We start from the raw sequence: 144179 nt of genomic DNA on the forward strand, positions 1-144179 counted from the left end.
GGTCTACGAAAGGTAACATGTTTACAGTACTGCATATCGATCACTCATTTTTCATGAAAATTCTCATGGAAAGTTGATTTTTTTTAAACGAGAGAATTGTATTTTAGGTTTTTTTCTTATCTTTTTTCAGGAAAAATCTATGTCAATATAAAAAACACAGACTTTCGTGGAATAACATTCTACTTAATAATGAATGAGCACAACAACCAATAATTAAAAGGCAGGAAAAGGCCGTTGTTGCAGGGTTAATATAAACTCAACACAAATTTTTCGTCACTTTGTCGGATACCTCTTTAAAAAAGAACGACCAATTAAGGCACAACTAACAACCGTATGTAAACTGTTCAGAATATATGAACGTTACACCTTTCTACAGTCTAAACACTTGTCAACGATGTTTGGAATATATAATTGAAAGGACCACATGATCAGTGTTGCGATCATATCGGAGGGATCAATATCGACCTCAAAACATCAATGCATCGGAACTAAAATATCGATGTTACCGATGTTTTTCTGCCAGTGCGTAGATTATTTGGCCGTTATAAATGTCCACACGATAAGCCACTTCGTTGAGCTATCGTTTGTGGCCAGGTCGCTTCTGTAAATGAGCTGCATAGCTCAGTGGGCCTTGCCTGGTAAAATTAAAATAATAAATCTTGACTTAAAGCTTTCGTGACTGCAGGAATTCATATTCTAGTGGTTTTTGTTCATTTCATTATTTTTTTTAACCTAACTACGTGACTTTTTCCTGAAAGACCCAAAGAACATAAAAATCATAATAATCTTAGTGTCATATTCTTGGTTCTCTCGGTAAAGTCACGTAGAAGGGAAACAATAAAATAATAAAAATATAAAACAATTAAATTCTCACGACGTTTCGACTGTAACACAAGCAATCATCAGCATCCATTATTTTCGTCTCCCCTCTCTTCTTTTCCGAACATACATGGTCTCGTCCATCTGAATAATCGCTGTCCGTGGTGCTAACGTTAAAAAACGCCACTTTTTTCAAATGTTCTTGCTGTGGTTTTCACACCTGATGATGATTGCTTGTGTTGCAGTCGAAACGTCGTGAGAATTGTATTGTTTTATATTTTTATTATTTTATTGACTTTACCGAAAGAACCAAGAATATGAATCCCTGCAGTCACGAAAGCTTCAAAATCAAAATCTTATGTTTCGTTCGAATAAATCGCACGTGGCAAAACCGCGTGACGTCACTCCATAATACGCCACGCGCGGGGTACGTCACGACGCCTTTATATACGTCATCACGTTGCACGCAACCAACGCGGTGACGCGCACAACGCGATGTTTGTCCAATCGGAGTCGGGCGATGGCGTCTGGCGGACTGCTATGAACCGTCGCTGTGTGGGGCCGAGCTGAGTTCACCGCCACGCAGGGCGCCTCGTAAACCCGACAAGGTGCTCGCGTTCGCGGCCGCGATTGATGAGTTCCAAATTATCCCCTCGAGTGGCGCGTACGAACTTCAACCGCGGGCGCGAGGAACGGCGGCTCGCCGCAAGGCCTAGTTACGACCGCGAGCCTCGGTCTCGCCTGAGCCGCCTACCAAATTCCGGGGGGGCGGCGCGGCCCCGTGGGGCGGAGGGTAGCGAGCCCATTCCCCTGTTTCAAATTGGCCGCCTTTTCGCGGCTGCTGAATGAGTCCAATTGTTTTAGTTTCTTAATTGTAGTAACACACCAATGAATCACCCTAATTCGGGACCGAAACCTCATCTGGAGAGTTGAATGAAGTCGGTAATTCCTCAACGAGTCTCGACACGATTTCAATGAGGGTTTTGAATTGGGTTGTTTGGTTGCTTCGGATGAGATTTATTTCATGTACAAAACAACTGAAGTACGTGAAGACAACTTGGTGCGCATACGAGATAACGCGCAAACGTTTGCAGACACATCATTACAAACACACGCCTAGTCGCAAGACGTCATTCTAAAGCACTGCGTGACTAAAACGTGAATATTAATCCATGCTCAATTACTTTTGCTGTTGTCTTCACATTTCTTTGTCGCTTTGTTTAAGACTTATATTTGAGAAGTCTGCATCCGATAAAAAATGTTAGAGACCTGACTGATCAATCAGTCTCATCGTCACGCTTTCCTATATCGCATCTGGTTGGTAACGCCCCCCTCCCATCACTGATGTTGATTTTTGAAATCTGGCTCAGGTCCGTCAAAGCTGAGCACTGTGCAATGCTAGTTTTCATATTACAATAATGGTTTGGATGTTTGTTTTAATGTTTTGTCGTTTCTTTTTTGTTCTGCACTGGTTTTCAGATCTACCGATCTTAATTGGCCTATACCCAAGAAAATGTCAAAAATGTCCAATGTTCGAGTTAAGGTGGAAAAAGGTGAGTCTCATCGTCCAATTCATTGTATAAACGCGTAAGGGCGTATTACACATTTGCATATTAAATGAGCTTATGATGGCTTTTGATAGTGTATTTTTTTGACCTTTCAGACGGGGAGCCTTCAGCTGCACGAAACAAGCTGGATGCAGTGCTGCAGTTCCTTGTAGAGAAAAATGACCAGGAAAGGTAATTTGGACACTTCACTGGTGTGTATGTGTAAAATAACTGCATTGAGATTTGAAATCATGTTTCTTGAACAATTGTAATGTAGCATAATGTGCAAATTTAAAGAGTGGGGTGGAGTGGTGGCGCAGAATTTAGCACACTGCGCTATGAACTGAGTGATCTGATTTCAATTCTTCAGCCATTGGTTGGAAAAAGGCTGAACATCGTATGATGTCAGGAGTATGAACTGAGAGATAGAGGTTCCAATGGTTTTCATGTTGGGTGCAAAGTTTATCATTGTGGTTATATTTAAATATAATTACTTCACCCTAAGTGCTGGAACATTACTGAGATTAAACTGTTTGCAGAGAACAAGAAGAAGGTGAACATAGACTGGGTCAGAATGAATTCAACACCAAGTAAGATTTTATGTGAAAATAGTTTTACATTGTTACACGAGCACACATTCCAAGCATAGTTAATGGTATTCACGGATATGCTTTGGTGTTGTACATTTTCCCTGTGGGATTGCTTATAAACGAATAACTATGTAATTACACTAATATTGAATCTCTTCTGCTTTTACAGGGACACGTCACCTACTGGCATCAAACGGTGAGTAAGCAAAACATTATTTGAGAACGTTTTATCAGTTATCTTTGAGATGTTCTGACATTATTTACGATTTATTTTGACTATGGTACCTTTTATGCATTTAAAATAAACAGAAGCACAAGATTCCCCCATCAAAAACGGAAGAGGAGAAAGGATATGGATGATTTCATTTCAGAAAACAGCCATCCAAAACAGAGTATGTTTCTTTTTACTATATTATAATACAATTTCATAATACATCTTTAAAAAATGTGCAAAACAGTTATGTTACTCGGTTGACTGCAGTTTTCTTCACATACACTCATTTGTCTTGTGTCGTTTTTCTTCTGGACAACAGACACGTACGTGATGAAGTTGTTTGACCGGAGTGTGGACCTTGCTCGGTTCAACGAGACGACGCCCCTCTATCCCATCTGCCGTGCGTGGATGAGCAACAACCCCGGGCACAAGGATGATGGCACTGGCCTCACCACCATCACCGATTCCACCGAAAACGACAATACAGGCGTGCGTTACTTTTATTCCATATACATTGTGAATTGCTAATTGCAGGGTATATGATTCTGCAAGGAAGAATGGAAGGTAAGAGGGGAAGAGGAAGACATTTGACCATTTGGGAAAGTGTGGGAAGTTCAATAGGACTATCTGTTAGCCTGATATTGTAAAATAAGGAATACACCTTTCATGGACAATTCCTCAGTTATGAGAATGATGTTTAATTGTATTAAAAAATGGTCAAGTGTTATAAAATTAGGTAAAAATTATACTCAATTTACACAATCACTGTGTGATAGTTAAATGCATAACATGTTTCTTAATTCAAAGATTGCTGAATTGTATTTGTGTAGTGGTTTTGTGTTGTGTGTTTTTCTGTTTGAACTAATTAGTACGTTTGCTGCACCTGGAAGATCAGGTGACAGAATTCCTGAACGGGGAATGTGTGGAAGTGTTACGACTGCCTCCACCCACTCCAGCACCAACAAATGAAAATGGAATTCACATCAACTTACGCATCCCTTCCCCCATTCCTCAACCGGATGAACACCTTAACATCCGCATGGTGTGTGCGCACAGCTCTTTTAACGGGCCATGTCAGTATGGTCACATCAACATAGGAACATGTTTATGCTTCCTCCTACAGATTTACAAAATCTCTCACGTGAACACATTTACAGTGTCCAGAAGCCACATAATTATATAATCCCGACTAACTTCGTTTCTAACTCTTAAAATCATCGATTAGGTTATTCATTCTAAATATGCGAATTTTGCTTTTGAGTAGATATTTCCAGACGATGTGTTTGGCATGGTAAATGAACGGTTACAAAGTTAATCAAATTAATCCCCGTCCATGTTGGTAAAGCCAGATTATGGTGTCAGCACATTTCTAATAATGCAGTTGCCAAACATTGTGTCTTTGGAACCAGGGTGGGTTAAAAACACGTGAGCAGAAGCAGTGGATGCGGGATAGGGAAGTTGTGATTGTTATAAATATTCTCGTGTTGCTTCAAACCCTATTTTGTGCACTCAGCCGGAAGAAATGGCACCACCAAATCCCATTCTGCTGTACAACCACATGGAACGATGGAAGAAGATCCGGCAAAAGTGAGTGCAGCCCGTGGAATTTGTGTTTCAGAAATTGGTCAAATTATAAGTGGTTCAACTTTTTGTTTGGCCACTGTCATAGAAGTTTTTTTTTTTATATGTGTATAAACTTGGCTTACAGACTTTTATCCTGCTTTTATACCATGGGACCCACAATCGTTTTCAACTCTTCTTGATTTCGTTTCAGGTGGAGAGTGGCCTCCCACCACAACCAGATGCGTTATGCGGAAAGCATGAAGATACTAAAAGAGATGTTTGACCGACAATGATGATTCTTTTAATTGTAAATTGCATTATTGCATTTTATACATCTACAATCAACTGTATAAAAATGTCTTTATATACATGCTAATGTATACATCTGCTTCTGTAACATATTTTTCATGTAATATTATTTTTTTGAATGTTAAGTTGACCCAAATAAACCATTTACATTTTTCTTACTTGTACTAGTCTGTGTTTGTAAACTACAAAACATCTGATTAGCGTGGCTGGCTACGTACGGTGCGATAGAAGCTCAACATACATGTGGAGAAACATGAGTTAAAGAACGACTCAATGAAGGAGTTAACGAACATATAAATGAGTTAACGAACGACTCATGAACAACTGAATTAGAACCAACAATTGAAGGAGAACGACTTGAGTTGATAAACTATTCGAGTTAACGAGTGCGTGCGTTAAACCAACGGCTGAATAAACGAGTTAACGAACGACTCAACCCGCACCTCCGATGAGCACGGTTGGCTACGTACGGCGCGAAAGAAGTTGAACATACGCACGTGAACGACTGAGTGAATCAGCTGTTACACACCCACCCGGGGCCCACAATGCATCGCGCTTGGGCAACATGGCTGCGCCCAGCCGCCAGGGCGCTTCACGTGTCCCTCCCTGCGCACTCTTCCACTCGGCCGTGGGAACCGTCTTGAAGGCTTGGCCGGTCTTGCAGGTACTCGTGTCACATTGAGGGAGCCATCGCCCCCGTCAGTTTTCATTGTAGGTTGGCTTGTGGGCTTCGCGCGTGCGTTCGGGCCTAGCAGAGACCGGCCGACCCTCCGCCGTCGCATAGTTTTTCTGCTGAATTCAAGCCGCCCCTGGCGGTAGAGCCGCAATGGTCGCAACCTAGTTAGCCGGTCGACTCAACGCACCCTTATAATTACACTTAGCCACACATTTTACATAGTCTCAGGTACGTAAAGTAAAAGACGAGATTGGTTTAAGGAAACGTCTATTTTGTGTTTCAAATCCTGTCTTGCCACCGATACACTTCACCCGTTTTAAGTGAGTAAGTCAACGAGTGAAAATATCTTGTTCATAGGATTGGCCAGGAATCCACATTCAGAAACCGCCCCGAGACTGATTTAGATTTTGCAGAGTAAATGCATACATGGCATAACATGTGTAAGTCTGGGTTTAATACGTGTCACTGTGTGTGCACCTTAATACGAGCGTCTCCTTTCCCCTCTGCCCAGTAACCTAAGCCCGCCCCTCCTCACCCACCCTCCTGCAATAATACTAAGGAAAGTCCTGTTGATGCTAACGTCTTCCTCCTGTTCGTATATGGTCTTGGAGGTAATGCTGGACTTCTTTCCCACCGTAATTAGCCAACCGTGCTAATCGGAGGGATTGGAATTCAGCCTCGTTTAATTAATTTAATATATAGTGTTCAGTCGGAACCACGTGCAAAATAGGACGGTTTCGAGTACATCGTTGGGTTCGTCGTTAGCATAAACCATTGTCAATCTACTGCTAGATGAATATTTCCCATAGCCGTCGACATCAATCCCAACCTTGTCGGATTGTAGACAAGAGTGGAGGGAGATACATTGGCAAATCGTTTCACCAATGAGATGTGGGAAACGTTTCAATTATATTGGGATAATAATCAGTTATGGATGAGTGGGATTGAGACGGCATTTTCGGTTAAGGAGTTAGTCAAATTTCCGTGTGGTGTAAATAAAATAAGTACTGGCGGCTTTTTCTATTGATTCGCTGGTCCATGTCATAGGAATGTGAAATTCCTCACCACTGGCTTGAAGGCTGTAAAACAAATCAACACTGCTCCATGCTTATCAAACAGGGAGACACGTAACCTATTGCTTGTGCTTTTGGCCATCACCACTCTCCCTTGCAGATAGCGGTGGAGAATGGGTTCGGAGGCGTGTACAGTCAGCAGAAAGCTGAGTGGATGGTGGGTGTTGTGGAGTCGTTCTTCTACGAAAACGGTACGGAGTTGACTTCATTGTTTGTGTGGCACTGTTCTTTCTGGAGTTATGTATCAAGCAGCATGTTCATCCTGCGATGGAATGCACGAGGGTTTGGTACACATACATGTCATATCCCCTTAGTCAATATACTGCAGAAAGAGGGCCTCCCCGTGCCGTGTCGGACATGGGAGTTGTTTGACCAAGATTCACCACGCTGGTTAGAGTCGGTGAAGGGCCCAGGACTGGTTGAGGTATTGCTTGCCATTGATTTTAGCTGGGAATTGAACTCGGATTGAATTGGCGCAGTGCGTGAACTACTGAGCCACTGTTATCCTCAATCACGATAATAATGATGGTGCCCATTAATTACCCAGGAAAGTATAACTGAATCTCACTTTTTATGAGTGTGTCCTCTTTTGGCATATATTATCACCTCCATTTAAGGAGTGTTTTGTACGTATTACAGCTGAAACAATGCGAACTATCCTTAAATCCCCACGTCTCTTTTCACCCAGAGCTGGGGAGTCGGTAGATCATCAGTAAGGGTGGTGTGGGTACTGTCACTTTTTACAAGACGTCTAGTCATCTGGGTAGAGTAGGCCCAATACCCCCTAGAGGCATTCTGTAGAGATCCCCCTGTAGTGGGAAGACCTTTCCGCGAGCAACAACTTGAGCCCGACAAAGTCGGGGTTTTGTACTTCCCAAAAATTGTGGAACAGGTGGAGGCTTGAGAAACTCGCACCAACTGGGCTGTGAAATGGCCAGGATATGATAGTACGATATTAATCGATGAACTACTATATGCTGGAAGACATGAAGATTAATGTTTCATTCTGCAGGCAACTTGGAGTCCTTCGAGGTGGAAGACTTCCTGACGGATATCGTCAACAATGAGTTTGACACAGTCATCGAAGATGACAGCTTACCACAGGTACCATGGATGATGCCCGAGCAATCCCTTAGCCTATTTGAAAGCACTTTATGTTACAATTCATTATAGATGTAACCTGGAGTTCTGTGTAAAATTCAGTTTAAAGAGACAGGTGTTTGAACTCGTAGCAATTTCTATCATGCCGTATTGGTTAGAGTTGGAACGTAACCAGAAAATACATTTCAGGCCTTGCTTAGGATGATTGGAATTTCATTTCAGGATTGGATAAACAAGGCAATTCCTTTTAGATCATGTAAACAAAGTGTTTTGTATATGTAATGAGGAAAAGGAGATTGAGGTGGGTGGTTGTCCCTACTGGACATCTGTGAAAAGGAGCTTTATAGCTCATAGGATTCCTCCAGTATAAGTAAATATTCCGATTCTAACGTGTGTGGTATGGAGGAGTGCAGGCTATTAAAATAGTCATTGCGGTGGGCATGTAGTTGTAGATAATCAGTGTCAAAGACATATCCAGATGGTAGGGATGCTGTAAGAACGCACTTTTAATCATGGAGTCCAGTGGTAGGTAGCGATTGCAGGTTGCTATGGCATCAACCTCATCGGCCACGAAGACCCCTGGATATTTCCTTTGTACGTAGGACGTTAAACAATGAGCGCTTGCTGTTGTCTGGGCGTGCACGCGCAGGTGTCACGACAGCTCTGCACACTGTTTGGCCTCTGCACCGGCGGGCGTGCGAGTGAAGCGACGCAGTTTATGGAGACGCTGAGCCAGAAGAGCTTCAACCACAAGCTGAACGTGACTCGCGTCGGAGACAGTGACGACGACGACGACGACAATGACGATTCTGGTGGAACCAATGACGAGGTGATCATGCGGCATGTTTTTAATATCAGCTGCTGGTACTTATGGCCAATTATAATAATATTTTTAAAAAATGATATCGTGTCATTCATGCCAACGTCATCCCACAGTTGGTTATGTTTGATCCCCTCGCATTTTTTTTATCAAAACACGTTGAAATACGTGATTTTTATCTATAAATCTGAGGCTCCTTCAATTTGGTGAATCTTAGAGGTTATTGTTGATTGTTGTTTAAAAAAATTGCATTTATTTGTTAAAATTGTGCTATCGCCATCGCGTCCTGAAATGTCACACAGAGATTGGCTGTGGAAGAGATTTTGCCTAGCACTGCTCCGGCGGCTACCCTTTCATCCGATGAGATTGTCACATGACGGCAAATACAGTATTTATTAAATTCTCAGAAATTAAATTTAGCCAAATCAAATACACAGTCATATTGATGGATTTTTTTTCTATGCAGTAACTCATGACCAGGGGCTGTGACCCTCAACTCTTAAGGGTCCGTTGCTTTGCAAACTAACACCTTTGCATCTTGCCCTTACTCAACTCTTTCTTTTAACTCCCAACTCTGCTTTCTCAGGCCATGGACTGCGCAGAAGCGGCGCAGCCGCCGCCGTCGTCCGGAGAGGTAGCGCAGCCGAGCGTGCCGAGCTCCACCGAGAGCCAGCGCAGAGCAGAGCCGGGCGAGGACGGCTGGACAACGGTCCAGCGGAGACGGAGATAGCACGAGCGCTCATCCCCGCCTCCGTGTTTTACTTCATGTGTTCAGAATCACAATCGGAATATTTATTTGTACTGGAGGAATCCGATTAGCTATAATTATCTTTTTTCACGGGGACGGGTCAGAACGTGACCGCAAAACACAATACAAAAACACGATAGGAGTGCAAAGGAAAGGTAAACAAATCATTGAATAAATACAATTAAAAACGAATTAATTTTTTATCTTCAAAGGTAAAGCCCTTTAAGCTATTAGCTTTTTCAGAAGTGACCTGGCTGAACGAAGCGGTTTATCATGTTGACATTTATAGCAGTAAAAAACAAAAAAAAATCTTTTTTTCGTTTGACTGATTTAGATGCAAAACAACAATTGCAATTGCGCATCCATGTGGCCAAGCCAGATAACCGTGTAATAAGTTAAAATTATCTAGAGGCATGTTTCTTAATTTTGGAGGGAAAAATTGGAGGGCCCGGACAAGAAATCCACACAACCATGGGAAGAACATGCAAACTCCAAATATCCAGACGCCGTGGTTTGGTTTGAACCCCCGACCTGCACACCAGGCGAGGAATATAACATCACACCACCGTGGCACCCCTTACATAAATATATAAAGTATATAGTTCCAATTACATTAGTACATGAATTTCCAAGCTTGAGCGAGTGCAAATGTATGTACAGTACTTATGTTGAACTTGTTTTGCACCTTACATAGTCAACCGTGCAAATCGGAGTGTGCGGGCGAAGGACGACAAGCTGAACACAAGACGCATTTCTAAAGAAATTAGTTTTCAATTTAGATTTAAAAGTGCATGCCTCCAGTGGCTTCCAGATGTCAGAAGGAAGTGCGTTCCAGACGGCCGCTGAAGCGCTTTTCAAAGCACGCGATGCAGTGGGCTCCGAGCACAGTGTGCTGCGGTTCCATTTCATTGCACACACGAAGCTGCAGCTATAAATCCTACGGAGTGTTTCCCGCGTGCCCAAACGGTGGTAGGCGGAACTTTGTTTTGTTATTCATGGTTAATTTGCGGTACTCTTGCAATCCCTGCCGCATGTTAATTTGGATGTGGTGTGCGGCGTTTAAAAATCTGTTGCACACGTGTGCAATAGGGGGCGCTTCTGCCATTTGAGTGGACTGTTTTTCAAGCCCACCACGATGGTGGCGCACATCGTGCAAGTGTAATGCATTAGTCCTAAATCTTGCGCGTTCATTAAAAGTGCGTCGTGCTATTGGATGGGCTCACGGTTTGTATTCCCGCGCGGCCCATGGAGACGTAAGTTAGGGTTACGCGGCATTCGCGGCGCCGTACATTCGGCGCGATTGTCATTAGCCTTATTGGCAACGCGAGTCACAGGACAGGGCTCGCGCGTCGATGTTTGCTGCGGTTATTTACGACGTATTGTAGGAGTGTTACCAAAAACGTGACTCGCGCAAATTAACGTTGCGTTAAAAGTGCAGCCCAGCCATTGGGACGATATATAACGCGTGTTTTTGTGGTGCATTAACGTGCGCACTGAGTAAATTCCAGCAGAGTTGCAATTTACTTTGTGAACAAACAAACCGAACGCAACCGCGACAGCCAGCTTTATTTATTTACGTGCATTTTCACTTTGATTTTTTTTTTTAAGCCACGCGTGCACAAGTCGAGGAGTCGTAAGGCACGTGTGACCTTGGTGTGTTGAGCTGATGGATAGATCCACACCCAATCCTGTCCCACCCACCAAAGCCCCAGCGCCCTCCCGAGGGCACGGCTAAGTGATTGATGGACCGCTAGCATCGGCGGCGTGCCACTCGCGACCTCGTCTATCCATCACGAACCGGGCCGAACAGGAGGCCAGTTTTCGCCATCGCCGCTACACACTCGCTTGCCAACGTCTCTCTGCAGAGGCTTGTGACGCGGCGGCAAGTTTGGGCTCGAGGTCCCTGGCAAACCGGCGGCCTGGACCACGCAAAGTGGAGACCGCGTGCCAGCAGCTGTGCGCTTCCATAAAGAACATTTCATTAATATGATAATGGACGTGCCTGTGTTTGCGGGGATTGTGTACAATTGGTTTATGGCGAGCGTAAAACATTGCTCTTGCTAGTGTTTAGTATCGAAAGGTATTCATGCAATATCTGGTGTACTAAAGTTATTACTCATAAGCCTACGTGTTAAACAAAGTTATTACTCCCCACGTTCATATATTTTTTACTACCGTTTTTGTTTTGCCGAGTCTCCTTTGCAAACTGGATATTTTCATTACACTTCCTCCACTGGGTTTTATAAAATAAATAAATTTGATTTATTTGAAGTACGTTTTTGATTTGTTTATAATTTTGATATCTAACATAAAAAAAACAGCTGCTGCTGCTTAGTACAAATGGAGGCAGCAGGAGCCACTGCACACGTTAAATGTTTCTGAGAAATCGTTTCGACTGCCAGGCTGTGCTACAAATCCCAAGCGCTTGCCATCAGGCCTTCCTGCCCCAGTTCGTCCTGGCAACTTGTTAAACCAGTGGATAAATGCATTTCAAAAGGTGCGATTGACAAAGCAATACGATGCGTAGATATAGAGCATTCACATTTCATTAGAATATTGCCATGCCACCCTGTCAGGTGATACCCGGGGGGGGGGGGAGTTGCGAGATTGGTGGTGCGGTGGTGATTGCTGGGTTATGAACTCTGACCCGAGATTGATTCCTGGCAGTCGTTAACAGTAGTGACTGATACCTGGACCGGACTTGGGCTCCTCACCCCCTGCTTTTACGAATCCATACTGACATGTGCGGAGAAGCATGGTGGAAACAACCCCCACAACCAACACATGTGGATAGGCCTTCATCCCGTTCTGCGTTTGACAAAGGGTGAAACATTATGGAAGGAAACAGCGAGTCGTTAGTGTGGCATTTGTTTTGGAGTGAATCCAGCAGTATGGGGTTCAGTCTCGTTAGCAATTCACACGGACACCCACACGCAGGGGTGTGGGGACCCTGCCCTTTGGATGTGTGCGAGGAGACGGCGAGGGCCCAACTCCTGTGACCACCAAGGAATTAGTTTTTCCCCGGTTGAGAGTGAGCGGCGGTGACATCGGAAGACTTGCTGCACGCCGAGCTGAATTGTCCAGCCATTTGTGGATCAAATTCCCGGTCCTCCCGTTTCCTCCCACATGTGTAAACCCTCATTAATGTACTGGGGGGGAAAATCTTATTATATAGAGGACTGCAAAGCTTGGGCAATTGTTGGTACCGGCTGCCCGCCTGGCTTCCACCTTCCAGCTTGTTTGGTTCCTCAGCGATTGTAAGTTACATTCTGCATGAGTGGTGTGATGTGAAAGTAAACATAAAGGCATTGATACAATTTACACATTAAATAACCGGTACTTTATTTGAATCCCCCTATCTCTCTGTGCTTGTGCGTATACAAACCTCTCGCGAATCCACTGCGGGATGAGAGCCCTCCCCGCACTGTGCGGGTCTTGGGGGGATTGGGGGATGGCTATTGCACCTTCATGCTGATCAGTGCGTGTTGGTGAAGTGGTGGAGCGTGTACGTTGGACCGAGGTGCATTACAACAATTGATATATTTCCCTCTGCTGCCACGCAGTCGCCTCTAACAACTTTTTTTTATCGCATGGTGGTAATACTCATTTACCACCTGAGGCCGTCACTTGTATTTCCAGCGCGCTCGCATAACGTTGAACGATCGCGTTATGAACTCCAACATGGACGAGCGCGACAGCTGAGGAATGGAAAGGCAGCGAAACGCGTCCGAGCTCCGCGTGGCTATCGATGCGTGCCACTCGACAGACCCTCCGAGTCGTTGCTGTGAAATTGACTGTCACAAGGTCACCGCCACGACTGACACCACCAGCAGCAGCAGCGGCAGAGGCAGAAAACGCCGTGCGGGGAACTTTAGCGAGACCAGCAGCACGAGCAGAGGACGCGGGAACGCCATCAACGGCGTACGCAGCAGTAGATGCAGCAGCAGCAACAGCAGCAACAGGAGGCGTAAAATCATTCGCAGCAACAAGAACAGCAGGAGGAACGGTAGCAGCAGTAAGTGCGGCAGAAGCAGCAGCGAAGAACAGCAACGCCAGTAGTAGAAGCAGGAGCAATATCTGCAGCAGCAAGCACACACACACAGAGCGTGAAGCTGCGTGCGCTTGAGCCGTGTCGCCTTTGCTGGTGTCGCTGACAAATCACCGCTGGAATCGCGATGGAGCGCAACTAACTCGGCTCCATCCTCGCCGCTCGCTACGACCAATTGCCGGATTTTCCGAGGAGCAAAAGTAACTACACATGTAGCAGCTACGGGCCCCGCACTTTCAAGGGCCCCGCGCTAAACGCTTTCAAGCTATCAATTCCGGTTCAGTGATTCTGCACTTGCTCTATTACTATAGTACTATACCGCCTTCAACTTTTATGAACGACTGGGTGTTTAAGGTTAGAGATTTGTCTATTATCTGGCTGTATAGCAAATGAAAAAAAATACTATTACTTTACTATGCGAGTACAAATTTATTTTTTATATTTGTGTTTAAAAAAATAATAATTTTAGGACCCCTTTCTAACATATGCTACAGGTCCTGCACTAGCTTCATCCGGCACTGGCTACGACCCCCCTCACCCAGACCAACCCTCCTCGGCACGTGGCAGAGGCCACGTGAGTGGTTTGACAGCGCCTCCTCTTCTCGCCAGCGGGAATTAAATGACATCACTCGTGAAAATTGCCCCTTCGAATTCTCACCAAAATCATGGCAATTCGCCAAAGCCGCGCGTCGTGTCGATCTTGATGTAGCCGGTCGAGGTGGTTGTGCCGGTGGTGATAGGGGGTGCTGGAGTGTGTGTGTATATGTGGGGAGCGACAGTGTAGCGGTTAGCGCGCTGCGCTATGAACCCGGCGACACCGGTTCGATTCCCGCTCACGGCCAACACCAGTGGCGATTTTCTGAACCGGTCCCGGGCCTCCCCTAGGTCGACTCAGCCTCATTGGCACTGGGGAGACAATGGCGGTCGGGCGTGGTGCTGGCCACCCATCCCCTCGTGTACCGTTACCGGCCTTCAAAGGTGCTCGCTAACAGCATTTGCCCCTACAGTCTGTTAAGGCTATATGGGAGATCTTTTTTTGTATATGACTGTGCGTTGAACTTCTTTCGCACCGTACGTAGCCGACCGTGCCAATCGGAGGTACGATGGCAGTACAACAGGCTAAGCACAAACAAGCAGTTCTTAAGAAATTAGTTTTCAATCTGGATTGTATCGACGAAGTGGCTGCTTAAGGGCGGATTACGCCCGGAGGGAACGTGCAACCGCGGAGACGGAGCGATGGAATCGGCACGTGTGCGGCAGGTTCCAGGTGGATTGTCGCATCGAGGCACGGCGACGGCTTGGGGTGAGGCCTTCATCCAGCAGTGGAGATAGTCCATTGCCGATGGCGATGGTCTACACCAGCGTTCTGCATTGCAAGGCCCGCGGGCCACAAGATGTGAAGACACCACCACCTTGCAGGCGGGGTGGCGGCCAGGCGAGGTAGTTGACATCTGGGCACCACCGAAGCACACCGCCCCGTACCACTCACCGCCGCTCCCAACATACAGAGACAAAGAGACGCACTCACACTACAATTGAAAGAGACGGATTGCATCAGCACCGCGAGGTAAAGCTGCGGGACGTTTATAGTTAAAATCTGTTCTGGCGTGGATGTCTGAGACCACATCAAGAATTCAGGGCTTCGTGTGCCACGGCGCAGTGGATAGCAACGTCGATGTTTGCTTACGCTTGGTAAATCGAAGAGGGATTGCGCTCGTGGGGATATGACCGCTCTTTGATGCTCGGCTGTGAATGATCTCTATCGCTAAAGAAATCCCATGCCTGAGTATTCAGCATATGCATATGCACAGTGCGTTTGCCAATCCACTGCTGGATGAGGGCCTCCCCACGTCTCCCCACATCGTGCGGGTCGACTCGGCATCATCGCTGTAATCTTCAATCGAGCGTAATCGTCACGATCAACCTCATCAATCATTGTCATCTTCTAAACATCATCATCACAATAATCTTTATCCACACGTGTATGTATGTACTAGATGTTGAACTCATTTCGCACCGTACGTAGCCAACCGTGCTAATCGGAGGTGCGGGGGAAGGACAACAAACTAAACACAGTTCTAAAGAAATTCGTTTTCAATTTAGATTTAAAAGTGCACAGCTCCAGTGGCTTCCTAATATCGGAACAGCGTTCCAGACGGCCGCAGGAGCGCGTCTGAAAGCGCGCGACGCAGTGCCCATCTTTGTTCGATGGTTAGCCAAAAGCCGCTGCTGCGAGAATGACCGGAAATGTCTCATCAAAATTATATTTTTTCATCACCATTATCATTTTCGATCATCGCCATCAAACGTTATCGTGACCACCAAACCCCGTTTCTGAAGTGTGGCGAGTTGATGGCCTCATCCCGTGTGACTCCTATGCGATGAGCATTTCTACTGAAGCAGAAGGGCACTGGAGTATGCGTGTCCCGTGGTGTGTGTATGAAATGTCACTTGAGGTTTCAGAAGCACCAGCGTTCTTCATTGCGATGCCCGCGGGCCACTGGCGGCCCCTGGTGGCCTTTAGTGCGGCCCCTGACGCGCGGCCCTCGACAGTACACAAGATGTGAAGACACCACCCCTTGCAGGAGGTGTGGCGGCCCTCACACTGATGTCTTATCGGCGAAATTCCTCCCCCCCACCCCCCTTCCTCTGAAAATCAGTGAAGAACACTGGTCTACACCCACTCATTGCCCACACGTGTCATTTGCAAGTGCACTCATCACACAATGACTCATCACAATTAGCGCCTTAGACAGCACTATGCTGTCAAAACTGATATCCAACTTCCACAGGCCGTTCTCTAACACACACTGGATTGCACCGTTCCGCGAGCTTTCCGAGTGAACACGCATGGCACGACGCCAACAGCACAATTGGAATACAATTGACGGGGGGCGGACTAAAATAAAATAAAATGTCAAATCAAACGTCAAGACTTTTTTTAAAGAACAGAATTACCTTCAGAGACACATAAGACAACTGCGCCGGTGGGAACAGTGGCATATCCGCTGTTGGCATGGGATCTGCTGCAAAGAAGAATTAGCGGGAGGCCACCCCTCCACCTCCTCTCCCCCCTCTAAGTTACATCTCTCTCCGTCTTCGTAACGCGCTGCCTGGGCCGCTCCGGGCTCGCAGTTGCGCTGCCTGCATACTCTCTAGCTACGCCAATGATTCTAGATTTGAAGCTTTCGTGACTGCAAGGATCCATACTCTTTGGTTCTATTCGGTAAAGTCACGTAGGTAAAAAATAAAACAACAAAAATCACGACGTTTCGGCCACAACATGAAGGGCACTTGTGTTGTGGCCGAAACGTCGTGATTTTGTTGTATTTTTTTACCTACGTGACTTTACCGAATAGAACCAAAGATTACGCCAATAAGTTTAGGAGGAGGACAGAGCTGCGACCGCGGGATCGGAGACAGACGACCCCCGGGGGGGGGGGGGTGGGGTCAGATCCCGGTTGACAGTGGACCCGCACCATCGACGCTGATCTCTACCACAGCCTTGGCCTCCACTCAGCGTGGCGGTGAGCGCAGGGGTCAGGGACGCCAAGCGGCGTCTCGTGGGGTCCGCTACGCCCCGAGGGGTTTTGCGCCTCATGATGATGAAGGGGGAGGCAATGTTTGTGTCGCTGTGGCCTGCATGGGGTTTTGTCTAGCCCTCCCACCCACCCCACCTCCTTCACCGCTTCTCCTCCCCGTGTGGAAAACTCCACACGCTGTGCCTTTCTTTAAATTGTTTCCGTCTTCATTAATCTGCTTCCAAATTAATTGCGTCTCTCCTCGGCGGCGATGATGCGCGGTGAATGTAGATGACGCGTGGTTTATTCGGGCGCGCGAATTGTTAAGAACATCGCACCCTTTGCCTCTCTTGCGGAGTTTGTTCCGTTCCGTGCTTCTGGCCTCTCCGACCTCGTTAATGATGAGAAGACTCCGTTAAAAGGGGGCCTCTGTTGGCATTTGAGGCGCAGAGCGGGTCGCTGAACTCTACTTGAATGCCTGAGATCGCTGACCCCTCTCCACTCTGAGAATGGGAACATTGCCTTCAACGTCAATCTAATGCAAATTTGGTTTTGATATTAACCATAATAATGCGAGTCCCTAGCTCTTTGCTGGGTAAAGGCTTAACCGCGCCATTTCAGTCGTGATGCGGGGGGAGGGTGTGTTTTGCCATACTTCACCACGCTGGTCAGTGCAGGCTGGTGAAGGTGGTGCGCCGGACCCCAAACAATGGTTCAGATAATACTCGCCACTGACGCGTTATAGCTTTGGCCAGGAATCAAACCGAGGTCACCGGCAGCGCGCTAACCAATCCGCCGCCGTTTCACCCTGTACAGCAATTCTGAAAGCGCCCTTTAATTAATTGTCCTCGCACAAAAGGGAAAAATCTCACGAAATCCTTGACAATGTGTCCCTCTTACCCGGCTCCTGGCGAGGGATATTCATAAGTCCGCCGAAAATTGCCGACCTCCGCCACGCAGCCGAGGCAACTCGCTTAAGCCGGCTTGAATGACAAAGTAGGTCACATCAGCCAGAGAGAGGCGCGCAGCGCCTGCCTACGACAACAGAACCGGGTAATGTGGTGCGTAGGGCGCGGGGGGAGGGGGCATGTGGAAAGGGTTGTGGGGGTGTTGTGGGGGGCCCGATGTGACAGCGTAACGGGGATTATGAGACGCACCCCCGCCATAAGCTGCGCCTTATTATAGGATTTTGCCTCCAGGTTTCCATTGACAAGTTATCAGCTTTACGCTTGTGTTCGGATTAAAAGGGTTCGCTGTGCGTGTCAGGAAGTTGCTGCCACAGTGGTGGGGCGCTTTCAGAGGCGCCGCGGTGGCTAGGAGATGTTATCTCCCTCGCCTGGTATACAGGAGGTCGTGGGTTCTATCTCGACCCTGACTCCTGCTGCAGTATATTTGGAGTTTCCTTGTTCACTCTCCTCGCGTGGCTTTTTCTCCGGGTCGTCCGGTTGTTCCCTTCATATTTAGAATCAACAAAACGCGTTTAGAGCATTTGGCTGCTATGAATTTCCCCGCGAGAAGCCACTTCGCTGACGTATAATTTGTAATCAGGCCGCATCTGAAAAAAAAAAAACTTCATAGCTCAGTGGGCCTTAACTGGTAAAAAATATATATGAAAAAAAAATAGGTTAGTTTAGCATTTGGCGAGCACACCGGATTTGATTCAATCTCCGGGCGCCCGCAGTCGAAACAACGGAACGAGTTTCTCCAATGACCCCTGCCCACCTATGTCCACCTGGCCGTACGGATGGGCGCACCGTAAGACGGTTAGTCGATCGGCAGCTCGCATCTGTTGAGGAAGAGTGCAGGTACTCCCACTTCCTTCCAACATCGTCTGTCTGATTTCGATTTAAAGCTTTCGTGACTGCAAGGGTTCATCTTCTTTGGTTCTTTCGGTAAAGTCACGTAGAATGAGAATAAAATAATAAATTAATAAAATAAAATACCACAATAAAATTCTCAGAACGTTTCGGCCACAACACAAGTGGCCTTCTTCAAGGTGCCTCACTTCTCTAAACCAGCTTAAAAGACGCTACGAATCTTAACAACGTTCATAGAAGCTCTGTCGTCCTGACAGGCCTGTTCCTTTCACCTGAAGAAGGCCACTTGTGTTGTGGCCGAAACGTCGTGAGAATTTTATTGTGTTATTTTATTAATTTATTATTTTATTCTCATTCTACGTGACTTTACCGAAAGAACCAAAGAAGATCGTCTGTCTGGTGTGGAAGAAGTAGGCCACACACCCTCCGGAGGGGGCTTTTCACAGCTGCTCCCTCCGCCTGCACCTTTTGCCATTACTTTGCTCCAATTGAAAACTCAGCAGTCTTGTATTATTACGATTGTATTGTTACGATTGTATTATTACGATTGTATTATTACGTTTGCATTATTACGATTGTATTATTACGATTGTATTGTTACGATTGCATTATTACGATTGCATTATTACGATTGCATTATTACGATTGTATTATTACGATTGTATTATTACGATTGCATTATTACGATTGCATTATTACGATTGTATTATTACGATTGCATTATTACGATTGCATTATTACGATTGTATTATTACGATTGTATTATTACGATTGTATTATTACGATTGCATTATTACGATTGTATTATTACGACTGTATTATTAAGCTTGCATTCAGAACGAAGCGTTGGCTCTTCATCTATTGATTTTCTCCCTATTATTTTGCCCTTGCCTTTCGTTTAAGCTGCTCCGAGCCTGTTTTGTAATGGTGTTGTCATTAGAATGTCCTTTTTGTGTCGTGTGTGTGGGTGGAGTTTTTTTTTTCTTCTTTGTAAGAGGAAACGGTATCGCAGTGGTTGGCAGCACCGCGCTACGAACCCAGTGAAGCTATACCACAGTCACCGATATTTGTATGCATGTTGTGTGTGTTTGTATGTATGCGTGTGCGCGCCGGCTTTCATAGATCCCTCGCTAAAAACACTTGCCCCAACAGTGTATTAAAGGCTATATGGGGGAACTTTGTCTTTGCGTATTTACGAAGAGCGGTTGTGTCGTGATTAGTACACGGCGTTACGAACCGGGGGACGCGAGTTCAATTGCCGCTGTCGGCCCGCGTCAATGACGAACCGATGCTGGGCCTCCCCTAGGTAGACTTATCCTTAAATGAGCATTCGGTGTGGTGTGTATACATCGGCACCAGGGAGACAAAGGCGAATCGGACGTGGTGTTGGCCACCACCCCTTCATATGCCGTTCCGGCCTTCACGGGGTGTTCGCTAAGAGCACTCGCCCCAACAGTCTGGTGATGGCTATACGATGGACCTTTCTGCTGTCAGCTGTGTTGTCATTCATGTTGATGACAACGTTTCTGGAGCGCACTGTTCGTGCGTAGCCGGGGTGTTAACGGGTGGCTGGTGACAACTTTTTAACCTCCCCCAGCGGTCCGTACATTTACGCAGGGTGGCAGATCGTTCCCAATTCAAGCTATTCAAGATTCCACACCGCTGGGTAAATGTGTCACGTGCTGGCCGCAGCAATGACCACGCACACATCTCTCACCACGTTCAAGGTTATACGGTGAGAGCGTCATCTTTATCATGCGTCCACCCGAATGAAAGCAAAATTAAAACGGCTTTCATCGTACAGATACAATGAAAAATGTATATCACTCGACGCTTTAAATAAGAGAGTTATGCTTTAATAAGAGCAATGATCATGCACAGACCTTTATAATTATGCAGTCAATCCACTGCTAGATGGTGTTCCAATGCTGTGCGAGTCGAACGGGAGTATGGTGAACTTTTTTCGCACCGTACGTAGCCAACCGTGCTAATCGGTGGACAACAACCTAATTACAAATAGCAGTTCTTCAAGAAATACGTTTTCAATCTCGATGATGATTTAAAAGTTGTATAGAACTAGTGGCTTCGTAATATCGGAAGGAAGAGCGTTCCAGACGGCCGCAGAAGCGCATCTAAAAGCGCGCGATGCAGTGCTCGTCTTTGTGCTCGTTTGACCATACTTCACCATGGTGGTTAAGTGTGCGTTGCTGAAGTGGGGGGGGGGGGAGAAGGAGGGGTGGGGGGGGGGCGTTGGCTGGGGCGTTAAACCACTGCAGAATTTGTATTTACCCCACGGATTCCGGTAGTGGCTGAAACCAAACTCACATCGCCAGACCACCCCTCCCACCAACCCTTTATACCGCGACCACCTAATTGTCATTTGTTGTGGTGGTGGCGACGGACGGCGGTGTCGTTGCTGTGTTATTCCCGTTCAAATGAGTCGCCGGATCTGTAATCGTCAGGGTAAAAAAAAACCCCAGCGTTGAGGACGTGTGATGTGGGCACACGGGAACGGTTTTGAGGAACGCGCTCTGTAAGGTCACCTAACCCCCCTTTTCCGAATGTCTCTTTCTCTCCTCCCTCTCTCTCTCTCTAATTGGCACCGCGGTGTCAATCTCCCATCGCCACGATCGTGCCAGACACGCGCACGCGATACGGAATTATCACGTTACGCTGCAAAATAAAGGAGAAAAAAAAACCGCTTCAGGAGGTGTCGAGCGGAAATGTTAATGTATGCGTGCGTCTGGGAATATTTCTTTTTTAATGATCTCGCAGGATCGTCTTAACATTTCTGGGCGCGATTTCTAAGGCGTCTTACTTTCACAAAGACAGGCTGCTCTCTCAAGGTTTAATTGTATGCGTGTGTGTTATTTATTTGTAGATTTATATTGCTAATCAGTGGAGAAACTTTAGATGCTAAGCGTTTTTTTTGTTTTAAACAAAACAACATGGCAAACTTATAAATGAGTTAAACCGTCCATCAGATTGCATATTCTTAATTTACAGGCTTGCTAGAAATGAATAAACGCGGGCGATTTACGTGTGTCTTAATTGTTTTTGTTATTCACGTGTGTCTCATTATCGCTATCAGTCTTTTGTGCCGGATAAATAAAACTATCCTTTCGTTATCTCTGTCGACTATTGGCACAAGCGCTGCTGTTAAACAGCAGCTACTGAGGCCGGCACGGTAGACAAAGGAGTGTTGTTCAGAACCATTCTCGACCGCCTTTGTCTTCCCAATGCGGATGTTTTTACACACGGCACGGGGTGGAATACGCATTTAGGCTCAGCCGATTTATGGGGAGGTCCATAGCAGGTTCAGATTCCACTTGATACCCATGTTAACCATGGCCGGGAATTCAACTCATGTCATCCGATTCGTATTGCGGTGCCAACTGCCCCTCCGTCCCCACACATAAACTTATACATGAGTCAAACCGTCTATCAGATTGCATATCCTCAATTTGCAGGCTCGGGGAATTTACGTGTGTTTTAATTTGTTTAGAACTCATGTAATCTGATTCGTGTTGCAGTGCCAACTGCCCCCCCCCCCCACACCACCCCACTCGCACAAAGACAACGATCCGCTGCATCGCCTATAACAGACTGTCAGAGTACATACTGTCTGCGATCACTTTAAAGGCCGGCACGGCACACGAGGGTGCGGTTGGCCAACACCACGCCCGGCCGCCTTTGTTCTCCGCAGTGCTGATGTTTTACACACTCCACCCGATACTCATTTAAGGCTGAGCCGACCTAGGGGGAGCCCCATCACTAGATGTTGGTCGCCACTTGTCATTGGTCTTGGGCAGGGCATCGAACTCCAATCGCCGGCTTCGTAGCACAGTTGCGCTAACCACCCACTGCACCACGCACACCGACACATGCTGACACGCGCATACAGACACGGCGTGTGCATTAGGGTCATGTGTGTAGTGGGGAGCGGTGGTGTAGCGGTTAGCGCTACGCTGCGCTACGAACCTGGCGACCCGAGTTCGATTCCCGCGCACACGGCCAACACCAGGTAACGATTATCTGAACCAGTCCTGGGCCTCCCCTAGGTCGACTCTGCCTCAACTGAGTACTTAGTGCGGTGCGTAAACATCGCCACTGTGGAGACAAAGGCGGCCGGGCGTGGTTGCTGGCCACCTACCTCCTCGTGTGCCGTTCTGACCTTCATAGGTGCTCGCTAATAGCACTTGCCCCAACAGTCTGTTAAAGCTATAGGGGGATATTTGTCTTTGTGTGCCTTCGAAAGCGCCGTGTTATAATCTGCTGCCGCACACAGGTGAACGGAAAGATGTTTTTGCGCTCTGTAAATTGCCATCTCGTTACGTTATCAGCAGCAGCGTTGTCTCTGCGACACGCAGCTGGTACGGGAGATCTGCGTCTCGATTTGGTTGCGGCCAGCTTTGAACACACAGACAACAATAATAATCATAAACTAAATGTATAACGCGCTCGTTTTTCACTAATTGGACGCAGTGTGTCATCGAAAACTCGGAGGCGCACAGCCAACACTCAAAAGTCCCTCGTATGTCTGAACAGGTGACACCCTGAACAGGTGACAGCCTGAACAGGTGATACTGAAGAGGTGATAGCCTGAACAGGTGTGCACCTCAACGGATGTGAACCTGAACAAGTGATACTGAACAAGTGATAACCTGAATAGCTGAGAGCCTGCACAGATGCGAGCCTTGAGCTGCTGCTTGAAGGTGGATGGATGATGGTTCCTGGCTGCTGCTGGAGCGTTCCAGACGGCTGTCGGTGCAGCTTCGGATAAACGCCGCTCATATCAGCCACGAGGGTTCCTGGTTTTTGGGAACGATAAACAGCGCTCAACAAACAAATCATCGCAAAATAAAAATAAAATAAACCGCCTACCCTCCACCGCTAAAGAAAAACACAAACACGGCATTTGATCCGTGCCGAATGACGTTCAAAGGAACGGTTACAGCCGTGGGGACGTTTGGTTAAAAAAAAAAAAACCCTCTCCTCGTGACCCGACGGACCTAAGGCAGCGTTCTTCATTGCGAGGCCCGAGGGCCACTGGTGACCCCTGGTGACCTTTAGTGCGTCCCCCTAACGCGCGGCCCGTACATGCACGTGCATACAACCCTTCGTGTCAGAGAACGACCCCAACGAGGCAGATATCGCAGAGCTGTGTGCCATACCCCTTCAAGTAAACTATAAGATTATAAACAAAACTAAAACAAACCTTATACTTAGTTCTTTCGGTAAAGTCACGTTGAAGGGAAACAACAAAATAATAAAATATATATAAAACAATATACATTTTCACGACGTTTCGACCATAACACAAACGGTCGTCTTCAGGTGTGTCGGTCTGCATAAATTTATTTATTTTTAAACGTGTATTTATTTATTAAAAAAACGTTAGCGCCACGCGCAGCGATTTGGCAGTTTATTTATAAATAAATAAATACAACGTTTAAAAATAAATAAATTAATGCAAACCGACACACCTGAAGACGACCGTTTGTGTTATGCTCGAAACGTCGTGAGAATTTTTATTGTTTTATATATATTTTATTATTTTGTTGTTTCCCTTCAACGTGACTTTACCGAAAGAACTAAGAATTATGAATTACTGCAGTCACGAAAGCTTTAAATCAAAATTTAAAACAAACCTACAAACGATTTATTTGTATTTTACCAAGTAAGGCCCACTGAGCTATGTAGCTCCTTTTCAGAAGCCATCTGGGCCACGAATGACAGCTCCACGAAGTGGCTGGTCACGTGGAAATGCATCGCAGCAGCCAGGTAACTCGAAACGCGTCGTGTTCATTCTAAATGTGGAGGTGAACAAAAAAAAAAACGGAGAGACCCCGGAGGAAGAACCCGCGCGACCACGAGGAGAGCAGGAAGACACCGGCTTGACGGAGTCTCCGCGCTGACCACGCGCCAAACTCATTACCGGAGATCTCCCGCTCCGGATCGCTCACGTGGAGGCCGCTCGGGGGCCTGAATCCGTCATGCTCGCACTCTTTGATTTCGACTCGGAGCTCGTAGGCTGTCCCAATGCGGCTTGGGGTTGTACCGCGCGTTGTTCGCAATGATGTCCGACGTTTCGCTCCACGCGCTGCGAGCCGACTCAGGAATTGAACGAGGGTTCCTGATGTCCAGCCATTGGCTCCAGGTGGTAGATTGCTGCGTGGCAGGACCGTGATAAAATTGGCGGCCGCTTTGGGCAGGCATCCATCCGGCAGTGGATAGATCACGCCTACTGCTGCTGATGATGATAGTACTGTTGACGATGGGAGAGCGAGAATCTATAAATGTTCCTCACTCCTTACACAGCATTAGGGGGCTCTGACCAAGATGTATAACAACCGTACTGCTGAGTGCATGTCGTGTAAGGCGAGGAGAAGAATTGGAATCGCAACACATCGTGCATCCCGCCTTGCAAGATTTATTTTGTCATTATTATTATTGTTGTTATTAAAGGAACACAAACGCCCTGCAGTCAACATATGTCACGGCTGAAAGTCGATGTACGATACAAAGAGAGAGAGAGAGCCGTGGGAAGGCTCTCAATGATGCTCACAGCAACAGATGCAGTCCATAGAAGTGTAAATAAAACACGTGACCTGCGCACATTCTCATCAGCTACCGCATTGTGACAGCACCTTCAGGTTCAAACGCGTCTCCGGTGCCGTGGCAATGCCATTTAATTTGTTTCTTCAACTCCTTTGACTATTGTTCATTTGATTTTGTTGTTTTTATATACATACAAAGATAAAGATCCAATATATAGCCTTCAACAGACGGTTGGGACAAAGTGTTGTGAGCGAGTAGCACCTATGAAGGCCGGAACGGTGCACGATGGGGTGGTGTGGCCAGAAACACCACGCCCGGCCGCCTTTATCTCCCGAGTACTGATTTCTTTTTCACCGCACCAGGTGCTGTACTCATTTAAGGCAGAGTCGACCTAAAGGGGGGGGGAGGGTCGGGCTTTAGTCGTGAGTAGGAATTCGGGTGGCCGGGTTCGTAACGCAGTGCACTGACCACGACACCACCGCTCCCCGTATATACACAAAGACAAAGAGCCACCGAATAGGCTTTAAAAAATCGTTGGGGGCAAGTGTAGTTAGGGAGCACCTCTATGAAGGCCAGCACACACACACACGCATACATACGTACACGTACACACGCAACCTACTGAAAAACATAGTCAACGGTGGTAACCTCATTGTTCTGTACACGATAAGAGCACGACAATAATAACGTCAAAGTTGTGTTTGAACGCTCGTCACATGAGTCATTTGTGTAGAATTCCAATGTCGAAAATATTAGATTTTTGTATTTTAACAAACGACTTAAAAAATAAATGTACATATATAATACAGGATACACGCGTATGTACCCAGTTAGAACCATTGGAATAACCTTGGCCCGACGGGGTATGATGTGCGTACATACATATATACAGCACGTGTATCTCAAAGTTAATAATTTCTGCTTCATCAATTATATACGCTGTCTGTAATGCACAGGGCTGTCTACAAAGGTATCGTCCTCATCCACTATTAAATATTAATAATTCCGCGGCAGTTTGAGCGAAGACAATTAAATTATACACACATACAAGATTACCACCTGATAGCCTCACAAGCATGTTGGGGCAAGTGCTGTTAGCGAGTGCCCATGAGTGCGGGCACGGCACACACACGCAGCAACAACAACAACAACCGCCCTTCAGCACGAAGCGGTGGTGGTGCCCTGACCACGGTGCCTGTGCCAGGCCAGGTTCACTTTGAAGCCACGTGAAGTGTCGGAAGGCCCGCTGACAGGAGGTCACGGGACAGACCCAGGTGCCATGGGTTGACTGACTGAGATGACTGTCAAATTCGTGAACCGTGCTCTCCCACTGTGCTAACTCTCTGAGTTTCAGTCCCCCCCCCCCCCCCACCGGCGCTCCGCTCGTTGTTGTGAGCGTCGCTCCTCCGCCCTCCGTTGTTGCTGGAGGGCGACTGCCTCCAACTGCCCAGTAGCAGCGTCCTTCACGAGCCTCCTCCACAGAGGCCGATCTTGATACTGCTGGTGCCAGTCATCGGCAAGTCCACTCAGCTCCACTCATGCAACACGAGTTTCATTTGTCTAAACCAGGGGTTGGCAACCTTTCAAAGAAGAGGAGCCATCTTTTTGTTTTGTCTTTGACCAAAATAGCTCGAGAGCCGCATCACACTCAGAGCTACTTGTATTTGTACACAGACAGAACAGGTATGCAGCAGATGACAACACACATTCTGACTTAAATAAAAAAATAGGTTATGGAATCAACAGCGTCTATTCCAGCCCCCCCCCCCCCTCAGTTATTCTTTAACAATGCAGTTTGACTGTACATTTCGTTGTCACCAACACGGTAACATTGCGTCTATGAGAAAATATGGTCCGATTTACGACGGGGGTTTCAGCAAAGCGTTGCAATGTCGTAAAAACGGGGAGCGCCTGTACCATATTTTTTTTAATGTAAAGAGTCGAATGAGGTCACGTTGCCCGCAAGGGGGCAGCCGAAGAGCCGCATGCGGTTCCGGAGCTGCAGGTTGCCAACCCCTGGCCACTCTAAACCTTCACGCGCTCACCTTGGTGACGCACGTCGAATGGAGATTATTTGAGATCGTGCCACCGTGTGATCGCCGTCATCGTTTTATGTTCGGGCGGTGACGTAAAAACAATGCCATAGACGTCATTCGAAACAGGTGCGGTTTTTAATTTTGGTGTGTGCCCACGTCACGATATGACTTTGCCAAATTAGAGAAATTACACCGCAAATGTACTTCATTGGGATGACGCACGGCAGGCGCAGCACCCTCGCTGCGAAATTACTGCAGACTGAGTGCAGCAGAGCAGCGCCGTCCTTCGTGGTAGCCCTGCGCGTGGACACTGAAAGTACTGAATCGTTTTAATCTCGGGTCCCATTGTTTTGAGTAATGCTGTTACGTGCTGGTTGAAATACCAATCGAGCTTTTGAGAATAACTAAAAGAAAATCGAGTAATAATGGGGGGATGCGATGGCAACATTGCAGTGTAGTCCGTGCACTGGTTGCACTGCACTGGACGATAAGTGTCATGAACCCTGCAACATGAGTGCCACTAACATCCAGAACTGGTCCTGGCTCCGAACCAGCGTGGTGAAGTCGAGCTATAGAGGCCCCCCTCGCCCCCGCCCCTCCCCCCCTCAAGACTGACACAACATGGGGAGGCCTTCATTCAGCAGTGGATTGACAGAGCATGATAATTATTATACTCGATCTCCAGTTCGAACTGCCGATTATAATTATTTTTCGAATGGATGGCACCTCTTTAGACAACCCTGTATATTCTGAAGAAGGCCAGCTGTCATGAATATAAAGTTGCTTGTTGTTGTTGTTCCTTTTCCCCATCGCGGCCATAAAAAAAAATCATTCCTGATTTTTTATTTTATTTTGAATTATAATTTCCTATACAAAAGGCATTCACGCGAACAATAAAGAACCGCACGGGGGGCTGCAACGGGACGATCAATGACCTCCCTGCTCTTGGGGTGGGTCATTAATCCCAGGTGCGTGTGAGCGTCCCAGCGATCGGAATATTTTTCTTTTCTTTTCTTCAGACGATGGACACTGCAGCTCTGCGTCGTGTACGAGGAGTCGGTGGTGGGAACGCCGCGGTGCTCCTTGTAAGGGGAGCCCGATTTGGTAACGGTGGGGGGGGGGGGGCCCTCTCGTGAGAGAGAGAGTGAGTGCCTCGCCAGATGTCGTGTCGGTCTATCTCTCTCTCTTTACAGGGTGCATCAAAAAAATGTTAACACTTCGGAGAATTTGCAACGACACCACGAGAAATGTTGCCTCCGGGCTCTGGAGACCAACTGGAGAAGATTCCAGGCCACGTGTTGACAATGATGGCGAACAAGTGGAGACTCTTTGACTTTTCGGAGCTATTAACATACATTTGTTATCACGTTACAGTGTATTATCCTTTCTTTTCCATGAAAAACGATAGTCCCATATGAGTATTAACATTTTTTTAAGCACTCTGTATGTAGCGGAGCGCTTTGTGACGATGTGCAATATTCTGTTGTTGTTGTTGTTATTCATCTCATAGTGGGGTTTTGTTTTTGAATTCCTGGCGCAGTCAGCGCGCAGGCACGGCCTTTTTGACCACCGTGGATGGATTAATGTCGTTAATCCAGGCAGCAACAGCAACAACAAAACCATCGATGGTTCCATTCCACGACCACTTCAAAAGCACGCGGGGTGGCGTGGGGGTGGAGAAAAAACAAAAACCTCTCACTCTCAGCAGCCCTTGAAAGTCGTCCGCAAATCAGCGTCCTGTCATTCTCTCCACGACGGGCTACTTTACGCACACCTAAGCGAGCGCGACCTCCCGTCTGACTGTGCTTCGTGGCTCCCTTGCATCGCGCGGGTCGCCATTTCAGCTCCGCTGCAGCCAGCTGTGGCTCCTCGACGTGTCCACAGAGACGGCGGCGTCCTCGGGCGAACGCCGCCTCTCGCTCTCCCCGTCGCCGCACTCGGCGTCCATGAGCGGCAGCCGCGTGTCCCAGAGCGGGGTGGGCCTCGGCTCTCTCAGGCGGCGGTGAACGCTGGGCCACGCCTTCACGTCCATGCGCCTCTCGGCGTGCGTCTTCCTCGCCTTCAGAGCGCCGCACGTCAACAGGCCCAGCAGGCACATGGACGCCAGCGCACCGCCCACGGCGAGAGCGAGCGCCCGGTGCCGCTCGACCGGAGCGGGCGCTTTGGCCGCCGGATCCTCGGCCGGCGCCGTCGTCAGGTTCACGCAGCGACGCAGCGTTTGGCGGTGAGCGCCCAGCGCGGACAGGCACGCCTCGTACGCCGTGGCGGGCCACAGCTGCGTGAGGTTGTACTCGCGAACGCCGACGGGGACCCGCGCGGAGAACGACACGCGGGCTCCTGCCGGCCTCGCGGAGGAACTCGGCCGAGGCGGCGACGGCGGCGGCGCCGACCACCAGCGGAGGTCGCAGGACGACCCCGCGACGCCGTGGCCTGCTCTCCACGTCAGCCGGGCCGAGCGCGACCCCACCGCCGTCACGTCCAGCGTCAAATCCCCGCCGCCGCTCGCCTGGGCGGGGCGCGAGCCGTCCACCTTCACCACGACGGCCTTGGTGTCGAGGCCCTCCGAGTTGCGCGCCACGCACGTGTAGAGCCCGGCCTCCTCGAAGCGCGCGTCCAGGATCTCGAGGGTGCCCTCGTCGGAAAGCCGGTAGCGCCTCCACGCGCCGCCGCTGCCGCCACCGCCCCCGCCGTCCTCGTCGTCCTCCCTCGCCACTCGCTCGCCGCCCGGCGTCACCCAGTAGACCGACGCCTCGGGCTCCGCGAGCGCGCGGCAGTGGAGCGCCACGGCGGAGCCGGCGCCCACGAGCACGTCGGCGGGGAGGACGCCGCCGGGGATGGCCGGCAGGCAGCTGTCGGCGAACTCGGTGGGGCCCACGTCGCGCACGCGGCGCCCCGCGTGCTCGGCGGGCGAGGCGCAGCGCATCCCCCACGGCTCGACGAAGCGCGCCGGGGGTCGCTCGCCGCTCATCCAGCGCGTGATGCAGTCGCAGCGCAGCGGGTTGCCGTGCAGGCCCACCTCGCGCAGGCCGCGCAGCCGCTCGAGAGCGCGCCGGTGCAGCGCGCTCAGGCCGTTGTCGTTGAGCATGAGCGTCTCGAGGGCGGGCAGCGCGCCGAACGCCTCCGGGTGGACGAACGACAGCCGCGGGTTGTTGGTCACCTCCAGGCGCGCGAGCTCCGGCAGGTTCTCGAAAGCGCCGCCGTCGATGGACACGAGCTCCAGCATGCTGTTGATGCACAGCTCCTTTATGTGCGACATGTCCTTAAAGTCGCCCGCGCGGATCACCTGGATCGGGTTCTTGTTGAGGTCCAGGAATTTGAGGTTGGGCACCTTCTGCAGCGCCCGGCTGGGCACCCAGGCCAGGCTGTTGTTATAAAAGGACAAGCTCTCCAGGTTGTCGAGGCCCATCAGTGCGTTCTCGGGTATCGACTGCAGCCCCATGCCGGCCAGAACGAGGCTCAGCAGCCTCGACAGGGGCATGAAGTTCATGTCGCTGAGGCCGGCGACCGGGTTTTCCCCGATCATCAGTATCTCCAGGTTGGGCGTCGCCTCGAACCACCTGCTGTCGACGAAGCGCAGCTCGTTGGCGTTGAGGTGGAGGCGCATGAGGTTGGCGAGGCCGGCGAACGCTCCGGGCGCTATGCCGCCGATGCGGTTGTGGTTGACGTAGAGCTCCTGCAGGCCGGCGAGCTCGCGCAGGCAGCCGTCCGCCAGCTCCGTCAGGGCGTTCTCCTCGAGGTGGAGCGACACCAGGCGGCTGTGGTTGGCGAGGCCCGCGTCGCGCACGCTCCCCAGCTCGTTCTGCGAGAGGTCGAGCTCGCTGAGGTCGAGCAGCGGGCGCAGCTCGGCGCCCAGCGACGCGAGCCCGTTGCTCTGCAGCAGCAGGACCTGGGTCGCCGCGGGGAGGCCGCGGGGAGCGCGGAGGAGGCGCGCGTCGTTGCAGTCGACCGTCAGCGCCTCGCGGCACGCGGAGCGCGGCGTGAACCAGGGCCGCGGCTCACAGGCGCAGGCGCGCGGGCACTCCTCGGCACGCAGCGCCGCCGCCGCCGCCGCCAGCGCCAGCACGACGTGCGCGCGCGAGACCGCGTTGGGTGCCGAAGCCGTCATGGTTTCAATGGGGGGGGGGGGGGCCGGGAGAATGCGAGGTGGCTGGCCGCGTTGAGCGTTGCGTGTTTAGCGCTCGGCAACGGAACGCTTTTCAACGACTTCTCCGTCTAAATGGACCCGCCGTGTCGGACGACCGACACGAATTCGTTCTGCTCGGCAGCTCTTCGGCGGCATTCGAGGGGGGAGAACCGGCAGCGCGTCGAGAACGTCGTGGGGCTGGCCCCCGTGCCTGCGCCGTCCGGCAGCCCGACGTTTTCTGCCGGGAGGGCGGCAGCCCGAACAACGCCCACGGTGCAAGCAGCATGCCCCACGTGAGTGGGGGGGGGGGAGCACCTGCCAACAAACAACACACGCGCACACGGCGTCAGCGTCTCGTCGCTCGGGCCACGCTTCAGGCGTTCGACGCCTGCACGGTCAAACTCCACGCCCGACTGCTGTCCTAGGTCAGCCGCGGGCCAACTGACACAGCCGCAGCGCCTCCACTCGTCGCGATCCTGTGCAATAAGTGGGAGCTCTTCACGAGCAACCTCTCAACACACGTTATCGCAGTCAACATATAGAACATTGCGCCAACATTGGCCCAACGGCCCCAATAACATGGCAACGTTGGCCCAACGTTGCACGTTTGCTCATCTCGCCCGGCTATGGGGGAAAATGTAATTCGTTTCGCCGGAGAGTTTCTGCGGACTTCAAAATGCACATCTGTCCATCGACGCAGACCGCGCCCACGTTATGATTCGATCTGAGAGTCCGCGCTACAATCGCAGTGGTGGAAGGGTTGAAAATATGTTGCGCATTTTCTTTGGGTCTTTCGGTGAAGTAACGCTCAAAGAAAATAAAAAAATAAAAATAAAATTTCTTTGAACCTATCTACGTGACCCAAAGAATATGAATTCCTGCATTCAGGAAAGCTCTAAGTCAAGATTTAAGTTGTGCATAGTTTTACATTTGTCGGTTGATAATTCACCTGCCGTCCTTCACCATAATTATAATTGGCTTGGTCAATTTAATAAATAATAAATTAAACAATCAAAATGTGATTTCTAGGCAGCAGTAGGAGGGCAGCATTGTAACCATAGGGTAGAACTCCCATCATGCCTTGCATGTCACGTGACATCGCCGTACCACGTGTATAATGCACACAGCCTTGTTTTAGGCCACCAACTCAACATCGTAAGTGGCCACATTATTTTGGACAGCAGCAAGACAATGTGACAACAGTTTACCGATTTCGTGCCTGTTAGCAATCATCAGTTACATCTTAGCCATCGCTGCCTGCCGCTGCCTTGCGTCGCTTTATGCAAACAAGCCGTGGATGCCCAGTGGCGAGATGTTAACTGCCTCGCCTGGTATACAGGGGTCGTGGGTTCGATCCCGACCTGACGCCTGCTGTATATTTGGAGTTTGCGTGCCTCTCTCCCCGTGGTCACGTGGATTTGTTTTCGGGTCCTCCGGTTTTACCCTCCATATCTAGAATCATGCGATCAGAATATTTGGCTCCTTTAAATTTCCACGAGATTAGTCACTTTGTTGAGCTATTATTTATGGTCAGGTCGCTTGTGAAAAAGAGCTATGTAGCTCAGTGGTCCTCACCTGGCAAAATAAAAATAGGAAAAAAATATATATGGGGATGGTTTTTCGCCGCTAAGGCAGTGAGAAATGAAGAAATCCGAATACTTCCTGTAAATGGTGAGAAAGCAGTCGGACAGAGAGAAAAAACAACCAAGGTGCGAGCGGGCTGGAAACGAGCAAGGGTTTCTCATCATTTGCACAGAGAGAGAGAGATGAACTCATTCTGACTCGGAGATGGCATTGGCCGCCTTTGGGGGGTCTCCGGCAGCAGATATTTTTTGAGGCCACCCCTCTCGATTTACAAACTCCCATCGAGGTGACGGAGGAGACATACACGGGAGAAGCAGACGTGGGTGAGCGAAATGCGGACGAAAAATACAGATTCGGTGAGACTGGGAAGAAGAGGCCTGCAGACACGAACGAGAGATGCATCGGTTATGTTAATTAACTCATCATGCTTGCGATTTGAATTTGAGCTCTTTCATTCACAATTTTGCCTATCGCCTGATGACGCTGATTGTAATCACCAGCAAAACGTCGTACTTGACTTGTAAATGTTGTGGGTTTACTCTCTAATACAGTGAGGGAAAAAAGTATTTGATTCCCTGGTGATTTTGTACGTTTGCCCACTGACAAAGAAATGATCAGTTTATAATTTTAATGGTAGGTTTATTTGAACAGTGAGAGACATAATAACAACTAAATCCAGAAAAAACGCATGTTAAAAATGTTATAAATTGATTTGCATTTGAATGAGGGAAATAAGTATTTGACCCCCTCTCAATCAGAAATATTTCTGGCTCCCAGGTGTCTTTTACACAGGTAACGAGCTGAGATTAGGAGCACACTCTTAAAGGGAGTGCTCCTAATCTCAGCTTCTTACCTGTATAAAAGACACCTGTCCACAGAAGCAATCAATCAATCAAATTCCAAACTCTCCACAATGGCCAAGACCAAAGAGCTATGCAAGGATGTCAGGGACAAGATTGTAGACCTACACAAGGCTGAAATAGGCTACAAGACCATTGCCAAGCAGCTTGGTGAGAAGGTAACAACAGTTGGTGCGATTATTCGCAAATGGAAGAAACACAAAAGAACTGTCAATCTCCCTCGGCCTGGGGCTCCATGCAAGATCTCACCTCGTGGAGTTGCAATGATCATGAGCACGGTGTGGAATCAGCCCAGAACTACACGGGAGGATCTTGTCAATGATCTCAAGGCAGCTGGGACCATAGTCACCAAGAAAACAATTGGTAACACACTATGCCATGAAGGACTGAAATCCTGCAGCGCCCGCAAGGTCCCCCTGCTCAAGAAATCACATATACATGCCCGTCTGAAGTTTTACAATGAACATCTGAATGATTCAGAGGACAACTGGCTGAAAGTGTTGTGGTCAGATGAGACCAAAGTGGAGCTCTTTGGCATCAACTCAACTCTCCGTGTTTGGAGGAGGAGGAATGCTGCCTATGACCCCAAGAACACCATCCCCACCGTCAAACATGGAGGTGCTTTGGGGGTGTTTTTCTGCTAAAGGGACAGGACAACTTCACCTTATCAAAGGGACGATGGACGGGGCCATGTGCCGTCAAATCTTGGGTGAGAACCTCCTTCCCTCAGCCAGGGCATTGAAAATGGGTCGTGGATGGGTATTCCAGCATGACAATGACCCAAAACACACGGCCAAGGCAACAAAGGAGTGGCTCAAGAAGAAGCACATTTAGGTCCTGGAGTGGCCTAGCCAGTCTCCAGACCTTAATCCCATAGAAATTCTGTGGAGGGAGCTGAAGGTTCGAGTTGCCAAACGTCAGCCTCGAAACCTTAATGACTTGAAGAAGATCTGCAAAGAGGGGTGGGACAAAATCCCTCCTGAGATGTGTGCAAACCTGGTGGCCAACTACAAGAAACGTCTGACCTCAGTGATTGCCAACAAGGGTTTTGCCACCAAGTACTAAGTCATGTTTTGCAGAGGGGTCAAATACTTATTTCCCTCATTAAAATGCAAATAAATTCATAACATTTTTGACATGCGTTTTTCTGGATTTTGTTGTTATTTTGTCTCTCACTGTTCAAATAAACCTACCATTAAAATTATAGACTGATCATTTCTTTATCAGTGGGCAAACGTACAAAATCGGCAGGGGATCAAATACTTTTTTCCCTCACTGTACACCGATGTGCTGAATTAGTAAATAATTGTCACGTTTTTTTTTTTACATGAAAAACCTTACTAATTGAGTGGTGGTGGGTTTAACGCGATTTAACAAAACAGAAATACCCTTTATTTTGATTGATATTAGTCGCAAAAGCCTACGTGTTAAATTGATACATTCCTATAATTTTATTTTCATGAATTGGGATCCAACTGCAACAGCTTTGGGTTCTAATATTTTGCTTTGGCCTGCTTATAGCCTCACGCCCGCCACAGCTCATTCATACCGCACAGCAAAACAGCGGGGGTTTTTTAGCGCCTGTCTCGTGAATGGCTGCGATGGGATGTTTTTGACGTCCGTTGCGTAGCCACAGAGAAGCAGATGGGGCCGGCCAAGGGAGGCGGAGGAGGCTCCTGCGAGCATGGATCGCTTATCGACAGGTCGCCTCGCGGAAACGCTTATCGGCAGAACCAGCAGCAGAGGCAGATACTGAGAAATATATATATACATTTTAAATATATAATAATGTAAAGCTGCAGCCGGAAGTCTTAATGGTTGCTATTCTCGGTGACCTCAGATGCCACGGCATTACTCGGTATAATTTTCCACCAGCTTAATTGCACCGAGGCAATTCACATTGTCACGTTTTTTTAATTGTCATAATAATAATCTACGTGATGGCAAGCCGTGATCTATCCACTGCTGGATGAAGGTCTCCCCAAGCCGCCGCCGCTGCTGCCACCCCCCGCAGATCCTGAGATGCAATAATAGAAAACAAATTTCGGGGGCACACGGCCCTAGGGTGGAGATTTGTCAGTGTTCTCCCACGATAAACAGACGCTCTCCGATGTGTTGCGCGCTGAATTGCATCGCGAATTCAAATAAATCTGGGTTTGCCGTCCACGATTGACCTAAGTTCTTGAGTGCAGCGAGCTGATGGCCTCCACCCAGACACCAACGACGGCACGCTACATTTGTCGAGTCACTCTTTTTATATTTACCCACGTGGCGCCTTTCTGACATAAATCTGCCACCCCACCATCATCATCAAAACTCAAGATGAAAGCATTGTGAGCTATAAGCTCAGAGACGAGGAATAAGAATTCAGCACGTTCATAGGGTCCATTCCTAAACGTGAGCCCAGAATGGTAATGACCTAGCCACCTGCCCCTCCCCCAAAGAAAATCCCTTCCCCACCGCCGCCTGCTCCGATGAGTCCGTTGTGCCTGATGCCGTTGACGCAGCTGGTAACGCCGTCCAGAAACGAGCGCTGGATCACGCGTGGACATGCAGCGTCACTCGCTGCGCGACGTCTCTTCCCGTGGACCTTCGCACAACGCACGGGGTTGATGCACTGCTCACTGCGGGAGTCGCGAATGGTGGCCACGTCCTCTCGCGAGGCGATCGATGCCGGCATCACAATTGTAATAGAATTGGCGAAAACTATAAAACTAAAAGTTATTATTACGATTATTTCAACTTGTAACGAGCCGTACGGTATTCGCGCACTCTCAAAAAAAGGGGGAACGACTCGGAGGCGCACGGAGGAACCACATACGAGCGGGATTGGCAGCAGCCACACCTGAGCCGGTGCCAAACAATTGCCCGAGCTCTGCGGTCCTCTACATATGAGGGTGTTATTGGCCATTGAATGCGGGTTTTCACGTAGCAAGAAACCGTAGAAATCCGAGGAAACCCACGCATGCGATGGGGAAAAAACTCTACCCCGAACAGATGGAACAGGTGGAGTCAACATCTTTGCTGCTCCTTGACGTCCACGTGATGAGAGTTTCACACTACTTGTGCGGGCGATCCACCAACCTCCACCGTGCTAGATCGCAGGCCAAAATAAGAGGAAATATATATAAAACTGACGTATCGGAGGATGTTGGTGAGGTGGGCGGTGAGTGGAGGGTGGGGGTTATTTTCATTGTGTGGGGGCCAGCAAGGCACCCCGAGGAGCTGACATTGTATTGCATTTCTATTAAAGGGATGTGGCTCAAGGTTGAGATGCGTGGGCCGGGAGCAGGCATTATAAAGTAGCCTCGCCACCAAACTCGGTGACCCAGAATAAGTGGTTCGGCACCATCTGCGCCGGAGCAGCGATGATGCATCAATGCTCCCCCACATCACATTCCTGCCGCGCGAAAAAAACCACATCGCGCTGAATATTGCAAGCCGCTCCGTGCAGCCACCGGAATATGACATTTGCTGCCTGTTCATTGGGTATTGTTTTTATTTATATATATATATCTCACGACACATTCTCAAAGTTCGTGTTCCATCATAGTTATCGTCGTCGTCGATCAAATATTTAGAGGGAAAGGTGCAGTTCTGCAATTGCCTGCTGTGATGAGATGTTAACTACCTTGCTCGGGAAGCAGGAGGTCGTGGGCTCGATCCCGACCCTGACGCCTGCTCTATATTTGGAGTTTGCATGTTCTCTCTCCGTGGATGCGTGGGGTTTTTTTTCCGGGTCCTCCGGATTTTACCCTCCACATTTAGAATCAACATCACGCGTTTGGAGCATTTGGCCGCTATAAATGTCCACATGATAAGACACTCCGTTGAGATATCATTGTGGCCAGGTCACTTCTGAAAAAGAGCTATATAGCTCAGTTGGGCCTTACCTGGTAAAATAAAAATTAGCTTAATAACAGTTTGCTGTTGTTGTTATTGTTTCCTGCTCGTGCTGCTTCGGGTGGAGGGCTCCACCACAGACGGAGCGGCTATTTGGCCCCAACTTCCATTCAGTGGTAAAGGTGCAGCACTGCAATTGCTTGCTCGTGTCACTGCCAGTTAAAGGGCTTCCACGAGAGGGAGGTCTAGAGAACCTCCTTAGAAGGTGTTTCTGTTGTTGTTGTTTACTCTGGCCATGCTGGTCAGACGTCTACGAAGAGGTGGGAGTATCTACACTTGACCCCACCACGTGTGACTTGCCGATCGACTAAATGTGGTGTTCCCCAATTATACTATTGGGTGGATATTGGAGGGGAGAGGGGCGGGTTTAAGGAACTTGCCCCATTGTTTCGACTTCCGCGCCGGGAAATCGAACCCGGCGGTGACCTCTGTAAAAAAAACTACTTTCAAATATTACACCAAGTGTCAAAGGTACAAGGAACGTAATACATCGTGTGCCTGATGTTGATTAACTTTGGAAAGTTGCAGTCCCTTGGGAGTCTTATGCTTTTTTCGTATCTGTAAAGTTGCCAAAAACGTAAGTGAAGATATATGAGTAGAGGTTGTGTAACAACATAATTTGGCTCTGAAATAACGAGTTGTGGGTTTTTACATTTTAGAGAAGGCATTGGGAAGAATGTGCCGTTAAACATTAATATCCCTTTTCCAGTTAATGCACGCGCTCTTAATTAGATTTTTCTTCCGCATTCTTAGCGCGTCTTTTTTTTTCTTCCTCTATCCACGTTTCCAAGACAATGAGCGCCAAAAGGCAGGCTTAACTTTCCAGCGGGTGACATGATGCAATCCACCCTCGACGTCAGCTGCCGACCGAGCGTGCAGGCGCCGCAGCGCGCCACGGCCCACGGCTCAGAAGGGCCCCGGCACCAGCCGACGCAGAAATGGGAATGCAAAAAGCCCCCCACCCCACCCCGATTTAATTCCTTGCATCAGCGCCCCCCCCATTTGCACCCCTCCCCCCACCTAATTTTATTCCTTGCACCAGGGTACCCCCCCACCCACCCCCACTTAATTCATTGCATCAGGGCCCATGCCAACCACACTATGCCGCTGGTATAAGCTCTGCCTAATTAATGATGACGATATATTTCCGCTAAGAAGCCTTGAGAAATGTGTCAGAACCTAATTATAATAATCTTCATTTTATAATGCTCCTTTCATATCGAAATATCTCAAAGCGCTGTACTTTTTTTTAATTCAAATCTACACTCAAAAGTATCGATAAAATCGAATTGTAATATAGTAAAATCTGATAACAACTACACTCGCAATATCGATGGAATGTAGACAAACTACTTCGCTGCCATTCCTGGATAATTGGTGAGTTGTCGCGATTCACTGTAACTTAAGAATCAATTATTTGTTTTATTTGGCATTGCATTGTATTGTAGTGCCTCCAGTGGATTCACGATTAACGTGAACTTGATCCACAATATTCAACAATATTTTTTTCAATAATCTAAAGGCCTCTATCAATGGGAGTTGTTTGGCCATACTTCACCACGCTGGTCATTTTGGAGCGGTCAAGGGAAAAGCCCAGGACTGGTTAAGATACCACTTGCCACTGATGTTAGCCGGGAATTGAACTCGGCTCGTTGGGTTCATACAGCATAGCGCAGTGGTCCCTCCTTTTCAAAGAAGCTCTCCAGCGACGTTTGTTTTTTACTCATGTAGTGGAGTATGAAGGTGTGTTGTGGAAACTGCGCGATTGCATGATCACACGGACAGTGTGGGTTATCTGGGGTCAGCCTGTGGAGAAGGCGAAAACAGTGTGGGTCGTCTTAGGACAGCCAGGTGCAAAGGCTGGGATGATGAGGTAACGGTTGGGCCAATTAAGACAGAGGATCAGCAACGGCGGTGATTGGCTGTGGCTGTTGTCAAGGGCGAGGAGGCGTCGAGATGTCTGGAGAAGGACAGGTGTTTGAGGACGCGAAGCGTGCGGAGGCACGCGGGCCAATTAATTAGCGATAATGAGAATGGGGATAAATTGGGGGAGACACACAGAGAGCGGGGAGTTGGAGTTGGGAGCTGGACGAGGAAGACGTAGAGTTGGAAACAGAGTAGAAACGGAGTTTGGAGACGGAGTTGGAACAGAGTGTCAAGCAAGACGAAGTAGTTATCAGTGGAGTGAGCATAGCGATAGCGGAGCTTAAGACGCTGTGTGCAGAGTTGCTGAACGGGGAGTCACTGAGTGCGAAGCAAGTGAAGTGATAGTGGGGAGACAAAGGTGGTGAGCGAGACGAGTGGAGCACGGTGAGCAAGCCGTGGTGACCAGGATACTGTGGAGTGTGGAGGTCATGTTGAATGTTGTAAATAAAGCGGTGTTCGAAGAAGGACAGAAGTTGTCTGCATAAAGTCGAACACTACACTCATGTTGGCTACTAGGTGTTAGAGCTTGTGGGCTTACCAACACTGTGACTGAGACAAGTGCGCAGTGCGGGAAAGAGGCGCGGACGGAAGTGGTGAATAATAAAATAATGGGGGTGGGCCACGCGTGGACTCACCGCTCTCACCTCCTGCTGCTGTGCGGCCCGGTTCCTGACAGGCCACGGACCGGTACCGGTCCGCGGCCCGGGGGTTGGGGACCCCTGGCATAGCGTGTCTGCATGTTCTCCCCGTGGTCGCGTGGATTTTTCTCTGGGTCCCCCGGTTTTCCCTCCAAATTTACAATCAACATCACGCGTTAAAAGTATTTGGCTGCTTTAAATTCCCACGCGATAAGCCGCTTCCGTTGAGCTATCATTTGTGGCCAGGTCGCTTCTGAAAAAGAGCTACATAGCTCTGCGGGCCTTACCTGGTCAAATAAAATAAATACAAAAATAGTTTAGTTTAGAGTGCCACAGAGATGAGCTCCCGCTTCCGGGAGAGAAGGGGTGAATAAGGAGCCTTGGTGTGGCTGACATTATTTGGGGGGAGGTGGGGCGTGGGTGGGGTCATAGCGCAAGATCGTGGCAGAGGTACGCTGATCTCGGCGCCACGTGGACAGCAGGGGCGAGGTCAGTAACTTTCAAGATGCGCTGTGGAAAAAAAACCCAATCCCGATCGCTACTAAACCACACAGAGTATCCTCGTGAAGGTAATTGCATACCGGTCTACCAAAACCCACACTATGTATGGACTTATGAAGCTAAAGGTTTGACACACCCACACGAAACTGAATGCACCACCCATCACCGTCCCAGCGTAGATTAACAATTCCATTTGTCTGACAAATGAGGTACTCTCTAACACACCGGTGTGCTGTACTAGCGTAGTGGGTTCAAATTGGGTGTACACACACACAGCTTGGAGGCAACACTATTTATTAGAACGGTAAGTAATATAACACTGTACATTAGGTGGTGACCACCTTCCTCAACTCGCTAACACTCTGGAACACTATACAGCGTGACCCAGGCAGGCAACGGGCTGCCTGGTCCCAGACGATGACCCAGGACGTGAGGACCTATGATGTCGTCTTCACTTGGGGGCTGAACAGGCCCGCTCTGCATTCACACCACGCTGATCACCGCTCTGGCGTGGTCGGCTTCGCCCAGGCCACGCCTCCCTTCCCCCACCTCTGGGAAGGTCCCGGTCCTCCACCACGTGACCCCCCAGGCACTCCCTTGGGGCCCCCAGCCCTCGTACGGACCGACACAGTTGTGACGTCCTATGTCACTACACTAGTAGTAACGAATTGGCATGTTCTGTTTACGTGACAAACCGTACTAATTGGCTGTGTCGGGTGGTGGTGGGTTTAATGGCACATATATACGCGATCTAACCCAAAAAAAACTGCATTATAGGCTTCTAGATTGCTCTGCTTTGCTCTGCCCAAACATCTCCCGAGATCGTGGACGTGCCTGAAACGAACGTCACGAAATCGCGGAACTGTGCGTGTGGTTTATTTCGCAGACACATTCGCGTGCGTGTGTGTCTCACGGACGCTACCGGTAAGTTGGAGGCAGTCACCCACCGACAACAACGGAGGGCAGAGGAGACCGAAGCTCACAACAACGATCGGAGCTACCGGGCGGATGAAACGCAGAAAGTTGGCACAGTGGGGGAGAACGGTTGGTGCATCTGCCAGTCATCTCAGTCAGTCAACCCATGGCACTGGGGTCTGTCCCGTGACCTCCTGACACTTCACGTGGCCTTAAAGTGCCCTTGGCCTGGCACAGGCGCCGTGGTCACGTCACCGCCACTTAGTGGCGAATGGCGGGTGTGAGTATTGGTATGCGTGCGTGTTTTCCCATCTCGTTGAGCAGATTACTTGCGCTTGATGATGTATCGGGATTAAACCACAGCACTCTAATTGTTTCACCATTGACCCGATTTCCATTGTCTGTTCGTTCATTTATTTACACGTCTCTTGCTCGATCTGCGTCCAGAGCCCCTTGTTCCAGTCCCGGTCGCCGTAGGGAAATCATTCCCATGCAGATGCTCTGCCATGCTCCGCTCTTTAATTGCGATCTTTGGCCAATTCCATTAAGCAAGTGTTTGGTGCCATACGGGAGGAAACGAGAGGACCCAGAGAAAGCTCACATATTCAAGGGGGTTATGCTACAATCTCAACACAGATGTATCTAATAATCCATTGTTGCACTAAAGTCATCTCCTACTCATCTCGAAAGCCCAAGAAAGGAACCCCTTCTATCCCCAGGCAGTCTCATAATCACACATTATTAACAGCAAGCATCGCAATTTTATCGTCAGCCATGGTCAATCCACTGCTGGATGAAGGCCTCTCCCAAGCTGTCGTCACTCACGACCCTGCAACTTGGCAATGGAGATCTAGTTGCATCTCACGCACGCGCGCCTCACCTTTGCCAGTTGCGTCAGGAATTCAGTTTATTCCCAGCAAAGTTGTAACCCCACCTCCTGATAGCCGCCCAATTCTGAAATCTCTCCCACGCGCCACTGTGAGTGACCTGTGCACGTTACGATTTGTCATTTTTCTTTTTTTAACTTTACACGGAGCGAGCGGAAGCCTCCCTCCAATCTCCGCGCTAATTTCACTCCAACCCCGGGCCGCGTGAGCTGCCGAGAGGCTTTCGCGGTGCCGGCGGTGGCAGCATTTGCGAAGGCGCGCCACACACACTACTGGACCGGACATGTGCGAAAACTATCGGACATCTGTGGGGGGGAAAGAGCTTCATGGCTCATCGGATTCCTCCGGTATAAATAAACGATTCTGAAACCGGAGGACGTATTGATCGGATCTCACCGACCTCTCTCTCGCTCTCCCTCTCGCCATTGCGTTAAGTGTGCTTCTGGTTGCCTTATTACCAGCAGCCCTTTGGGAGCGCCGCGTAAAGACGTCAATATCCCTCCGCGACGCGCCGAATGAGCCTAATTGTCTCGTCCTGGGGTCCTTAACGGCCTCGTGTCCCTTTATCAATTAGCAGAAGTCCCAACAGCGATCCCTCCCGACGGTCTCCCTCTGTCGAGTAATAATATCTCATTTTTAATCCTACGTGCCATAATGCGCTAGTTTCACGCTTGTTGGTACCACGTATATATTATGTTGTTGTTATTATTCTTGGTTCCTTCGGTAAACTCACGTAGAAGGGAAATAATAAAATAATAAAAAATAAAACAATAAAATTCTCACGACGTTTCGATTGCAACACAAGCAATCACCATCATCAGGTGTGAAAACCACACCTGATGATTGCTTGTGTTGCAATCGAAACGTCGTGAGAATTTTATTGCTTTATTTTTATAATTTTATCATTTCCCTTCTACGTGACTTTACCGAAAGAACCAAGAATATGAATCCCTGCAGTCACGAAAGCTTGAAATCGAAATTTATGTTGTTGTTGCTGTGGAAGAGGAGGAAAAATGATGCCGAACGTTGCGTGGGCATTGTGAAGGCAGCAAGTAAGTTGCCTTTCAGCTCAACAGCATTGCCCTGGTGTGTGCTCGGTGATTAAACAATATTTTTAATCCCCGCATTTATTAACACGGCACATCCGCGAGATTAGTAATCTCTAGACGGTTCGTGATGAGGGTGGGTGCGGGAAAATCGTTGGGTTTCACAGTCTCCACGCAATTACAGTTTTTGGCTGAAATATATCCGTTTTTTTTGTTTCCGTTTGAAGTGCAGTATTTGGCGGGGAGAAAAAGACCAGACAGGCATCCCGCTGTGGAGATACGTTAACTATCTCGCCTGTTATACAGGAAGTCGTAGGTTTGAGCCTGACACGTATATATTTGGGGTTTGCATGTTCTCCCCGTAGTTGTGTGGATTTGGGTTTTCCCTCCACATTTAGAATCAACATGCGTTGAGATGATAATAGTTTTTTCCCCTTTTTTCTGGCAACAAAACAGGTGTTAAGACGTTCAAACACCAAACTGAAATCCTTTTAAAAAGGAATCATGTCTGCATTAACCACAATGCTTGTGGTCAGAATGCAAACAAAAAAAACACACCGATAATATATGCATTGTCCTTGAAACTGATTGGTCCACACCAGTTTGGTGTTTGAACATCTTAACACCTCTTTTGTTCCCAGAAAAAAGGGGAAAAAACTATTATCAAATTTTGGTACTGGCAAAGGAGGCCTCATGATGCGTTGAGATAATTTGTCTGATATTAATTTCCACATGATAAGCCATTTCATTGAGCAATTATTTGTGGGCAGATCGCTTTTGAAAAAAAAATCTATATAGCTCAGTGGGCCTTGTCGAGTAAAATAAATAAAATAGTTAATAGTTTTCGTAGTACAGAAGCTGAGCGTAATCCAACCCCAGAATGGAGATAAATAGTCCAAAACTTTATTTTTCCCTGTTTTTAATTATTAAATTGTATTCTATCACGTCGGGACTTGACGAGACCCGGCTGGATTCATCCGTTAATGATAACGGATTAGTCTGCGATTCAAAAGGTTATCCCGGAAAGCAAGAAATCAATTGCAATATATTTGTCAATTGCCATGTATTTGGCAATTGATATCTTATTTAACTTTACCTTCATGTTTGCTTCTCTCAAAGATGCATGTGTTACACGAGCAGAACAAAAAAAATAAACGTATAAAGGACCCTTGGGCAAGAAAATATACCGTTTTCAGACTTAACTGTTCCACGCAACCGCTTTTGATTAATTATTATGGCGGCTCCTCGGCAGCCGAGCAGAAACTTTGTAAGCACTTGAAATTGCAGCTCGAAAATACTTCGCTATTGATGTCAACTTTTTTTCCTCCTGCTCCCAATAATGGTGGTCGTCATGGCTTTCTGTGCTGAAATGTATCGCAGCGAGCGTGGCAGACAGTCGCGAAGCATCACGCGCATTCTGTAGTCTCTCGACGTCCGTGTCCAAGGTTTCATAGTCCCAGCTTTTGTCCCAGGATCTGGTTTCTGGATTCGAGGCCCTCTCCCCCGCGCCTCCCCAGCACCCTCTCAACCGGATTTAAATAATTTCCCGACGTCAGGGAATGTGGTCCCCAAGAAAACGTGTATGACCCCCCCCCCCCTCTATTTTATTTGTGTGACAAAGTAATCAGTGATCAAAGTTAATATTTCTACAATGTTGCATTAAAAAAAACGAAATCCTTAATTGTAAAACCGCTTTCCAATCTTATTTGTAAAACAGTTGGGTTCACTTTGGTTTCAGAATAGTTTAACTTTCTCCTATCTTCTTTTTCGGCCCAAAAATGTATCCTGAGCAATATAGCTTTTGACCCCCTAACAAAATGTGTTTTTCCCTGGAGGTCCAAATAAATAATTTGTGCCATGACTCCTCCTCTGGCATTGTCAGTGACCGCTTGTTTTATTCGCTTAAAAAACGTTCCGTGAATTTGCGAGAGAATGTGGATTCACGCGAGGGTGTCTGTCTGTCTGTTGTTAACATGCAAGTTATCTTCTTCCTTAATAGGTAAACACTAAAAAAACAAACGAAGACATAGATCTTAATGAAAATAATGACGCCAAAAAAGTTTTGCTCTTGCTGATGCCTTGAAGCGAGCCCTTATTACTAAACAACACAAATGAAACAAAGATGTTTGGAATTTCGTATTGAGAATTTACTCTCGTTGCGGAAGCGCAGCGCTGTGCACATTTCGGCTGATGTTTTCATTAGACCCGGAGGACAATCTTCACTTTTTTACCCCACCCCCTCAAATTTGTTTTGTAATTCCGCCTGCCTCGTGTTTAGCCCGCCGAACCCGGCCGCCGCGTGCGACTCCGCGGGGATCGGCGTCTCAGTGTTCTTCACTGTTCACTGTTCTTCACTGTTCACTGTTCTTCACTGCTCAGTGTTCTTCACTGATCAGTGTTCTTCACTGATCAGTGTTTTTCACTGTTCACTGTTCTTCACTGATCAGTGTTCTCCACTGATCAGTGTTCTTCACTGATCAGTGTTCTTCACTGATCAGTGTTCTTCACTGTTCACTGTTCTTCACTGTTCAATGTTCTTCACTGTTCACTGTTCTTCACTGTTCACTGTTCTTCACTGTTCACTGTTCTTCACTGCTCAGTGTTCTTCACTGTTCACTGTTCTTCACTGTTCACTGTTCTTCACTGCTCAGTGTTCTTCACTGTTCACTGTTCTTCACTGCTCAGTGTTCTTCACTGATCAGTGTTCTTCACTGATCAGTGTTTTTCACTGTTCACTGTTCTTCACTGATCAGTGTTCTCCACTGATCAGTGTTCTTCACTGATCAGTGTTCTTCACTGATCAGTGTTCTTCACTGTTCACTGTTCTTCACTGTTCAATGTTCTTCACTGTTCACTGTTCTTCACTGTTCACTGTTCTTCACTGTTCACTGTTCTTCACTGCTCAGTGTTCTTCACTGTTCACTGTTCTTCACTGTTCACTGTTCTTCACTGCTCAGTGTTCTTCACTGATCAGTGTTCTTCACTGATCAGTGTTCTTCACTGATCAGTGTTTTTCACTGTTCACTGTTCTTCACTGATCAGTGTTCTCCACTGATCAGTGTTCTTCACTGATCAGTGTTCTTCACTGATCAGTGTTCTTCACTGTTCACTGTTCTTCACTGTTCAATGTTCTTCACTGTTCACTGTTCTTCACTGTTCACTGTTCTTCACTGTTCACTGTTCTTCACTGTTCACTGTTCTTCACTGTCCACTGTTCTTCACTGATCAGTGTTCTTCACTGATCAGTGTTCTTCACTGCTCAGTGTTCTTCACTGTTCAGTGTTCTTCACTGCTCAGTGTTCTTCACTGTTCACTGTTCTTCACTGTTCACTGTTCTTCACTGATCAGTGTTCTTCACTGCTCAGTGTTCTTCACTGTTCAGTGTTCTTCACTGTTCACTGTTCTTCACTGTTCAGTGTTCTTCACCGTTCACTGTTCTTCACCGTTCAGTGTTCTTCACTGTTCACTGTTCTTCACTGTTCAGTGTTCTTCACTGCTCAGTGTTCTTCACTGTTCAGTGTTCTTCACTGTTCACTGTTCTTCACTGTTCACTGTTCTTCACCGTTCACTGTTCTTCACCGTTCACTGTTCTTCACCGTTCAGTGTTCTTCACTGTTCACTGTTCTTTACTGCTCAGTGTTCTTCACTGATCACTGTTCTTCACTGCTCACTGTTCTTCATTGCAAGGCTCGTGGGCCACTGGCGGCACCTAGGTGGCCTCTATGTGCATGCCCTGACGTGCCCGCCCCCACCCCTCCCCGCCATCATCATCATCCTCGTGCTTTCGCAAATCCCCAATGGTTTCAAATGTGTGGTGGCCCTCACGCCGATCATCTCTTATTGGCGAAAGTGCCCCCCCCCGCCTCCCCGCCTCCCCGTCTCCACCTCTGAAAATGAGTGAAGAGGAGTAACTGGTGTAGGGCATCGCCACGGCATGAGCCTGCCTTGCTGCGAAGAGGATGATCACACCCCTGTGAGTATGCCTGCCTTCTCGCGGCGCTCATTTCGCTCGCGTCATGCGTCGTGGGCGAACGTCCAGACGACTACGCTGCTTAGAAAAATCGGTTGCTTCATAACGCAAAACGATCAATTGGCTTCTCAGCTGTTTATTAGTGTCGCATGCGGGCGGCGAGAGATATGTCTCGGGGGGGGGGGGTAGGGGAGGGCCGTGACGGCCACTGCTGACCACGCAGACTCTCTTGATTAATTGGGCGGCGGAGCGCAGCTTTGGGGGGCCCGTCCGCGTTGTCGTCCGCTTGTACGAGTGTGCAGGCGGTGCAACTGCAAAGGGCCAACGGACTCGAGGGGGGGGGGGGGGGGCGGTGGATGGTGAGCTTAAATTCTCACATCGGGGCCCCGGCCACAGTCGCTATTCACGCGGCGAGAGTTGCATATGTGTATGTCTGTTGAACGATCGTGCTGATCGGAGGCGCGGGAGAAGCACAACAATCTAAGCACACACAAAACAAAAAGCAATTCCACAGAGTAAAATGAATTTACAATCCACATTTGAAAGTGCACAGCTCAAGTGGCTTCATCATACAAGGAGGAGGAGGAGTTTCGTGCGGTGAGTCCCATTAACGTTCTTGCCCACACGAGAACAAATGTGCAACGTTACCGACGAGGCTCGTTCATCTGCGTATCGTTTCCACGCACGCGTGGTATGCCTTCGGTGCGGCGGTGCGACTATTCGCGGATAAGCAATTTGGCAACGGAGGCCGCGCGCAATCTCCGAGGCCGGAGCGTGCGCTCCGGCAGCTCATCGGAGCGAATCGGCCGAGCTGCCGCTTGGCTCGCCGGCGTCCTCAAGGGATGCGATGGCGCTCGCGCGCGGTTTGGCCTCTAACGCGGCAGTGGACGGCGGCGACTTTTAGCCCCGGCAACAACAACAACAACAAGAAGAAAAACAAAAACACCGCCAACCTCGCTCACCGTGAAACCGTTGCCCTCGGACGCATAACAACTCTCGCCGGGGGCTCGGACGAATGCCGACTCCGCAGATGACGCCTTTCGTGGGTGAACGCACCCAGTCCCCCACCCCCCCACGCCTTCCCCCACCAACCTCTCCTGCAGCTACACGCCGCACTCAATGGGCAAAGGTGCAGCTCTGCAATTGCTTGCTCGTGGCATTGCCGGTTGAAGGGCTTCCACGAGAGGGAGGTCTAGATAGCCTCCTTAGAAGGTGTTGTTGTTGTTGTTTACTCTGGCCATGCCGGCCAGACGTCTACGAAGAGGTGGGAGTACCCCACTTTACTCCACCACGCGCGGCCCTGCCGATCGGCAAAGTGCGGTGAATTCGTCTACCCTCATGGGTGGACAAAGGCGGTGGGAGGTGATTGAACGAATCTGCCACCGTTTATTTCAACTTGCCCCTCCAGGAGATCAATTCGAACCGTCGGACTCTGGATTGCAAGTCCACCGAGTTGGCCCATTTTTGTGAGTGTTTCGTTTGTTGTCCTTCCCACGCACCTCTGATGAGCACGGATGTCTACGTACGGTGCGAAAGCAGTTCAACATGCATGCATACACCGTGACAGCATCCAAATTATTAATATGACATTACCCTTAAATTACGTTTCGTCATGTTTCCTATGCATGTTGACATCCTCAACATAATAATTATGGTTCTGCGATGTAGCTATCGATTCAGGTGCCGGCACGCGAACTGAATATTGACGCGCGTCTGTAAACACATTGGAAATAAAACCTAAGCATCGGGTTGCTCGCTCGCACACTCGCTCGCTCAAAAATGTACACGCTTAAATTTAGATTTAAAGCTTTCGTGACTGCAGGGATTCATATTCTTGGTTCTTTCGGTAAAGTCACGTAGAAGGGAAAAAATAAAATAAAAAAAGAACCAAGAATATGTACACGCTTCTTAGACAGCACCTGCAGTGGGAAGTCCACATTTCTGTAGCGAGTATATTACCGCCATAAAAAATAAAAAATACTCACGTGACAAGAGGTTTCACGGCTCAGTCCAGTGAAACTGTCAAGTCCTCTGTCGGTCTGTGTTTCGCCGTCTCGCTTTCGTTTTATTAAGAGCCCACGTCCCATGGGAATTTACCACCTCCGCTGTTGCCTGAGACGACCCCCGGGCTGGTGACGGAAGCTGTTGACAGCTCTTTGCGAGGACCGATCTCCGAATGTTCCCTCAAGAATGATTGTCAGACGGGAAGTTGTTGCCTTTTCCCCCGAAAGTGTTTGTATTTGCTTCATGTAATTATAATTATTATTGTTGTGCCTATGCTTGATAAAGCAGGAAAGCGAGCCTCACTGAGTCTCGCGGCTTTGTTTAAGGAGGGTCCTGTCAATTTTTCGGAGTAAGCGAGGGGGCTGTGGGGGGCGATGATTGATATGTTTTACGGCTGTAATTATTTGTGGGTAATGTTTCAAATTTAGAAGAGGAAAAAAACTGGGACCGTGACACTGGCAGGCAATGGCCTACTCTTGCAAATGACATCACGGGATCTTTAACATTCTCCGCTGATCGGACGGTGCGCATTTTTTTACGTTTTATTTCTGACAGCACACGAACACGTGCGTAAAAAAGCACTCAGAGTTTGTGTATTATGCAAAGCGAAATCCAACAACAGTACTTCCAGAAGGAGTGCATTGTGGTCCCCTTGTCTTTGGTCACCGTCAGAATAAATGTGAGCCTATGTGACCGACTAGCAGGTGGCAGTTACAGAGTTAGACAACCGTGGACCGGCGTCATCCTAATTATTTGGACATATTAGAACAATTAAACGCTCATTTAAAAAAAAAATATCTTTAGCTCGTGATTAAGGCTGAAAAGTGTGCAAATAAGGATGTTTGGAATTACACTGAGAGGCGGTAAAGAGAAGCACGTGGCAGGCGAGCGACATCATCGCGAGTGTTATGGACGGCAGGTGTACTTGGGAAGGACCCAGTGGCATAGTTGTGACGATATTATCAGCTCAGGGGAGTGCGTCGGTCGATCAGACGGGAGCCCCAAATATTTGACTTGCGCAATTTGCGAAAGCCAAACGTTACCGCTCTGATGGAAATAAAAAAATGAAATGAATTGGAGCGTAAAAAAAAGGCGTCTTCATAATGTACATACGTTTGTTTTTGTTGTACGACACTCTTGTTGAAAACATATCACAGGGTGGTTGTCAAAGGGGGGCATCTTCTCGTAGCTTTGGCCACCAGCTGGGGCGGGGGGGGTAGGGGCAAGCCACCCCTTGCCCCCCACTCTCGTTACGCTACTTGGTGGCAGGACGCGGTCGCTATCAGAGATGACAGCCGGTTGGCGAAGACTTAACGACGGTAGGGGGAACGCGCTCAGAGGGGACGTCCACTGCTGAGACGGAGCTGTGTAATCGAGGGCTCGCGTGTGCCCAGGAGCTTCATCCAGCAGTGGATAGACCGTGGATGAGTATTAGGACGTTTTTGATGAGCGGTTTGCGAATGAATCGCCAGCTTGTGAAAATGGAGAGGAGGCAATCTGCATTGCTCAAGAAGCAATAATAATTAAATTGAAATAAAAAAACCATTGGGAATCTAAATTAAACACATGTGCGCGGCTTAATTAAAACGGGAAAACACCGCGGGCAAATGTAACGCGGATGAGTTACAGAATTACGAGATCTGAACGCCGTGCGAATGGGCCAAAGCATAGCTCCGTCCTTGTTGTGTGTTCAGTTTGTTGTCCTTCCCAGCCCGCACCTCCCATTCGCACGGTGGGTTACGCACGGTGCGAAAGAAGTTCAACGTACAGCTACATACGTACAGAGAAGGGGGTTAATCCTGCGAGAGAGAACGAACACGGAGGGGGACGACCGATTTGTCCACAAGTTATCTAGCCTCCTCTGTCTTCTCCCGCACGCGTGCACAGCCATCGTCTACACTAAGTGCACAAAGCACAAATAGCAACAACAATAACAACACAAACACCACGCATTCGTCAATAATTGTGTGTGGCCTTAAAAGGGAGGAAAAAAAAGTGTATCATGGGGGCGATATCTGGGCAATAGTCATTCTTCATGGCACATGCATCTAGAGTAGAGCAAGGTCGAGGGGATAATAAGAGTTAGAAACCCTACTTTACACCATGGGGCCTGGCAACAATATGTGTTGTTTGTTATATGGCATGTGAATAGTTACCCAATAAGTCCAAAGTATTCCTACTCTGAAATAAATTCATTTGTGTTCAAAGTAGAATTATAACATGTGGCTGACGCATTGCATTGTGGGAATATTTGCTCTTGTGAACACACGGCACAATCCTATGAAATGAATGTGTGTCCAATGTTACGTATGTACAGGGTATATACACAAGGAGTCTGTCTATGCAGATATTGTTACGTGCGTACGTGCTTATGGGTGTATTAGGATGCGGTGGCGAAGTGGTTAGCACACTGCCAACTACGAACTCGGCGACCCGAGTTCGATTCACGCACACGACCAATAACAGCCTGGTGCTGTGTGTAAACATCAGCAAACATCAGCACCGGTGAGAGAACGGCGACCAAGCGTGGTGTTGGCCACCCCCGTCACTGTCGTGCCCTGTGGTGGCCTTCATAAGTGCTACTCGCTAAATAGCCCTTGCCCCAACAATCTGTTAAAGACTACACAGAGGGTCTTTGTTTATCAGGATGACCGAAAAAAAAATTTTGAGAGAAAAAAAAACAGTGACTGCTGAAGAATAAAACTTTCGTGACCGTAGGAATTCATATTCTATGGTTCTTTCGGTAAAGTCACGTAGATAGAAAAAATAATGACAATAAAATAATACAAATGAAAATAAAGTGAATGAAAAAATATCACGACGTTTCGATCGCAACACAAGCAATCGACGATTGCTTGTGTTGCGATCGAAATGTCAACGATTGCTTGTGTTGCGATCGAAACGTCGTGATATTTTTATTATTTTATTCACTTTATTTTATTATTTTATTGTTATTATTATTTCTATCTACGTGACTTCACCGAAAGAACCATGGAATATAAAAATGTGTCCCATTATTTTGTACAATGGAAAAACATTGATAAAATGTTGATGATGGAGAGATGAGCGCTTGAAACGGCTACATTACAGAAATAGAGATCAGACGCAGGCTAAACACACCATTACTACTGTTGAGAAAAATACGTGGGCCGGGCGGGACACATCGCTAGATCGGGGACGTGGCTGGTGGGTCAAGAATAACGTTGCAGTGGAACCGTGATAATCGGTTGGCTAGGTACGGTGCAAAAGAAGCTCAACGTAGGGTACACGTACAAAGGATGGCTGCCATGGGAAAGACAAAGGATCGCTGCCACCAAGGAGACGGAGCGATGAAATCAGCTCGTGTACAGGTGCCGGGTGGAATGTGATGCATCGCGTGTTCGTGAGAGATGGCAACATCTACATCATTAGACCTCCTTTGCCAGTACCAAAATATAATAATATGGTTTTTCCCCTTTTTTCTGGCAACAAAACTGAAACCTTTTTACAAGGATTCATGTCTGCATTAACCACAATACCTGCAGTCAAAATGCAAATAAAAAACACTATGATAATACATGCCTTTTGGCGTCATCTGGTCGAGCACCAATTGGGTCGAGGCTCAAAAGAAAGCCGTCCCTTGGTGTGGACCAATCAGTTTCAAGGACACTGATATTATCGTAGTGTGTTTTGTTTGCATTTTGACTGCAGGTATTGTGGTTAATGCAGACATGAATCCTTGTAAAAAGGTTTCAGTTTTGTTGCCAGAAAAAAGGGGAAAAACCCTATTATTAGATGGCAACATATTTTTGAGTCCTTCATCCAGCAGTGGATCGATCCGATGACGGTGATGATGCGGCTGGTAAAAGAGGTGCCGAACATCAAATCACTACGCAAACACATTTACGAGCATTGCAGGAGGCATATTAGTTTCATCATTCGTGCATCAACTGATTAAGTAAAGGCGTTAAAATATAAGAATTGAAATTTCCCCAAAAAATTCCAATTCATATATTTTTTTATTGTTTAGCGGCCAACCACGCAAGAATGTGGATTGACGGCATCACGGTGGACTTGGGAGAGAAAAACGTTGACCCTCGGGACGCGATCCACCCGTGGCCAGCGAGAGGAACGAGTGGGAGAAATCCATCCCAGTCTCATCGTGAGCTGCCGTGTAACGACCAACGGAAGAGGCAAGAGAGAGAAAGAGAGATTAGAAACAGAAAATGTTTTTGCTTTATCGGACGATCACAGTTTGAGTTTACACGCAAGTGTGGTTAGGCATAAACGTATTGCATCAACACACCATCTGGCTTATGATGCTCAAATTCCACGGGGGATCTTTGATCAAATACACGAGAAGGCAAAGAGCCCCAAGCCAGAAAGGTGTCCCCACCCTGCTCCTCCTCCTCACCTGCCTCTCTCTGCGGCCACTCAACTCGCCGTGAGAGCGGCTTGCATCCGCGAGACCCACCCTTCCGCAAAAATTCGAGAACTCGGGGTGGCAGCAATTCGCGGTGAGCACGCAAAGCAGAAAGCGTAGCGCGCCCCGAGTGGATTCAAGGACGCTCGGATTTTAACGATGTGAAGAAACTAAATCGGACCACACCAAACACTGCACGTGCGCTAACTCAGAACTCGACAAACGTAGAGATTGCATCGCTCTAAAAACGCTCCTGAAATGTATCTTGACTAGTTTTTCGTGCGGTTTTGTTTTACGATTGAAAGAATATTTTTGGCAAAATAATTGCATTCGTAGGAGCACAAATTGAAAAGTTAGAGCAATTTCATATGAACCTGCGCTATCGCTATCTTTCGCCATTTCAACTCAACTTAATGTTTATTTTTTTACGCGGAAAATGCCACGTAGCCAGTTACCCAGCTAGTTTTAGTGGTAATGGCCCACAGCCACGAACAAACAGAGTCATTGTTGAGGAGGAGAGGAGTCCAGACAGCAGCCAGCCAGGAAACTCGAGGGTTCGATCATTTTGTATCCATTAGCCTTTTTTTTTCTGCTAACCAAATGATAAGTCTATTAACCAAATGTATTCACGCTACTGTGATATAATTCAGTTATGAAGCTTATTCAACAGGTACCGTATTCTCCAGACTTCCTTTCCCATGTATTTTTACGTAAACGCTGGGAGGGTGTCCGTCTCATAATGCGATATCTGTGCGTGGGTCTGCATGGGAAGAACTGTGGGGAGAGGTAGCGTAGCGGTTAGCTCGCTGCGCTACGAACTCGATTCAAGACCAACACCAGTGACGATTATCTGAACCGGAATTTGGCCTGCCCTAGATCGACTCAGCCTCAAATGAGTACCTGGTGCGGTGTGAAAAACATTGCCACCGGGGAGACAAAGGCGTGGTGTTGGTGCCGTTCCGGCCTTCATTGGCGCTCGCTAACAGCACTTTCCCCAACAGTCGCTTAAGGCTTTTCGGAGGGTCTTGCCTTTGGGAACAGATGTGTATAACTGTATTGATACTGGGCACAGGTCTGCATCTTACTGTCTGGAGCACCTCATAGTCAGCCTGAAGATTGCTCTTTGTAAACACGTGACGTGCCCAAAGAAAACGTTCTGTTTGTATCCTCCAATCCGGCAGGCTCCACCACTGGTGGATTTCCCGAGCTGGGCCGTCAACCTGCACAATCATAGCCCACGAGTCAATGAGATTGGTCGGCACCACCTGGGGTGTTAAATGCTACTCGTGTTCACCATGGTCATTGTCCATCATGGGTAAAAAGCTTTTAATAGACACTCAACATTTATGCTCATATTCTGAAGTGTAGATGTTTATTATGACAATATTTTTCTTTAACAAAAATGATATTCCTTATCAAACATGCTACATTACTCTTCTTTCCCGATTTTTTTTTTCTCATAGCCAGCTACCATATTGACCTTGCTATCATAGAAATTTGTTATTTCGAGTAAAAATCCTTAAAGAAATGTTTTGATAGCATTTGCCACCCTGCGTTGAACCTATATGATGTGTCGATCAACAGCTCAAGGTAGCACCGGCCAGGGGACTCACGGAGAATGTGAAATGAACAACGCTACGCAGTTGAACGAAGAACTTCATTTGCCCCTGGGCAGAACAGCGTGCGTCTGCTACAACCATCAATCAGCCGTGGTCGTTACGAGCCAGACAGGCCCTGACAAAACGATGATAATAATATAAAAAACTTCAACTTATGCAAATGCACAGTTTGCATTATTGGTTGAACCAAAGCGGATGACGGCAGAGAGGCAGATGGCAAATCTGAGGCTATTTTAGCGGCTACGGAAGCTATCTTACCCGGCGGAATTCCGAAAATTGCGCGTGATTCGGTGTAATTCTGTAACGTAGCCTAAATGGGGATTTAAATGAATTTGAATCAATTATCAGGGAAGAAGACATTCCCGAGACCTTGCCTTTCGCCATGCGTCAGTTTCATTGTGGAGTGAAAAATGTACACGGGGCTGGAAATGTGCTGCTTAAACAAAGATTATTCGAATATGTGGAGGAGGGTGGAAACATTTATGCACTGCAAGTACGAAAAAATATATATACATTTTTAACAATGGCATCAAACATCGTTTAAAAGCCACGCTCGTAAAATGATGTTTTGGTTCCATTCCAAATCTCTAATTATTTTAATAAAATAGATCAGTCGTCTCTTTGTACGTTTGGGGGGATATATGGCATTAGTGCAAACGGGATGGCGAGTGCATTAGTCTGCTTGCCACGGGCAATCTTTTGTAATCCGTTTCCATTAAGTGCATTCATTTTTACTGCATTATGATCATTATTTGTTTATTTCTGATACAATACAATCTCGGTGTCCATCAGTGTTTGTGCGAGGCCCTGTTTGGTCTTCCTTACTCTCTGCCGCGGTTGTGCACGTGAAGAGGCACGGTGCCAGCGTTGGACTCTCTCACGGCACCAGCAGAATGAAACTTCCTCTACTCAACGATTTTTGGACCGAATTGGTGAAACATGGTCATGCAAACCCCCCCCCCCCACTCCGTCAATACCTCCGCCCATGACCAACAACAGCGTGGGGAGGAGGCTTTCATTCAGCAGTGGATTGATAGACAGCGCTAAGTTATTTTTGTCATATTTTGTATCGACAGAAAAGGACGTTCTCAAAAAACCGAAACGTGGTATGGTTAAAACTCAACTATTAAACTCTTTTTTTTACCAAGTAAGGCCTACTGAGCTATATATGTCTCTTTTTCAGAAGCGCCCTGGCCACAAATGCTAGCTCAACCAAGTGGCTTATCGCCTGGAAATATTTAGCAGCAGTCAAATACTCTAAACGTGTGATGTTGTCTAAATATGGAGGGGGTGGTGGGGGGGGGGGCCGGATGACCCGGAGAAAAATCCACGCCACCGTGGGGAGAGAGAGAGGCACGCAAACTCCAAATATACAGCAGCAGGCGTCAGGGTCGGGATCGAACCCATGACCTCCTGTATACGAGGCGAGGTAGTTAACATCTCATAGCCACTGTGATGATGATGAGAGAGAGACACGCAAACTCCAAATATACAGCAGCAGGCGTCAGGGTCAGGATCGAACCCACGACCTCCTGTATACCAGGCGATGTAGTTAACATCTCATAGCCACTGTGATGATGATGAGTGAGAGAGAGAGACACGCAAACTCCAAATATACAGCAGCAGGCGTCAGGGTCAGGATCGAACCCATGACCTCCTGTATACCAGGCGATGTAGTTAACATCTCATAGCCACTGTGATGATGATGAGTGAGAGAGAGAGACACGCAAACTCCAAATATTCAGCAGCAGGCGTCAGGGTCGGGATAGAACCCACGACCTCCTGTATACCAGCCGAAGTAGTTAACATCTCCTAGCCACTTTGATGATGATGAGAGAGAGACACGCAATCTCTAAATATACAGCAGGCGTCAGGATCGGGATCGAACCCACGACCTCCTGTACACCAGGCGAAGTAGTTAACATCTCCTAGCCACTTTGATGATGATGATAGAGAGACACGCAACCTCCAAATATACAGCAGGCGTCAGGGTCGGGATCGAACCCACGACCTCCTGTACACCAGGCGAAGTAGTTAACATCTCCTAGCCACTTTGATGATGATGAGAGAGAGACACGCAACCTCCAAATATACAGCAGGCGTCAGGGTCGGGATCGAACCCACGACCTCCTGTATACCAGGCGAAGTAGTTAACACTGCTGTCCAGTGGCCTGAAATCAAATATATCGTTACGGATGACCTATGCAAGAAATTATCATGTATTTTGATCACAGTGTGCTGCTACCACTAATGACACTCCTGTTATTATGGATTGACTCATGCAGCGAGCTAAGGATGCTAGGTTTAGTCATATATGTTATGTATGTCGCTATTGCTAACTTTCAATCACATTTCTAATGATCACTGTTACGTTGTTTTTATAGCATTATTTTAGTGATTTCTAAAAAGGTTCAGTTTAGCCATATTTGTATGTTCCAGTTTAGAGTTATGCATATAATTTTAATCTAGATTGTATTGTGATTGTTATTGTTATCTAACATCAAACTGGGATTTTTGCACATTTTTTGTACGCAGCATAAACATATGGTGCTTTTTCTGGAAGATTTTATTGTTTTTATAGAGGATGTTTAAATTTGCGTGCAGCAAATTTTAAATGTATCTTGTAATTTTATTGTTTGTTGCGGTTGCACCCGAATCAAGAGCTGAATGGCTCACAGAGTAAAACCAAATAAGTGAAACTGAAACATCTACTAGCCACCGTGATGATGATGAGAGAGAGACACGCAAACTCCAAATATGCAGCAGGCGTCAGGGTCGGGATCGAACCCACGACCTCCTGTATACAAGGCGAGGTAGTTGACATCTCTCCACCATGCAAAATCCAAACATACAGCAGGCGTTAGGATCGTGATCGAACACACGACCTCCTGTATACCAGGCGAGGGATATAACATCTCGCCACCACCGCTTGACCGGAGGTATCCAATGAGCGATAAAGCTCTTTTTGTACAGACGGCCAGTAAATGCCGGAGGTCTCTCCCTGCTCCACGCAAATAGTGGGGGTCGGTGCTCATCCTTCACACGCTTCATTTACGACCGCTGCTGTTGCTGAGCACAGTTGCCCAAAAGGCTCAAATCGCCAAGGGGTCCAACAACAAACGGCACTGTCGAGACAAGTGTGTGTAACACGCGTCTCGGATAGAGCAAGGTTCTTATTGTCGTTGTTATGACAGCTTGGGGGGGGGAAGAGACGAGGGGGGAAGGGAAATCCAAAGTGGAGCGATGCGAGGGAAGCCCCAGCAATAGAAGAGTTCATCTTCTTTGGTTCTTTCGGTAAAGTTACGTAGAATGAGAATAAAATAATCAAACGAAACAATAAAATTCTCACGCCGTTTCGGTCACAACACAAGTAGCCTTCTTCAGGTGAAGGAACAAAACTGTCGGGACGACAGAGCTTTAAGCTTTAAGCTCTGTCGTCCCGACAGTTGTTTCATGTTATTATTTTATTCTCATTCTACGTGACTTTACCGAAAGAACCAAAGAAGATGAATCCTTGCAGTCACGAAAACTTGAAATCGAAAAATAAAAAATAGAAGAGTTGTTGTGACCGGCAGGGTGGTGGTGGTTGAATACAGTGTGGTGGATGAGATGTAAGCGTCAAGTTCTCAACATGGGCGCACGAATCGATGAGCAAAGCTCACGAGAACAGTGCAGATGTATTTACGTTGAACTTCTTTCGCACCGTACATAGCCGACCTGGCAAGTCGGAGATGCAGGGGGAACGACGACAAACTGAACACAGTAACCACGGTAGTAGCGATAGAAGAGTGATAAGGAGGCAACTGACCGCCCCAGGCGCATCGACAAATGCTCATGAAGTCCGACCTTTCTCCCGGCCAGAGTTCTTGATGACGCTCCCAGCATATGGAGCGAAACGTCGGACAACATCGCGACCAACATTCAAGTGCACCCGACGAACTCGTCGGAGAGCCGTGGAGCGCAACACGCGAGAAGCGACGCAAACAGCAAAGGCTCGTGGTGCCGAGCGGCATCAGCGAAGCGGGTGCCGATCAAGGGCTAGTGTTGATTGTTGAGCAGAGTTTGGGTCCTTCTGCTCCCCCCTCTCCCCCTTTCCCACCTGCCTCTCCCCCCGCAAGGCAAAGATCCCCTGTATAGCCTAAACAGACTGTTGGGGCAAGTGCTGTTAGCGAGCACCGATGGAGGCTGGAAGAGTACGCGTGGAGGTGGGTGGCCAGCAACACGCCCCGATCGCCTTGGCCTCCACCAGCGGCGATGTTTACACACCGAACAAAGGTACTCATTTGAGGCTGAGTCGACCTAGGGGAGGTTCGTCACCGATGTTGGCCGTGAGCGGGAATCGAACTCGGGTCGCCGGTGTGATTGCGCAGCACGCTCACCGTTACGCTACCGTTCCCACCACCCCCACTCTTCATCTCTCTGGGTATCCGGCGCGGAGACTTTGGTGTGTGGAGAAGGAGGAGGAGGATGGGGGTGGATTCGCGAGCTCACCCGAAGGCTCTGTCAGCAAACTCCGCTCCCAGTCCGTGCAGCGGCAGCGGCGGCAATTAACGCGGCCGCTACCGCTCGACCAAACAAGGACATCCATCCATCATCATCAGAGCCGCACGCTCGAGCAACTTCGGACCGCTTCGTTTCGGGCTCAGTGACCACGATCTGTAGGGATGTGGGACGGGGGGGGGGGGGCTGCGGGTGAACGGGCGGTGCTGAGGCAGTGGTGGTGATGGTGGTGATGGTGGTGGTGATGATGGTGATGGTGGTGGTGATGATGGTGGTGATGATGGTGGTGATGGTGGTGATGGTGGTGGTGATGGTGATGATGATGGTGGTGATGGTGGTGATGGTGGTGATTGTGGTGATGGTGGTGGTGGTGATGGTGATGATGATGATGGTGGTGATGATGGTGGTGATGGTGGTGATGGTGGTGATGGTGGTGATGGTGATAGTGGTGGTGATGGTGGTGATGGTGATGGTGGTGGTGATGGTGGTGGTCGTGATGGTGGTGATGGTGGTGGTGGTGATGGTGGTGGTGGTGGTGATGGTGGTGGTGGTGGTGGTGATGATGGTGGTGGTGGTGGTGATGGTGGTGATGGTGATGGTGGTGGTGATGGTGGTGATGGTGGTGATGGTGGTGGTGATGGTGGTGATGGTGGTGGTGGTGGTGATGGTGGTGGTGGTGGTGATGATGGTGGTGGTGGTGGTGGTGGTGATGGTGGTGATGGTGATGGTGGTGATGGTGGTGGTGGTGATGGTGGTGATGGTGGTGGTGGTGATGGTGGTGATGGTGGTGATGGTGATGGTGGTGGTGATGGTGATGGTGGTGATGAGGAGGGCTGACGGACAGGGAGAGTGCGCGATGGAGCTGGAGTGAGCGGTTTGTGGTTGTTGTTATTGTTGTTGTTATTGTTGTTGTTATTGTTGTTGTTACTTTGAAGCCGACGTGGCTCGCTCGTACGTAAATCAATCGGGAAGTGGAATCGCACGGCCACATCGGCCTTGGTTTTCGGACCATGCTGCGATGTTGGGTGACGCCACCTGTGCCGCTGACGTCGGTACAAAGCAACGAATGTCATTGTACGTCGAAGTGGATGATGATGATGATGATCCAGACGAGAATCGCGTTCAGAGTAGCGGAATGGGAAATCATGGCTGTCACGATGGCCTCCTCCTCCTTTGTATTCGTGAGTCGTTATGCGTCTCATGGCTCTGTAATTTTCCAATTGTGCATCGTCACCAGGTATCCGCATCTGCTGCTGCTGCAACCTTGGGTTGTGCAGTGGATGCGGTTTAGGGATTGTGGCCCCGCCGGCCTCGCGGAATATGGAGGCCATGGATCTTCTGCCTCGTCAGAGCTCTCACGAGGAGGTGTTTGTTCGTGACCTCTCGTGAACTCCATTCCGTTTTTCTTTTTTTTTTACCCTCAAGCAGCGTGTGGGCGGATCTTCATCGCCCTGACGCCACTGCATCGTTCATCCCACCGTGGCGTTACGCACACCGACGTGATGCTGGAAATTTGCATAAGGAAAGACACGTGTTCACGGACGTTCATTCGAATCCTCATCAGCCGCAGCAGCAACAGCGTCCATGGTAAATCCACTGCTGCATGAGTGCCTCCCCATCGCCACCGCCACCGCACATTATCCACCGCACGAGCTGATGTCATCGCTCCATCTCCTCGGTAGACGTCTCCCACGGACCGCGTTGCATTCCTGGGCCGCCACTCTATCGTTGCGCTTGAAACACCTGTCATTATTGTTGAAACACCTGTCGTTATTCTGGAAACACGTGTCGTTATTCTGGAAACACCTATCGTTATTCTTGAAACACCTGTCGTTATTCTTGAAACACGTGTCGTTATTCTGGAAACACCTGTCGTTATTCTGGAAACACCTGTCGTTATTCTTGAAACACCTGTCGTTATTGTTGAAACACCTGTCGTTATTCTTGAAACACCTGTCGTTATTCTGGAAACACCTGTCGTTATTCTTGAAACACGTGTCGTTATTCTGGAAACACCTGTCGTTATTCTGGAAACACCTGTCGTTATTCTTGAAACACCTGTCGTTATTCTTGAAACACCTGTCGTTATTCTGGAAACACCTGTCGTTATTCTGGAAACACCTGTCGTTATTCTGGAAACACCTGTCGTTATTCTGGAAACACCTGTAGTTATTCTTGAAACACCTGTCGTTATTCTGGAAACACGTGTCGTTATTCTGGAAACACCTGTCGTTATTCTGGAAACACCTGTCGTTATTCTGGAAACACCTGTCGTTTTTCTTGAAACACCTGTCGTTTTTCTTGAAACACCTGTCGTTATTCTTGAAACACCTGTCGTTATTCTGGAAACACCTGTCGTTATTCTTGAAACACCTGTCGTTATTCTTGAAACACCTGTCGTTATTCTTGAAACACCTCTCGTTATTCTGGAAACACCTGTCGTTATTCTGGAAACACCTGTCGTTTTTCTTGAAACACCTGTCGTTTTTCTTGAAACACCTGTCGTTATTCTTGAAACACCTGTCGTTATTCTGGAAACACCTGTCGTTATTCTTGAAACACCTGTCGTTATTCTTGAAACACCTGTCGTTATTCTTGAAACACCTATCGTTATTCTTGAAACACCTGTCGTTATTCTTGAAACATGTGTCGTTATTCTTGAAACACCTGTCGTTATTCTTGAAACACCTGTCGTTATTCTGGAAACACCTGTCGTTATTCTTGAAACACCTGTCGTTATTCTGGAAACACCTGTCGTTATTCTGGAAACACATGTAGTTATTCTTGAAACACCTGTCGTTATTCTTGAAACATGTGTCGTTTTTCTTGAAACACCTGTCGTTATTCTTGAAACAAGTGTCGTTATTCTGGAAACACCTGTCGTTATTCTGGAAACACCTGTCGTTATTCTTGAAACATGTGTCGTTATTCTGGAAACACCTGTCGTTATTCTTGAAACATGTGTCGTTATTCTGGAAACACCTGTCGTTATTCTGGAAACACCTGTCGTTTTTCGTGAAACACCTGTCGTTATTCTGGAAACACCTGTCGTTATTCTGGAAACACCTGTCGTTATTCTTTCCCGCGATGCGTCCTGCTTGAGCGCCACTCGACTTCTCTGAACAATGCGAATGATGTCTTTAACCTGTCTCTCTCTCTCTTTCTCTCTTCTCGAACACGCGCTAGCTCTTTCTCTCTCTCTCTCAATGTAATTCCAAGCGTGCATTCCTTGAGTGCAATAGTTGTTGCATAATTATCTACAGTGAGGGAAAAAAGTATTTGATCCCCTGCTGATTTTGTAGGTTTGCCCACTGACAAAGAAATGATCAGTCTATAATTTTAATGGTAGGTTTATTTGAACAGTGAGAGGCAGAATAACAACAAATTCCAGAAAAACGCATATCAAAAATGTTATAAATTGATTTGCATTTTAATGAGGGAAATAAGTATTTGACCCCTCTGCAAAAGATGACTTAGTACTTGGTGGCAAAACCCTTGTTGGCAATCACAGGGGTCAGAAGTTTCTTGTAGTTGGCCACCAGGTTTGCACACATCTCAGGAGGGATTTTGTCCCACTCCTCTTTGCAGATCTTCTCCAAGTCATTAAGGTTTAGAGGCTGACGTTTGTCAACTTGAACCTTCAACTCCCTCCACAGATGTTCTATGGGATTAAGGTCTGGAGATTGGCTAGGCCACTCCAGGACCTTAATGTGCTTCTTCTTGAGCCACTCCTTTGTTGCCTTGGCCATGTGTTTTGGGTCATTGTCATGCTGGAATACCCATCCATGACCCATTTTCAATGCCCTGGCTGAGGGAAGGAGGTTCTCACCCAAGATTTGACGGTACATGGCGCCGTCCATCGTCCCTTTGATGCGGTGAAGTTGTCCTGTCCCCTTAGCAGAAAAACACCGCCAAAGCATAATGTTTCCACCTCCATGTTTGACGGTGGGGATAGTGTTATTGGGGTCATAGGCAGCAATCCTCCTCCTCCAAACATGGCGAGTTGAGTTGATACCAAAGAGCTCCATTTTGGTCTCATCTGACCACAACATTTTCACCCAGTTGTCCTCTGAATCATTCAGATGTTCATTGGCAAACTTCAGACGGGCATGTATATGTGCTTTCTTGAGCAGAGGGACCTTGCGGGCGCTGCAGGATTTCAGTCCTTCACGGCGTAGTTTGTTACCAATTGTTTTCTTGGTGACTATGATCCCAGCTACCTTGAGATCATTGACAAGATCCTCCCGTGTAGTTCTGGGCTGATTCCTCACCGTTCTTATGATCATTGCAACTCCACGAGGTGAGATCTGCATGGAGCTTCAGGCCGAGGGAGATTGACAGTTCTTTTGTGTTTCTTCCATTTGCGAATAATCGCACCAACTGTTGTTACCTTCTCACCAAGCTGCTTGGCAATGGTCCTGTAGCCCATTCCATCCTTGTGTAGGTCTACAATCTTGTCCCTGACATCCTTGGAGAGCTCTTTGGTCTTGGCTATGGTGGAGAGTTTGGATTCTGATTGATTGATTGCTTCTGTGGACAGGTGTCTTTTATATAGGTAACAAGCTGAAATTAGGAGCACTCCCTTTAAGAGTGTGCTCCTAATCTCAGCTCGTTACCTGTATAAAAGACACCTGGGAGCCAGAAATCTTTCTAATTGAGAGGGGGTCAAATACTTATTTCCCTCATTAAAATGCAAATCAATTTATACAAATGTTGACATGCGTTTTTATAGATTTTGTTGTTGTTATTCTGTCTCTCACTGTTCAAATAAACCTACCATTAAAATTATAGACTGATAATTTATTTGTCAGTGGGCAAACGTACAAAATCAACAGGGGATCAAATACTTTTTCCCTCACTGTACAGTGGCGGATCTCGCTGGGAGGAGTGGGGTAATGGGGGCACCCACCCCCCCTCTTCCCGCCCCCCTCTCCCCCTTCCCTATAGAACGTGAAGATGTATATTTTATTGTTACTTAGCTGAACAAAAGACATCGAATGTTTGTATATATTTTAACAAGGAGCCCGCGCGTCCTGTGGACGTAACCTTCCCTCCCCTCATCTCCCCGTCAGACAGCCAGCCAGCCAGCAAAACTTTCTTTGATCGGATAGAATATGATGCAGGACCCCCCCCCCCCCCGCCGCTCCCCCCGTGCCCGACCCACTCTTGGTAAGGTTAGCCGCTTTTGATTAGCTAAAGCTTCGTCGGTGCAGTGGGGGTACGCACCTTATCCTCAACGATCATTTGTGATGGCCAGGTCGCTTCTGGGAGAAGCCCTATAGCTCAGCGGGGCCTTAAATGGTAAAACAAAAATGACGGTTTATTAACTCGAACGCGGGGAGGGGAAAGGCGCACGGCACGGCAAACAAACTCCAGGCGCGTGCACGCGACACCTCGGTGGGACTTTGACGACAGCTGCCCCGGTCGCGACGGAGTGAGTTGGCACTCTCCCTAGCCCTCGTGACCTCCGCTGTTCATCATCGCGAAGCGGCACACGACAGGTACGGCGGCAGCCTTCATTTCCCAATCAATATCCCCACTCGGCTCGGCCACTTTGGCTGCGCTAATGTCCTTTGGCAAACTTTCTCCGCCACGCTAATTAGCTTTGGCTACATTCTTTTTACAGTGGTGGTGGTGCTTTGGGAGGGGTTTTTTGCTGTTGTATTCCTGTGAAGGCTCTTTCGGTCCTTCAAAGCAACAGTGGGAGGTTTATTTTTCAGATAAATTTGAAGCCGACGATATTTACGCAATCTTCAAAGCGCTGCTTGTGGCGCGCACATTTCACACAGGGTAAGGACACAACAAATACATTATTTGATGTCGAGATCTCTAATATTACCAAATATGTATATATTTCAGAGGAAGCAGAGATGGGACCCCCACCACCGCCGAAAAAATATTGTAGCCAAAGTTAATCTTGATGTTGTTCTGCTGCCTTTCCCAAGCTTGGGAATTGGTGTACTTATCCAAATTGAATGTATATTCATCATCTATTTTACGTATTTACTTTATTGATTTATTTCCCTTTCCTTTGCACTCCGATCGCTGTTTGTAGCGATGGTTGTTGTAACTTTCTGACCCGCCCCTGCTGAAGATCTGTGAAAAATAGCATCATAGCTCACCGGAATTCTCCAGGAAAAATACAGGTTTTGATTGATCGCTCACGCCACTGCTGACTGGAAGGCTCTATACTGGGGGGAGCTCTACAAAGAGAGAGAAAGAGAGAACCCCTCCAGATGGGTATTTGGCCTACTCTTCCGCATTGGCCAGACGTCCAGGAAGAGATGTGGGAGTCACCCACACTCTTACTCTGTCGCACGCTGCTGAGTGGACAGAGGCAGGGTTATATTTAAGAAACGCACCCATTGTTTCAACCTACGACGCCGGGACATCGTATCTACGCTGCGACCTCTAAATTACTTTTGTCTCGGCGTGCTCTGCTGTAAGTAATCTCCCGAATAATCTCTCTCGTAGTACAGCTTTGATGCTGGTAACCCCCCCCCCCCAACCACACACACACACCGTTCAGAATTTAAACTGCATTTAAGAGCGCAGTTACAAAATCCATACCCTGAAACTCGAATGTGAAGCATCGGTTCAAATGCTTAACAATGAACGCCTAATGTGTGAGCACCCCCCCCCCCCTACTCCCCCCCCCACTTATTTGCCAGCATTGTTGCGTCCAATGTGAACCCGCGTGGGCGCACGCGGTGATGGTGGTGGTGGTGATGGCATTGTCCCCCGAGAGGAGCGGCAGGAGCTCACGCGTCATCTTTACTCGTGCCGCGCCGCCGTAGCCCCAGAGCAAATTGCAAACAAATTGCAATTTTGATTAAAAGCCCTATATCTGATTAGCATCTCTCGCTCTCTCGCTGTCTCTCTTGCTCACGCTCTCTCTCTCACTCTCACTCATCCCTCGCCCACTCTCCCTCTCTCTGTCGCTCACTTTGACCCAACCCTACTGGACATCTGTGAAAATATTGTTTTAAAGCTCATCGGATTCCTCCAGTACAATAACTATTCTGATTCACGCTCCCTTTTGGGCACTCGCTCACTCACTCTCTCGCCCCACATGCTCTCCCTTTCTCCCTCTCGCTCGCTCATGCTCTCACTCACTCTCCCTCTCACTCACTCACTCTCCCTCTCACCCACTCTCCCTCTCACCCACTCTCCCTCTCACTCTCCCTCTCACCCACTCTCCCTCTCACTCACTCTCCCTCTCACCCACTCTCCCTCTCACCCACCCTCCCTCTAACCCATTCTCCCTCTCACTCACTCTCCCTCTCACTCACTCACTCTCCCTCTCACTCACTCTCACTCACTCTCCCTCTCACCCACTCTCCCTCTCACCCACTCTCCCTCTCACCCACCCTCACTTTCACTCTCTCACCCACTCTCCCTCTCACTCACTCTCCCTCTCACCCACTCTCCCTCTCACTCACTCACTCTCCCTCTCACCCACTCGCCATCTCACTCTCCCTCTCACCCACTCTCCCTCTCACTCACTCTCCCTCTCACCCACTCTCCCTCTCACCCACCCTCCCTCTAACCCATTCTCCCTCTCACTCACTCTCCCTCTCACTCACTCACTCTCCCTCTCACTCACTCTCACTCACTCTCCCTCTCACCCACTCTCCCTCTCACCCACTCTCCCTCTCACCCACCCTCACTTTCACTCTCTCACCCACTCTCCCTCTCACTCACTCTCCCTCTCACCCACTCTCCCTCTCACCCACTCTCACTCACTCTCCCTTTCACCCACTCTCCCTCTCACTCTCCCTCTCACCCACTCTCCCTCTCACCCACTCTCCCTCTCACCCACTCTCCCTCTCACCCACTCTCCCTCTCACTCACTCTCCCTCTCACCCACTCTCCCTCTCACTCACTCTCCCTCTCACCCACTCTCCCTCTCACCCACTCTCCCTCTCACTCACTCTCCCTCTCACCCACTCTCCCTCTCACTCACTCTCCCTCTCACCCACTCTCCCTCTCACTCACTCTCCCTCTCACCCACTCTCCCTCTCACTCACTCTCCCTCCCACCCAATCTCCCTCTCACTCACTCTCCCTCTCACCCAATCTCCCTCTCACTCACTCTCCCTCTCACTCACTCTCCCTCTCACTCTTCCTCGGCTCTCGCCCCTCTCAGTCTCGACCCTCTCGAACTTTCGCTCACCCTCTCACCCACGCCGCTGTCCCTCTCAGGCCCTCGCTCACTCTCACTCTACTCTCACAGCAGCGCGCGCGGCCGAGATGAATGGAATTGCACCTGTGGCAAGGGTGACGTGGGGGAGGGGTGTGTGTGTGTGTGGGGGGAGGACTGTGTGTGTGTACCTGTGTGTGTGTGGGGGGAGCGGTGGGCGTAGCGGTTAGCGCGCTGCGCTACGAACCCGGCGACGCGAATTCGATTCCCGCTCACGGCCAACACCAGTGACGATTGTCCGAACCAGTCCTGGGCCTCCCCTAGGTCGACTCAGCCTCAAATGAGTACCTGGTGGGGTGTGCGAACATCGCCACGAGTGAGACAAAGGCATTCAGGCGTGGTGCTGCCCACCCACCCCCTCGTGTGCCGTTCCGGCATTCATAGGTGCTACTCGCTAACACCACTTGCCCCAAAAGTCTATTGCGGCTATACGGAGGGAGGGGGGGTCTTTGTCTGTGTCTTTGTTTGTGGGAGAAGCGGTACAGACGCACGTGGACACTGAGCGACCCCAGATATGCAGCATGGAAAGCTGGGACCGGGCGGGGGGGGGTTGGCACGCGTCCCAATTAGGGAATTGTTCACTCCCCGTGCCACTGGCCGGTTAATCGGATCGCCGCTGACGGTGCCTCCTTCATCGGCGCGGGTCCATGAATAATGCATCGCAATTAGCTCCCGGGGTGGCTCTGCTAATGAAGAGGGGACACTTTGGTTGAACCTGGTGCCGTGGGGGGGAGGGGGAGTGCTGGTGAGAGGGCTTCCCCGGGACCACGCCATCGCAGTGGGGAAGGTCACGCGCCGTGACCGGCCACTCGCGCGCGTGCGTGTACAACAGGTCGTCGACTCAGCCTCAAATGAATGCCTCCTGCGATGCGTTAAACATCGCCACTGGAGAGACAAAGGCGGTCGGGCGTGGAGCTAGCCACCCCGCCCCCCCCCCCCCTCGTGTGCCGTGCCGGCCTTCGTCGGTGCTCGCTGACAGAGCTTGCCCCAACAGTCCGTTAAGGCTATACGGGTGATCTTTGTCTTTGTATGTTCGGTAAAAAAAATATTTAGAAAAAAACCACATCAAACGGCCGCCGTTCACCGCCTCTGTCCACCCAGCAGTATGAACGGGGTCATCGCAGTCGAGCGGCAGCTCGCGTGTGGTGAAGGTAAAGTGGGGCTATTGCCACCTCATCCCAGACGTCTAGCCCGTACCGGAAGAGTAGGCCAACGAACAATGGCAGTCGAGTGAAAGCGGTGATGCGGTACTCATCTCAGTACATCTCTGTCTCGTGTCTATATTATCTTCCGTCATCTCACGAGGAGTTCACAAACTGAAAGGAGAATTTCTCCCCAAAATGTCAGGACCCCGATTGGGCGAGCGTCACCACTGCTTACCGGGGAAGCGGCCATCTACAGTGTCAGCACATTTGTGGATTCATATTTAGATTCCTGACAGTAAATGCAATGTTTTAATAATCGCAGAGAGTGCTTGCCAGAGGCGCAGCATGAGCGAGGGCTTCTTCGCTCATCGGAGGTGCAAGTGCTGTGAGCGAGCACCGATGTTTCATTTGGCCTTTTCTTTCGTATCTCAGTCGCAAAAACCGCCGTGCTCATTTGTCCTGCAGCACCAATGCGCTGGTTAAAGACGAAGGCGCAGCCCTGCAATTGCTTGGCTCGCGCCCTCGCTGGCGGAAGACGATCTCCACTGGCGAGAGCTCTGTAGGGAATTGTATCACTCTTCGACGTTGACCCCACGTGTTGGGAGAAGGGAGTGTACCAAACACTTTACACTGCCGCACGCAGCCTGCCCAATCAACGAACCCGTGGCGAACACATTCACTGTACAGTACACTGCTGGGTGGGACAGAGACATTGTGGGCGATTTAAGAAACTTGCGCTCCATCGTTTCAGCTGCCGCACCGGGAGATGGAATCGAACCGGCAACCTCTGGATCGCAGGTCTCGTGCGATGGCAAATACACCACAGTGGCAGCTCCCAATGTGTAGACACGTGGGCTCGGATATATGTGTGTATGTTGAACTTGTGTCGCAACGTACGTGGCCAAGCGTGCTAATGGGGGTGCAGGGGAAGGACAGCCAGGCTAGTATTGTGCTATGCCTCCCCCATCCTCCCCATGTCAATCCTTTATACCTTCACCAACTCACACGAAGTATCGCGGTGAAGTGTAGTAAAACAAAAAACCTGTCAAATGGCAAAAGGGCTTCATGGAAATGAACCGATAGGCCGCTCGGGTATCCTGTTGTTCAGCAGAGCATCAGAACACCCACTCATAAGGGTACAAGTTAAATTAATGTCTGACATCACAGCTTCATTGGCCCCATCGTCATCATCATCGTGATTCTATGATCAATAATATGAGTACCATCTGATAATTATAATTTTCCCACCACTTAGTTGGGTGTCAGCAGTGGTTGTTTAATGGTGATATTGGTCCCTGTCATGGGAACATGGAATTTCCAATGCTGGCTCAAAGATGCTCATTGAACCTTGGCGTCACTGATCTTTTTGCTGTAATGTACAGTGTATGAGTCAATGTATTTCAAGTTTTATCTTCCAATTCTTACTCACAAGCATTGCGAATGTTCCACGTGTAAGTCAAATAAATTGTGTGCGAGTTATGGCCCCTGTCTCATCAGCAATGTATTGGTAGCCAAATAATCTCTCCGCCAGCCAAGCAATTCAGTACATGTTGCTTTAAAGAAATTCAGAGGGGGGAAAAAAGTGGCTTAATTAGAACACTGTTGTACTATCACCATTATATAATCACTAAAAAAATCGTTAAATAAATCGTTAAAAAATAATCACAAAAAAATCGAGGTTAAACCTCAGACGAAGATGTCCACGGCTGAGCCCCGAAATATATTTCCCTACCGCCTCCATCGCCTGCGCCGGTTTGAAGGATGGTGGGTCACGTGGCAGGGAGGGTGTCGGGGTTTGGACGGAAGGTCTGGGAGCTTGCGCGCTGGCGGGCAGCGAGAGTGGGCATCAAATTTTAGACGGGAAGAAACTGAGCAACTTGGATAAATGTTACATTTTCCCCATGAATATTTACAGGGTGGCGACGGCCACATCTTGCATCCTCTCTTTTTTTTGTGTATTTCCTTTTTGAAAATCCTTGCACGTTCACGGGCACGAAACGCGAGGTGGGTGCCACGCGCTGCACTCACGTGCACATCTCGATTTCACACCGGCGCCGAGCTGAGCGCTTGTCCGAGCCCACAACCTGTGTCGCGTGAGACTTCAATGACATGCAGCGCGCGCGCCTGTCACGCTCGCTGCTATAAGGCTGGGTGAGTTCCACCCATCAAAGGGTTGTACATTCAGACTGCACAAATACGCAGAGCCTCTACACAATACACAGAGCCTGCTTGCACGCGTGTAGCCTTTAGCAGCACCGTCTTTGTCTCCCCAAGGCTGATCTAGTTTAAAGGTACTAATTTAAGGCTGCGCGGACCTAGGGGAGGCCGAAACCCAATTCATGTAATTGCCGACGACAATCGCGAATCGGGTCACCAGGTTCATCCCACCGTGCGCTAACCACTGCGCCACCGCTCCACAACAACAACAACCGCCATTGGCCACTAAAGTGACTGTGAAGTCACCGCAGTGTCAGACTTTGGTATATTTTGAGACCATGTCAAGTTTCGAAGGCTCGCTGGCAGGAGGCCACACAAAGGCATAAACACAAATACCCCGCAAAAACCGTTAACATACTGTTGGAGCAAGTTGATGTGAGCGAACACTTTGTGGGGAACTGTAGCGTCGTGGTAACGAACCCGGCCCACCTGAGTTAGATTCCCGATCACTGCTAATACCTGTGGTGATTATCTGAACCAGCCTTGGGTAGTGCCCCTTGAGGTCGACTCAGCTTTCAATGAGTAGCCCAGTGCAGCAGGTAAACATCAGCACTGCGGAGAGAGGCAAAGGCGGACGAGGCCTCACACACGTACATAGACAAAACGATCCCCCGTAAAGCCTTAACAGACGTTAGGGTAAGTTAGCGGGCATATATGAAGGCCGGCACGGCACACGAGGTCGGGTGGGTGGCCAGCACTACACCCGACCGCCTTTGTCTCCCTAAGTGGCGATGTTTACTACACACCGCACCAAGTACTCATTTGAGGCTGATTCGACCTAGGGGAGGCCCAAGACCGATTCAAATAACCGTCACTGGTGTTGGCCGTGAGCGGGAGCCAAACTCGGGTGGCCGGGTTCTCGGCGCAGTGCGCTCCCTACCAGAAAGACAAAAAAACAAACCCCCCGTGTACCCTTAACATAATGTTGGGGCCGGTGCTGTGAGCGAGCACCTATGAAGGCCGTAACAACACACGAAGAGGTGGCTACAAAGACAAACATCCCCCGTGTACCCTTGACAGACTTTTGGGGCAGGTGCTGTGAGCGAGCACCTATGAAGGCCGGCACGGCGCACGAGGAGGTGGCTACACGCACACACACACACACGAGCCCATGGAAACACGCGTAGATCATCGATTGCTAACGTTGTGAAATGCCGCTCGGATTTACCGCCCGTGGGATCGTGGCGTCGGGCGTCGCGTTAACCGGCGAGGTGGCTGGAAATGCGGGACGAGCGTGTTTCATCGGCAGAAGGAGGTTCGCGTGGGCTCCCCCCGGGGTGGAACCTTCTTACACGCTACTACTGGACATCTGTGAAAAAAAAGAGCTTTGTAGCTGATAGGATTCCTCCAGGATAAATTCAGAACAAATCTGATTCTGGAATTTCGTCTCCCGAATGCCCTCGCATCGTCATGTCTGAACGTGCCTCGCGTGGTGCTGCGTGAAATGGACCGGGAAATTCAGCCCAAAAAAAATGTATCCAGTTTTCAAAGCCGTAATCATTATTGTTATATTAAACAAGTGTGGGTTTTTTTTTTGTTTATTAGGAAATGAAGAAAGGTTTAGAAGTCTTTGGCGTGAATTTTTTTTTAAACAAGTTCCAAAAAAAAATCACGCGTGAACATGGCATTACCGTACTTAACGCTTCCCAAAGTGAGCGTTTGTTTTCGGAAGTAATTTAATTAGCCGCGTGCAATCCGCTAGGTAGCTCTCGGTACACAACTAATTTGCATACTGTATCCGTAAGTAGACATTCCTTTGGCGAGATTCGAAGCTTTCGTGACTGCAGGAATTACTCTTTGGTTCTTTCGGTAAAGTCACGTAAGAAAGAAATTAAATTAGAGATTAATTCCTTTGGCTCTTGGTTTGTGTCTCCGGCTTGTGGGCAACGCTATGAGTCACGTGCCCGCTTTGTAAATCGGGCGAGTCCACTTATTACGAGAGCTATCGTGACCCGACAGTTATAGCCGGACATAAGGGACGCAAGTGCTAAAAAGAAATGGCACACGGCAGCAGCAGCAGGAGTTAATTAATGCAGAGTTTGCTTTTTCTAGAGTTGGGGAGACGATTAACTTCGGTTGCCGTACCTCTGGAGACCAATCCGATGGGCAAGATGCAGTTTGCAATCTGGCCTCATTTCCCATCCATGACTCACAGCTTTGTCATATTTTGACTTGAGCAAGCACATACACCACTGACGTGTGCTGACATGAGCATCCAAAACACATGCTGTGTCTATGTTCGCGCATCCGTGGCGCGTGTTCACGCGCATGCATATACGTGTAGTCAATTAATCATTTAATTTTCGGTCTACTGCTGGGAGAGAAAAATAAACATACCTCTTCCATGCCGTTTGGGTCATGGGGGGTTGTTTAGCCATACTTCACCACTCTGGCCAGTGCGGGCTGGTGATGGGGAGGGGGTGGGTAGCCCATATCCGATTCAGATATCGATCGCCGCTGATGTTATGAGCCTCGACAGGGAATCGAACTCAGGTCGCCACGTTCATAGCGCGTGCCACGAACCACCACTGCCCATCGTGTCGCCCTTAATATGGACCTGAGTGATGTGTGCGTTTGCGTGTAGGTGCGTGCGCGCGCGTGTGTGTAACCATCCCGCCTGCCATTCTTTACACTGAATAAATTACCTACTTGCACTGCAGATTAAATGCCCGGAGAGCACTATATTTAATCAACCGTGCGCAAAACAATAAAAAGCCCTGCCGCTAACTGCAAATAAAATCAAATGCAATTGCAGGCTGATTTGCTAAATTAAACTCATTTTTGCTGGAGGGCAGCACTGGTGGGAATACACAGCAGCCAATCTGTTACAAATAATGCTTCCCGATGTAATTGCTCGAGAGAGAGAGAGTTTGTGCGGCAAAATAAGGAGTAGTCGCCTCGACGCGCGCGGAATAAACGCCGAGACCTGCCTCGCTCCTCGACCTGGACGCGCGGCATACGCGAGTCACGGCGTGACTGACACAAGCAAAGCACACATACACACACAAAAATCACACGACCACTTTAAAGCCTCGGGGGGAAGATTGCAGTGCCGTAACAACGCTGCGTGTTCACGTTGATTTGACGAGACCGCCTCGATGTTGTGTCAACCTTCAAGTGCAGCTTCTCTACGGCACGATTATCCCAACTATAGGCTGCATGCATCCATTGTGTGTCAATCTAAAAGCATCTGTTTGGGCTGTTATGCACCTGAAACACCAATCCCACCTCCTCCCTCCGTCCATCCTCCTCCTCCCACCCATCCGGCTCTAATTCAAGCTCTCCCTGTTGTGAATGTGGTTCCGATTAAGGCTGTCGCTCACTGAAGTGAACGACGCTGCAATAAATGCCAGCTCGCAGTCGCATCGGAGTCGGGCAGCTGTCACTCGCAGAAACATTTCGAGCCGATGTGTTAACCGTGCGGTTAATCGGATTTTGTGGATTTTTGTGGCGTTGTTTTGGATGCGGGAACCACCGGCAATTTGAGAAAGAAAAAATAACATCGCTGAGTTGTCGCGAGAGACGTTAACTCCGCGAGGAAGACAATCTCATTTGTGTTGGAGTAGAGGCGCTTTCATTTTGTGTCAATCACCTGTGCAATGAATGTTAGAGCAGCGTAAGCGCGTTTGGATCGACTTTTTAGAGACATTTCATCACGTTATGAATCCTAGGATCAATATAAGCGGCTGGGCTGGCCCAATAGCTCATTCAATTAGGCTATGGATGATGGGAATAGCAACCCGTTATTGAACCCGTTTCTGATGTGCGTAATGCTTATTAAAGTACGCATGTAAACTTACAGCAAAAAGTGGGGCAACTGTCAACATTCTAAATCTGGTCTCTCCAATGCCGCTCTCGCTACTCATCTCACACAAGACTTGGGTGTCTGCTTAAAATTTCGGAAAAAATATGTCACGGCCAACTCTGACTCCCGTACTTGGACGAATATGACTCAGACTCCCCCCAAAGCTGCCGCACCACCGTTCGCCGCACTTGTGACTGATCAGCCGGGAAGTGCAAGCTATCTCACACCGAGTCGGCGCTCATTCAGCCATTCAGGAGGCATCGCCAAAGCTTTTCTGTAACTACCATTTCAAAATACAGTACAGACACGCGCGCGCACCGAAAATGGCACGCGGGCGAATTGGACGCACTTAAAAAAACTCGGCGTTGTAAAATTAGAGACGTCTAATCAGCGTCGTACTCCATCCGATGTTTACAAATGAATGTATTTGTTTTCATCACTTACTTTTTGGTGCGGGCTGGCTGGTGGGGTGCGTTGGGGGCGGTATTCAGTTCGCAGCTCCGGATGGTGGAGTGGGGATCCTCTATTCCGTTTCGTGAGCAGGAATCAAGAGCGCTGGAAACATTTCCTCGCAACACGCAGCTTCAGCTGCATATTGCTGGTCTTCCTATCTCTCTCTCTCTCTCTTTCCCCTTTGCTGCTCCCCCTCGCTCGCACCTTCTGCTTGGCAGTCAGAGCACAGAGGCTTCCAAGTCCCTTTCTAAGACGCGAACTGGGCAGAAAATGCATCTACCGCATCAGCAGGTTGAGAGGCCGGGAGAGAGAGGTGGGGGTGCAGGGCACCACCACGAGGTGACGTCCGTCCGTCCGTCGCGCGTGCGTCTCGGATTGACAACGACAAAACCAAAACGACGAACAGAGCGAAATGCACACCTATTCTATCAGATACGTACAAAAATGGCAACACTGTATCACGAGGACACCTCAGTGATGGAAAAGCGCGTCTCGCATGAGAAGAGGGAGAGACAGCTAAATACAATAGCCGTCACAATCGTCGCCTGTTGTGTTTTCCTATCCCAACGTCAGCATCGGTAATATATATACACAACCAAGCCCATCTGGCCCCGCGTGTGGTTAAAGGGGTTGGAATATCGGCAGCCCGAGAGAGGGAGAGAGAGAAAGGAGAGAGAGAGAGAGAGCCCGGGCACCCAATGAAATATTTTCAGTCAGAACCACTGCCCCCACCACCCATAGCCCGTGCCGAGCCACGATTGGTGGGATGGTGCCGTCTGTCAGGCATCGTTAATTTTCTGCGGGGGGGGGGGGGGGTTGAAAAGGAACCGTGGTGGGCTTCGGGTGCTGGGGGGCGTTGAGGAACGGGGGAAGGGGGGGGGGCTGGGAAGGGGGGGGGGGCTGGGAAGGGGGGGCTGGGAGGGGGGGGCTGGGAGGGGGGTTGCCGCCAGTGCGAGCTGCAGAGGTGATGCCTAGCAACGAATTACCAAGCAACGGCACGAGGCTTTCACTCTTACGATTCGCAGTGTGTATATATCACGGGTGTATAGTGTGTGTGTGTATATACACACACACACTATACACCCGGGTGTATACACACACACACTATACACCTGTGTGTATATACACACACACACCACACACCCATAGCCCGTGCTGGGCCGCGATTGGTGGGATGTGTGTACACACACACACCGCATTTACTGTTACACAACAAAAAAGACAAAGATCCCCCGTATGGCCTTTACCAGCCTGTTGGAGCAAGTTGCTGTGAGAGAGCATCTGTCTAAGACGCGCTGGCGTGGAACAGGACGGGTAGTGGCTGTGCGTGGTGTTCACCACCGCGCTCGGCCGTCTTTGTCTTCCATCGGTGCCGATGTTTACGCACCGCCGCAGGAGATGCTCATTGTTCAGGCTGAGTCGACCTAAGGGAGGCTCAGGAACGGTTGGATAACGCTATGTAACACAATGTTTTGTTCCTGGGTAGAAAGTGTTATTTCGTAATTGCTTTTGCCTGCAAAGTATAGAAAATTGCTATTTGTCCGCACAAACTTTGCTTTTGTGACCAAGACTGATATTTTGAAATTCACCTATTTTCATCTTTGAGGTGCACCGAGTGAGCCAAGGGAAGAGACGGGTACTTGTTACCATTATGGAGCAGCATGGCTTTGAGGCTCCTGGATGAGCTTTCAATGAAGACGCGCCACTCATTCTGGTTACTGGCGATTCCGATTGCATCGAACAGACTGGTCACATTGTGGCAGAAGCAGAGCCCATCTTGACGGGTGAAGAAGCTGCAACAAGGTTGGTGACGCTTCCTCTGATCTGCGACTTGCACACTTTCATCCAACAAGTTCCACTGCTTGAGCCTAGACGTCAAAAGCTCGGCATTGGACTTGGTGAGACCAAGATCTCTGATCAAGTCGTTGAGGTCTTTTTGGTTGGGGTAGTATGGGATTCTCTCCTCAGCTCCACCTCTGAAATTGTCATCTGGATCTGCAACGTCTTCCTCGCTCTCTGACTTTCTGCTCTCTTCTAAAGACGGCTGCTCTCTCTCTCCGGAGAAGCTCATGGCAGTGCCGCCCCGGGGTGATGGTGAAGGAAGGTCCGGATACGTGATAGCAGGTGCATTCTGGCCAGTAGTAGTTGCTTGAGTGGTCAGTGGGTTTCCGCCAAATTCTTGGGATAGCGAACTTCATGGCTCTCTTTTCCCCTCTGTACCATCCTACAAAAATACATTTATTTCAACCATGACTAATGTGTAAGAGATTCTCGCAACATTTTTCATATATATTTTTTCAATAACATTGAAAATATTGTAAAACATTTTAAAATAAAAATAAAAACTTTTACAATTACATTTTTTTTTACAAATTTTCTAACATATTCTTGGTTCTTTCGGTAAAGTCACGTAAAAGGGAAACAATAAAATGATATTGTTTTATATTTTAATTATTTTATTGTTTCCCTTCTACGTGACTTTACCTAAAGAATCAAGAATATGAATCCCTGCAGTCACGAAAGCTTTAAATCAACATTTTTATAACGTTAAATTCCGAGCAACAATTGTTCATCTTACCTTCCAGAGTTTTTTTGCATTGCTCGCAGGTGCAATGAGGTGCCCATGGTTTGTCTTGATCCCCGACAGGCATGCCGAAATATGCCTTGTAGGCCTAACACATCTTCGCAGATGCTTCCACAGAGTACTTTTTCGGTTTTGTCTTGATAAATTGGCCGCAGACATAGCAAAATGTCTCTGCCGGATGCTGCCATCTCATAAAAATGCAGATATGTATTCACTTAGGCAGGTGGAACTAAACTGAACTGGTGGGCATTCTTGGTTCTTTTGGTAAAGTCACGTAGGAGGGAAACAATAAACTAACAAAAATTTAAAACAATAAAATTCTCTCGATGTTTCGATTGCAACACAAGCAATCATCATCAGGTGTGAAAATCACAGCAAGAAAATTTGAAAAAGTTGCGGTTTTTTTAACGTTAGCACCACGGAGAGCGATTTGGCAGTTATTCAGGTGGACGAGTCCATCTATGTTCGGAAAAGAGGAGGGGAAGACGAAAATAATGGATGTGGTCTGAAAGCCACCGTAAGCGTGAACAATCAATTAAGACCCGAAATGGTTTAACAAATCCTTCCAATGATTGCTAAGCCAGAATCCATCTTCTCAGTTGAATTTGTCTCTGTGTTTGTATATGTGGATAGCCTCATGAACGAATCTATCATGGTAGCCAGATGGCTTGCAAAGAACCTATGTCTTGGAGAAGTCAATGTCATGTGAACCTACTGAATTATAACAGTGATCTGCCACGGCCGAGGTGTTGGTCCTACCGTGTTTTAGGTCTGCTTTGTGTTCACGAATGCGATCCGAGACATGTCGTTTGGTTTCTCAAATGTAACTACTACCACAGAGGCAACTTAGTTTGTAGATGCCAGGGTACTGTATGTCCGGAATCACATCTTTTACAGACAGAACCGGATCACGGATTTTATGTAATGTGTTGAATCGGACCTGGATCTTGTGTTTATTCAACATTTTGGATATTTTTTTGTGATCCCATGCAATGTAGGGTAAAGTGATGGTTTTGAAAGGCTCCTCAAGAGGGTCCTTCTTCATGGTTGGAGTGATAGCTTCGCGGATTGTGTAGTCGGAGTAACCATTAGCCTTAAGAGCTTGGTGTACGTGCTTGAGTTCACTGGCTATGTGTTCCTGGTCGGATATGCATTGGGCTCTATGGTGCAGAGTCTTGATGAGGAAATTGTTCTGGGATGGATGGTGGTGGGAATCTGGTTTCAGGTAAGCATCCGTATGGGTAGCTTTCCTGTAGACAGAGTGGTTCATTGAACCATCAGGTCTCTTTTTTATTAGGACATCCAAAAAAGGTAGCTTGCCATCTTTTTCGACTTCCATGGCAAATCTGATGGCTGGGTGTATGGAATTGATGCGGTCGAAGAATTGGTCTAGAGCAGGCCGGCCATGTGGCCAGATGACAAAAGTGTCATCCACGTACCTCTTCCATAAGGTTGGGCTCAGAGTGGTAGTCTGGATGGCGTTCGTCTCAAATTTATCCATGAAAATGTTGGCTACAACCGAAGATAGGGGGGAGCCCATTGGGGTGCCCTCAGTTTGTTTGTAGAAAGTTTTATTCCAAGTGAAGTATGTATTGGTTAAGCAGTGTCTCACCAGGGGGGGGGGGGTACCTCAGTGTTTAGTCCTTGATGAACCAAGTCTTCAATGATTGCGATGGTGTCAGGTACAGGAACTTTGGTGAATAAGGAAACTACATCAAAACTGACAAGCAGGTCGTCTGGGGACAGGGAAATACCCGTGATTGTCGATACCAGGTGAGTAGAATGTTGTACCGCAGAGGTGGTTTTTCCAGTGAAAGGCCGCAGGATTTCAGACAGAAAACGAGCCAGTTTGTAGGTGGGGGAGTTGATAGTAGAGACGATGGGACGAAGGGGTGTATCTACTTTATGTATTTTTGGTAAGCCGTATAATCTTGGTGGCCTGGCAGCAGAAGGTTTCAACGAGAACTGTTTGGTTTGATCAATTAAGCGGTTGAATCAGAAATGATTTTGTTGGTTTGTATGACAAGGCTGTTGATGGGATCTCTTTTATTTTTGTATAGCTGCCATCGTTGAGTAATTCTTGAATTTTGTTGTTATATTCTATGTTATCCATGATGACAGTGACATTGCCCTTGTCGGCTGAGAGGATGACAATGTCATCCCTCTTTTTTTATTTATATAATTCAAAACGCTCATCTTTGCTGAAGTTGCTAGCTGGCATCTTATTATTTTATTGTTTCCCTTCTACGTGACTTTACCGAAAGAACCAAGAATATTAATCCCTGCTGTCACGAAAGCTTTAAATCAAAATTTAACTGGTGAGCTTAAGGCCCCTGTATTTATACTACTATTTATATTACTGGAAAGTTCTAGAATGTTCTAGAAGTTACTCCAAGTTTACTCAGCACTGAATCTATCTGGAGTGTTCCGGTAAAATAGGTCAATTTCAAAAGATCAATGTCCTTGTCACAGAAGCAAAGTTTGTGGGGAATAATAGCCATATTTTGTACTTTTGAAGCATAAGAAATAAGGAACTAATCCTTACTACCCAGGAACAAAAACATTGTTACACAGTGTATAATCAATCTCCACTGTTGTCGGTCGTGAGCGGGAATCAAATTGTATTGCAGACACACACGCATAGGCACATGGATATTATACGCCAATATTAACAAACACGTGGGGACATTATGGGGGCGCCGCGGTGGCGAGATGTTAACTACCTCGCCTGGTATACAGTAGGTCATGAGTAGGATCAAAACCCTGACGCCTGCTTTATATTTGGAGTTTGCATGTCTCTCTCTCTCCCCGTGGTCGGGTGAATTTTTCTCCGGGTTCTCCAGGTTTTCCCTCCAAATTTAGAATCAACATCGCGCGTTAATAGAATATTTAGCTGCTATAAATGTCCACGTGATATAAGCCGCTTTCGTTGAGCTATCATTTGTGGTCACGTCGCTTCTTTAAAAGAGCCACATAGCTCTGTGGGCCTTACCTGGTCAAATAAAAAAAATAGTTTAGTTTTAATAATACCACGTTTCATTTTTTTTTAACGTCCTTTTCTGTACATACAAAATATGACAAAAAAAATTGAGAGCTGTCTGTCAATCCACTGCTGGATGACAGCCTCCTCCCCATGCTGTTGTTGGTCTTGGGTGGAGGTACGGGGGGGGGGGGTTCCTTGAGCATACTCACCACATTGGTCCAATATTGACTGGAGGAATCCGATGAGCTATGAAGCTCTTTGTCACAGATGTCCAGCAGTGTCAGCCGTGGGCACAGAAATCGAGCGCAGGTTCCAGTGTGCTAATTAGTGCACCGCCGTTCCACGCAAACCAATTTCTTCTTACAAACACAAACGAGACATTAGCTAAATTGACATTAAAAGCCAGCGGTGAAAATCTAATACTGCTACCCTTTTAATTAACATTTCATCTGGTCCTTAATTAGGAATTGTGTTTTAAGGACACAGTAAATCTGTACGTCAGATTTACTGCGCGTTAATTAATGCCAGTAGCGACATTCTCACGCTTAATCTAAAATATATTACACAGCAAATGCATTTGTGCTTGTTTTGCGATAGACACTTGGAATAATTAATGAACCCCCACCCATGCTTTGATGCTTTGGAATCAAATAAGAAAAACATCTTCCAGCGGAGCAACTATAATAGGGCATTGTAAGATCACAGTGCCACGAGCCAATATGACTTTCATGAGGGCCATTGTGGAACATATGCTTATTTTGAGAATAGGTTTGTCCCCTTTTATCTGGCAACGAAACAGCTGTGTTCAGTTGTAAAAACACCAAACTGAAACGTTTTACTAGAAATCATGTCTGCATTAACCGCACTGCCTGTGGTCAAAAATGCAAACAAAAAAACATACTAAATTTTGATTTAAAGCTTTCGTGACTGCAGGGATTCATATTCTTGGTTCTTTCGGTAAAGTCACGTAGAAGGGAAACAATAAAATAATAAAGTCACGTGACTTTACCGAAAGAACCAAGAATTAAAAAACATACTCTGATAATATATGCATTGTCTTCGAATCTGATTGGTCCACGCCAGAGACAGCTTTCTTTTGAGCCTCGTCTAAAACGGTGTTAGACCAGAGAACGTCAAAAGGCGTACAGCACAAAGTCAAGATAATGTTTTTTTGTTTGCACTTTGACCACAAGTATTGTGGTTAATGCAGACATGATTCCTTGTAAAAGGTTTCAGTTTGGTGTTTCCACAACTTAACTCCTGTCTTGTTGCCATATAAAAAGTGGAAAAACCTATTCTTATATTTTGGTACTGGCAAAAGAAGTCCCTCCCATGATGATATGTTTATTTTACTGAGAATCTCAGACGTTTTGGGGTTGATTTTCCCTCCTGCCGTATACGCCAATGAGACAAAAGCAGGATGTCACTTCGCGCTGACAAAAAGACGCGTTCTCCTTTCATGTTCGGGCGCCACTGTGGTGAGATGTTAACTCCCTCGTCCGGTATACAGAAGGTCGTGGGTTCGATCCTGACGCCTGTATATTTAGAGTTTGCATCTTGATTTGAAGCTTTCGTGACTGCTGTAGGGGGGGAGACAGAAGGGGGGGTGTAGAGGGGGTGGGGAAGGGGGGGGGTAGAAAGTGGGACTCTGCAGCAGCACTTGGGTCACTGGGGGAGAGATCTAAGAGAGAGGCACAGAGAGAGAGAGACACACAGAGAGTCGGAGGAATTTGTGAACATGAGAGTGCAATCCAAAGGACCTGTGAGCATGAGAGTGCAATCCAAGAGATCGGCTGTAGGAGCAGTCTGATTCTTTCATCTGAAGACGGTCGCTCGTTGTTGCGATCGAAACGTCGTGATCTATTATTATTTTTTCTACCTACGTGACTTTACCGAAAGAACCAAAGAGTATGGAGTTTGCATGTCACTCTGCCCATGGTCGCGTGCATTTTTCTCCGTGTCGTCCGGTTTTTCCCTCCACACTTCGAAAAATGCGTTTTGAGTGTTTGGCTGCTATACATTTCCGCGTGATAAGTCACTTCGTTGAGCTATCATTTGTGGCCAGGTCGCTTCTGAAAAATAGCTATGTAGCTCAGTGGGTCTCACTTGGTTAAAATAAACAAATATATACTATTCCCAAAAGCTTAAGCAAAGCATCCTTCCCTCCTCTGCCGCCGCGTCCCTCTTCCAAAAACACACACACGTCTCGAGAGTAACCTCCAGTGCAACAAATTACAATGTTTCTGAGTCTAATGCAACATTGAGGTTTCTAATAATATATATGTTTGGGGGTGTTTTTTTTCTTCCAAAGTGACAGTGTTAAATATACAACAGTAATCCAATTTCGGCTGCAAATGACTCTTTCACCTCTTCCGAGGCTGTTAATTAACCTTCGCCCATCGGAAAAAAAAATACGGGCGAAGGCCGTTTTGCCTACAGAAGCCAACGGAGGCAATTTAAGGGGCCTGTCACCGTTATTAAAAGGAACCGGATTATAAATTATGAGTGGCCAACGCTCGGTCACTTCGGGGACACCCCTCCCCTCCCCACCTGGCCTGGCCTGTTTTGACACTCTCCTCGCCGGGGTCAGCGGTGCTGCACTCTGCGTTGACCTCGCTCACGACCTCTCTCGACCCCCACGGACCCGTGACTCGCTCGCTCGCTCTCTCTCTCTCGCTCTCTCGCTCGCTCGTCGTCTTCTTCGAACGCTGGGGAGCCGGACAAGCCCCTCTCTGTACCAGCGTGGACGGCACCCTCGTGTTCACGTTTTGAAGCGCTCGCTCGTCACCGTGGCGTGCGCGATGAACACCACCATCACGTGACTTTTATTTCGTGTTGTGCGCGGTGCATTTAGCGCCACAGCGCGTTGATTTATAGCGTTTATTTTCATTTGTTTGCTGGTGACTGTGTATTTCATATCGGAATTGCCTCCAGTGCTGTTGCTGCTGGCGGCAATAAAAGTTGTTTAAAAGTCAAGTCTCTCACACTCTCGCTCTCTCACTCTCTCACTCACTCTCTCTCACACTCTCTTTCTCTCTCACTCTCTCACACTCTCTCTCGCTCACTCTCTCGCTCACTCTCTCATTCACTCTCTTTTTTTTACGATCAGAGGAAACAAGAAGATGCTCGGTGTAGTCGGCACTTTGCTTCGTTCATCATTTCGTTTTTTTATGCTTTGCTTTATGTAAACCGCCCCCCCCCCTTTTAAATGAAAGATTTAACAAAATATTTCTCGCACTGCTCTTCTTACCCCCTCCCTCTCTCTCTACCCCCCTCTCTGCCCCCCTCTCTCTCTCTCTACCCCCTCTCTTCCTACTCCATGTCGCTCTCTCTCGCTCACTCTCTCATTCTATTTTTTCATAACTACGACAAGTGCTGCATCTGCACGCAGCCCTTCCCACAGTCAAACGGCCTCCGACGGGTAGCTCATATCTGCATGCAGAGCTCTCCGTCATCTGCCACCGAGCACACGGCCTTCTCCAGCGCCCACTGCTCCTTGAAGGCCGGCACGGCGTGGGTCAGCCACGCATGGCGGAACTCCGGCCACACCCTGGCTCCGACCAGAGTGCGGAAGATGCCCAGGCTGCTGGCCGGACATTTCCCCTCCAGGGCCACCTTCCTCGCCCTGTATATGGCGAGCTTGGCATAGCCGACGAGCACGTTAACCAGCCCCTGAAGATGTTGGGGTCTGTCGCCCTTCAGGTATCCAAAAATGAGGACCGTCGGGGAGAAGTGGAGGCTGAACCTTAGGAGGATGTTTCTCAGGACCTTGAACAACGAGTCCAGGCTCTTGCACTCCACATATCGGTGCGCCACCGTCTCCACTTTACCGCAGAACCGGCACTCCGGGGACGTGTCGGTGAAGCGCACCAGGGAGACGTTGGTGGTGACGGTGCCGTGGGCGATGCTCCAGCTGAGGTCGCCGATGCGGTTGTACGTCGGTCTGCAGTAGAGTTGCCTCCAGCGAGGCCTCTCCGGAGAGACGCAGGGCAGGGCTCTCCTCCAGGCATGGTCCTTGTGGCTCCTCAGGGTGTCCTGTTGGTGGAACCGGGACATGTAGGAGTAGAGCACCTTCCTCTTTACATCTGCGAAGGCCACCTCCGGTAGGTCTTCCAGCCAGCACAGGTTGTTTTATTTTCAAAATGGAAATATGGTTTTGGGGGGTGGGGAGGGGGCAGAGCTTTGTGACGTCATATTTGAGGGGGGGTCTGACTTTTTTTGTGACGCCGTGTGACGAGGTGAGGGGGGGGGTCAAAAATCGTCCAAAATCGCGTGACGTCATTTATGGACGGCCCCTATGTACTGTACATATGTATGTTTAACTTCTTTTGCACCGCTGCGTAGCCAACCATGTTAATCGGAGCTTCGGGGGAGGAACAATTGAACACAAAAATCAATTCTAAAGAAATTAGCTTTCAACCTAGATTTTTTTAAAGTGTGTAGCTCCAGTAGCTTTCTAATATCGGAAGGAAGAGCGTTCCAGACGGCCGTACAGTAGCAGAATTTATAATAAAACACGACAAAAGTCAATCCATTTGCATGTCGTTCTCTCTCCGTATTGAGAGACACTCCTCTGCCCGGGATGTGCCTGACGGATTTTGTACCTTAGAGGCTTTGCCCTCATTTCGCTCTAAGCCTGGCGAACAGTTTCAATTCCTCACCACGGGTGACATGAGGGAGGGTATTTAATATGTGAACCGGTCCGCTTCGCCCGCCGTCTCAGCCATTCACGCTCACCAGCGTGGTGAAGCATGATCGAACAACCTCCATTACTGACATGGCATGGGGGAGGCCTTCAATCCACAAGCGGATTGTCAATTGGCTGTAAATAACCATTATATTTTTACATTTACAGTATTCATTGATTCAAACTGTATTTTGGGAATTGATCCTCATGGCTTTACTCCTGGGGATCTATTGCCAAGACCTGACGTCTCTGCAGGGGCCACAATGGCACCATTTGCAATAAACAGGCACGCGCGGTGTCGTGCTCGCAAGTTAACATTTCAGTCGTAGATACATTTTAACGTGAGGAATTAGACGAATGTAAGGCACCACCAGCACCGGAGATTCGAGAAGCTCCATTAAAGAGTTTTGGAGTTGAGGCGACTGAGTGGTGCATGGGTCAGGGCACGGAGTAAGAACCGGTGACATCCTGGGTTAAAAACTTTAATCTCGCATACAACTCGATCTATTGCTGGGCAGATGAATTGAGCAACAAAGATCAAAGCCCTTAACAGGCTGTCAGAGCGAGTGCTTTTAGAGAGCACCTTAAGGCCGGCATGGCACACAAGGGCGTGATGCGACCAGCACCATTCACGGCCGCCTTTGTCTCCTAAGCGCTGACGATCGTGTTTTATATACGCAACAAACCAGCTACTCTTCTAATGCTGAGTCGAATTAGGGGAGGCCCCAGCACCGGTTCAGATATTCGTCACCGGATCGCCGTGTTTTGTCGCGCAGTGCACACCAATCACCCAGCACGACCGCTCCCCACCGCACGCGCAAGCAAAGACGATGAGCACGTGCGCGCGCGCGCGCACGTGCTCAGGGAAGGATTCGCTCGCTGAGCACGGGGCACCCCGCGCGCGGCGGGGGGGTGGAGGGGGGGGGGTCAATGTTGCAGGAGGCTGAGAACTCCTCGTGCAGAGAAATCCTTTTCCTGGGCCCCCCCTCGCTCCACGTGATTCGCTCCTTCGATTTCCATTATCAGCGCGCGTGTGTCTGCTCTCGGCCATTAGAGATCCAATTACCGCACGGCGAAGATCTCATCTCGTCGCGGGGAGAGCGCGGGACCACCGCTTGACGTCGTAAGTGGGCACATTAGGCCGCAGCTCCTCCGTAGAGGGTGGGGTCGCCAGTCAGGCTCCGTTGCCGGCTAAGTTGAATTTATTTTTTTCTCTGAGAGAATGCTTTCGACGTGTGTGTGTCCCCCCCCCCCCCCCCCCCCCCCCCCACAGCGTGCGACGAGGTTCGCGGTTCGGTTAATCGAACCGTGAAACACAAAGGTGAGCGATTAAAGTGGGCTACATTGACGATCCGACTGGTGGTGTGTGTGTGTGTATATATAGCATGTGCCTTTCCGATTGCGATTTCGTCAAATCGTGGCGTACGATTGGCTCCTCGCGCGCCCGACGTTTAGGGCTTTGGCACGAGCGCGATTCCACCGGGATTCCCAAGTGCAAGGACGTCGCGCCGTTCATAAACAAACGCCACCGCCCATTTAGGGCGGCATTGCTTTTTGTTATTATTCTGTCACGGATTGGCAACTTCGTGACGGAGCCTCGAAGGTGACTCCGTGGGCGATTCGTGAATTGTGTTGCGTTCTTTAGTAATTGTTGGCACGGTTGGTGTTTGTACTTTTTTTGTGGTCTTTTTACCGCAAAATGGTGAACCCGTTGCGCGTGACGGGACGTTGGAACCCATTGTGGATCTCTGACAAGGCGATGCAACTCTTCGTGGCGCAGAATGGCCCGTGTATGTGGATATCATATCACTCTCTCTCTCTCTCTCTGAGATCCCTTCAAGTTAACTTTGACCGAAGTACTATTATTTTTGTTATTCTTAGAGCTGTGATTAGATTTTTTTTTATTCCAAAGCTGGATTGATCCAATTTAAATTCAAAACGAAATTTAAATTTAATGTTTTTTTTTGTTTGTTGATGACACAGGTTGAGACCATCAATCGCTGCATTTGGAAAACCCCAGATTATTCCCGGGTGACTGTAACCCGGATTCAAAACCCCGCCTGGGATGTCAGTGGTGCCGGCTAAGCGTACTGACATCTGAACCCATCCATCACCTCTCTGCAATGTGAGCCTTCAACTAAATACCAAGAACTCTTTTCCACGTCGTGGCATCGCACCAGCGAATCCTGAACTGAAGTTCGTTTCAGGAAGAATCCATGAATAAGACACCCTACATTTTCCGGAACACTGCTAGGATGGCTTATAGGACGGATTATCGGTGTAAGACAACACCACCAATGGAGCACAGGGTTCCCGAATCCCATAATAATCCTACCTTAGTATATTCCCTATATTCCCATAATCCCATAGAACATGTTTTATAATAATTTCATGGAAAATAAGGCGGGATAGTTCGTGCCGTCCGAAAATAATGATCCGGATCGCGTTGCTTTCTGGAATGTTCCGAGAGGTGATGGAGGAGCAGAATTTATAACTGTCTGTCGGTCATAACTAAAACAGACTGCTGCACTATCATTTTAAACAGACTGCTGCACTATCATCTTAAACAGACTTCTGCACTATCATCTTAAACAGACTGCTGCACTATCATCTTTCACAGGCTGCTGCACTATCATCTTAAACAGACTGCTGCACTATAATCTTACACAGACTGCTGCACTATCATCTTACACAGACTGCTGCACTATCATCTTACACAGACTGCTGTACTATCATCTTACACAGACTGCTGCACTATCATCTTACACAGACTGCTGCACTATCATCTTACACAGACTGCTGCACTATCATCTTACACAGGCTGCTGCACTATCATCTTACACAGACTGCTGCACTATCATCTTAAACAGACTGCTGCACTATCATCTTCAACAGACTGCTGCACTATCATCTTAAACAGACTGCTGCACTATCATCTTACACAGACTGCTGCACTATCATCTTAAACAGACTGCTGCACTATCATCTTACACAGACTGCTGCACGATCATCTTACACAGGCTGCTGCACTATCATCCTACACAGACTGCTGCACTGTCATCTTACACAGACTGCTGCACTATCATCTTAAACATACTGCTGCACTACCATCTTACACAGACTGCTGCACTATCATCTTACACAGACTGCTGCACTATCATCTTACACAGGCTGCTGCACTATCATCTTACACAGACTGCTGCACTATCATCTTAAACAGACTGCTGCACTATCATCTTAAACAGACTGCTGCACTATCATCTTAAACAGACTGCTGCACTATCATCTTACACAGACTGCTGCACTATCATCTTAAACAGACTGCTGCACTATCATCTTGCACAGACTGCTGAACTATCATCTTACACAGGCTGCTGCACTATCATCTTACACAGACTGATGCAATATCATCTTACACAGACTGCTGCACTATCATCTTAAACATACTGCTGCACTATCATCTTAAACATACTGGTGCACTATCATCTTACACAGACTGCTGCACTATCATCTTAAACAGACTGCTGCACTATCATCTTACACAGGCTGCTGCACTATCATCTTAAACAGACTGCTGCACTATCATCTTACACAGACTGCTGCACTATCATCTTAAACAGACTGCTGCACTATCATTTCCACAGGCTGCTGCACTATCATCTTAAACAGACTGCTGCACTATCATCTTACACAGACTGCTGCACTATCATCTTAAACAGACTGCTGCACTATCATCTTACACAGGCTGCTGCACTATCATCTTAAACAGACTGCTGCACTATCATCTTACACAGACTGCTGCACTGTAATCTTACACAGACTGCTGCACTATCATCTTACATAGGCTGCTGCACTACCATCTTACACAGACTGCTGCACTATCATCTTACACAGACTGCTGCACTATCATCTTACACCGACTGCTGCACTATCATCTTACACAGACTACTGCACTATCATCTTAAACATACTGCTGCACTATCATCTTACACAGACTGCTGAACTATCATCTTACACAGACTGCTGCACTATCATCCTACACAGACTGCTGCACTATCATCTTAAACAGACTGCTACACTATCATCTTAAACATACTGCTGCACTATCATCTTAAACAGTCTGCTGCACTAACATCTTAAACAGACTGCTGCACTATCATCTTACACAGACTGCTGCACTATCATCTTACACAGACTGCTGCACTATCATCTTACACAGACTGCTGCACTATCATCTTACACAGACTGCTGCACTGTCATATTAAACAGACTGCTGCACTATCATTTTAAATACGCTGCTGCACTATCATCTTAAACAGTCTGCTGCACTAACATCTTAAACAGACTGCTGCACTATCATCTTACACAGACTGCTGCACTATCATCTTACACAGACTGCTGCACTATCATCTTACACAGACTGCTGCACTATCATCTTACACAGACTGCTGCACTGTCATATTAAACAGACTGCTGCACTATCATTTTAAATACGCTGCTGCACTATCATCTTAAACAGTCTGCTGCACTAACATCTTAAACAGACTGCTGCACTATCATCTTACACAGACTGCTGCACTATCATCTTACACAGACTGCTGCACTGTCATATTAAACAGACTGCTGCACTATCATTTTAAATACGCTGCTGCACTATCATCTTACACAGACTGCTACACTATCATTTTAAACATACTGCTGCACTATCATCTTACACAGACTGCTGCACTGTCATCTTACACAGGCTGCTGCACTATCATCTTACACAGACTGCTGCAATATCATCTTACACAGACTGCTGCACTATCATCTTACACAGGCTGCTGCGCTATCATCTTACACAGACTGCTGCACTATCATCTTACACAGACAGCTGCACTATCATCTTACACAGGCTGCTGCACTATCATCTTACACAGACTGCTGCACTATCATATTACACAGACTGCTGCACTATCATCTTACACAGACTGCTGCACTATCATCTTACACCGACTGCTGCACTATCATCTTACACAGACTACTGCACTATCATCTTAAACATACTGCTGCAATATCATCTTACACAGGCTGCTGCACTATCATCTTAAACAGACTGCTGCACTATCATCTTACACAGACTGCTGAACTATCATCTTACACAGACTGCTGCACTATCATCCTACACAGACTGCTGCACTATCATCTTAAACAGACTGCTACACTATCATCTTAAACATACTGCTGCACTATCATCTTAAACAGTCTGCTGCACTAACATCTTAAACAGACTGCTGCACTATCATCTTACACAGACTGCTGCACTATCATCTTACACAGACTGCTGCACTGTCATATTAAACAGACTGCTGCACTATCATTTTAAATACGCTGCTGCACTATCATCTTACACAGACTGCTCCACTATCATTTTAAACATACTGCTGCACTATCATCTTACACAGACTGCTGCACTGTCATCTTACACAGGCTGCTGCACTATCATCTTACACAGACTGCTGCAATAGCATCTTACACAGACTGCTGCACTATCATCTTACACAGGCTGCTGCGCTATCATCTTACACAGGCTGCTGCACTATCATCTTACACAGGCTGCTACACTATCATCTTACACAGGCTGCTGCACTATCATCTTACACAGACTGCTGCACTATCATCTTACACAGACAGCTGCACTATCATCTTACACAGGCTGCTGCACTATCATCTTACACAGACTGCTGCACTATCATATTACACAGACTGCTGCACTATCATCTTATACAGACTGCTGCACTGTCATCTTACACAGGCTGCTGCACTATCATCTTACACAGACTGCTGCACTATCATCTTACACAGACTGCTGCACTATTATCTTACACAGACCGCTGCACTATCATCTTACACAGACTGCTGCACTATCATCTTACACAGACATGCTGCACTATCATCTTAAACATACTGCTGCACTATCATCTTAAACATACTGCTGCACTATCATCTTAAACAGACTGCTGCACTATCATCTTAAACAGACTGCTGCACTATCATTTTAAACAGACTGCTGCATTATCATCTTACACAGACTGCTGAACTATCATCTTACACAGACTGCTGCACTATCATCCTACACAGACTGCTGCACTATCATCTTAAACAGACTGCTACACTATCATCTTAAACATACTGCTGCACTATCATTTTAAATACGCTGCTGCACTATCATCTTAAACAGTCTGCTGCACAAACATCTTAAACAGACTGCTGCACTATCATCTTACACAGACTGCTGCACTATCATTTTACACAGACTGCTGCACTGTCATATTAAAAAGACTGCTGCACTATCATTTTAAATACGCTGCTGCACTATCATCTTACACAGACTGCTGCACTATCATTTTAAACATACTGCTGCACTATCATCTTACACAGACTGCTGCACTGTCATCTTACACAGGCTGCTGCACTATCATCTTACACAGACTGCTGCAATATCATCTTACACAGACTGCTGCACTATCATCTTACACAGGCTGCTGCGCTATCATCTTACACAGGCTGCTGCACTATCATCTTACACAGGCTGCTACACTATCATCTTACACAGGCTGCTGCACTATCATCTTACACAGACTGCTGCACTATCATCTTACACCGACTGCTGCACTATCATCTTACACAGACTACTGCACTATCATCTTAAACATACTGCTGCACTATCATCTTACACAGGCTGCTGCACTATCATCTTAAACAGACTGCTGCACTATCATCTTACACAGACTGCTGAACTATCAGCTTACACAGACTGCTGCACTATCATCCTACACAGACTGCTGCACTATCATCTTAAACAGACTGCTACACTATCATCTTAAACATACTGCTGCACTATCATCTTAAACAGTCTGCTGCACTAACATCTTAAACAGACTGCTGCACTATCATCTTACACAGACTGCTGCACTATCATCTTACACAGACTGCTGCACTGTCATATTAAACAGACTGCTGCACTATCATTTTAAATACGCTGCTGCACTATCATCTTAAACAGTCTGCTGCACTAACATCTTAAACAGACTGCTGCACTATCATCTTACACAGACTGCTGCACTATCATCTTACACAGACTGCTGCACTGTCATATTAAACAGACTGCTGCACTATCATTTTAAATACGCTGCTGCACTATCATCTTACACAGACTGCTGCACTATCATTTTAAACACACTGCTGCACTATCATCTTACACAGACTGCTGCACTGTCATCTTACACAGGCTGCTGCACTATCATCTTACACAGACTGCTGCAATATCATCTTACACAGACTGCTGCACTATCATCTTACACAGGCTGCTGCGCTATCATCTTACACAGGCTGCTACACTATCATCTTACACAGGCTGCTGCACTATCATCTTACACAGACTGCTGCACTATCATCTTACACAGACAGCTGCACTATCATCTTACACAGGCTGCTGCACTATCATCTTACACAGACTGCTGCACTATCATATTACACAGACTGCTGCACTATCATCTTATACAGACTGCTGCACTGTCATCTTACACAGGCTGCTGCACTATCATCTTACACAGACTGCTGCACTATCATCTTACACAGACTGCTGCACTATTATCTTACACAGACCGCTGCACTATCATCTTACACAGACTGCTGCACTATCATCTTACACAGACTGCTGCACTATCATCTTAAACATACTGCTGCACTATCATCTTAAACATACTGCTGCACTATCATCTTAAACAGACTGCTGCACTATCATCTTAAACAGACTGCTGCACTATCATTTTAAACAGACTGCTGCATTATCATCTTACACAGACTGCTGCACTATCATCTTACACAGGCTGCTGCACTATCATCTTACACCCACTGTTACACTATCATCTTACACAGACTGCTGCACTATCATCTTACAGACTGCTGCACTGTCATCTTACACAGACTGCTGCACTATCATCTTACACAGACTGCTGCACTATAATCTTACACAGACTGCTGCACTATCATCTTCGACAGACTGCTGCACTATCATCTTAAACAGACTGCTGCACTATCATCTTAAACAGACTGCTGCACTATCATCTTACACAGACTGCTGCACTATCATCTTACACAGACTGCTGCACTATCATCTTCGACAGACTGCTGCACTATCATCTTAAACAGACTGCTGCACTATCATCTTAAACAGACTGCTGCACTATCATCTTACACAGACTGCTGCACTATCATCTTACACAGACTGCTGCACTATCATCTTACACAGGCTGCTGCACTATCATCTTACACAGACTGCTGCACTATCATCTTACACAGACTGCTGCACTATTATCTTAAACATACTGCTGCACTATCATCTTAAACATACTGCTGCACTATAATCTTAAACAAGCTGCTGCACTCTCATCTTAGACAGGCTGCTGCACCATCATCTTAGACAGACTGCAGCACTATCATCTTACACAGACTGCTGCACTATCATCTTACACAGACTGCTGCACTGTCATATTAAACATACTGCTGCACTATCATCTTACACAGTATGCAGCACTGTCTGTGGACCGCGTGCGAGCGAGCGAGGTTATTGGAAGGGGGGAGGCGGAGGATGCCTCGACGCTTCCTCCGATCAGCACGGTTGGCTACGTACGGTGCCAAGGGTGTTCAACGTGCGGCACATACCCAAAGACGCCACCCAGAATGCGCCGGCTGCGGCCCTTACCGCGAGCCTCAACGTATTCATTCGAGGCAGAAGGAACATGTGGAGCCCTGCAATTGCCTGCTCACGCCCGCTGTTGGCAGAAGGCGCCTCCCCTAGACGGAGATCTAAGGAGCATTCTTGGGGGTGCGAGATGCCCTTTCTGGGGGGTGCGAGACATGGACAGATTTTTTTTTTAGAAGGTAAATCATCGAAACACAATTTGAGCACGGGCACGTAAGTACAACTACTTTAAATATTGATTCAAAGCTTTCGTGACTGCAGGGATTCATATTCTTGGTTATTTCGGTAAAGTCACCACTTAGAAGGGAAACAATAAAATAATAAAAATATAAAACAATAAAATTCTCACGACGTTTCGACTGCAACACAAGCAATCATCACCTGATGATATTCTTGGTTCTTTCGGTAAAGTCACGTAGAAGGGAAACAATAAAATTATAAAAATATAAAACAATAAAATTCTCACGACGTTTCGACTGCAACACAAGCAATCATCATCAGGTGATCATCAGGTGATGATTGCTTGTGTTGCAGTCGAAACGTCGTGAGAATTAAATTATTTTATATTTTTATTATTTTATTGTTTCCCTTCTACGTGACTTTTTCCGAAAGAACCAAGAATATACAACTACTTTGTTCCATCAAACATCTGTGTTTATTAACAGCATACAAAATAAATGTCCGATTGAGAACCAAAGAGGCGCAAGGCTGCAGTCAAGGGTGTTTGGCCTACTCTTCCAAGCCGGCCCGAGTGTTCTCGGAAGAGGTGGGGCTAATCCTATTGTATCCTACAACACGCGACCCTCCGATCGACTGACTGGATGTACCCAATCGAATTGCTCCATTGACATAGACTAGGGGATTAGGGCGCTTTAACTGCCGTCCCCGGAGATCGATATTTGCTAAGTATATATTGTTCACCCACGGACGAGTGTGCTGTGTTGCATTGTGTGTATGCAGAACTTTTTTCGCACCGTGCGTGGCCAACCGCGCAAATCGGAGGTGCGCGGGAAGGACTACAAACTAAACACACACGAAAAATTGTGTGTTTGCATGCGTGCATATTATGGGTTACATCATGTTTAATGATTATTGTTCTTTGTTAATTAATGGGAGAATGTGTTTCAACTGGATATAAAATAGCAACATTAACCTGATTCAACGAAGTCGAAACGAAGAAACTGCAAAATGAGCCTGAATGTAAACACGTCTAGCGTTTGAGTGTAACGACCGATCCGGTACAGAGACATTGGGAATATTTATCATTTCATTGCGGCTGGACTTGGACTATTGGGTAAAGTCACGTAGGTGAAAATAAAATAATAAAAATCACCTACGTGACTTTACCCAATAGAACCAAAGAGTATGGATCTTAGCAGTCACGAAAGCTTTAAATCTAGAATGGACTTGGACTGCTGGAGGAGTGGAATTCCAGATTATGGGGAAGCAGAGGATCTTGGTTGGTGAAGCAGAGTGTTGTGGAGGGGAGCAGAGCGAGGTGTAAGTCGTGGGGGAGAGGTAGGCAAGGGGAGTGTGAGTCCATAGGGGGGGGGGGGGGGGGTCTTGAAGATGGTGAGTGTTGTGATCTTGCGATTGATCCAGAAAAGGACTGGGAGCCGATGGAGCGAGTGGAGTATTGGGGTGGAAGTAATAAGAATGCACACATTGGTTGGCCAGTGGTGTTTGTCCAACCATGGTGGAAAGCCCATCGGGAGAAGCCTCTTTTTTGCACGGACGGCCTGGGATGAGTTGAAGAATCAATACAAAGCAGCACAGCGCAACACATTTTTGGTAATGTAAACAAAAAAACAATGTATGAAACCGCGTGTACAAAATGAACATCATCAACAACGAGGGGTAAATATGGACATCTCTATATGCGCACGGAGGGCTTCCGTTCAAGTGTAAATTCTGGTTTTTATTTCTGTTCGATTTCGCGGCCCCTAGTGGCTGCTGCAGTGGGTCACGTGAACCGATTACGTACAACTTACGAATAGAAACAAGAAATCGCTCCATACACGAGGAATCCACGCACCGATTACACTTCTGCTTACACGACATCTTAACAGGGGGTACGCCGGCTTACAAAACCAAACAAAATGTAAAACACGTACACAGCGGCGCTTTTAAAAATGTAGAATAAACCCCTTAGGGAATTGTCGCCATTTGAGTGGAAATATCTCCCAGCCATCGCCATGGATTGTCTGCGTTGCACAACATTTGCATTCACGACCGCTGATGTTTTGAACGCAGCAAACTGCATCGTGGTCATTTGTTTTGCATTTGCGCCCCCCACTACTCCCCACCCCTCCCCCCGTCCCCCGGCTCTCCTCACGCCTCAAATGCCATTCCTCACCCCCCTCATTTTACGCATCAGCCATTGTCTTGTCAAATTGCCCAGAATAAGCAGCGATAACAAAACGCTTACCCCCCCCCCCCCCACACTCATTCTCCCCCGGAAGCGTGGTGGCGGTCACTAAATAAAACACAGTCAGCCGACGCGCAGTCGGTCCGGTCACTTTTAATTCTGACTGAACGTCGCTGATGCTGCTATCGCCGCTGTAATGAGTCTGACGAGGACCTGGATGAGTGGTGTCCGATTGAATTATCACAATTACGGGCGAGCGTCGGGAACAGCCGAGAGGCGATGGAGGAATTTGATTTAAATTAAACGATTTTTTTTTAAACATCTTCTCGTGCTCTGATCATCCATCATCAGCCATGGTCTGACCGCTGCTTCATGAATGGCTCCTGCAAGCCGTCGCCAACCGCTCACGGACTCTACGATGTGATAATGCAACGTGAGATTGTGGGTTCGATCCCGACCCTGACGCCTGCTGTATATTTGGAGTTTGCGTGTCTTTCTCACACGGTGGTCGCGTCGATTTTTCTCCAGGTGCTCCGGGTTTTTCCCTCCACATTTATAATCGACATGCGTTCGAATAATTTCGCCGCTATAAATGCCCATGGGATAAGGCGCTTCGTTGAGTTATCATTTGTGGCCAGGTCGCTTCTTAAAAAGAGCAAAGTAGATCAGTGGCCTGGTGGACGTCCTCTCGGGCGAGTTCCATCTGCTGTGGAGCACGGTGCGTGCGCGTTACTTACCACGTTCTGATTGATGGTCGCGTGGTCAGTACAGAGTGATAATGTGCATTGAATAATTTTGCGCTCAAACAGCACGTGGCAAAATCACCTGTGATTCGCCGGATCTCGTCAGATCTCGGATGCTAAGCGGAGTCTAGCCTGGACAGTGCTAATCTTATTTTATATTTTCGAGCGCCTCAACTCAATGCACTTTTAAAATAGCTTAAAAGCGGTAGCAAAGATAGAGAGATTTAGATGGCAGGGGCATGCAAGGGCCGAGGAATGAGTGAGACCGTAACGGAGGGCAAAAAGGGGTCACGTTAGGGCAGGAGAAGGATAGGACGCAGTGGAGGGGCCAGGGGAGATAAGATGAAGGGAACGTTCAATGGAGAAGAGGTGAACCGACCATTAAACAGGTGTTGCAGGCTGCTGTGTGGTAATATTATCAGCCGGGGGCAGTGCACCAGCAGCAGCATTCATTGTTGTGTTGTACTACGCTCCGTCGCCCATGCTGCCCGCCTTCACCGACCCGCACTGACCAGCATGGGTGAACGACAATCAAATAACACCATGGATCTCACACTGCGTGGTGGGGCGGGGGTTCTCATCCAGCAGTATATTGACTCCACCTGAACCATCTGTATGGGATAGATTGTTGCCCCCTTGCACGCATAGGCTTTCTCTGGGTGCTCCAGTATTTTTTCCTACCATCTGGCTGCTGCCTTTCCCGCTCGTCTGTGGTTGATTGCGCCTCTGAGTTGTTCTGTCTCATCGAGTCAGCAAATATTGTGCAGGTTGTTCATATTTTTAGGAGGGCTGTACAGGTAAGGCGCACAAATGCAGTCTGGGCTGCTTGAACCCATCAGTGGAGCTAACGCACAGTGACTACTCGTGGCCTAGGTTTGAGAGAGCAGCACACTCCGCCGTGTCAGATCTCCTCCACTTCACGTGCCGCGTGTACTGGGTGTGATAATTGGGACGCAAAGGCAATGCGGCAGTGCTGGGGCCCATGCCAGGGCTCTTCTCTGCTGCCTGGATCCCATTGCCAGTGTCAAACTGGCTCAGTGTCAACTGCCAAGTAGGTGCAGCGGTGGCACAATAGTTACACACAATACAATATCAAAACCGTCCACTTGAGTTTGATTCCCGGCCACGGCTAGCATCAATGGAGAGTGATCTATGAACCAGTCCTGGTTGCAATAAAGCTTTCGATATCATGCGAAGAACACAACCAGCATTATTATAATCAGAATATGTATTATAGTGGAGGAAGCTGATTAGCTATACAGTTATTTTTCAAACAGATTTCCAGTAGTCACAGATGTCCAGTATCATGCATTATCATTATTGGACCAGAGCTGATTTGAAGGGATCTCAGAAGTGGATCCGTGGTGTCTGCTTCCGTTGCACATTCTCCAACACGAGGGATGGCACTGCTCTCTGAGCGGATCCCAATTTGATGCTTCATCTCGTAACAAGAATAGCACAATCGGGGGGGGAAAAAAACACTTGGCGAAGGCAAACTATGGAAACATTCACCAAAGGGAACTCGGCATGCTGCCCCCCACAAAAGCCTTTTTATGTAATGGTCAGCGTTTGGCCGACCCTAGTCAGTGTCCAGTCTAAATAATAAACTCGTTAAAAAAAGTTTTTTTTTTAAAACAACGGGTTTTATTAACAACTTCGTTTAACTCATGGTCGAGAAGTACGTCAATGGCGCCTGAGACACGCGGCGCCTGCGTTGTGTGCGATGCCGAATCCACAGTTTAGGGACCGCGGCGTTTTTGACCGACGCAAATATATATAAATAATAAGGCGTCCATACAAAATGTTAATTGCTTTAAAGTAGCGAATTAATGTATTAATTGATGCCGATTTTGATACAGGCATGCATTGTCACCGGATGTGCGTACGTGTGCAAAATGTGGAATTGATTGGACAACGGGAAGTGGACGAAATTTGTATTACAAGATTTGACCACGACAAACAGAGAAATCAAGTTTAGTAAAACCGTTGAAAAATGGTCAGTCATAAGGTGAGCATGGAAACTGTTGCTCTGTATCCAACTTTGTAATTGTTCACGATTGGTTTCTGTTGAGTGAAATTGTGGAGGTACAAAGTAAATTATAGCGTCATGCACCCTCCACCACCCGACGAAGCCAAACAATTGAAGGAGGCCACGTGGGCCAATGTGCCACTTGATTCTGTTTTTCAGTAAAAGCCGGTTACGCTGAAAGGCGACAACAATGTTGACAATTACGTGCGAAGGTTTCGCTGGAGGTTACAGCCAGCATCATCGGATGCTGGCAAGAGCTCAAAACTTATTTGAATGCGCTTCCTGATCCGGGACATCAAGTAGTCGATATGACGTCATCATGACGGTCATGCAGATGAGTTACTGGGTCTTGCAACTCTTGCCCTGTATGCTTTTAACACGGTGCCATAAACTGCACTGTACTTCGTAATAAGAATAATTCACGTTTGTCGGGAGCCTTTCATATGGAAATCCCAATGCGCGGTGCATTGAAAGCAGGAAACGAACAGAACCTGCAGGGTAAACGGGCCATAATTAGGTGGGGAGTAAAAGGCCGATTTAAAGAGATAACTTTTCAAGACAGACTTAAATAGCTATAAGGCCTCCGATTGTCATGTAGTACTTGAATGAATCCACGACAGAGGCCTAGGGTCAAGTGTTAATATTCCCCGTACAACGTGCTTTAGTCCCAACCACGTTCCTCCCACACACTTTGCATCCTTGCATTCACGTGGAGGTTGCACCTATATAACGACACCACGATACATGTTGCGATGAAACGGTCACGATAATTGTATCGTGCAATAGTTTTTTTAATATATATAATCTGTATACATCATCGCATCGTGATTAACGTTGGGTCATTTAATTTTTCTTGAATATTTAATTTCACGAAGACAAATGACAGCAATTAACATCCACATTAATATTATATTCTTGGTTCTTTCGGTGAAGTCACGTTGAAGGGAAACAATCAAATAATAAAATATATATAAATCTATTAAATTCTCACGACGTTTCGACTGCAACACTTTACCGAAAGAACCAAGAATATGAATCACTGCAGTCACGAAAGCTTTAAATCAAAATCCACAATAATAGTTAAAGTTCACGAAAACAATGATCGTTAATTAAATGAGTGCCTTGAAAAAAATATTTTCCAGAGTAATTTACGCCGTGGTTTGATAATCATGCCAGCGACGATATAACGCCATAATTTTCTGACAGCGTTTATGAGCATTTACGGAGATTGTAAAGTTGAATTGAGCCGTGTTAGACTCACTGTATACGTCGAGTGAGTGAACCGCAATTTGAAAACACTTTGAAGCGATCTTCACTCATAAAGTACATCGGAGGGCAAAAACAAGACGATAACAATCGTGGTATACAATTGCTACGCTACCGGGGAATGCTGATATCGTGGAAATTCGCAGGCGGTATCGTGAAACGTGACACCGTGTCGCATCGTACGTTTAAACATTTCATACTGGTAGGAACCTCCTGGTTACACCAGCCCACAGGGGATTATTGTGTCCGTCCGTCCGTCGTGCATCCAAAAATGGGAGGGGTGGGGCTGGGTTTAGAGACCTAATTTCGCCCGAAAAGAGACTCGGCTCAGGTAATGCGGCTGATTCGTTTGGATTTAACGAATCCAGCGGACACGGTATTTCGCTGTTATATAATCCCATCGCGTATGCGGCGCTCAACCCAACCGTGTGAAACAAACATCACTCGCAGCCCTCAGACCGTGGCGGAGTGGTTCTTGAGCAAGCAGTGCCCATAGCCAACAGACAGCGGCAGTGAGATAGCTGCTGCCGCCTGGTAAAGAGGGTCGTCGCATTCGCTCAATGTATTGAGTTGTTTCTGAAGACAGTAGCACCAACAATGCAGTTCCTCCGGAACTAGTGGTTTCGTTTGATTAAAAACGCTCACGGTTTGAGAGCGTTGCGCTCCTCGAAGTGCGCGCACGCTTTGTTGCAGAGACGCGTCCTTTCGCATCTCCAATTAGCGCTGTTGGCGACGCACGGTGTGAAAGAAGTTCAAGGTACATACGTCTTTGTTGTGACGAGTTTTGCGCCGTCACTCACAGGCTTTTGAACCCTCGGGCAGCGGTGCAAAGCCGTTATTTTGCGTTGCGCGCGATAGCACGGGAGCCGTAGAAATAAAACTGGGATTGTTTCTATGAGCAGAGACCCGCTAAAGGAAACTCAATAAAGCGCGAGAGGCAATCGGGGCCAGGAACCGCTCCGTTCGCGCCGAGCGAGGAGCAATTCATCAACACCGAGTTGGCGTCGCGCGACTCTCAATCGCGTTTGGAAGTCGCTGTCTCGTCGCAAATTTCCCTCCCCTCCCCCACCACCCCCCCTTTTCGCCGCGTGTCTACAGATCTCGTGCGCCGTTCGCCGGTTTGCCTTTCGAGTTGTCCCCGCGTGCTGCTCGGCGCGATGTCCGACGTTTCGCACCAAGCGCCGGGAGCTTTCTCTGTTTTCTTCAGAAAATTCTGTTCATATTTATTGCGGTTCCCGAAAGAACATCGGTGCACCGCGCACGGAACAACGGCGAAGGAGGAGGCCGACACGGCAGAAAACACGCGCATTGACACCGATTGCCCATTTTGTGAAGTATTCTAACTACCGAGTAACTGCAAGCGAATCAAGACTTTTTGAAAGGGCGCTCTGCACGCGTGATGTGATTTGTTCGCGCTCGCTAGTTACTCTTAGAAACCACCACGTTTTTTACGATCAATGAGCTTAGAAAGGTCTTTTTTTATATATATAACGTTCCAGGTTACCATATGAATTAAAATCGTATCGTAGGTTTTTTTTTTATATAGGCAGATTAATACAACACGAGTGTTCACCAATGTCTCTCATGTACGATACAATTTCGCACATTTATAAATCACCCCCCTGGGACACTGACACAGACCCCCAGGGGTCCGCTTACCCGTCCGCGTGCACCCCCCAACCCCCCCCCCCCCCCCGTTAAGAACCACTGCAGTATAAACAACATAAAGTGATTGCACAAGCAACCGTATGGTGTTGCGCAACAGCCCAGTCATTGGTTAGGCGCGGTAGCGAAGACTTGATTCTTGTGCGAGGTTGGCCGGGTAGCTCAGACGTCAGAGGGCTGAGTTGGCACTGCTGAGATCCTGGGTTTGAATGAATACAGGCAGCTTTGTCCGCGATGATTAAACCTCGTCTTCTCGACTTGTCGTGATTGGATGATCGCAGCCCGTTGACTAACGACTGTAGAATCAAACAACAATATTATTACACATTATATCGGTTCTGCACTTTATTTCGCGAATTTTTCAGCTCCGAAATGTAATGAGTTATTTCAGCTTCTGACTTGTTAGCATTTTGAGTTGAGAGTACGTACTGTGAAAGGGCCGGTGCCGGGAGGAGTCCCAGGCTCCAGGCTTCGAGGAGGGGAGATTGGCGGTGTGTGGGGGGGGGGGGGACGGAAGGGGAGTGCGAGGGGAGGGTGCAGGAGGAGCCCGTTTAATTCCTTACAACCAGAGCCAGTTGTTGCTCACTATGCGACTCGCTAAGTCAAGTTGCATCGGCGAGCGTCACTGCTTAAAACGAGCAATGGGGTATTCTATGGCAATTAATGTAAGGGATGGTGAATTCGGTGTGGCCGCAAAGTCCCTTTGCATGAAAAAGGATGATGTACCGTTCCTCTATTCAATACAGCTCCGTGTGCCGCTCTCCATTCTCATCACACAGCTGGATTCGTGCCCAAGGTCTCCTTGACCGATTCTTCCAAGTGGATAGCCTGCGCACTAAAAAAGAACTAAAGATTTCGTGACTGCATAAATTACTCATTGTTTTTTTCGGTAAAGTCACGTATGTAGTAATACCATAAAATTGTATTGAAACAAATCAATCACGACGTTTCGACCGCAACACAAGCGATCTTCATCAGGTGTAAAAAAAAAAAACTAATCACGGAGGTAAATACAACAAGAAGATGAGAGACGAGAATTCAACAAACCTAAGAAAAAAATATGTGATGCGCAACCAGTCAGGTCAGCAACACAGTTAGACACTTACCTGGCGGACCACGAATTTCAGAAGAGTGTTACATTTCGTGTTCAACCACTGGATTGAACATACCAGCATAGACAGAGTGAACAAACACGAGGTACAAGTCAGCAATACATATACAGAGACACCAAGAGGCAAGGACGGACAGAGAAGTAGGGAAAAAAGAGTCGGAAGAACAGAAGCCTTAAATAAGAAGTGAAGGTGGGGGCAGGGGCCAGAGAGAAAGGGGGCACAGCAGCAGAAGCGGGGGTTGAGCAGGAGGAAGCACGGTCTACAACGCAGCAGAGGCTGGGGGGAGGAGGGGGCAGGAGCAAGTAAGAGGCACACCACGTTTAGGACAGAATTGCAAAGGTAACTTCCCCGTAGAAGTGTGTTAATAAAGAATTAAAGCTTTCGTGACTGCATAAATTACTCATTGTTTTTTTCAGTAAAGTCACGTATGATTGATTTGTTTTAATATAATGTTATGGTATTCCTACATACGTGACTTTACCGGGAAAACCAATGAGTAGTCTGCGCACTGTTAAAATCAGTTCCGGACAGCTGTTTTGAGTTCATCAATATTTGTCAGTGTGAAGTATTCCAGGCGATAATCACGGGAATTGTGATAACGTTTCGTGGTTGTTGTTGGCAGTTATGGGCTTCGGGGCGGCCACATCATATCACATCTTATATTCTGCCAGTCCATCATCCATTGAATTCCTGGTTTCAATAAATATTCCCGAACGGTGAGTGCATAATGTGCAGAGCAACCCCCCCCCCCCCAATCATGACGATTGATGGTAAATGCGAGGAGATGCGATACTGAATAAAGAACAGGCCACCAATATCGCCGTTCAGCTTACCTTCGAAGCCAGAAGCTGCAAGTCTATATGTCATCTTTATTTGCGTTGCATTTCGCATATTTTGATTTCGGATGAAGAGCCACGATGTCGCAATACGCGAGGTGCACTTCTCTTCGTCCCCGTCTGTAACTTTACCCAGTGGGGAAAAGGCACACGTGCACACACACACACACACGTGCACACACACACACGTGCACACACACACACGTGCACACACACACACGTGCACACACACACACGTGCACACACACACACGTGCACACACACACACGTGCACACACACACGTGCACACACACACACGTGCACACACACACACGTGCACACACACACACACGTGCACACACACACACGCGCACACAAACACGCGCACACACACACGTGCACACACACAAACACGTGCACACACACACGCACACACACACACACACGTGCACACACACGTGCACACACACAAAACAAAGATCCCCCGTATAGCCTCAACAGACTGTAGGGGCAAGTGCTGTTAGCGAGCACCTATGAAGGCCGGAACGGTACACGAGGGGGTGGGTGGCCAGCACCACGCCCGACCGCCTTTGTCTCCCTAGTGGCGATATTTACACACCGCACCAGGTACTCATTTGAGGCTGAGTCGACCTAGGGGAGGCCCGGGACCGGTTCAGATGATCGTCACTGGTGTTGGCCGTGAGCGGGAATCGAACCCGGGTCGCCAGGTTCATAGCGCAGCGCGCTAACCGCTACACTACCGCTCCCCACAACACACACACACGTGCACACACACACACTTATTGTTTGCTTCCTGTGATATTTGCTGTCTCGCCTGGCGTTTTAATTGTTTTGCTTATGAGATATGTTCGCTCATATGTCGTTTGGTGCTCATCGTGTTAACCTCATGCCTTTTAATGATTCATTGCACTCCATATGCGCTCATTGTTACATTTCATGTGTCCACGATGCCCTTGAAAATTTGATGTAAAGCCTTAACCGGTTATGCTCTCTTAGCTTTAAGGAAATGCATTTGAACGTAATTGACACATCCATGTGGCGAAATTTGCATGAAATGTTTCGCAATCACAACCATCATCAATAATATTCAGACACGATCAGCCTGGATTGATGCTCTCCCCCCCCCCCCCCCCACTAGTTTGTTCTGCGCACTCACGCACACTCACTCCGTGTCATCTTGTGTTGGACCCGGGCAGTCGTTCGACAGCCGTTGTCATAGAAACCGTGTTTCCACTAGAAGCCAAACATCTTTTTTTTTAAAGAGGCGTCCTTTGAATTGCGCGCAGGGGGTTTGGACATCGGGTCAAGGAACTTAGGCATTGATTGTCGGTCCTGACCTTCTTCGCTGTGCGCCACGCGCTGCCGTCCGGAACGTGGGCGTTTGGGGACGATTTGTTGGGCAGCGAAACATTCCAGCTCGGTCTCGAGTCTCCGTGGCGCGCTTCGGGGTGATTGGGAGTGCCAAGCACACGTTCATCATCTTCGTCATCATCGTCGTCATCATCAACATCATCCTCAGCTCTCATTGTCATTACTAACACGACCCCGAGTAGGTGGTCGCGGCCAATGTTATGATTATTTTTGCGTTGGACTGCTGCGTGATGATCTGACCACGTGCCGTGCCCACTGTTGCCGTGCCGTGCCCACTGTTGCCGTGCCATGCCCACTGTTACCGTGCCGTGCCCACTGTTGCCGTGCCGTGCCCACTGTTGCCGTGCCGTGCCCACTGTTGCCGTGCCATGCCCACTGTTACCGTGCCGTGCCCACTGTTGCCGTGCCGTGCCCACTGTTTCCATGCCCACTGTTACCATGCCGTGCCCACTGTTACCGTGCCGTGCCCACTGTTGCCGTGCCGTGCCCACTGGTGCCGTGCCCACTGTTTCCATGCCCACTGTTACCATGCCGTGCCCACCGTTGCCGTGCCGTGCCCACTGTTGCCGTGCCCACTGTTACCGTGCCGTGCCCCCTGTTGCCGTGCCCACTGTTGCAGTGCCCCCTGTTGCCGTGCCCACTGTTGCCGTGCCCCCTGTTGCCGTGCCGTGCCCACTGTTTCCATGCCCACTGTTACCATGCCGTGCCCACTGTTACCGTGCCGTGCCCACTGTTACGCTGCCGTGCCCACTGTTGCCGTGCCCACTGTTGCTGTGCCCACTGTTGCCGTGCCCACTGTTGCCGTGCCCACTGTTGCCTCACCTTGCCCACCGTTGCCTCACCGTGCCCACCGTTGCCATGCACGTTCAGGCCACCATGGTTGGCGAGACGATAGGAAAGAGCTCACCGCGGCTTCCCTCTCGTGCTCAGCAATGGGTCGTGTTGCTCTTTGCCTGTGAGCGAATGCAAGGCGGTAATCGCGTCCTTCACGACGCTGCCCGTGCATGGTTTGCTCAGTGTGGCACGTGAGCGTGAATTACATCGCCGTTTAATGTGTCTCTCACAAATTGCATTTTTTGTATCATTACATTCCCATGCATGGACAAGAGAGTCATTACTGAACCTCTGCTATTTCAATTTGGTTTTGCAATGATTTGTGTATGGAAGAATTGTGCCATTCCATTTCCTTTTAAAAATTGTATTTGCTATGATGACACGAGGCCTTATTTACCAGCAGAATGTGAATCTGATGTCCCGAGGCGTTTCAAATTACGTTCTACACGGATTAAACCAAGCAACAGCATGCTTAGTTTGCTGTGAGTGCAGGCGTGTGTGTGGTTGTGTTGTTTCGGCCAGTCAGTCAACCCATGGAACCTGGGTCTGTCCCGTGACCTGCCAGCGGGCGTTCGACACTTCACATTTTCATGACCCTTCTTCGGGAGGGTCCTCATAAGTTTTCACAGCAACGGGGCGACGATTGTGATGCATCATTCAAATTTCCAATCATCGCCGCCCTCTATAATCACAATGAAGTAATGTGTGGTAATATTTCACACTTTGAAAAATGTGGACCATGACGCCAGCACAAAATGGCCTACCCCTTCGTAAGACGTCAGGGGATCTTTAATGTCCACTACGAAGGATTATTATTATGGTTATTACACCCACAAAATAAATCAGGGCTGCCACTGGCTTCGAACCGCGAACCTCTGTAACAGGTGGCGAATGCACTACCACAAGGCCACGTCACCACGACCCTCCAAGCAATCGCTGTGTATGTGTACAGGTGTCCCTCGCTTTGCGCGGTAGTAGATGCGTTTCAAAAAAAAGTGCTCACAAAGCGAAACCGCACGGGACATCCGCCTGCCGAGTATCGCGTACAGTGCGGTCCACACGCAATGTTGCCCCACGTCCAACCGCATCTCCGCACATGGAGTGTATTCAAACCGCACGCGGCGAATTTCGGGTAGAAATTAATTTTGCCGCATATACGCGAAATCGCACGCAGCTGCTGTATTCGCGTGAATTCTGGGGGCAAGTTCCTCGGCCAACTCCTGAAGTCGCCCCGCAATAGCACGTGGCGAAAGCTTGAGAGACGAAATGCTCAAGGTCCAGTCCGAGGCCGAACCCGCCACGCTCGAGAGCGTTGAATTTGGTCCCCGTTGCTTGCACTGCGGAACGTTTGAGGCTCGTGCCGCGTTGATCTCCCCCGGAAAAAAAGAGATGTTTCGCTTCAGCTGGCCCGCACCTCACTTAATTAAAGGGTTGTCTATCTCTCGGTCCCCATACGTTTCCTGTAATAGACACATCACCGCTATCATCATCATCATCATCGTCGTCGTCTTCTTCACTCGACTACCACTGCTAGTACTGCACACTAAAGAGAAGGGTTTATCGTTCGTCTTACGTGACCTGAAACAAATGACACACGAACAAAAAAAAAACCGAACATATCCCTCTCCGAAATGTACGAGCTGAGAGCGAGCACGACCTGATCTGGAGAGCAAACAAAGATGGTTAATGACGAGAACCGACAGGTTAGTAACCACCGCCTCACTGCCGTCTGCGAGCTGCTGAAGCGATGGATATTGAATGATTACCCAAGAGTGCATACTTGGACGAGGCAAAGAGAGACGTAGTGGGGATTGCAAGCCATTCATCATCCGTCCATAGCATTGAACGGATGACAACTGCGGACGCAGCCTCATGTCGCTCCAGAAGCAACATCAGTGTAGCAGTGCACGTGTGGACAAGGCGAAGAGAGAGAGAGATGGCAGGGATCGCAGGCTATTCATCATCCATTGCAGTGAAGGGATAAGTGTGGACACATCGATATAACTCCGAAGGCAACCCTCAAAGCTCGTTGTAAACAAATGAGCAGATGAGCGAACGAACGAGTGAATGAAGGGATTTTGACGGGGGCGACTGAGGCCCCACAGTGCACTCGACGGGGGGGGGGGGGGTGGTCGTGACTGTAAGGCTCCATGCCAGGACCATGGAGTCCACGTTGAGCTCTCGTTGAATGTTAATAAATAATAGATAAATGTCTTAAAACGACGAGTTCCATTTGCGACTCGTGGATATCGCAACCTGCCTCGAAGGTGAATCTACAGCAGCTTTGACGCACGGCTGCATCATTCTGCTAATTTCCCCAGCAGTGTCGGTGGCGTTTGCGTTTTATTTCGACATGCACGACGCGCCGACTCCCACACACGCTTACGCACGCAAACAAAGTGGGGGGGGGGGGGGCTGTTTTTTTCCCTCCTTTAATTTTTATTTTTGAAATGCTGCCCCGCCGTCCCTCTCAGTGGCGATGCACGCGTAAGCGGGCCGGGCGCATTTGAAAACATTTGACGCCGCGCGCTAATTAATGATCGCCTAACCGAGGGTTTCAAATGGATTCCATTGCCAAGAGTCAAAAATCACTGCGACTGCTGCCCTCTGCGCCGGCCGGAACAGTGCAACCGTTCTCGGGGCAAAAATCGCCGCCTGTTTCCCCACAATTTCTTTTTTTTTTTGGCGGAAAGGGTCCACGCGCAAACAAAAAGGTAAAGGCGCAGCCCCGCAACGTCTCGCCCACGCCACTCCTGACGGAAGGCGCCGCCACGAGAGTGAGCTCGAGATGGCCACGCCAGAGAGCATTGGTCCTCTTTGTCCACGCAGGCCAGGCGTCTTGGAAGAAGAGGTGGGCCTACCCGCACATTCGCCCACGGCACGTGACCTGCCGATTGGCAAGAATTGGCCATCGCGTGCCGATGTCAGGGTCCAAATCTTTGCTAACTTCATAAGCGACACTGCGAATTGCTCAATTGGGATCACACAAAGCGGTCATCGCCCCCTACTGGCACACGAATGTCGCTCTTGCAAATGAGACTCATCCTGGTCTCTTGAGTTCCCAACCGGTTACACAAAATCAATGTGAAACTTGAAACTGCTACACCACGGCAATATTCCTGTATACAAGCTATGCACGTGTACGATAGCGTAATGTAAAACCGCCGCTTTTTCATTAGAAATAATAGTATTTTTGAATTTCATGAAAAACACTTCACTGTCTCCATTGCGAAATTGCCATGCTATCAATCGAGCGTCATCCCCATACAGTGAGGGAAAAAGTATTTGATGCCCTGCTGATTTTGTACGTTTGCCCATTGACAAAGAAATGATCAGTCTATAATTTTAATGGTAGGTTTATTTGAACAGTGAGAGACAGAATAACAACAAAAATCCAGAAAAACGCATGTCAAAAATGTTATGAATTGATTTTCATTTTAATGAGGGAAATAAGTATTTGACCCCCTCTCAATCAGAAAGATTTCTGGCTCCCAGGTGTCTTTTATACAAGAAACGAGCTGAGATTAGGAGCACACTCTTAAAGGGAGTGCTCCTAATCTGAGCTTGTAACCTGTATAAAAGGCACCTGTCCACAGAAGCAATCAATCAATCAGATTCCAAACTCTCCACCATGGCCAAGGCCAAAGAGCTCTCCAAGGATGTCAGGGACAATATTGTAGACCTACACAAGGCTGGAATGGGCTACAAGACCATTACCAAGCAGCTTGGTGAGAAGGTGACAACAGTTGGTGCGATTATTCGCAAATGGAAGAAACACAAAAGAACTGTCAATCTCTCTCGGCCTGGGGCTCCATACAAGATCTCACCTCGTGGAGTTGCAATGATCATCAGAATGGTGAGAAATCAGCCCAGAACTACACGGGAGGATCTTGTCAATGATCTCAAGGCAGCTGGGACCATAGTCACCAAGAAAACAATTGGTAACACGCTACGCCATGAAGGACTAAAATCCTGCAGCGCCCGCAAGGTCCCCCTGCTCAAGAAAGCACATATACATGCCCGTCTGAAGTTTGCCAATGAACATCTGAATGATTCAGGGTGAAAGTGTTGTGGTCAGATGAGACCAAAATGGAGCTCTTTGGCATCAACTCAACTCGCCGTGTTTGGAGGAGGAGGAATGCTGCCTATGACCCCAAGAACACCATCCCCACCGTCAAACATGGAGGTGGAAACATTATGCTTTGGGGTGTTTTATGCTAAGGGGACAGGACAACTTCACCGCATCAAAGGGACGATGGACGGGGCCATGTACCGTCAAATCTTGGGTGAGAACCTCCTTCCCTCATCCAGGGCATTGAAAATGGATCGTGGATGGGTATTCCAGCATGACAATGACCAAAAACACACGGCCAAGGCAACAAAGGAGTGGCTCAAGAAGAAGCACATTGAGGTCCTGGAGTGGCCTAGCCAGTCTCCAGACCTTAATCCCATATAAAATCTGTGGAGGGAGCTGAAAGTTCGAGTTGCCAAACGTCAGCCTCGAAACCTTAATGACTTGGAGAAGATCTGCAAAGAGGAGTGGAACAAAATCCCTCCTGAGATGTGTGCAAACCTGGTGGCAAACTACAAGAAACGTCTGACCTCTGTGATTGCCAACAAGGGTTTTGCCACCAAGTACTAAGTCATGTTTTGCAGAGGGGTCAAATACTTATTTCCCTCATTAAAATGCAAATCAATTTATACAATTTTTGACATGCGTTTTTCAGGATTTTGTTGTTGTTATTCTCTCTCTCACTGTTCAAATAAACCTACCATTAAAATTATAGACTGATAATTTCTTTGTCAGTGGGCAAACGTACAAAATCAGCAGGGGATCAAATACTTTTTTTCCCTCACTGTAACTGACGGCCTGATGCCCATGGCAGGCACTCTCCACCTTGCGTGATCTTTAGCGTCCAACCGCTCACGCTGTCCGCGGCCAGTCGATCCGTTTCTTCCCTCTTCACCCTCTTCACTTCCATCTCCCCGTGCAGAATTATCTTCGTCATCACATGACCAGCTGAGGCCCTCTTTCGGACGTGTCTCGCTTACGCCACCGTCCTTCTCGTCAGACCTCTCTGTAGCGCTTGCTTGCAGCCATTCTCTCTCATCGCATCTTCAATCTTGTCACATCAGCTTACTCGTTCCATTATTCCGAAACGCCGTATCTCAAATGAAAAAGACAATTTCCAACAGGGACTGAATAGTGTAATGTTAATTAATTTATATCAGGCTGTGACCCACCCGTGACTTTGACAACCCAGAGGAAAAAAAACACATTTTGACAATCTTAGTATTTTCTCTTGTTCTTCATCTCGACCGCAAACATTCCACTGCTATACTCTTTGGTTCTTTCGGTAAAGTCACGTAGATAGAACATTAATAGATCACGACGTTTCGATCGCAACACAAGCAACCGTCAACAGGTGGGACATACACAGCAGGAGAACTGCTGAAGCAGGTCTCACCTGACGATGGACGCTTGTGTTGCGATCGAAACGTCGTGATCTATCAATTTTCTACCTACGTGACTTTACCGAAAGAACCAAAGAGTATGGATTCCTGCAGTCACGAAAGCTTCAAATGAAGATTATTCCACTGCTAGCCTATCACTTCACAGAGTCCTAAATCATTAAACGGCTTCGCGCCTGGATCCTCATTATCGCTGTCTGGTCAGACGCCTGGGCGCGCATCGTGTGAATTTGTCCTTCAGGAAAATCGTACCAATTATAAAATCTGAAGTCGCGCTTTCCGTTCCAGTCTCGATACTTCAAAAGAGCCTTCTATAAGAACGTGTCGAGAAATATTACGACATTGAAGAGTTACATGTTATTTTTATTTGTTTTCTGCCAGAATTAGTGGGTGCTACTTGATGAGTAATTCCATCAGCTGATTCAGATTCGAGGGACGACTGTTATCGTCTATGAAGTCCACGGAGTCTGTCCACCTCACTTTGTCGATGTCTTATGTCTCTAAACGGTGGCGGTGTTTTTAGTAATCGCTTGAACAGTTTGCCATATACTGTACTGCATAAAACAATCATACGGAGCATTAGAAGTATTAAAATACTCATTCTACTCTCATCCAGTACTACCACATCATCGACTTGAGCCGCATTTCACGTGATTTGAGCTGGCAGTTTGGTTGTTGCTGTCAGCCCGTAACCTCCCACTGCTGGGTATCGAGGGAGGCCCTTTCTAATCGACCATTTGACAGACAAAAGCATTCCGGGCGTATGCATCATATACAGTCCAACGCGTTAAGTAACCTGTAGCCAAAAGCCATCCAATGGGGACGCGGAAGTCTTGTCGGGCTTTAGGCAGCAAACAAAAAAAGTTTTTGGAAGCTGCCGCAGCCAGTCTTCTGGGGACGCGGTTTCTTTGAAACCTGTCTGAGAAGAACAATCACTCCCCACTGAATAGAATCTTTCTCTGCCACGGCCTCGGTGGATATCGCGAGCGGCTCGTTGCAGCAGCCAGGCCGAGAGTTGCCACCTGTCCTTCGAGGAGGTGACGAATGCCATCTCCTGGTTCGAAGAGACAGGTGCGCATCTCGGCGAAACTAAACAAAACTTTTTTTTTTATTTTAGCAGGTAAGTCCCACTGAGCTGTATAGCTCTTTTCAGAAGCGACCTGGCCACAAATGAAAGGTAAATGAAGTGGCATATCACGTGGACATTCATAGCAGCCAAATACTCTAAACGCATTTTCGTAAACGTGGAGGGAAAAACCGGAGAACCCGGAGAAAAATCCACCTCCAAATATACAGCAAGCGTCAGGGTCGGGATCGAAACCACGACCTCCTGCATACAAGGCGAGGTAGTTAACATCTCGCCACCGCGGCGCCCAGCAATTTGCTACCGGTGGTGTTAAGAGACGTCGTTGGTGTTAAGAGATATCACGAGAAAATCATTTATTAATCAGACTGGTTGGCAGCGTGATAATCAGCTGACGGGTCAAGTATTTTGTGGGACGGTGCCGACTGAGGTTGCCACCCGTCTTGGATTTCCTAGGAATGTCCTCTCGTTTGAGTGTAGCTGCTTTTCCTGGGAAATCTTTCAATTCTCCAGGACATTTTAGGCCCCGGTGTTTGTCAGTTGCGTAATATTACACCACCATTCGAGACAACAGATTTTCACGTAGATTTCCCCTCTTCTGGTATTGAGAGGCATTCTTCTCCTCCCCGTGATATGTCCTGAGGTTTTCATGTTTTTTGAACCTCCGAGGTGACAAATCCTTGCCTTTGCCGTAACACAACGCAAATATTAAGAGCTCAGCGTGCGGCACGCTGCCGGGTTAAAATTTTCCACGGGGGATTATAGACACGAATAATTAAACCAAACGCTAATCCCAGCCCGATGACCTCACCGTCCCACAGCTGCAAAATATTACTTAATTTCTGATAGCGTTGTGCGACACTGTAATACTAATAATAGCACAAAGCGCGGATTATAATATCCTGCGTGAAAGCGGCGGTCACGTGAGAAGGAGGTTGCGGTGGTGGTGGCTGCGGGAACGTAGCAGTTAGTGGGGAGCGGTGGTGCAGCGGTTAGCGCGCTGCGCTACAAACCCGGTCACCCGAGTTCGATTGCCGCTCGCGTCCAGCATCAGCGATGATTATCTGAACCGGTCTTGGGCATCCCCTAGGTCGGCTCAGCCTCAATTGAGTACCTAGTGTGGCATGTACACATTGCCATTAGGGAGACAAAGGCGGCCGGGCGTGGTGTTGGCCACCCGCCGTCTAGTGTGCTATGGCGGCCTTCATAGGTACTCGCTAACAGCACTTGCCCCAACAGTCTGTTCAGGCTGTACAGGGTATCTTTGTCTTTGCAGCAGTTAGCGTGCTGCGCTACGAACCCGGCAAACCAAGTTCGATTTCCGCTCATGCCTAACGCCAGTGACAAAATATTTCTGAACCAGTCTTGGGCCTCCCCTGGGTTAAGTGGGTAGACTCAGCCTTGACTCAGCCTTCAATGTCAACAGTAACTCCACATGCGTCAACATCACCACTCGGGAGACAAAAGCGGTCGCCCATGATGCTAGCCCCTACCACCATCCCTCCCCTTGTTGACTTTGGTCATAGAATGAAATCGTCGCTGGCGTCATTGTCCGTCGCTTGTATGGACGAGTTTCAGGTGGCACTAGCCAGACATCTTTGCGTCGGGATCACGCTCGGGATCATCCGTGATCCCATCAGTGATCCCGATATCCTCCTGTCTCGAACGCCTGCGCAGATATCGCTTCGATTTACTGAGAGGCTTTGTTTTTGTTTGCTTCCCGAAGCTTCCCGAAGCAAACAAAAATAAAAACGCAGTGTGCATACGGTGGACCAGGCAAGTGTCGCTAAGCTTTAGTTTTTGGTTTAAAATAAAAACTAAAGCTTTTTTTTATTTCAGCTATTTTATTTTACTAGGTAAGCAACACTGAGCTATTAGCTATTTTTCACAAATCATAGCTGAGCGAAATGGCTTATCGTGTTGATATTTGTGTCAGCGAACTAATATGAATGCATTTTTTATGAATGTTGCAGGGAAAACCCTGAGGACCCTGAGAAAAATCCACGCAATCAATGGGAAGAACGTGCAAACTCGAAATACACAGGTGTCAGGGTCAGGATCGAACCCACGCCCTCCTGCATACCAGGCAAGGGAGATAAAATCTTGCCAATCTGGAAAGGGGAAACTGTTGTTCGATTGAATTAAGAGCGCTACACATTGCTACACACGGCATGCACATGGCGGTGCAGGTGCAGCCCTGAAATTGCTTAGCTCACGCCACTGCTGGCGAAAGGGCCACCGCTGTAGAGAGTAATTTTGCCCAATTCTTCCATGATGATCAGACAACAACAACTGTAGCGGTTGGAGTACCCACACTTTACCCCACCTGCCGATCCACCAACTTGCAATGGCACCCGTTGATGCTGCTGGGTGGATAGAGGCGGTGGGGGCGGGGGAGGACGATTTGAGAACTTCCCCATTGCTTTACCCGTCTGTGGTAGGAGATTTAATCAAAACTGGCGACCTCTGGATTTGCAAGTTCACCTCTGGATTGTAAGTTGGACCAGTAATGTTCTCCCCGTGCCCGCGTGGATTTCTCTGGGTTCTCCGGTTTTTCTTTCCACATTCAGAATCAACATCACGCGTTCAGAGTATTTGACTGTTATAGATTTCCACACGATGAGCCACTTCGTTGAGCTATCATTTGTGGCGAGGTCGCTTCTGAAAAAGAGCTACATAGCTCAGTGGGCCTTGCCTGGTACAATAAAATAAGGGTGGCCCAGAAGCCGGGTCCACCCTGAGTGAAATCGCACAACTGACATCATTGCCGCGACTACTTAGTCCACGTTTGAGCGAGTAGTTAGTTGCTCAACAAGGAAATTACGGAGTATTTAAATTAGGATCATAACGGCTGATCAGAGTTCACAAATGCGCGGCATGAGATGAGTCCCTACGAATTACTGAGCGGATCGATTCTTCAGTGGTGGAGTCCGTCTCTCCTGTGAGCAGCAAGCGGTTGCACAACTATTCACAACTATTTGTAAAAACGTCCAGTCTGAGCGATGCAAATAAAGTTGGCGCAGCTGGTGGCTCGAGGGTGGACCCACCGCTTGAGATTGGTAGACGTGGAGCAGTTTGCTCTAAACAACAAATGCGCAAACAGGTGTGCGTTAAGTAATTTCGCAAATGCGTTTAGCCCCATTTAATGAAAACGACAAATAAATATCCCACCCAACAAGTCTAACTCAAGAGTAAAATTGATACAACGGTGATAGGGCCAAGTTCTGCTGTGTGTGCAGAGAAGCGGGTGCTAGGGAAGAAAGGAGGGAGAATTAAGAGGTTGGCGCATGAGCGCGGGTTACTGCTATTCTGGAGAATACAATGGAGGCGAGACTTAAGTTGTTAAACGGTTTGAGCACGTGTAGGAAAGAGACCAAGCGAATCCATGTAGGAAAGAGACCAAGCGAATCCATAAGAAGGGTTATGGAGATTAGAGACCCATAGATTCACAGACAATCCCATAGACTTATACAGAAACACGGACTCACAGACAATCCGCACCTCCGATTAGCACGGGTTGCTACTTACATAAATACAGTCCCATAGACATAGATAGCAAACTGCTCCACGTCTCTGTGAGACTATGGGAAGACCCCATAGACTCACAGAGACTCATATATTAGTCGGGTTGTGGAGATGCCATCGGTGCAGGGTAGAAGGACTAGAGGGAAGACCGAGGATGAGATGGGAGGATGTAGTGTAGCGAGATACAAGGACAGGGAACGTAACTCGAGATGAGGCATGCACTATAAGCAGCCGACCCTGTGGAGTAATTGGACTTTTGGCTTCAAGAAGCAGAAGACCTGCTGCATCTTTGCAGGGAGCGGTGATGGTCTGCAAAATGATGATGATGATGAATAAATAAATAACCAGCGCCGTGAGAAAACTCCAAGTGAAGGCGGGACTGCGTCGCGCGTCGAGACAGCGCCGCGGAAAATGTCGCAACGTGATTTGCGGAGCCCCGCGAATTCTCAGCGGGCGTTGACGAGGTTAGTACGCGAAGCTCTACATGCCAGCACGAGCTACTCATTTTAACCGCGAGTATAAATTAATCCTGGCAGAAGAAACCGAAAAAAAAAACACCAGAATGTTTGGCTCCGAAAATACTTTTTGCGGATTTATTTTCTCTTTCTTTTTTGTTCTTAGGCAAGTGGCTGACTCCCACGGGAAATATAAGCCACCGAAGTATTGCAGCGATCTGTGGCGATTAATGCTGATGCTTCTCGTCGTGCATATATTAACCAACATTTAATTTTTGCCAGTCCGATTTTTTGTGCTTCTTCTCCTTGTTGGTGTTGTTGTTGTGTCCCCCCCCCCCCTACGCGCACACAGCGCGTCCCTCTGCGCTGATATATCTGCTGCGGGGCGCGGCGCAATGTCTCATCCTCTACACCGGCACAATAAATACCAGCTGTGCGGCGACGCTCTCTCTCGCGCGCACGTGCATATGATTTGTTAGCGAGCAGCGCCTATGAAGGCCAGCACGGCACGCGAGGAGGGGGGGGGGGGAGCGGCACCACGCCCGGTCGCTTTTGCCTCCCTCGTGGCACTCATTGTAGGCTGAGTCGACTTTGGGGAGGCCCACCAACCGCTTGGCAACAAAAGTACGGTGAGGCTATACGGGTGACCTTTGTCTGATTTGTGCGGGGCGTCTCGCCCGCTGCCTGTTTGCCGCACCGACGTAGCGCGTCTTTAAAAATAAAAAAACAGAAGCCCCCTTGCCCCAAGGAATAGGCTGGGCTGAGAAGCGGATTTCGCGCAAGTCGCCCCGTCCACTTGCGCGCTCTCTCTCTCTCTCCCCCACGTGCAGATGCTTTTGGCAGTGAGCTCGGCAATCTATCGCCTCTTCACTGCTTGATGAACGCCTTCCCCAGAGTTGCCTTGCAGTCAGAGCACTTCCAGCCGAAGGGACACGATATACCCAAGAGTGGCCTCACCAGTTCTCCCAGAAATTATGAACTAAACTGTTTTTATTTTTGTACCAGGCTAAGGCCCGCTGAGCTACACAGCTCTGTTTTAGATGCGACCTGGCCACAAATGGTAGCTCAACGAAGTGGCTTATCGTGTGGGAATTTACAGCAGCCAAATCATCTAAACGCACGTTTCTAAACGTGGAGGGGAAAACCGGAGGACCGCGATAAAAAAATCCACGCGACCACGGGGAGAGCACGCAATCTCCAAATATATAGCAGGCGTCATGGTTGGGATCGAACGCCACGACCTTCTGTATACCAGGCGAAGTAGTTAACATTTCGGCAGCGCGGCACCCTCGCAGCCTCCCTCTGCTCACGGAGCGACACGACAGGTTGTACAGACGCCTGCTCACAAGGCAGCCCCCAAAGCGTTTACCAAGGGGCTCCTGTACGCTCAGGCGGCGGGTCTGCAGAAAACCATTTCACCGCGGATACTCTCGTTACACGGTAGAGCCACCACGAGTAAACTCGCCCACTGCAGCCTCGCGTACTGGGCTGGCAACCTCAACCAGGTATCCAAAGGGACTCGGGTACTCAGAGTCCCTTAGAAATACTTGTAGCACGAGGCAGTGGTACTCCCCCAGACCGTGTTTAAGGCACATTCCGCCTTTATCAGTCACTTCTGAAAGAAGGCCCTCCCTGCGCTGTGCCTGGCGTAGGGGGATGTTTGTGACCATGCTTCACAGCGCTGGTCAGTGCAGGCTAGTGGGGTGGCAGGTGGTGGTAGTTGGTGGTGGGGGTGCCCAGGACCGGTTCACTCGCCACTGATTTCGTCAGCCGTGGCCGGGAATCGGACTCGGGTCGGCGGCCGATTTCGCAACACAGCGCGCTAAACACGGCACCACCACTCCCACAACTCAAGAGGCCGCACGAAATCCATCCGCGATCGGATTATTGCGCCGTGCGTACCTGCGGCTGTGATGCCCTCCGTGTGTGTGCAGATCTTGCCACTCTTTCTCAAAAATCCGTTGTCTGATGCACCCGCGGCTGCCGTTGTTCATCGAGCGACGGGAATCTGGAGTGCTGCTGCCAGTGCCGCTGGGAGGCAATAGGGTGGTGCCGGATTAAGATAGTGTGGGGCGTGTAGCATATGTTATAAAGGGGCTTTAAATAACAAAAAACACGTAAATATTAAAACACAAATTTGTTTACTTGCACAGTAAAGTAATTGTATTTTTTTCATTTGTTATACAGCCAGATAACACGACAAATCGCTAACCTTAAACACCCGGTCGTTCATAAAAGTTGAGGGCGGTATAGTACTATAGTAGTAGAGCAAGTGCAGAAACACTGAACTGGAATTGATAGCTTTGAAAGCATTTAGCGCGGTGCCCTTGAAAGTGCGGGCCCGTAGCTACTACATATGCAGCTACTTTTGCGACGAGGATAATCCGGCACTGGGTGGTGGCTCGATGAGAAGCATCGAGGTGGCCGCCGTCCCTTGCGGCCCAGAACAAATGTTGACCGTGAAGGACGCGGCGCCAATCTCGTCGGAATTGTCTTATGCATTAAGTACGTTACGATGAAACGACTCATACGTAAATGTAATGATTCCTTTTAATGTAGCGCCGCTCATGCAAATTGCTTCTCACAATAGCTGAAGAGCTCCAGGCCGAGCTGGAAGGCTGCGAGACAGCAAACTCGCGCCAGTGTGGTGCCACTGCCGCGAAGCAACTCGGCAGTGCCGCGACTCCCCCCCCCCTCCCCGGCCCCCACGCTGAGCGCCCGCACGCAGCGCGCGTGCAAAGTGTCCCGGTGGGGGGATTGCCTGGCACGACAGGTTTTAATCCGAGGGGCCCCTAGTAGGAAAGTCCCATGGTTTCCCGGCGCCAGGAGATTGGCCGACCCTCGCAGGACGGGTCACATTGCGGTGCCCCTGAGCTGGCTTACAAATTGTATGGGCGCAAAAAGGTTCACTGGGCCAGCCGCAATGACTCATAAACGACATTGGGAGAGGCCGAGGATGGAATGTTAGGCAAGAAGGGCAGACCAGGAGGTCAGAATTAATGAGCACGGGAGGACAATGGGTGGGCGGAGCAGCAGCACTCCCCGTGGCACAAGGTTCAAGTGAGCGGCAATCAGTGGTAGGCGCACGACTGGCCCGCGGCATTCCATGTAAGAGAAAATACCAGGGGGTGATAATCACAGGTAGGCGCCCGATTAGCCGCGTGGTACGACGTCACCCCGGGCTTTTGAAGTTAGGAGAATAAAATGAGGGAGCCCGGGACAATTCAGGTCTCTTACCTTCAACCTCTGGGCCGCCAAGGCCCAATTCCCTGCCGTCCTGCCTCCTCGAGCCGCTCGCAGCATCCGTGTGATGGCAGCGAGTGCCACTACGAGGCAGTGATAGGTGAAGTTTTCTCTCGTCCTTCTCCCTCCGACTCTCACAGCGTCCGTGCAACGCCGTGAGTAACAGCTTCGAGGTACGTGGTAGGGGGCCGTCCATGAATGACGTCACGCGATTTTGGACGATTTTTGCCCCCCTCTCCCCCCTCGTCACACGGCGTCACAAAAAGTCAGACCCCCCTCAAATATGACGTCACAAGGCTCTGCCCCCCCCAAACCATATTTACATTTTGAAAATAAAACATGCTTCAAATCGCTTTAAACTATTGTAGTGCGGATTTAATGTGGCGCTGCACTCTGATGTTGTAGAAGAAAACATTTATTAAAAAGTCTATTTAATTAAGTAGAACGTGTTGTCTATACTTATTTAAATTAGCGCATTTTGATGTGACGTCACATTTCTCAACCCCCCCCCCCCTCATCGCACATCGTCACAAATGGCTAACCCCCCCCCCCACCCCAGGTGCGTGTCGTCATTTATGCACGACCCCTAGGACGTTTGAGTGACTGGGCGATTGGGCAGCAGTAGGCGAGGCTCTTCTCGCAAAAATATTCCCCCAGGTAGTCTGCATTTGCGCCGCGAATAAAAGTGAGCGCAGAGCATCGGTGTGGCGATTTGTGTGTGGAGCGACCGCGTGGGAAAGCGCGCGGCGAGAGTGGACGCGGAGCCGCGGCACGGGCCTCGGCGGTGAGGTCGCCGCTCAAGCGGGTCGCGCTCGTACCGCTGTGCGCCGCGTTAGCGTTGGCTGTGGTGTGCGCGCGTGTTAGGAGATAACCGCCCGCAGGTGCGACAGCGTTCGTACCTCCCCCACCCCACCCCTCCCCCCCCCCCCCCGCGTTAGCTGTGATGTGCACACGGATGCGTGTTTTAACTCCGTGTGGCTACGAGCCAGAAGCGCGAGTACGTCCCTCGGAGAGGGCGCGAGCGCGGGGGGCCCCATCACTTGGTCGGTGGGGGGCCCGGCGGGAGCCGACCGACGCGTTGGAAGGAGGCGGCGGAACGGGCGGACTTCGCGCCCCACCTGCCCAGCGAGGGCGGTGGGGTGGACGCAGGCCCCCACACCAGCAATCGCTCTGCAGTTCTCTATATATTAAGATGGTTTAAGCCAATTAGTGAGTGGGAGGAACCCGTAGGAGCTGCACACGACCAAAGTTGCAGTTGTTAAAATCAGACGCGTTTTTTGACCTGAACAAGGTCATCATAAAAAAAAAAACTTGGGGGAGGGGGTGAGTGGGCAGGGGGGAAAGACGATAGGAGGGAATTCCAAAGTGGTGCAGACTAAGAGCGGTGCGAATGGAAGAAGCAGAAAGAGTAATGTGTCGTGACCTGCCAAGTGTGGTGATGGCGGTGGTTATACACAGTGTGTGGATGAGACGAAACAGTGCAGTAGATGAGGAATAACTTTTCGATTTAAAGCTTTCGTGACTGCAATGATTCATCTTCTTTGGTTCTTTCGGTAAAGTCACGTAGAATGATAATAAAATAATAAATTGATAAAATAAAATAACACAATAATATTCTCACGACGTTTCGGCCACAACACAAGCGGCCTTCATCAGGTGAAGGGGGCGAGACTGTCTGGTAGGACAGCGCTGGAGTGAAAGAGCCACGTTCAGATACGGCCTTTAAGCTGTGTGAGAGGAACAAAGCGCCTTGACAAAGGAATTAGCATATAATTTAGAATTGAAATGGCTGAATGATTAGCTTGTGACTGGTCACAGAAATAGCTATGTTAAAAGTTAAAGCATACACACCCGCAGAGGCACCCATTGTTAAAGGAATTAGCATAGAATTTAGCATTGAAATAGCTAAGTTAAGGCATACACATCTTGACAATGGAATTAGCATAGAATTTAGCATTGAGATAGCTGAGTGATTAGCTTGTACCTGCTGCAGAAATAGAGCTTGTACCTGCTGTAGAAATAGCTACGTTAAAGTCAGAGCATACACATTCACCGAGGCCCTTAGTACAAATCAAACAGGAGAATTTAGCATTGAAATAACTAGGCGAATCCAGCATTGAAACAACTGAGTGATTAGCTAGTGACTGGTCACAGAAATGACTACACATCTGAGCTATTCACAGTACTATATAGTGAACCAATAATCAATTTATTATTTTATTATCATTCTACGTGACTTTACCGAAAGAACCAAAGAAGATGAGGAATAACGTTTACGGGAACAGGAAGAGTGGTAATAGCGATAGACGGGTGATACGGAGACTACTGACTGTCTTGACTCGGTCATAGCTGGTCTCTGTCAGGGCCCTGACAGCTCCGCTCGACGCTGCTTGCTGAGCAGTTCGCGTGAGTGTTGCTGCTTTAAAAGAGAAAGCGTCTGCACGATTGATGTGTCCTCGTCTCCCGCGGCTTGCGGTCGCCACGCAACTGAAACACCCCAGTGATTCTCTGAGCCGGCCGCTGACATCTGCGCTTAAGACGCCGTGCGCTACGGACGGACGCATGGACGGACGGAATGTCTTCCTGCCGCCCCCCTCCATAATTTCGCCTCTTGTCCGAGGGGCGCCGACGTGCATTGCGATACAGAATTAAATGGACACGTGCGGGAAGCGCTCGGGTGGGCCGGGACTGTTCCTGCACGTGGCCAAAATCACACAGAAGGCGCCCGATGCCGTCAATTCTCGGCAGCTAATGAGGGGCAAGCGTGCTTCGTGTTCAGTCAAGGTGATTGTGTTTAACCAGGAGACCTCTGGGGGGGGGGGGGGGGGTAGAGTCTCGTTTGGAAGAGTGGCCTCGGGGTCACCAAAAACGACGATAACAAAACACAGCGTGTCACCGATGCGAATATAAATCAGAGCAACGAGTACTGCGTCGTCACGTGATACGTGTAAAATATTTAACGAATAAAAAAAATCGAACCTTCATAATAAATGTCCCCAATGGGCCCTTTCGCCTGGACCAACTTGACAAGATGCGGGCCAAGTGGCGGAAGAAGCGCATGCGCTGGCTGGAGCCTAGAAGAAGGAAGATGAGGCAGAGGTCCAAGTAACCTGCCAACGCTAGACCGCGGGCTGTGGGACCACGGAGCCCAAAGCTGGGGGCGGCGCTGGGCGCGATGAGCCGAGGGCGAGCCAAGCTGCAGTGGACTGCCCGCTGCCGAGGGATGTCCGCACGTTGGCCGTGTGGGGCGGTAACCCCTATCCATCTTCGGGCGTCAGTAATCCAGGACGTCGACCCTCCATTCCGCTCGCTGTTGCGGAGCGGTGGACCTTTCTCTTCAACGCACTGCCGGACAATTCCCCCCTCGTCGCATTGGAACTATCCCAGGGTTCGGCAACCAAAATAACAACAAGAGACATTTTTTTTTCCCGAATTCGGTAAAAAAAACCCCTCAATATTTCAAGGGCCGCAATGCACTCTGTGCTGAGTAATGTGTCTTGTCATGACTCCTGTGTGACTGTCCTGTCATGACTCGTGTGTGAAATAATTACCAATATAATTTGGTTAATTATAACAACAACAAAAATGCCCTGCAGCATCAGACTGCTCGGGCAGATATTTATTTTTAGGCTGATCATCTTACAATTTCAATTAAGTAACACATACATGAACCAGATATTGGGTGACATATTAATATATAGAGAAAAGGATATATATAACTTGCTATGACCAAATAAATACAATTTTAGTCTTAAATCTGTGCGGAACTGAGTGACACCTCCCTGTAGGCGTGGGCTGTCTCCAGCCTGGGCAGCGGTCTAAATCACGGTTGAGATTTCCCGATCTCATCAGATCTCAGACGCTCGGCGGAGTCGAACCTCGTTCCTACTTGGAAAGGGGGCAGGATGCTGCATCCTGGGAATAGACAGTGTTCTCGGGCTTGGGCAGTGAGGTCACCAGGAGATGGCAACACGGCAATGGATTCTTGAATCAATCTGTGTGTGTGTGTCTTTGAGTGCTGGATAATGGTATGTGAGGGTTATCTTCGGGTACTAAAGGTTTTCGAGTGCATTGTAGGACCCTCCTAAAGAGTCTTGAAATTCAATGATGCATTGATCTTCTTACTCTGTTTATTTTATTTAAAAGATAAAGGGTAAAGGTGGAGCCCCGCAATTGCGTCCGTATGCCCCTGCTGGCGGAAGGCCGTCCACTTTAGGCGAGCTTTGGAGAATGCCTTCTGAGAGGGTATTTGGCCGAGGTTTTCACATCGGCCCAACGTCTCGGAAGGAATCGGAGTACTCTCACTTTAATCCACCGCACGCGACTTGCCAATCGACCGTGGTCGAACCCATTTGCAGTGTTGGCTGGACAGGGGCGTTTGGCGGGGGGCACTTAATAGGCTTGTATGCATGCATATATGTTGAACTTCTTTAGCATCGTACGTAGCCAACCGTGCTAGGAACGAGTGAAACAGTGGCCTGCCCCATTGTTTCATTATCTGCCGCGCCGAGAGATTTAATGAAAACGGGAATCCTCCGGATTGGCTTCCAGCGTGCTGACCATGACATCACGAAAGCACCCACTTTCAAAATAAATAAGTAAACACTCATTTTTATAACTGTGCAGAGCTTTAATAATTTGATCGTTCTACCACTGTTATATTTCCCTCATGGCAACATCAACATCTCTCGTAGTCCGCGCTTTCTTGCCGGCAGGCAGCGAGCCGGCAGGCACACTTGATCTTCATACACGGGCGAGCTTAAAATAAAACGTGAAAATTACAATAGCCTCGACGGAACAATGGCAAAATCCACAGCAATTACTTCCCCCCCCCCCTCCCCGATATTTAATTAATGCTCTTAATAATGATAAGACCGTTTATGAAAGTTTAATTGAAAACAACTTTTAGGAGACAGCCTAAGGTTTCCTTGACAATGTTCAGCCCAAGTCGCAAGTTGAAAGTCAAACCAATTTGTCAGCGGTGGAAGTTTTTTTTGTTGTTGGGGAGTGGGGGGGGTAATGCCCACGGAGATTCAGAGTGAATCCTGAATTACTCCGATCGCACCACGTGCTTTCAATGCCATCGGAAGTGGTAAAAGGTGAAGGTGGGGCCCTGCAATTGCTGGCTCACGCCACTGCCTGCGGAAGGGGCCTCAAACAAGAGGAGACTTCTGGGAAGCCCGTCGACGGCGATAATTCAGAGAGAGAGAGAGAAAAAAAGCAACGGACCAGACGACTTGGAAGACGTCGGGGCATCCACACATCACCCCACCGAACGTGCTCTCCCTATCGGGCGCCACTATGGCGAGATGGTAACTTCCTCGCCTGGTACGCAGGAGTTCATGGGTTCGAGCCCCAACCCTGGCGCCTGCTGTATTTTTGTAGTTTGCCTGTTCTCTCGTGGTCCGGGCCCTCCGGGTTTTCCCTCCACATTTAGAATCAGCATCACGCGTTTTGGAGTATTTGACTGCTATACATTTTCACGTGATAAGTTACTTGGTTGAGCTGTCGTTTGTGGCTCGGTCGCCTCTGAAAATTAACGATCTCGCTCACTGGGTTTTACCTGGTAAAAAAAAAAAAAGATCGTTTAGATTGTAGTTTATAGACTAACTGTAGTGACCCCAATTATAAACTTGGCTGGACAGAGGCTGAGGAGGAATTTCAGAAAACCGCGCCCATTGCTTCAGCTGCCGCGCCATGAGATTGAACCCGGAGACCTCTGGACCTGCAACTCCACTGTGCTAGCAATTACACCGCAGCAGAAGCAGCATCCCATTGCAGGCGTTGGATACTCTATTACAAAAGGAACCTTCTTGAATTAAAATGTTCACACCAGTTGCGCTGGTTGTTGTTGTCCATGTGTTTTTTTTGTTAAAAACTTGTTTCTCTCTTCGGTGAGATAAATTGCTCAACCAATGCGCTGCGGTGTTTTTTTGTCTTTTTTTTCAGGAGCGCCCGCCACGCAGTGGAAGGTTTGGGCTGCCCTAGCGAACAGTCCCGGTGGGTTCCTGGGTGGTTTTCACGACAGGTTCGCACCCGTCTCCCCAATTACGGGGAAAGAGGAGTTCTATGGAACTGTCATCATATTAAATCTACGCGACTGCTGGACGTTGACGACTTATTACCGAGCCGACTGTTCATGCACCGTCGTGTACGGTAGAGTATTTAAAGGTTCCGTCGTCAGCACAATCAGAAGGCAGAAAAACGTGGACTCAAAAATACCGTGATTATTTTGCGTAAAATAATGGGGTCTCTGAGCCAAACATACAAATGTTGGGGTTGTCTTGTAAACGAAAAACAACCACGGGGTCTTCTGTTAAAGCATGAAATGTAAATGTTTTGGGAGATTTGCAAAAAAATCACGGTGGACTGCAAATCTAACGCCACATTCCAAGGCGGCTCGAGACACGGTCAATTAAGTTCTGCAAAAAAAATGAAACACTCAACTATATTTTTCTACATTAATGGAGCTGCCACATTTAACTTTCAAAGCGATACATCCTCACCAATGCTTCATGGACAGTTGCAAGAAAAAACGATGGAAAGCGACGAGAAAGTCAATAAGTTTTAATGCGCGTGAACGAACGAGGTGGGGGGGGGGCGGTGGTGGGGATGGTGAAGGGGGGTGAGGGGGGGTGGGGGGGGCGATTTTATTTTATTTCGGTCCCAGTTAGCTTCTGTCCGGGGCAAAGGCTACAAGCGTGGGAGTTTGGCCGCCCAGTTTTACTTCCAATTATATGCCTCATCGCTTCGCCTGGGATTGATGGAGGAGCCGCTGAAGGAGCGAGAGCCACCACCGAGCTCCCGCTTCCACCGGCAGAGCACGGCCGGTCGAGCGGCGCTCGCAAGAGCCTCCTCGAGGTTTTGTGGATGCGGGGAGGCAGCAGGGTTGGATCCCGGCTTGACGCACGTTGGGTTCTTGGTTTTTGTCTTGAATGGCCTTGAATGAGAAATCACCCCCATCCCCTCCCTCCCCAAAGAGGTTTATTCGTCTTTGGATGATGCCTCCGCAATGTCGCGCTCCAAACAGGCGCCGGAGTTGCGAGCCGGAGGGAACAAGCAACGGTGGTGGTGCGAATAGCAGACAACAATGGAACACATTTGTCAACAACGCTGCCCTAGAATATTTAACGTGCAACATTGTTTTTGCCAATGACCCTTTTCTTTGCTACGAAGAAACTTCGCCGGCTGATATATATTTATATTCCTCTACATGGCAGTGTTTATGACGAATGTGTTGAGATTTGGCATTCGGCCTGTTGCAATTGAAATAGCGGGCGAGTATCTTAAGTGCCATCTCCTCCGTCAAGGCAAAGGTATAAAAACGGGCACACACCTCGGTCGGTCGACAGGCCGCGTCTGATGTGGGGGTAATAAAAAGGGGCGAAGGTGCCAGGCTACGGAAAAAGCAGGTGGGGAAACTGGGACGGGGAGCCCCGTTCCATTGGGACGGGGAGCCCCGTTTCATTGGGACAGGGAGCCCCGTTCCATTGGGACAGGGAGCCCCGTTCCATTGGGACAGGGAACCCCGTTTCATTGGGACGGGGAGCCCCGTTTCATTGGGACAGAGAGCCCCGTTTTATTGAGACGGGGAGCCCCGTTCCATTGAAACGAGGAACCCCGTTCCATTGGGACGGGGAGCCCCGTTTTATTGAGACGGGGAGCCCCGTTTCATTGAGACAGGGAGCCCCGTTCCATTGGGACAGGGAGCCCCGTTTCATTGGGACGGGGAGCCCCGTTGCATTGGGACAGGGAGCCCCGTTTCATTGAGAGGGGGAGCCCCGGTTTATTGAGACGGGGAGCCCCGTTCCATTGAAACGAGGAACCCCGTTCCATTGGGACAAGGAGCCCCGTTTTATTGAGACGGGGAGCCCCGTTCCATTGAGACAGGGAGCCCAGTTTCATTGGAACAGGGAGCCCCGTTTTATTGGGACGGGGAGCCCCGTTTCATTGAGAGGGGGAGCCCCGTTTATCGCTCCGTGCTAACCACGCCACTTCGCCGCTGTTGCTTCCCACCTCGTGTTGTCTCTAATCCCGCGTCGTTGATCGTCGTTGATATTTCCGACTGAACAATCTTTGGGAGGAATCTTTGGTTTTGTGTGAGGAGCTGGGAGCGCATTCAGTGGAGTTGGTGTTCTTGGCTGCTGTGAGGAACTCAGAGTCGACCTCAGGTAAGGATTGTAAAAAAGAAAAAAAACTCTCGTCATGCATTTTTTTTTAAATTTACTGTTTTTCCCGTTATGTTGCTTCGTGAAATTGGCAACATTGCTCACGAGATGCTGTTTTGGACATCGGCCCCTCTTTTTAATGGCATTGTGTAATTATTGCCCACAGATTTGAGACGCAATTGCATGAACCATCCAATTAAAAAATATTATTTAAATTTTCTATCATATCTAAGAGTTGTTTATTTGTGACTCCTGACGCACCCTTTTTCCTACATCGTTTCACAGCATGCTGCACAGACTCCTCCTTCCCCTGTGTGACTTGGTTTCTCCTTTCCAAACCTTGTTTAAGAGATACTCGTCGCCTCGACGGCGTGCGCGCTCAACCTCGTTACAATCAAGATTCCCACAGCTCCGCTCTCACAACCTCCAGCTGCAACTTGTGCATCCTCAATCGAACTATTGTGCGAGCTGGGAGAGCTCCCCCCCCCCCCCCACCTATTTTTTTGGGGGGGAGGGGTGTGTGGTGGCGATGTTTACGACCTGCTGCCTGTCAAGCCCACCCGGTGACACTCGCCCTTTCATGACCAAGTTCGCCCTCTGCCACGGAATTTGAAAACGCGTGAAATTGCCACTTTATTTCATTTTAGTTTTGGCCCACCGGAAACTCATCGCTGCTCGTACGTACGCAGCACGTAGGTACACACACGTACGCACGCACGCACGCACGTACGTACCCGCGTGCGTACACGTACGTGGCTCAGCGTTCAGTGGAGTAAATGGCAAGATCGCGGCGTGGCAGTTCCCTCTGTGAAATTGCTTTTCGTCTGTCTGTCGTGGGGAGAGAGAGGGTGAGCGTGGTGGGGAGCGAGGGCCACACCGGCATCCACCAACCCCTCATCCGCCGTGCGTTGTGTTCGCAAAGTGCGCTCCGAACGCTGGTGCTCGAGTCCGATTCCCACACATGGTTAACGTCGGTGGTAAGTCTGATGGCAACCTCTTTTGTGTCCCCTCCTAAGTCAACTCAGCCTCAAATGAGTGCCTGGTGCGGTGTATCAACGTTTTGCAATGGGGTGGCAAAAGGTAGGCCGGTGATGGTATTGTGATGTCACAATGCCGTATATACTGCGTTGGCTTTAATAGGTGGCAGCTAACGGTAGGTGCCCTCACAATCCATAACACTGAATGGGGGTATCTGTGCCTTTTGACGCTTGCCTTTGTGTGTGTGTGTGGCAGCAGCAGCCCCACAGCATTGGGGAGGTTGGAGGGGGGGGGGGGGGTAATCCCCCCAAACGCACTGCCCTTGAGAACGCGGTTTAGTCACGTGGTAGCTGAACCCCCACATTCTAAACCGGGTAACTCGTTGATCAGCCCACTGCCCGTTAATCTCCTTAGCTGCGTCGCCATCTCCAGACACCTGTAGGCACGGTACAATATTAACACCGGCGGTCATTTTAACGATAAGCCTCCCTTAATGTGGCACCGCAGCACGCTCGGCATGCTGTGACAGCACAGCGCGCTCCGGCTCATTTATATGTGGAATGCGAAAGTGAAAAGTTGAACTGAAACCGCAACGATAATAATGATGATGATGTCTGCTGTGCGTTGTGATGTCACAATGCCCCCCTGTGTATGTACGTACGTATGTTGAACTTATTTCGCACCGTACGTAGCCAACCGTGCCAATCGGAGGTGCATCCACGTTTTGACAACCGCTTTAATGTCGATGGTTTGGCTTGTGCGCCGGTGTTAATGGCACCCAATACGATCGTCATTTTGCTGTCACAGAAACACAAAAAGCCTCTCTCTCGCTCTCCCACCATGGTGTTGGCTTCTGCACAGGTGGAGGCGGCTGGGTCACGCCCGGCACAATGGACCCTGGCCAAACCCAGCGGCCTGATCCCATTCAATGTTAAATGGGGGTCACCCAATCAGATGTGCCTTCGGTCAAAAGCTGTCAATTGCCCGAGCGCAGCCACCGCTCTCTGCCGTGCCGTGGCCCTAATAAATCAGGCGACGTTTGGAGGGTGCGGCGGCGATGGCTGGCTGGCCGACGGGCGGCGAGGAAGGGTGGCGGTTTTTAAAATTCCTGAGCCGTTGGCTCCCGTGTCAAATGGCCGGACTCGAGCGATGGGGATGAAAGGATGTGTAGAGGGACCCCGCGCCCTTGTGAGCCGCGGCTTCAAGTGTCCTTGCCCGTATCGATTACGACGCTCATCAGATTTGTCCCGTCCCCTGATTATCTTGCGTGGGGCTTTTTTCAGGAGCCTTCTGTGGGGGGTGGGGGGCAGCCGATATGCTTCTTGCATCACTAAATAAGAAAGATAAAAAAAAAATTCAGTTTAACTCTTGCGCCGCTGGATTTGCCCTCCGTAGGTCACCGGTTCGATCTCATCGCACGGCTCAGCAGTTGAATCTGTGGGCAGGTTTTTTCGACCATCCCAGCCTCTGGGCACCCAACAGCGTAAATGTGTTCACCACGGTGAGTCAATCTGCAGGTCCGTGTGCGGTGGGGTAAAGTGTGGGTACTTCCACCTCCGCTAAGACGTCTGACCAGCGTGAGAGAGTAGCCCAAGATGCCCTGCTATGGAGGGGCTATCTCGAGCTCTGTTTCGTCGAGACCCTTCTGACAACAGCGGAGTGAGCGCACAATTGCAGTAATGCACCTCAGCCTTTAACTCTTAATGCTACTCAGCGAGCTATAGATTTAGCCTGCCTCAAGATGATGATTATGGTGAGTCCACGTTATCCACAATGGCAAAAATGTATCGATTCCTTGCATCGAATCTCAACAATCCATTGAATATCTTTGGGGGAGTCGTAAATTATTCCATGCCTATAATGTGTGCCGCTTTCCGATGTGGGAATATAATCTGAAAGAATAAGCTTCATGCACAGTAATTAAGCAAATTATGGCCGGATACAAGTTAACGACCGATTGCATAAGTCGCGTGCAATGCATTCGCTAAATAAAACCACCGCCACCACGGAATGATTGCCCATTTTATATAATATTACCATCAACATAATTCACCTGTACAGAAGAAGTCATTATAGCGACCGTTTTTAAATCAACTGCAGGAAGTGGTTGAAGACATTCAAATTGCAGGCTGCAAAATGTGGGCTCAAGATAAATATGAGCAAAACAAAACGTAAGTCACTCGCGACTTTTATCTGGGACACACCGTGGGAAATGGAGTAGAGGTCAAGGCTATGACGAATGGAGACAACGAAAAAGTAACGGGACGGGGAAGAGAGAAAAGAGAGAATGGGAAAGAAGAGGACATTTTACGGAATAGGAATGGAGCAAAGGGTCAGGAAAGGATGAGGAGAGGGAGGAAGGGGCTACACGTGGGCCTCGACGCTCCTGCACAGCGGGACAGCGGGGATAAGGGGAGGGGTTCAGAGTGAGGGTGGCCGCACAGAAGTCACGTGGTTTACGGGAGGCTCGAGCTGATTTAGATATAGAGGTAGTGCGATGAGAGATGGACCGCACGTTTGCTGAACAAAATAAAACAGATGTGTATTTTATGAGCCGCAACTGGACAAAACAACAGAGAATGTACACGTGGGAGAGCTATTGAAGGTGGACTGAGATCAAAATGATGACTTGAAGAGACAGACAAACTATTTTAGATATACAGCGCACACGAAATATTGTTGCTGACATGCCGTGGAGATGATGAGATTTATATTCAGAACTCTCGCAGCTTGCAGTGGCACCACCCTGTGTCCGAGAGCAGCTCAAGAAGATGTCGTGGCAGCGCTAGCCCTCGGTCACTTCGATCGGTATCTTTCTCCGACCAGAGGTACATCCCTTGCCGATCAAACCGATCAATGCTGAGATGTGGAATGTGCTGAAACAAGTGAAAAAAAACTAAATTGAATATCATAAATCTTCGTGAAGTCATCGGTGACCGGGCTGAGATTCCCTCAAAACTCACTGCTCTCGAGAATCCGGTTTAATCACGGGGGTGTCTGTGTCTATTGACGTTTGCCTTTGTGTGTATGGGGGCACAGTAGCCACACAAGATTGGGAAGGTTGGAGGGGGGGGGGGGGTAATCCCCCAAACTCATTGCCCTTGAGAACGCGGTTTAATCACGAGGCAGCTGAAACCCAAGATTCAAACCCAGCAACTCAGTGATGACCCCACTGCCCATTTGTCTCCTAACCTGCGTGGCCAACTCCAAACACCATCGAGTCAATCGGTCATCTCCATCCACCCCATGCGACGATGCCGCTCTCCCATTGGCTGTCCCTCTGAGCAATTCTCCTCCACCTGCCGCGGCTCATTTCGACAAGCCACTCCACTCCTCCTAACGTATATATATATATATCAAAAAATATATATATATGCCTTCTATATATTAAAACAAACTAAACTATACAACTATTTGTGTTACGTGCTCAGAAGTTAAAAAAAAAAGAATATTTTGCCATGTAAGGCCCACTGAGCTCGACAGCTCTTTTTCCAAAGCAACCTGGCCGCAAATGAACGAAGCGGCTTATCGCGTGGAAATGTATAGCAGTCAAATACTCTAAACGCGTGATGTTGATTCTTAATTAGGAGGGGAAAACCGGAGGACCCGGAGAAAAAAAATCCACGCGACCACTTGGGGAGAGACACCTCAAACTCCGAATACACAGCAGCAGGCGTCAGTGCAAACTTATCATCGTTGCTCTATATCAACGTCGATTAATTATTTTATGAGATATTTTAAATCATTTTGGAGAAATTGGGTAGCTGTTTTTACATGTGTACACATGTAAGGGGTGGTCTTATTGACGTGTTGCAGAAGACACCATTAGCCTGCGTTGAGACTGATAAACGACACTGCGGTGTTGTTACTTACGGATGCGTTCTTGTGACTTTCATTAAAAGTGTTTGCTTTTTATTCGACCGTAGAGTGCTCGGAAACCTCTTTGTGATCACTTACACCTGATACGAACATTTGTTTTAGTCAATATAATTTACATCGGCCGTACAATGGAGAAGGAGGTGTTATGGCCGAGTCGTGTCAGTGGACACCGCGTCGGGGAGCAAGCAGCGTGCTCCCATGGTCACTCCTCACACGCTGGAAGTGGCTCGCTCGCCTTGGTCTTCGCTCTCTGCGCTACAGCACGTCACCCACGCGCTCACAAATGATCGTTATATATATTTTTTTACGAGTTCGCAAATGAGAACTAATTGGAAGCAAACGGGAATGGCTATGCACATCAGCGTGCACCACCACCACGCACTATAAACCCAGGACGCAGTGGGACGACCACCTCCGCCTGGCTGTGGAGCCACATTGATGGTCACCAATTCCGCAGCGCCAGCGCAATCCGTTGCTGGATATGACCCCCCCCCCCCCCTGCTATTTACCGGCAGCCCCATCCAGAGGCCAATGAATGGACTCCGCGAGCTGGCAATTACACAAAAGTCATTGACCGCGGTTAATTAGGAACCTGTCCGAAATCGGGGTCCCCAGGAGCTGACGGCTTCAAAAGCTCCTGGTCAGCATTCCTCACCTTTGTATTCACTCCTGACGAGAAGCGACGTCCCGTAGCTCCACTGTCGGGGGGGGAGGGGTGGGGGATTAGACACTCCCGTCTTGAGTTTTGCAGAAAGGAATCAATGCGGTTTCCCAGGGGAGCCGGTCAGTTGGCCTCGCGCACATCACCCACAATTGAATAACCCGCGGCAGAGTTTGTTGATCCGTGACCTTGAGGAACGACGGTGCCGCCGCTGCTTTCGCAACCTGCGTCACATGGGGAGAGAGGCCAACGTGGAGCTTAATTCACCCTGCGTAACGATTATCTGATGGAAACTAGAGATACTGCTGTGGTGGCTTTCGCGTGCTTGGCATGGGCCCTGGTGCTACTGGATATCTGTGAAAAAGAATTGCTTCATAGCTCATCGGATCCCACCGGTAGAAATCAAGATTCTGATTCTGGTACAAGCAATGAAATGCATCCTAGTGCTCCTCCACCAACCTGTTCAATACCCCTTCCTGCACAGCCCTGCTCCCTCTTCATAGCCCAGTTCCTGGGCCCCTCAGGCCTGTGAGTATATGTGCAGTTACACCGCCTGCACACTCGATAGCTACGCCACTGAATTACTTCAAATACCGAAAAACAATTATCGTGACTCGCGGTTTATTTTACGACGGTAGCTGCAGGCCACTTAGCGCTCTGCCTGATAGGTGAGCTGAGGCGTGCCATCAAGCAGATGAAGTCCAACAGAGCCTGTCGTCTGTATGGCATCCCAGCTGAAGTCTTCCAAGTTGGCAGCCACTCGCTCACTTCAAGGCTCCACAATCTGTTCTTCCGGATCTGGCACGAAGAAGACCGTCCCAGCGACCTCAGAAATGCGACCATAGTAACACTCTTCAAGAAGGGGGACAGGTCTTGCTGTGGAAACTACAGGGGGATCTCCCTCTAGTCTAATCCAAAGCAGGAAAGATCCTGCCCAATCGTCTGAGTCCTGTTGCTGAGAAGGTCTTGCCAGAGACACAGCACAGATTCCGACCATCCCAGGGCACTGCAGATATGGTCTTCACTGCCCGACAGATTCAAGAAACGTGTTCTTGGCATTCATCAACCTAACCAAGGCATTTGACTCCCTCAACTGGAAATCCCTCGGAGTAACCTTCATCATCATGGATGTCCGGAGAAGTTTGTCACCATCCTTCGGCTCCTGCACGACGACACGACCCACCACCGTGCTGGGTGAGTGATCTGAAACGGATGCCTTTCAGATCCAAATGGGTGTCAGGCAAGGTTGTGTGATCGCCCCCCCCCCCCCCACCTTATTCACGATAAATATGGTCATGGTCACTATCCTCATCCACGGTCACCTTCCATCTGGCATCAACATCGAGTAGCGTTTGGATGGGAAGCTCTTCAAACTCTGAAATTTTTGGCAAAGAAGAAGCTGACCACAAAGGACATCCACAACCTGCAGTTTGCAGACGACTGCTGCGTGGTGGCTCACTCTGCTCAGGACATCTAGATGACCCTCTATGTATTCACTTCTGCATATAAGTGACTTGGCTTAACTTTAAACATCATCAAAACCAAGGTCCTCCACCAACCGCCATTCAACCAGCCAAACATTCCCCCGACACTCTATGTCGATGAAGAGGCCTTTGAATATGTGGAGTATTTCCCTTACCTCGGTAGTCATCTCTCCCAAATGGCCACCGTCGACAAAGAGATCTGTGGGGGCCGACGTCCGCCCCGCCGCCCTCGTTGGGCAGGTGGAGTGCAATGATTGCCCACTCCACTCCCTCCTCCACTCCTTCCTCCACCGAGCCGTTCGGCCCCTCTCGCCGGGCCCCCGCTGATCAGGTGATCGGCTCCTCCACGCCAGCGCCCTCTCTGAGGGACATGGCTGTATGGCTGGCTCACCACCGCCCGGGGTTATCCCGTACACGCCAATGTACAGTACACCACCCCAAAAGCGTGCACGCGCGCGCCCCTGCAGGCGTGTATTTCGCACACACGCGCATAACCACGCGCGCCCCTACAGGCGCTTATTCCGCGCAAAGGTCAGCGCTAAAGAAAACGGCAGGATTAATACGCGCACGCACCCCCCAGGTGGTTAATCCATAATCCGCTTGCACACAAAGGCTAATGCTAAAGGGCTGTATGAATTTGCACGCGCCTCGCCGTTAATGCTATTGTCGCTGTGTAAACACGCTGTGTAAACGCCGGCGACCGGGTTTATCGCACCCGCCCCAGCCCTAATTACTCACGCGGCACACTGCAGGCGCTCGTGTTGCACACACGTGCGCATAGACACGCGCCAGCGTCGGCGGCCGTGTATGTTTTAATACACGCGCGCCTCACCCACACGCTCAAATTACCAGCATCGCACCGAGGTTCCCCCCACACACACAGAAATCACACTGCACCGAGCCTCTGAACTACAGTTTATTACCGGCGTAAATGCACTCTACCTGGAGCGGGAATACTTTGCAAGAAGAGATTGGCCTAACTATCTACCACGTACCTCGAAGCTGTACTCACGGCGTCGCACGAATGCTGTGAGAGTCGGAGGGAGAAGGATGAGCGAAAATCTCGCCTATCCCTGCCTCGTAGCAGCACTCACATCACACGGATGCTGCGAGCGGCTAGAGGAGGCAGGGCGGCAGGGAGTGGGTCACATCGTACCACGCAGCCAATCGTGTGCTTACCTGTGCTTACCCCCCCCCCCGCCCGTTACCGGCGGGCGGGGCGGCCACCCAATGTCTCTTGCTCAGGATTCCTTCCTCCGTTCTCTCCCCCCTCCCCCCCCCCCCGAGTTGTACCTCATTGCGGTTGGCCCAGGAAACCTTTTCTTTCTGCGCTCATACATTTTCAAACCAATTTTAGGGGCACCGCAATGTAACCTGCTCAGCGAGGGTTGGCCAATCTCCTGGCACCGGGAAACCGTGGGATTTTGCCTCTAGGGGCCCTTGGGATTAAAACCCGATGTGCCAGGCAATCCCCCACCAGGGCACTACGTGGGTGCGCTGCGTGCGGGTGTGTGTTTAGTGCAGGGGCTGGGAGGGAATTGCGGCGCTTGCAGAGTTGCTCCACGGTCGTGGCACCACAGATCCAACACAGAGTCCGGTGTGCCAGCACCGTCTTCTACAAACTACGCCGGCGCATCTTTGATAACAAAGATCTCCGCAGGACAACTAAGCTCCTCGTTTACTATGCCGTTGTCATTCCAACGCTCCTTTACTGCAGCGAAATGTGGACAACCTAGCGACGCCATGTCACTGCGTTCGAGCACTTCCATCGGTGCTGGCTCCGCCAAATTTGGCGGATCGAGTGGGAAAATCGTTGCACCAATGCAAGTGTCCTGCTTTAAGTTGACACAACCAGCATTGCAGCAATACTTCTAACAACCCAACTCCGATGGACCGACCACTGCATCCGCCTTCCCCACCAGATCCTTTTCTCCTAGCTCTCCAATGGGCAGCGGACAAGGGGGATGACAAAGACAGCGGTTCAAGGATACCCTCAAGTCCTCCCTGAAGCGTGGAAAAATCCACCTTCAAGACTGGCAGGAGGAGGCTGCTGACTGCCAAGGGTGGCACTTCTGAATCCGCCAGGCCACGGCCCACTTCAAGACCCAACGTCTCGATGCCAAAGCGGATCGCTGCCAAAAAAGCAATGTAAAGGATGCAAACCCAGTGTTACAGATTCCACTTCTATCTGGGACCGCTTAGCCTCAATACCCAAAGATCTGCGGATCCAGAATTGGACTCCTCAGCCACCTCAAGAGCCACCACTAAACCTGATGGACGTCATTCTCGAACCCCGAGGGACTGCCGACGATACTTGTGCCTGTCCACGTGTCCATCAGGGGACCCTTCACACGTTTTAACCAAAACCCAACAATGATTTTCCACAAATGACATCGCACAGCTCGTCACCACCAATGGCAAGATCTGCGTAGATTTTCGTAAACAAGCATTTTTACGAAGGAAAAAAAGTGACATTGCGCTGTGTGTGCCAGGGTGATTTTCGAGCATGTGGCTCGCAGCCCACGTGTGTGAGTGTTAGCAACGGCCTCAGGCACCTACATTAAAAATTAAAGGGCCGGAAGTATCTTAAACCTTGCCTCTCGGAAGTACCACCACCTCATGTTGTATTTATTATTACACCATGGTTACTGTGCTTACAAACTTCACTCCTTGATTCCCCCACCCTTTGTTGAGGGCCTACCGAACTGATTGTATTGTATCTGCACTGCGTTCAACCACCACCATCCTGCCGGTCAGAACATTTATCTTCGCTTGCACTGCTCCGCTTTAGAATATCCACCCTATCTTGCCATTTTCCAAGTTCTCATAACCCTTATCAATTCAAGAAACTCATCAACTCTTTATCTATCCCACCTTCCAAGGTGCCGTTGTCTCTGTCTACAAGGCATTTTGGGCCTGTGCACAGCAACGGTGATTTTTAAAAACATATATATGTGTCTTAATGTGCTTCCTCTTGAACATGTCTCTGGCAGCCACAATCTCGGATGAAATGGAGGCTCCCTTGATGGGGCAAACTGCCAGCTTGCTCCATTTCCCCCTCGCCTCTTCATATGCCCCTCTGATCTTGGCTGGAAATCAGCTCACGCTAATAATGGAAGAGTGGGTTTAGGCTTATCAGACCTCAGAGAGCAAGTAACAGTTTCAAGATTAAGTGGCATTACCCAAGGCTCAGAGAGGAGAAACTAGGGTACTCTAATGGGTTATCCGGAGATGGCATTAACCCCGTGCCCCATCCACTCGCAGATGTTAAAGATCGCTCAAAACTAGGCTGCTGTGTGCCGTGTTGCGTCGTGCCAGATTTTGAAAACTGAGATAAGCCTGCTATGGTGCCAATGAGCGCGACAGAAACGCCTTGCAAACATACCCAGTAAAACGTCGAACGTTTCGGACACAATGTTGACCAACGGTTCCAACCATGCCCAGTCAACGTTGGCACGTTTACTGGGGAGGGCCCGCGACATCGAGAGCACTCTGCGTTTAAGTTATTGGACGTTTTGGTCGGCTTCACCGTCCGTGTTCGCGGCCCAAGGCGCAGTGCTCGACGAAGCTGTCTCTGGGTATTTACGGCACTTGTTTCCAAACGCGCGTTTCCCTGTTGAGACAGACAGAGAGGTAAAATAAACTAAAGGCACCCACGCCTAGAGGAATAACCATAGGCGAGTGACCTTCATTGCAAGGCCCGCGGGCAACGGACGGCCCCTGGTGGCCGCTGGTGGCCTTTAGTGCGACCCCTGACGTGCGGCCCCCGACAAAACACAAATCTGAAAACAATCCAATGGTTTCAGATGCGTGGCGGCCCTCACACTGATGATGTATCATCAACGTATGTGCCCCCCCCCCCTCTGAAAATTAGTGAAGAACACATTCGTTAACATCTCCTATGTTGTCCAAACAATTGTTATGAACAGCTTTTTTTTTCGTCGTGAAGGTCATAACAAACAAACAAAAAACAACGGCGGAGGTTTTGTTTACGACGAGAGGGCAAAGCGCGTTACTGATGCGTTTTCACGGCGACATAAATAAGGCGCTTCGCCTCCACGGCAGGAGAGCGCAGCGGCCGCAACGGTTAACTCGTCTCTAATTTGCGTCTCGGTCGCACCCAATTCATTAGAACAGCAGCTCCGTCTCCCCAGTCCCCCCCCCCACCCCTACCAAGGCACTTAATTTACACGAACCTAATGGCGCACATTCACACGCGGCAATTACCGTGCCCTTAGCTTCTTCGCAAAAAAATATATAATAATGGGAATATGAGAAACGCAATGTTTTAATAAACTCCCACCCGCTCCGGGGCAAAGTACACCGTGCTGGCATTACACTGGCGTCTCGCAGGGCGATTTTGACCAATGCGGGCAGGGTCGCATTACGTTTAATGGGGCCCCTGGGGCTGTTAATGTTTTATTTTGGGTGGGGACCCCCCCAAACTCCCCCCAACCCACCCACCCGCCAACCTCCCTTTGTATATTAATTGTTGCCTCCGCCCCCACCCACGCCTCCCTCTTTGTACATTCACTGTTGCGATGACCAGCCCATCTATGCGGACCTCAATAATGGCCTCTGTCCGTGATATATCAGAAACTCCTCTCATTCACTTCTGTTGTAGACTCATGCCAGGAGTGCTCTGTAAAACATACAAGGTGCGTACATAGCGACTTGAGCTATGAGAGTTGTGGGGGGGGGAGAGGGGATATATAATTATATAATTATATTTTCTTCCATTTACAGGAAACGTACCACCACCCATGCCTGATGCCAAACACTGAATTGTTATTCACCTTGCTTATCTCGTTTATGTTTATTTTTACATTCGATTAATGCATTGTAACGCGAAATAGTTGAACTGAGAGTTAAAATGAACAAAACGATTTTAAATTCGGCACACAACTTGCAGTAACACACACACTGATGCTTTGACTTTAATAATTACCGAATTATGCTGCAGGATTTATCATCCTTTTCAATGAATTACGTTTCAACTCCTGCATTGTGAAGTGGCACCATAATTCTCCCGATTTTAAGATGCTCCAGAAAGTAAGATGCGCCCCAAATTTGGGCACGGGGTCAATGCAATGATACAAATCTGCTCAATGACAAAGATCCCCCGTATAGCCTTAACAGACTGTTGGGGTAAATGCTGTTAGCGAGCACCTGTGAAGGCCGGAACGGCGCACGAAGGGGTGGGTGGCAGCATTTGTCTCCCCAGTGGCGATGTTTTTACACATCGCACCAGGCAATCAGCTTAAGCTGAGTCGACCTACGGGAGACCCACGACCTGTTCAGCTAATCGTCGCTGGTGTTGGCCGTGAGCGGGAATCGAACTCGGGTCGCCGGCTTTGTAGCGCAGCGCGCTAACCGCTACACTACCGCTCCTCACAAACTGGTCACACACACGCACACGCCTATAGGATTATCAGATGGGTCCCATTGCTCTTTGCTTTAAATTACAAGGGAGGAGAAAAGTGCATTTTTTTATTCAGAAAAAACGGAATTGTATAATTTTGGGATCCCTCTTAAATCCACGGCACCAGGATGCAGCCAATAAAGCCCCCGTGCTTATCTGGTCCTGCATACGAAAGACACACGTGCCAACGTTGGCCCAACGTTGGCATGTGATTGGAAACTGATGGACGAACGTTTGTGCAACATGATCCCAACATTGTAACAACGTTCCATGTGTAGTGGGTAGTGGTCGCTTTACATATCACAATGGTCACTGAACCGTGAGAGCAGTGACCAGAGGTACACAGAGGCGGAGATCGCTCTGCAAGCGTGTTGGCCCGACGTTGGAATGAGATTGGAAACGTTGGCCCAACGTTATCCCAACATAACGTTCCATGTGTACTGGGTAGTGGTCGCTTTGCTTTTCACAATGGTCACTGGTGCATAGAGAGCAGTGACCGGGGGCACACAGAGAGGCGGGGATCGCTCCGCAAGCACCTCCTATCGTGAGCACGTCAGCACGAGTTCACTGTCAGGGCCTGTTTGGTTCCCTGGGATGTGTGCCGCATCAATGAGGGGGGGGGGGGCGGGGGCGGTGGAATACATTCCTTCCAGTTAGGAATTCATTAAAATCCCACAGAATGAGTCGGCGGAGGAAATGTGTTTAATGCTTGTGGTAATTTCAGAATCTGGCGAGAGACGCTTTCGGATTCCTTCTTTCGATTTAGGATTCCGAGTTAGATTTCCTTTTTTCGATTTAAGATTCCGATTTAGGATATCATTTTGTCGATTTAGGATTCCGATTTAGGATTGTTTTTTCGAGTTAAGATTCCGATTTAGGATTCCTTTTTTCAATTTTGGATTCCGATTTAGGATTCATTTTTTCGATTTAGGATTCCTGTTTTTTCAATAATCTTGTAATCGTATTTTAATAATCGCAACGTTGCTCCTGAGTTTGACGCCTAAGGTTGTGAAATGTGTTGCTGTTTCGGCGGAAGTGTTCAGATCCATTAATAAATGATAATAATAATAATAAAGCCCATAATCACATGTTTCACATCGAGAAAGATACATGTTGCTGTTATTGCTTTAATTTAATCGAGCAACACGCAGCAGACACTCTCCGATTTCGAGATTACAAAATCATAAACTTCTCAAAGTGCACAGCTACAGAGAAAACGCGACGTATCTTTAATTATAAAATAACTCAACTCGGACAATCATCGATTACAAATTAAACCGGGAGAGGCTGCCGCGGTGTAAAAGTGCGAGGGCAGCACGGGACTTGAAATCCAGAGGGCCCAGGTCCGATGCGATGTCCATCGGCGCGGCAGTTGAAACGATTAGCGCAATTTCGTTTTTAAATCCCCACCAGCGCCTCTGTCCACCCATGACAGTGGCAGCGTGGATGGGTGGCACCGCAGCGAGTCGATCGGCCGGTGACTTGTGGCGTGGAATAATAAAAATAGCATGCAGAGGGGCTCTCTATAGAGCTCCCTCACAGCGGAGGCTTTTTCCCCAGCAGTAGCGTAAGCAAGACATTGCAGGGTTGCACCTTTGCCCTTCGATGTTTTATTTTTTTGTTACAATTCAACAGCCTCCAGCCTGGTTCAGACGGCTGCATTGCATTTTTTTGTGCACATGCTCGCTAATTAAATCAATTTGATTTTGAAATCCCAAGCGACGCATTGGCTTTTAATATGAATAAAATCCCGATTATTCCAGGCTCGTGGTGGTCTACATTATACGTATATAGCGGACTCCTTTAAATGCTATCCCCGAGAAGACATACAACTGGACACTTATCTGATTTAGGCTGTAGCAGCCTGACGCACCCAGAACACTGATATCTGGAAATGGACAAATACATCAAATGAAGGCGTTTTGTTCCCCTTGCATTTGAGGTCAGGCTAAAGAGCATCTGGGGACATATTAGCTTGTATTGAACCAGTTTTGTAATATCGATCCCCCCCCAGAAGCTCAAATTAACTCTGTACAAAAGTTATAACAAATTGAAAGGGCTTCTGTTCACATCCAAATCAGCGGAGGGGTTGTTCAATAGCCGGACTGGGAGCATGAATGTAAATTATTCAGTGGTACACGGTCGGAGTTTTCTGCTGCTCAAATTAAATCCCTTGCCTTCTCTTCACGGTCACGTAATATACAATTTCTGCACATTCTCGTACAGAAATTACAATATGCGTTCTTATTCTGCAATGCTCGAATTTAATCGCAAACATTTCAATATTTTGTCATTATTTCGAGAACGTTCAGCATTCTAGACGACGGTGGGAGGGTGGGTGGGGGGTGAGTCCGTGATGCATTGCAATCGCCTTCCTGTTCTGCACCAATGTTGCCACCCCTGCGGTGCAGAAACCCGGGACGTGTCATGGCGAGAAGAA

General features: G+C 48.6%; 3 protein-coding genes across 8 annotated transcripts; 2 read left to right on the forward strand and 1 right to left on the reverse strand.

The window, feature by feature from the left end:
• The first annotated feature begins 1291 nt into the window (after positions 1 to 1291).
• LIN37 (lin-37 DREAM MuvB core complex component) lies at positions 1292 to 5196 on the forward strand. 3 transcript variants are annotated; one of them, XM_032966470.2, is made up of 10 exons: positions 1292 to 1427; positions 2299 to 2372; positions 2483 to 2558; positions 2906 to 2956; positions 3126 to 3152; positions 3266 to 3348; positions 3490 to 3659; positions 4066 to 4212; positions 4684 to 4757; positions 4945 to 5196. In XM_032966470.2, the coding sequence occupies exons 2-10, from the start codon at positions 2333 to 2335 to the stop codon at positions 5024 to 5026; spliced, it is 750 nt and encodes a 249-aa protein (XP_032822361.1). In that variant the 5' UTR covers positions 1292 to 1427; positions 2299 to 2332; the 3' UTR covers positions 5027 to 5196. The 3 variants fall into 3 exon arrangements, with proteins under 3 accessions (XP_032822361.1, XP_032822362.1, XP_032822363.1); XM_032966471.2 differs by lacking the exon at positions 1292 to 1427 and adding an exon at positions 1741 to 1879; XM_032966472.2 differs by lacking the exon at positions 1292 to 1427 and adding an exon at positions 1862 to 1977.
• Positions 5197 to 5561: 365 nt separating this feature from the next.
• Positions 5562 to 9679, forward strand: TSR2 (TSR2 ribosome maturation factor). Its single transcript, XM_032966474.2, has 5 exons — positions 5562 to 5706; positions 6892 to 6982; positions 7804 to 7895; positions 8542 to 8721; positions 9299 to 9679. The coding sequence occupies exons 1-5, from the start codon at positions 5608 to 5610 to the stop codon at positions 9440 to 9442; spliced, it is 606 nt and encodes a 201-aa protein (XP_032822365.1). The 5' UTR covers positions 5562 to 5607; the 3' UTR covers positions 9443 to 9679.
• Positions 9680 to 25259: 15580 nt separating this feature from the next.
• LOC116949316 (leucine-rich repeat neuronal protein 1-like) lies at positions 25260 to 76899 on the reverse strand. 4 transcript variants are annotated; one of them, XR_012946048.1, is made up of 3 exons: positions 76135 to 76843; positions 73054 to 73194; positions 68419 to 72437 (listed from the first exon to the last, which is right to left on the reverse strand). XR_012946048.1 is itself a non-coding variant. In XM_032966469.2 (2 exons), the coding sequence occupies exon 2, from the start codon at positions 31546 to 31548 to the stop codon at positions 29284 to 29286; it is 2265 nt and encodes a 754-aa protein (XP_032822360.1). In that variant the 5' UTR covers positions 31549 to 31881; positions 76135 to 76846; the 3' UTR covers positions 25260 to 29283. The 4 variants fall into 4 exon arrangements, 1 of the variants encoding a protein (XP_032822360.1); XM_032966469.2 differs by lacking the exons at positions 68419 to 72437; positions 73054 to 73194 and adding an exon at positions 25260 to 31881 and having other exon boundaries at positions 76135 to 76846; XR_012946049.1 differs by lacking the exon at positions 73054 to 73194 and having other exon boundaries at positions 76135 to 76899.
• Positions 76900 to 144179: the final 67280 nt, after the last annotated feature.

This window comes from Petromyzon marinus, chromosome 36 (genome assembly GCF_048934315.1).
Source record: "Petromyzon marinus isolate PM22_M1 ecotype Great Lakes invasive population chromosome 36, UKy_Petmar_22M1.pri1.0, whole genome shotgun sequence".
In the NCBI taxonomy this organism is placed as follows: Eukaryota; Metazoa; Chordata; class Hyperoartia; order Petromyzontiformes; family Petromyzontidae; genus Petromyzon; species Petromyzon marinus.

Coding starts and splice junctions, on each gene's coding strand:
- TSR2 (XM_032966474.2), top strand. CDS start 5,608: ATGGCTGCGCCCAGCCGCCAGGGCGCTTCACGTGTCCCTCCCTGCGCA. Junction 5,707..6,891: donor AGGCTTGGCCGGTCTTGCAG/GTACTCGTGTCA, acceptor TCTCCCTTGCAG/ATAGCGGTGGAGAATGGGTT. Junction 6,983..7,803: donor GTCGTTCTTCTACGAAAACG/GTACGGAGTTGA, acceptor TTCATTCTGCAG/GCAACTTGGAGTCCTTCGAG.
- LIN37 (XM_032966470.2), top strand. CDS start 2,333: ATGTCAAAAATGTCCAATGTTCGAGTTAAGGTGGAAAAAG. Junction 2,373..2,482: donor TCGAGTTAAGGTGGAAAAAG/GTGAGTCTCATC, acceptor TTGACCTTTCAG/ACGGGGAGCCTTCAGCTGCA. Junction 2,957..3,125: donor CAGAATGAATTCAACACCAA/GTAAGATTTTAT, acceptor CTGCTTTTACAG/GGACACGTCACCTACTGGCA.
- LOC116949316 (XM_032966469.2), bottom strand. CDS start 31,548: ATGACGGCTTCGGCACCCAACGCGGTCTCGCGCGCGCACGTCGTGCTG.